The sequence below is a fragment of the Panthera onca genome, chromosome A3 (assembly GCF_046562875.1).
Source record: "Panthera onca isolate mPanOnc1 chromosome A3, mPanOnc1 haplotype 2, whole genome shotgun sequence".
NCBI classification, from domain to species: Eukaryota; Metazoa; Chordata; class Mammalia; order Carnivora; family Felidae; genus Panthera; species Panthera onca.
The window spans coordinates 7,173,672-7,307,664 of NC_138341.1; the positions used below are offsets into that span (position 1 = coordinate 7,173,672).

Sequence of the window (133,993 nt, forward strand, 5' to 3'; positions counted from 1 at the left end):
TCCCCCGTGGGATTCACTCACGACCCGCCTTCCACTCAGAGGAAGTCAGGAGGAATTCATCCAAATGGGCAAATGCAACACTCCAGGAATGTTCCACGGAGCCGGTTTGCCCTATTCAGGCCAAACGTTCCTGGACAAGGGTCCCGGGGGGTGACCCGTGGCCAGGTTCCTTCGCCCACGGGCCTGCATCTTGAGCTCACCGCCCGGCCCCCATGGATGCCCGGTGGCCTCAGAAATGTGCCTCCGTGGGGCTCTGTCAGGAAGCAAGTCCTTCTCCCACAGGACGAGCCACCCTCCATGCTTCAGAAGCACCTGTTTCCTCTGTGGCAGGCTCAGGCCTCGCACCTTCTTGTCCGTCACCATGAGCCACTGTCCAAAGTGCCTTTACCCGTGGCTGGAGATCCCCAAGCGGATATGGGGCTGGGGGGTGGGATCAGACCTGGAGGGCAGGGGGTGAGGGGGCCAAATACCTGATGGGGAGCGGCGGGGGCAGGGTGGGGGGGAGCCTCCTCTCCCTGCACCTCACCCGCTCCCCCCCATCCCCACCCGAGGCCCAGCCCTCCATGGGGCAGCAGTGCGTTAACGGTTTCACATCAGGCTTCTGCTTAAGATTTTATCCGAACAAGTGTCACTTCAGCCATGAAAACTGGTCACCACTGAACAGTTCACTCAAGCTTAGTTAAAACGGCAAATTCCATTTATATTGTCTCACAATAAAAGATCTGATCAGTTGCCGGGTCAGATCATCTCCAAGTCCCCGTCATCTGAGTCGTGACCTCTGCCCTGTCTGCTCTGCCGTGCTCCTTCCCCAGTCCTCCCAGAGGCCCCGCACTCTGCTGAGCCCTTTGGAGCGACGCAGTGTTCTGTGGGAAGGCCAAAGTCCTGGGCACCTGGCGAGGACCTCAACCCACAGTGGAAACATCGGTGGGGAGACAGGGGAAGGGGGAGGTTGTTGCCAAAAACTAGAGAGCAGCCCTTCTCCCATTTCTTGTCTCCACACGCACCAAACAGGACAGACGTCAAAGGAACACATACGTACGCAGGTTAAATTCGAATACTTACATGGATGTGGTGACAAGGAGTTTTTAACATCATTTCAGGGACTGGTATCATAATGTCTCTTGGCAGGGGGGAAGGACTGTCTTTGCCGAGGAGAGAGGACCTCCTCTCAAGGGACCCCTAGGCCCCAGGATGTTGTTCTGAGTAGGACAAAGTGGAGATCTGAGATTGTAGATTCTAAGACAGGAGAGGGGAGCCCCCTGAGGTGGGGGGAGGGAAGAGAGGGGAGCCCCCTGAGGTGGAGGAAGGGTGAACAGAGGAGACACAGAAGCCAGAAGGTAGAAGGGCCTGGGTGGTGAGGGGAAAGGCTCTCCACACGAGCTGTCTCAGCTGCTCAGGAAGCCTCACCAGGGAGAAGCACAGAGGAGGGCTGAGACTCACTATGAGGGGCAGGAGGGGCCCTGAGGCTCCTGGAAATTGGGCCGACTCGGGCAGGACCATCTGCTGGGGAGCCCGGAGGATGTGCCCCCATGCTTCCAGGGACCGGGAGGTCCACTTGGCATCCGGATCACACCTCAACCAAAGGTGGGGTCCCGGTGCCCTTGGCTTGGCAAGGAGGATGGGACATCTGCTGCCCCCGCCGGCCCCGCCTGATTTCTGATGCACAAGCTCTGGGGCGGAAGTGAGGGCCCTTCCCCAAGAGGGGAAATCCTGCCCCACCCTGAGACCCCCTGGATGGCTCTGTTGTTTCCAGAGGGAAAACGAGGGGACTAGTGGGAAACAGGGGGTTTTCCCAGGCCCTTCCGGGCTTCCTCTTCGAAAACAAGCCGCCAGACCTGCACAGCTGCGGCCGGACCCCGAATAACCTCGCCACAAAGGCTGGCAGGCCTCCCGGTTAAAAATAATCTGCAGCCACTTCATCAGGACAGAGCCAAGGGGCCCCCACCCAGAGAAGGCTTCCCTGCCCCCTGGTGTCTATAGGGGCCGTTGGAAGTCAGTGAGCCAAACAGCTACCACATGTAGGGTTCATAGTGCTAGGTGCCACTCTCAGTTAAACCCTGCAACAGCCCTGAGGTGGGCACCATTATTATCATCTAAGTGATAATGACAAAAGAGGAGGCATATGTGCAGAGAGGATAATCAACCAGCCCAAGGTTACACAGCAGGGGAACGGCAGAACAGGGACTCAGGCTTGGAAAGCCCGGCCAAGTCTGTTGTTCCAGATGTTGCCTTTTCCTCCTTCAGAGCCAGGAAAGCAGTGAGGGGTTGAACACTGTTCCCCCATCCACCCGGGCAAGTTGTCTCTCAGTCTTGTTCTCCTTACCGGAAAAGTCACGTAAGAGGCCGAGGAGGCGGAAGTCTAGGCCCCAAGCCGGCACAGTGCCCCTTCTGTTGTACCCTCCTGGTCAAAGCCATCACAGGCCCGTCCAGACTCAAGGGAAGAGAGACAGACTACCCGTCTCAAGGTAGGTGTAATTGTCCCCATCTTATGGATTAACAGATCGAGGTTCAGAGAGATGAAGGGTCCAGGGACATAGAACTTGTGAGACAGACCCAAGGTTCACACCTGGGATGGTGGCCTGGTCTGTGTGGGTCTGAAGTCTGGAGTCCTCTGCCCCACCACCTTGGCAGAGTGATGGGTCAGGACTGACAGCTCACTTCAACATCTAACCCAGTTGTTCCCAGCCCGGGCTGCAGACTCACCGGGGCAGTTTAAAATCACAGATTCTGGACCCTGCTCCCTGGAGTTAGGCTTTAAATGGTCTGATGTGGAGCCTGGACACTGGGAATTTTTAAAGCACTCCAGTGATTTTCATTGCAGCCAAGGGCGGAGGACAACGTTAAAACCAAACAGGTTCCCTCCCTGCTTGTGGCCTGCATGGAGAACCTTCCCCTGGACATTCCTTCCCTGACCCTGAGCATCAGGCTCCAGCCCTGCCCCTGTCCCACCCTCCAAGTCAGCGGGGAAGAGGAGACTGCCACCCGGCCAGCCAGCTTCCCCCGCACAGGGATGGAGGAGAGACGTCCTGTTCCTGTGCAGGGAGGTGCTGGGACAAGCAGCTACGACCAGAGCAAGTCCAGCCCCAGCGCTGCCGGAGGACAGGGGATACAGGTTCAAATCCCAGCTCTGCCACTAATTGGTTGAGGCTTCTTTCATCTACAAAATGGAGTTAATCATGACCACCAAGCCTACTTCACAGAGGGTTTGCAGGTCTTCAGAGAGGAAATGAATATAAAAACACCATGTGAAGAAGTGCAAGACTTTTACATGGAAAACTATAAAACATCATTTAATGACACTCAAGACCTAAATAAATGAAAAGACATCCCATGTCCATGGATTGGAAGACTAAATATTGTAATGATTGAAAATTGTTATAAGTGAAAAGGCATCCCATGTCCATGGAGTGGAAGACTAAATATTGTCATGATTGAAAATTGTTATAAATGAAAAGACATCCCATGTCCATGGAGTGGAAGACTAAATATTGTCATGATTGAAAATTGTTATAAATGAAAAGACATCCCATGTCCATGGAGTGGAAGACTAAATATTGTTACGATTGAAAATTGTTACAAATGAAAAGACATCCCATGTCCATGGATTGGAAGACTAAATATTGTTATGATTGAAAATTGTTAATATTGTTAATACTGTGCAAATTGATGTTCAGTTTAAACAAATTCTCATGGGCAGGGGGCAGAATCTAAGATGCATATTTTTTCCACATTTTAACATCCCTGAAATCAGTGAATCTTCTCATTGAGGGTATGTCATACTTTAATTGTCACAAGGCCTCTTCAGCTGGGGCCCTCCTCACAGGGTTATGATGAATGAGTCTTCTCAGACCATCCTCCCCTCTCCAGGGACTCCGTGGGTCTCTCATCCTGGGGCCCACCCATCCCCTGTGCACATGCCAAGGAGAGCTGTGTGTAGGGGGAGGGGTGTGGTATGGGAGGGTTGGGCCCACTGCGTGTGTGTGTGTGCCCGCATGTGTGAGTCCTCCTGGTGGGGTGCGGTATGGTCAGGACCTGGCTCAGCCCACACCATTGTGTTTTGTCTTTTTTTTTTTTTTTTAATTTTTAAAAAGCTTTTTATTTATTTTTGAGATAGAGAGCGTGAGAGAATAAGTGGGGGAGGGGCAGAGAGAAAGGGACAGAAGATCTGAAGCAGGCTCCACACTGAAAGCAGTGAGCCTGGCGCCGGGCTTGAACTCACAAATCGTGAGATCATGACCTGAGCTGAAGTCGGCCGCTCAACCGACTGAGCCACCCAGGCGCCCCCACACCATCGTGTTTTGGAACCGGACTCCAAGAAGGCCAAAAATTCTAAATTTGAACCTGCACTTCTAGGTGAAGCTTATTCATCAAGGTAAGAGGCTAGAACAGAGTGTATTTAATAGTTTGTGAGTTTTTGATTTATAACTTTTGAATGTGCAGATACAGAGCACGGGGGCTTCCAACTGCCCTGGGCCCTGACAGTGTTCGGGTAAAGTCTGCAAAACCCTGTCCTCCGAAAACACCAGCTCAGGAATTGGTACAGGCCGCCCCCTTTGCTGGAATCCCCATCCGCTGCCCCCAGGTCGGCCTGGCCAATTCCAGTTTTCTCCTCATGTATTGGCTCAGATTCCTGACTTCCCCCGGGGAGATTTAGGCTCACGGGGACTTGGGGCCTGCTTCCAGCTCAGCACTCACTCGCCAGCGCGGCTGTGACCATGAGCAGGCCTGGCTGACTGCAGGAGCCAACGCCCCGAGAGTTCCAGAGCCAGGCGCAGGTGCTGCCCTGGGGGGCTGGCATCACCCGCAGCTCCTCATCCACCTCCGTGCAGTTGCCCAGACACGCTCACTCCGCATCTGTAACGGGCACACAGATCAGCCAGGCTCTTGTTACAGTGCGGATTCTGAGTCTGTGGGTCTGGGGCAGAGCCTGAGAGTCTGCATTTCCAACCAGCTCCCACGTGATCTCAACGGACGGTGCCCGGCTCCGGGGTTCCAGGCTCAGTGCGGCCACGGCCCCCACAGTGTCCTCAGGTGAGACACCTCTTCCTGGGCCTCTGCCCCCATGGGCACCATCTGCCATGACAGTGACCGAGGAAACACCTTGCAAAAGAAAGAAGGGCCGGAGTACACGGCACTCACCACGTGTCCAACGCTGTGCCACGTGCCTCTCCTGTGCCCACGTCTTTAATCCCCACGACACCCCTCGGAGGTGGTCACAGTCTTCTACCAGCATCCGATGGGGACGCTGAGGTCCCGAGACACCTGTTCAAGGTCACATGACGCTGTAAGGCCCTGTGTGGTCTGGCTCTAAAACCCAGCACTTAACCGACTTGTTACTTGGCCTCTCCAGTGTGAGGCCGGGTGAGGACAGTGAGAAACCGTGGGACCCATCCCACGCACCCCCACGCACCCCACAACCCCTGAGGCTCCTCTGCAGACACGGCTGAAAACCTCCCTCAGGTGTCCCCTGTGGTTCTGGGACTCTGGCTTCAGACAGACCAGTATTGTAGCACATTTCCCACCCCAGAGGGGCAGCCTAGGGCCTCCAGAGTGGGGGCTGCGTCTGGGAAAGGCCCCTACTCACAGATCTAGGGCTGTCTCATTTTTTTGTTGTTGTTGTGTTTGTTTTCATGTTTATTTATTTTTGAGAGAGAGAGAGAGAGAGAGAGAGAGAGAGAGAGAGAGAGACAGTGTAGCAGGGAGGGCCAGAGAGAGAGGGACTGTCGGCACAGAGCCTGACGCGGGGCTCGAACTCATGAGCCACAAGATCATGCCCTGAGCCAAAGTCGGACGCTCAATCGACTGAGCCACCCAGGCACCCCAGGACTGCCTCGTTTTAAAACAGTCCTATCACGTGACACCCCAAGCTCCTCCCCGCCAAGTCCCTTCCTCATTGTAGGGTCAGGGTCTGTTTCTCCTCTGGCCTCTCCCCTAAACCATGCACTCGCAGAAACAAGGCCATTTCCCTTTTTCTCTGATCTCCAGCTCAGGGTCTGGGGCACAGAAGGCGCTGAACTGACCTGCGTCCAGTTTCCACGAGACAGGCCAGGGGTGCAGTGGTGACGTTTCCAGATCTTGCCACCAGAGGGCAGGAGTGCACAGCAGCTGGAGCGCTGGCTGTGCCGCAGGGACAAGGTGGGGCCTGAGGGGTGGATGCCTGGGAGCCCAGGGTCCAGGCCTCAGGCAAAGGGACCGAGGAAGGCCAGGTGGAGCCAGTCTGGGGCGGGGAACATCTCTGCACTTCCCCTGCCCATTCCAGCCTGAGCTCCAGAGACCTCCTTTTCTCTTCCTTCCCTCCCTGCTCCTCTGCTCCTGCCCTCCTCTCTTGACTCTCTCCAGGTTCCTGGGTCAATCTGGACTCTGTGTGACTTTGGGCCACCCACCTTTCTCTCTAAGTCTTAGTTTTCTCATCTGTGAAATGGGAAAATAATGATAATACCCAGCTTTTGTGCATTTCTCTCCCTGGGGATTTGGGACCCTCAGTGCAGGGCTGTCCTTCTGTCCCCATCAGGCCTCCTGCCCCCTCGTGGATGATGCCTCAAGCCCAGGTCTGTGGTGCTGCCTGGGACTGGATGAACTGGGACCATCACTCTTCCTCTAGCCTAGAAGCTGCTGCAGCCGCTCAAGGGCATCAGCTGAGTCTGATCTGTTCATGAACGGACAAGCAGGAGAAATGAATGGATGGGTAAATGTATAAATGAGAGAAAAATTCATGAATTGTTCAGAGCATCTGCAGCAAAGGAATTTTCACACCCACTGCCTGCAGAACCTAACCCTTTCTTTTTTTTTTTTTTAATTTTTTTTTTTAACATTTATTTATTTTTGAGACAGAGACAGAGCATGAACGGGGGAGGGTCAGAGAGAGAGGGAGACACAGAATCTGAAACAGGCTCCAGGCTCCAAGTGGTCAGCACAGAGCCCGACGCAGGGCTTGAACTCACGGACCGCGAGATCATGACCTGAGCCGAAGTCGGCCGCTCAACCGACTGAGCCACCCAGGCGCCCCTAGAACCTAACCCTTTCTTAAGCTTCTTGGAGCCTGGCTTCAAATGGAGTCGACTGAGGGCCTGTCCCCCTTTTGAAGCAGTGACCCTAGGGGACCTGTGGCCTTGGTCTAGGCTGTCCTGGGAAGGCTGGGGATAAGGATTTTGATAACTGTGAGGGTTTATTCTTTCATCTCTGTTCCGCTGCAGGACCTGCCAGCCAGCTCCAGAGGAAATCAGCCACCAAAGGGTCAGCCAGAGGGGACCCTAAGATGCCCCAATCCAAACCCCAGGGAGTGGGGGCATCGTAGGGTCCCCTCTGGCTGTGACGATCCACAGTCAGACTTGCAAGCCGGGTCCAGAACCTGGGTGACTACCGAGCTCCCGTCCTCTCCTTATGCCACGCTGCCTCCTCAGAAAGGGTTTCTGGGCGGGCACGGAAATGAGATGTGTCATAACAGTGGGTTCTCGGTCCCCAGCTGAGCTCATAGCTTTGTTAGAGCCAGGCCTGTCTCTCCTGGCACTGGGGCCCACCTGTAGGGACTTGCCCGTTGCTGACCCAGATTTCCAGGCCACTCTGTCAACACCTCCAGGGCAGGGCAGAGCGTGGCTTCTCAGAGGCCCAAACAGAACCCATGACCAACATCGCAGAGACCCAATGCACCATGGGAGGACATCCACCTGTCCCAGAGGAGTCCAGTTCCACACAGGGCACAAAGGACTGCCATGGGCGTCCTGGCACCTGCCTGGCTCAGCCCCTCCCCACGAGGCTGTCCTCAGGGAACGAATGAAGAATCCTGTGTTAGGTGCCTCTCCGCGAGTAGGGAGAGGGTAGCTCATGCACAACCAAGCCACTTGGAGGCACAGAAATCTTAAGGACCCGGATGGAGAGTGCTGTGTGTGTGTGTGTGGGGGGGGGGGGGGGGTAGTTTCTTCTTTGTGACCCTTCCACTCCCAGGCCCCCAGCTCTCCTGCCGCCCTGGAATGACTCAGAGCCTCCCCATTTCTGCTGCAACCCCCGCCCCCAACCTCAGCACCGGCCAATTTTCTCAGGATAGCTGATCTTGTTGCCACACAGCCTAGAAAATTCTGCCTCTGGCTTGGGGCTCCAGTAGCTGAGCCAGGGTGAGACGTGAGTCATAGGGTTGTGTCAGAGAAGCTACATGCTCAGAAGCTACCAGAGGCTGTCCGGAACCCACAGACCTCGGAGCCACCAGAGCCACAGCCCCCGCCCCCCTCCGGCAGGGCCCTGCCCCTCTCCTCCCCCCCCTGCTGGCCTCCCTTGGGCCATGATGTCATCTGGCTTCTCTCAGTTCTTCATCAGCCTGCAGTAGTTCGAACAGCCCCACATGGTTAGTGTCCTCGAAGCAGGGTGGGCCCCGACAGTCCACGGCAGTCCCCAGTTATAAGAGCTTTGTCGGGATGGTCGAGACCATGCCCGTGATAATTCTTTTCAGATTTTGCTTGGATTACAAATGCTCCAGTTAAGATTCTTTGTAAAGAATTCTTGGGGCGCCTGGGTGGCTCAGTCGGTTGAGCGTCTGACTTCGGCTCAGGTCGTGATCACGCGGTTCACGGGTTCGAGCCCCGCGTTGGGCTCTGTGCTGACAGCTTGGAGCCTGCAGCCTGCTTCGGATTCTGTGTCTCCTTCTCTCTCTGCCCCTCCCCTGCTCGTGCTCTGTCTCTCTCTCTCTCTCTTTGTCAAAAATAAATAAACATTAAAAAAAAAAAAGAAAAAGAATTCTTGAGCACCCAAACGGTCCCAGGGGGACCCCGTGTGAGAAACATTCAGGCAGCAGAAGTCAGTGACTGGGAACCAGCCTGGCATCTGGTTTACTGCCAGCTGAGAAGTACTGACCCTTCTCTGAGCCTCATCTCCTAACTGACGTTTCCTATAGCTCAGACACCTTTGCCTCTGTGATTCCTCTGACAGTCCCAGGCCCTGTGGCCCATCACACCCTGGGCTTCCGGCTTGGGGCTGTGCCCAGAGATGCTGCATGGCAAACTGGCCACAGGCAGAATCCTCTCTGAGCAAAGGCTGGGCTGTAGGGACGGGGGCAGGGGCATGCCCAGGGCTGGGGGAGGCCTCGCCCTTACCTCTGTGCCGCACAGTCCTCTCTTGTCCCCGGCGAAGTCTGCGTGGTGGTGGGCTGGGTGCAGAAAAGCTCTGCATTTCCCCGTCAAAGACAGGAAGGGAGTCTGGGCGGCACAGGGGGCTGGCCTCACAGGAGGCCTGGCCTGGGCCCGCAGGTGGATGGCCCACGTACCCGGAAGGGAGGCCGGCGGGTTCTTCCTGGGTCCTGGCAGACAAGCGCTGACAGCCAGGTGCATTCGCTGTGCCAGCCGCCCTGAAATACAGCCTCAGCTCCCTCCCCGACACCAGTTTTTTAGGAGGAGATTAGGAAAGGGGGACTCGCGAGCTATAGCAACCCAGGAGGCCAAGCCCAGAGCTTTCTCCTCACACACACTGCAAAGTATAGGCATTCAGACCGGGTGCGTAGAACTCACCTGGCCAAGTGTTTCCTGGAAGAGAGGGCTGGCCCGGGCCCAGGGCTTGACCGGAGGACATCCAGGACACCTGGGCCTCCTGGCTCCCAGCCAGGCCTCTGGCCAGCTCAAACCACAGGCATCTCGAATGCCTCTGAGGCTCAAAGTCCACCTCTGTGAAACCTCTCCGAGAATCAGGCCATGAAATCAGTACGCTCGGACCTCGGCAGAGGGGTGACCGCCTCTGAAAAGAGACAGGGCTAGACCTATTTGCTGTCTGCCTCCATTTCCTCTTCCTAACAGCTCCCCAGCATGCGAGATCGGAGTGACCCCTCCTCCCACGGCGCGTCCCGGTGGGACCACAGCTGGCCTGCCCCTCCCCCTCCGCCCCACTGCCTGGCTAAGGGATAGGCTCGTGACTCAAGCGGGCCGGTCAACTGCTCCTCCCTAGAATTTGAAGTTTGAATGAGGGACAGACACAGCAAGTGGACGTAGGGGGCCAGTCCTCCGGGGAAGCTAAGAGGCAGCTGCCGGGTCAGATCCTGCAATTCCTGCTGCAAAGCCTCTAGAACCGCCTTGGCTGTTGGCCACGCCCAAGCCTGGTTCTCTCCTCGCCTCTGAACTTAGTCTTGTTATGGGCTGAATTGCGTTCCCCCCAATTCATGTATTTAAGTCCGAACCCCCAGTACCTCAGGATACGAGCTTATTTGGAAATGGGGTCCTGGCAGAGGACACGGGCACACAGATAGGGAGAACCCCGTATGAACAGGAAGACAGCATCTATTAACCAAGGAGAGCCCTCCGAAGGAACCAGGCCTGCTGACACCCTGACCTTGAACTTCTGGCCTCCAGAACTGAAAATGTGAGAAGAACCAGTTATACTGAAGGCATCCTCCCCAAGACAGCCACATAGGAGTCCTGCCTGAGTCTCCAGGCTGCCAGCCCGCCCTGCAAATGTTGAACTTGCCAACCCCCACAGGCACCGAGGCAACTGCTTAAAATAAATCTCTCTCAGCCTCGGTCTCTGTGTCTCCGGAGAACCCAGACACCGTCTCTCACATTTCCTTCCGATAAATTAACGATGGCTGAAGTTAACTTAAGTTTCACCTGTTGTAATCAAAAAACCCAATACAACAGAATGAGCGATTTTTCTCCTTTGATGGAGTTTTTAAAAAAAATTTTTTTTAACGTTTATTTATTTTTGAGACAGAGAGAGACAGAGCATGAACGGGGGAGGGTCAGAGAGAAAGGGAGACACAGGATCCCAAACAGGCTTCAGGCTCCGAGCTGTCAGCACAGAGCCCGACACGGGGCTCGAACCCATGAACTGTGAGATCATGACCCGAGCCAAAGTTGGATGCCCAACCAACTGAGCTACCCAGGTGCTCCTTCCCTATTTTCTTTTTTTAAAATTTTTAAATATTTATTTATTTTTGAGACAGAGAGAGACAGAGCATGAATGGGGGAGGGTCAGAGAGAGAGGGAGACATAGAATCTGAAACAGGCTCCAGGCTCTGAACTGGTGTTCCCCCCCCACCCCCCCCCGCCGCCCGATGCGGGGCTCGAACCCATGAACCGTGAGATCATGACCTGAGCCAAAGTCGGACGCTCAACCGACTGAGCCACCCAGGCACCCCTGATGGAATTTTTTTTAATGCTGGTTTTTTTTAAAAAAGTGCTAATCTGTAGGGCTAAGAGCTTGTTCGAGCATGGAAACCAAGGCTGGTGACATCCCTCAAATACAGTCCAAGGAGCTTAGTTAATGCAAATCGAGGTTATCTGGCTGCTGGCAAAGGCATCCCATCAAGGAGGTGACGATATGGGCCGGAACAGTCTCATGCCATTAAATATCTAAGTGGTCCAACTCCCACATTCTGATTCCATTTTCCCCAAGTGAACTTCTGTTTCCTAGAAACAAAAATGCACTAATCACGCCTAGGCAGAAAGTTGGTCTTCACGACGTTCGTGTCTCACTAGGAAAGGCTATGTTGACATTTTATACATCAGTCATGTGAACTGGGTCAGGATGCCTCCTTCTCGGAGAGACGGGTCGATCCTGGCAAGTTTACAAGTCTGGCTCTGAGCCCGCAAGACTGGCACCCTGGCCGATGCAGTAGCCTGTCTGGGAGGGAAGCATGCCTGTCTGTTCCGGCTGGGCGCCGCCCCTCCCTGACCCGCCCACATTGGCTCTTCGCTGAATGTTCCTTCCCACCACAGGATGAGTTTAAAGATGGGTTTGCAGAGGGTCCAGGCGTGTGCCACACAGGCTGCCTCTTACTGCTACGGTGCAGTCAGAGATGAATCTTAATGGAACTTTGAATAAATCGGCTCTCCCCCAAGAGTCTGCCCCAAGGGACAGAGCCCCCTGGTCTCTAGGCTCCCCCAAGGAAAGTCCGCCATGTTTTTTAACCATTTGCCACTGGGTGGCTTCCTCCAGAGTGACGCTCCCTCGAGCCTTGGACTGTCTGTCTCCTTTCCTTCCTGTTACATGACCCTATGCCCACCGGCCTCTCCTCCCCAACCCCAGGACCTTTGCTTAGCCTCACCTTGGGTTGCAGGGTCAACAACCCACCTTGACCAGGAGCCATCATGGAGGGCCGTGGACAAACAGCTTCTGCTCCAAAGCAGAGCACACCCTCAGCCCCGACCCAGGGAGGCACGGCTTCTGCTGCTTTGGTGCCAGGACACTGCCTGCCGTGCCCACCGAGTCCCTCCCACACCTCCGTCTCTCCTGTCTTCTCTCCCTTCCTTCTGCTCCTGCAGGGCTGGGGGCTTCACAACTCACTACCTCCCTCCTGCTTCCTCAGGCTCCTCATCCAGGATGTGCCCTGACCGGACAGCCTGAGGCCTGGCCTCGGAGGGCAGCCCCACCAGCTCACCCTGCCCTCGTCAGAGCCCCAGTTTCTGTGTGCTCTGTCCCGGCCAGCCTGTCATACCTACTTCTCAGCCTGGCCTGGCAGTCACCTGGAACTCTGCCCTGCACCCTGACTTCTCACTCAAGCCCTGCCTCTGCTTGATTCAGAACCTTGGCTCCAAAGCCCAACTCCAGTCCTGCCTCCGATGACCGGGCTGGGCATCGGTCCCAGGCAGGCTGATGGGAGGACAGCTGGAGCACTGGTTCCCCATGCAATGACAGATTGGGTCGTTGTATCACCCACGGTTTCCCTGCCCCTGGAGGATGACGGGGCCGCAAAGACAAAGGGACAACAGCAAGTGAGAGTTCACCGACTGTTTGGAAGCAAATGGAGGCAAGATGACTGATGTAATAGCACCGAAGTTTCACATTAGGGCCTGCAGAGGAAGACGGCAGCGACAAGGTCAAGGGTACCCCACAGAACAGCTGACGACTCTCAAAGCACTTGGAGCGGGTGGAACCACAGAAGCCTGGTATGGGAAAGAGGGGAGTGGTGGAAAGTCTTTATTCGGGGAGTTGGACCCCCCGTGAGTATCCCCTGCCATGTAGTGAGGAGACATCCCCTCCTGTCCACGGGAGGCCATGGAAAGAGTCTCTGGAGAAAACTGAGCCCAAGAGGCCCAGGCTTGAAAACGGGCTGGGAGGGCAACAGGGGGGAGGGGGGACAGACTGGGAGCACATCCAGGTCCCAGGATCAACCTGGCCAGCCCTTGGCCCCTCCCTCTGCTTCGCCCCCTCTAGCAGATGTCATCCAGGTTCCACACAGATGCCCCGGGTCCCTTGGACTCCTTCTGGATGCCCCTCCCAGGCGTCTGCTCCTTGTGCTTCCCAGGGCTTGCCCGGCAGCTCACCTGGGAGCACCGGCCTTGGGCTCCCGAAGCCACTTGATGGGCATTCGCTCAGTCCCCAGGGTGGCCCTTGGCCAGTGACTAGCTGGTGATCCAGAAACTTCCCTCTGAGCCAACTCAGCTGGAGTGAGCACAACCCCGTCACTGTGGCTTGAATCTCAAAGAGCTGAAGTGCTCCCTAAGAGCTCAAGAGCTATGGCCACCAAGGCCATCATCCCTGACCCCACATGCTTACTTCTTTATACATGTCACTTCCTCTTCTCAGGGGGCCACCTTCTCTTTTAAATTGGGTTACTTCTGACAGCAGTGAGATGATCTGTTCTGGCCCCTGTTACAGTCCAGCAGCACCTTACTAGGAGCTCATCGTACGGCTTCTCTTCTCCACGAGACTGTCCCTTCGCTTCCCTCCGTATGTCCAGCCCGCCCCCACCCCCTTGCTGTCCCCATTCTGAAAAGCCTCCAGTGAACACCACACTCCATCTCCTAGGTCCCAGCCCAGCCCCCCAGCAAGACAGGCATATAGACAAATGCCACAGTGCTTGGCACAGGTAGCTGTTCGAGAATGATGTGTTGAGTGCATAGATACGTGGGTAGAAAGCTGTCTTTGGGGTTTCACAAGAACCATACCTTCGTTTCCCTGGTCTCTGGGGACCTTTAACCTCAGTGCCCCCTGGCTTCCAGGGCATTGCCCAAGCTGGTCTGATCACTAATGTTACCTCAATGGCACACCTTCCCTACCCCATCCTTCACTGTGTAAGTGCCCTGCACCCTCAGGGCCTCCTTCTCATCCCACATGCCCCGAGCCCACATCCATTCCCGGCCTGGCAATCACTTGCTGCTCCCTGTCTGCCTGACATGGGCGAAAACCTCTTCCCTTGGCTCAGCCTATTGTCTGGTAGAAGAGAATACACAAATAATCACATTTAAAAGCACATTTCTAATCACGTGGCTAGCTCCTAGAAAGTCAGGGGGTGCTACTGAAAAGCTTTGGGGGTCAGGCAGGAAGACTTGAATTTGGGACCAGTGGGGCGCCTGGGTGGCTCAGTCGGTTAGGCGTCTGACTTCGGCTCAGGTCATGATCTCATGGTTTGTGGGTTCAAGTCCCGTGTGGGGCTTTGTGCTGACAGCTCGGAGCCTGGAGCCTGCTTCCGATTCTGTGTCTCCCTCTCTCTGTTCCTCCCCTGCTCGCGCTCTGTCTCTCGCTCTCAAAAATAAATAAACATCAAAAATTTTTGAATTTAGGATCAGTCCTCCCCCCCCCCCCCCCCCACACACACACACTGTGGTTTCAGGTCAATAACCTCTCTGCCTCCATCAGGTCCTCAACTGGGAAATGAGAACACCTGCCTGCAGGGTTATCCTGCAGATCAAAGATAATCCATACAGGCTAACTGCTCAGCATAACTACCGCACTGAGGGGGCCTTGAAAGTGGCAGGGGTTTTTATTACTGCTCTATTATTCCTCCTGCCATAAGAGTTGCCACACTCCCGCAGGTGGCCTCGGATGGGATGTGACCCCAGACAACCAGCCATGGGGCTGATATGCAGGCGACATCTCAATTTCAGACACTCACCAATGTCCCTATCATCGTCCCATGTCCACCTCAGACATGCACTCTTTACTTGCGGGGTGACCTTGGGCAGCTCTGGGATCCCCTCTGGGCCTCAGGTCCCTCCCCGGGAACCACAGAGTCACAATAGTGATGAGGTCTCAGAGATCCTGGACCAGGGAAGCTGTTTCTACACGGGACAGGTCTCTGCCAGTTTTCATACCAGCGCTGGGGGCCCTGAGGGTGGGCCCTCCAAGGAGGTTCAAGCGCAGAAGTCTCAGGAACGCCGACAAGGCAGCTGGGAGAACTTTGGGGCACTGTGGCCCCTGCGGTTTCCTTGTGGTTTCTGTCACTGACACACGACACGGGCTGCTGCATGAGACCCTCGGCTCTGCCTCCTGAGGTCCTCTCCCAGGACAGGACCGGGGAGCTGACGTCACCAAGAGGCCACAGGATACAGCAGGCAGTCCTGCCCCACCACGTCCTGGCTGGGAGACACTGAGCAATTGAACTCAACCCCTCTGCAAAATAAAACAAGCAATTCCCGCCGTGCAATTCTTGTTCAGGGGATTAGCAACGCGGTCTGTAGTGAGGAACACAGCACCTTGCACAAAGATGCTCAGAAACAGTAGCCGATGGTCCCTCACCCAAGAAACAGCATAACTAAGAAGCAAAAGCGTCCCACGCAGGCCACAGACGCCCCCTGATCCACCCAGAATGGGGGTCGCCTTAACTATCTCCTTCCTCTAGCGAATCCTGCCTGGACAACCCTTAGGATCCGCGGGTGAAAACCAGGGGCTCACACAACCCCCAGGCAAAGGTCGCTGGCTTCTGGGAGCCAAGAAAAAATGGACACAGACTCCCCGGGGCCCAGCTTGGCGACGCTGAGGAAGACTAGGCTGCCCAACCCCGGGGGAGGGGACGGGGTGTGCAGGTGTCCCAGCCCGGATTCCCCCGGGGGGCTGGCTTGGAAAAGGCGCAGGGCAACCCGGCAGGTGCTCACGTCCGCAGCAGGTGTCCTGACTTCACCCACCCCAAGGAAGCGGATTATGGGAGCGGCCGGGCACGACGGTGAAACTGAGCAGACAGGCCGCGCTGCGGCTAATGGGCGTGGGGGGCGGGGGTGGGGCTCACGCCCACTCACACGCGCATGCGCGCACACGCACACGCAGCCTCGCCCACACGCTGACTTCGCAGTTTCCCGAGCCTCTCGGGGTTCACGGCCGCTCCTCTCTGGGGCACGAGGACGCTGGTTTCCCTGTGCATGGGCTTCCTAGCGGCAGGACTGTGTGTCGTTCGGTGGTGACTCGCCTGGTGCAGCTAGATGCCCAGAGGAGGCTTGCTGCGTGGACGGAGGGGTGGGTGACTGGGTGACCCGGGGGGCTGGGGGGACTGGGTTAAGGCAGTGGTGACGCCGCTCTAATGAGGAACTTTACTTAGAGACGCTCTTGGTAGTGACCGGAGACCCCCCTCCCAAGAGCCCCACTTCATGACCTTTTAAGCAACCGCCAAGTGACAAGCAGAATACAAAACAGTTCGCCCCCTCCTTTTCCCCTAGAAACCTTGAAGGGCACGTCTAACGTGAATATTTAGGAATATAACATTTGAATGTGGTGGGAGTGGATTTTCTCTTCTATTTTAATGAAAACGTTACGGGTTTTGCCACGCAGAAAACCGTGTGAATGTCTCAGAAGTCGTGTCATTGATTTTCACAACAGGTACCCAAATCCCCCTCCCCAAATGTTGGGAGGGCACACGTGCTCTCTCTCTCTCTTTCCCTCTTCTCCCCTTGGTCACATGTTTATAGTTGCAAAGCTGATCAGGCAGCCAGAAGCACCAAATTCTGGTCCTGGCTCCCGATCTATTAGGATGTGACTTTGGCAGCTCATTAACCACCAATGAGCCAGTTTCCTCTTCAGTTAAATATACCTGCCTCCCTGGGTTCTTATGGGAACTAAGTGAATTTAGGTTGGTTTATACTTTTCCAACTGGGCCACAGATTCACTTGAGAAAGTTCCAGAAATGTATTGAAGGCTCATGAAGCCATAGGATAAACGTGTCCCCCCTCCAAAGGGTCAAAAGATCTGAAGAAATACTATTTCATATTAAAACAAACATGATTTTGTAATAGAGAATAGTGTTAAACAGATAGTAATTTTTAAGATTAAAAACTGGGGCTTCAAAGATACTCCACATCTGGAACTCCTGGCCCCATCTCACCCCAGCAGAGTTTCTTCCCCATTATGGGTTGAGTTGTGCCCCCCTGCTCCTGAAAGACAGGTTCTTATCCTGTGAATGGGACCTTATTTGGAATAGTAGGGTTCTGTTGTTTTAAGCCGCCTGGTCTGTGGAACCTTATGACAGTAGCTCCAGGAAACTAACACCACCACCCCCTGCCCCACCGACTTCAAAAAATAGGAGAAGCCCTGAGGTTGGCCAGAGGGAGCGGGCAGACCTATTAGGAAACCAGGCATCGGCCCCCATCAGCTGTGTGACCGTGGGCAAGTCATTTGACCCCTCCGAGCTCAGTTTCTGTCTCGTGTGTGTCCGGCCGGTTCGGGGCAGATGCTCTGCCTGTGTCCTTATTAATGTTTGCTGCTCCTGTCCCGCTGTCAGTGTTTGTAACTGTAACGGCAGCATCCAGATCAGGCCTCACGTGGTGGCCGGGCCTCAGTGTGGCAAGTCATCCCCTTCCCGCTTGTCCTGGGGGAGGGATGGCAGGTCAGGCTTCTCTCTCAGGTGCCTGGCAGTGAGGCCACAAGGATCTCATGGCCCAAGAGCTCAGAGAAGGTACTGACCACACTCGCGGGGCCTTTTGCCTGCCTCAGCCACCAGGACGGAAACCGGCGGAGGGGGCTTCGGATCAGACCCCAGAGAAGTTTCTCGTGCGCCCTGCCCGTGGAGGCGGCAGTGAGATGTCTAGTCCACCTATAGGTGCCGCCGGGGGCTGGTGCCTCCCTGTTCTCAAACCAGCCAACTACACGAGTGGGCAGGGAAGGTGTTCTGGAGGAAGTGGGGTTCAGCCAAGCCAAGGAGGGGTGGCTTCACTGATGGCATCTGTTTACTTGTGGGCGTTCTCCATTGTCACTGTACCTCAACGCAGGGCCTGGCGTGGAGTCAGTGACTGGTGAATATTCGTGGCGGTGAATGAAGCTCGGGCGAAGGAAAGGGAAGGCAATTCCTCCTGCAGGGATGGTTCCAGTGAAGTCTAAGTGGGAACAATCCAGGCATCAGCAGGAGCAGTGCCTGGGGGTCGGGGGGGGGGCAGAAGGGCTGGGGGACCGAGGGCCTTCCCCACCCCCTCCTGATGGAGGCCCAGAGGCACTCTGAGACGGTGCCCCCAACACTGCCATGGCTACTGGCCAGACGAGGCCTCACTCTTGCCCTGTGGAAGGTTCTGGAAATGATCCCGCAGAAAAGGGTATCTGGGCGGCCTGGTGCTTGGCAAGGCAGCTGGCGCGCGCTGTGGTGGTCTCCCAGTGGCCTTAGTCTGAGGGCAGCGTCCCCAGGGAGGCCGGCCACGTGTGGTCCTCCTCCTGGTAGGAAAGACTCCAGCCGCGTGGACTGCGCTCTCTGCCCCGAGGATGCGTCTGAAGCCACAGCCCAGCGGCCCGTCGAGGCTTCCTGGGAATGTCTGGGCGCCATGGCAAAGGTACCACGACAAAGGTGGCGTGTGGCCTCACACGCCCGGGGACCCCCTTCCTCCGGAGACCTGGCTTGGCCCAGCCATCCCAGTGAACCCTGCGGTAAAACTTCTGGGGCCTTTGAGGCCGGAGAGCCCTGTGGCACCGTAGGTTTCTGCCCCCCCCCCCCCCCCACACTGCTTCCTCTTCCAGATGGAGGCAGAAGGTTCTTCGGAGAGATGCGGAGAGCAGACTGGAGTAGGTCTCCTTTTTTTCCAGACTGTTCTGGAACGAATCCCCGGTCACTTTTGCCTGGAGCCCACGCAGACCCGTGAGCCCTTCCGGCCAATCTTCACGGACTCTAGCTGGTGAACTCCATGGATGCAGGAGTTGTCTCCCAGTGGTGGTACAGTGCCCTGGTCCCTTGGGTGGCACCTCAACACGCAAGTCCTCCTGAGAGAAACTTGGGGAGTCCCGGCCGCCCCACTACCGCGCTCACTGACCATCTCTTAGGAGACCCGCAGGCGAACTTCTCATCCGTTTGGTGCTGGTCTAACAGCTCCCATGGCGGGACGTGCCTCTGACACAGACGGGTGCCTGGCGCTGTGGAAGGTGACCTTGTACCTGCCGCCGACTATCTCCCCGGCTGGGAAGGGCGGCGACCACATCAGTGATGAGGGCGCCCACGGAGGGCGGTGCCCCCAGACAGGGCCTGGAGAAGGTGCAAGTCTGCCATTCAAGTTCATAGTGTTAACAGCTGCCATTTTTTGCAACTATTAGGCGCCCAGAGTTTACATCCATATCCCCAATTCTTAGGGCATACATAATTATCTTCTTCTTTCAAATTATTTTTTAAAATGTTTTTATTTATTTTGGAGAGAGAGACAGAGCATGAGCAGGGGAGGGGCAGAGAGAGGGGGAGACACAGAATCGGAAGCAGGCTCCAGGCTCCGAGCCGTCAGCACAGAGCCCGATGCGGGGCTCGAACTCACGGACTGTGAGATCGTGACCTGAGCTGAAGCCGGACGCTCAACCGACGGAGCCACCCAGGCGCCCCAATTATCTCCTTTTTTAAAAAGATGAAAACCCGAGGCCCCAAGAAGTCAAGCGGTGTGCCCACGATGGCAGAGCTGGTCACCTCAGGCCTCCGTGGCCCCCAAGCTCACCCTCACCCGCCACACCACACTGCCTCCCAGCAGAGCAGCGTTCTGCCCAGCCCCACTCGGTGGCCTCAGAGTTAGTGAGACCCTGTGGGGAGAAAGAGGAGGGAGAGTCATACATAATGTGTAGGAATAGGACAACCGGGACCTTCCCCTTCCAAGGGCGAAAACCGTCTTTGCCTGGAAGGAGGCCCTGGGCACCCCCAGTGGGCTGTCCTGGCAGGGGTGGGGTGTCGGGACAGGCGGGATGGCAGCGTGGGTCTTCCCACCCAAGGTTCTGGGCCGCCAACCTTTAGGATCAGCCCATTGGTGGGTCAAGGGTCTACATTTGGTGCAATGAGGGCTCGCGGCCACGAGGTGGCGCCCGCACACCTCCCCCACGGCCAATCGAGCCCACTGGAATTCCACGAGGAGACTGGGGTCTCCTGGAGCCTTCCAGAAGGCGCAGGGCTCAGTGAAGCCCGGGATGCGGAAGGAGCCGTTAAAGCGGAGGGAGCCCTGTGAGCACTGGCAGGTGAGAAAGTGCATCTTGCAGACAGCCCCCAGCCCTGCTGGGCCCGAGCCTGGATTTGTGGGAAGGGTCTTAGTTTTAAATCACGGTTCTCCGGTTGTCACGATACCTCGTTCTTGTCATTTCACACGCCCCAATATTGTTCAGAGAATATGGGTAGGTCTGTGGGTGAAACTGGAGGGACAGGTTTCTGAAGAGTCAAGCCTTAAAAGCCAGGATAAGGAGTTTGTTCAGGACTCAGAAGACACAGGGAGCCACGGAAAGGGTACGTGTGAGGGAAGGATGGAAAGAAAAGGCAGGTAGGTGACTAGGGAAGAGGCCATGTTCTGAACTAAGGCCTTGGGCAGGGAGGAAGTTAGTAGAGACTCTACCACTGCCCCTTTTTTGGAAGCCTTTGGTCTGCCCGGTGCCTTCACTATCTAGCTCCACATCCTTTTCTGGATGGCCACCCAAGGACACATCCTCCCAGATCAATGCCCTGTACCAGCCCTGAGCCCAGGCTCCGTCTTCCTATCAAGGTGTATCCTCTTTATGTCCCATTCTTTCAAAACTCTGCTAAGAGAGAGCGGATAAGCCCGCCAGTCAGTCTGTGCCATTGTAAAAAGACAAAAAAAAAAATTTTGTTAACGTTTATTTATTTTTGAGAGAGGGAGAGAGACAGACAGAGTGTGAGCTGAGAAGGGGCAGAGAGAGAGGGAGACACAATCCGAAGAAGGCTCCAGGCTCAGAGCTGTCAGCACAGAGCCCGTTGCGGGGCTTGAACTCACAAACCGTGAGGTCATGACCTGAGCCAAAGTCCAGCGCTTAATTGACTGAGCCTCCCAGGCACCCCCAGTATTGTATGAGCAGGTGACATGTGTGCACACAGCACTATCTGGTGACGGTAGGGGTTTTAACAGGAACCTCCTGGATTCAGTGTCCTAGTCCAAAGCAGTGACCCATCGTGAATTTCAGGCAGAATGGCAGGCCCATATTTGAAGATGACCAAGTATGTTGGGGGGGGGGGGGGAAGCCTTCTGAAGTGCCTCAAATCATATCAGAGAAATAGGCCCATTATAATAACCAGTAAAATCAGTTTCCTTTGACTGTGGGACTTTTCTCTGGTGCTCAAGGCCGTCTCCTGCTTAATTCACAGGGACGGCATGTTGACCGGCTGGTCTGGTATTAACATTCAGCTCTGCCCTGTCCCAGATCCCTTTACTGAAACTGGAAGGTGGCTACAGTTTGAACTCAGAGCGAGGGACCATCTTGTGGCTCAGTGAGGTGAAATCAGGTATACAAGGTTCTGTGATAAACCATGACAGCCAGCTCAGAACTGTGTCTGTCTAGCTCTGAGACTGATGGTATATACACATATACACATGTATACATATCTATGCATATATATATACATGTATATATACCTGCCTTTATAAGAAGAAGTCTTACTGTTATTTGCCGTAACAGTTTCAGAAAGAGGAGCAGATTAGCTCAGTCCAGAATTACCGGCATTTGACAAAATCTAGTGAGGCCGGTGTTCTGTTGGTGAAGGATTTAACTGGGATGCTGTTAACGCTTAGCCATTGAACACTTCAAACATAATCCAGATGTAGTTTTAAAAACTGATAAATCTAGGGCGCCTGGGTGGCTCAGTTGGTTCAGAGTCTGACTCTTGGTTTTAGCTCAGGTCATGATCCCAGGGTTGTGGGTTCAAGCCCCACGTTGGCTCAGTGCTGAGCATGGAACCTGCTTAAGACTCTCTCTCTCTCTCTCTCTCTCTCTCTCCCTTTGCCCCTCTCCTCAGCTCATGCACACTCTCTTTAAAATAAAAAATAAATAAATAGACAACACTAAAAACAGAAATCCAACTACATAAAAGTTAAAAAAGAAAGAAAAGAAGCTTTTCAATGTCGACATGACATGCTGAGGGAAAATATTTGTAATATACATCAAAGATAAAAGACTAATATGATTGACATTTGAAGAACTCTTTAACACTTGGAAGACAGACCAAAATTCCAATAGGGACCTGGGCAAAAAGACCACAAACATATAATTCACAATGAAAGAAAATGGCCCTGAAACATATGAAAAACATGCTCGCTCATAGTGAGAGAAATACAAATGGTGACGACGACGCTAAGGTGGCACCGTCACCCATCAGATTGGCAAAAATTCCAAAGCTTGACAACACGCCATATTGGAGAGGCTGTGGAAGAATTGGCATTCTTGTACCTTGCGAGTGGAAATCCAAAGGTAAAACCCTACGGGGACTTGACAAAACCAGACTAAATTAGACACGCATTCCCCTAGCCCAACCCTTGCCCTAGCAATCCCACTTCCAGGAATTTATCCCGAACATGTGTTTCCAACACCATGAAAATATGTATGTACGTGGATATTCATTGTAATATTGTACGTAACAGCAAATTATTGGAAACTGCCCCAATGCCCATAATCTGAGACTGCATGAATTAGAAGTGGTACACCCATAAAATGGGGGGTGGTAGGCAGCTGCAAAAAATTGTGAAAGAGCCCTAAAAATTGTTATGGAATGATTTCCAAAATATATTAAGTAGAAAAAAAATAAAGGGCGTATACGACATGCTATCTTTTGTGTAAGAGAAACGAGACGATATACATAAATCTGCCTATTTTTGCAAAAAAGAAACACGGGAGAGGTAAACTAGAAACTAACAAAACAACCTAAAGGAGTCGGTGAGCATGGATTAAAAGGGAAAGGAGAGAGAATGTTATTTCTCTGATTGCATCTTTTCTTGCATAGTTTTGACAAACTTTGGAACCTTGTTCACGTGTAACATGTTCAGTAAATAAAGTCTAGTCAGTATGAATGGGGAGGTCATCTGCAAAATTGAATAAAGCCTAAACGACAAAACTAAACTATGTATCAAATGGATAACACAACCACACCCGAGAAAGAACTAATGCAAATAACTTTGAACACAGTACTTTATATCCTCAGTCTAAACACAAAAGGAAGTGGAAAAAAGAAAATCTTGAACTTTACTTAATAATTTTGTGGCTGGTAGAGACATGAGTGGAATGATTTTGAAACAATTTCTGTGTATCTTTAGACGGAGAAAATGGGTCCATACGTTGATATTGGGAGCCAGTTTTCACTGTGAGAGAAGAGACATAAGTAAGTACTGGAGAAAGGTCAGTGGATCGTTTCCCAGGCACGAACGAAGTACCACAGACTGAGGGGCTTAAACAGTACACATCTACTGTTTCACGGTTCTGGAGGCTGGAAGTCCAAGATCAAGCTTGGGTTGGTTCCTTCTGAGGGCTGAGAGCAAGAGACTATTCCGGGTCTCTAGCCCAGCTTCCAGTGGTGTACTGGCAATTGTGGCATTCCTTGGCTTGTAGAAGCATTCCTTTCTTCACACGGTATTCTCTCTGTGTCTGTGTTGACATTTCCCCTTTATATAAGGGCGCCAGCCATATTGGATTAGGGCCCACCCTAGTGACTTCATACTAACTTGATTATCTGCAAAGAGGCTCTTTCTAACTAACGTCACATTCACTACTGGGGTTCGGCACTTCAAGCATCTTTTGCGGGGAAATAAACCCATAACAGTGGTGAAAAACTTCATGGCATTGTGTAGAGGTGTTAGAATGAGCTTACGCTTCAAGAAAAAAAAATCCATTTCCACGCTCAACTTCTATGTCACCTCTGCAGCACCAAGCACCACAACGTCCAGATCTTGGTTCTTAAATACCATTCTCCATTAAAAGGGACCAGGATTTCTTGGGGGAAGTAGGTGATTTCAGGGCTGAGAAAGGAAAAGTACAAGATGAGACTGGAGCTTTTTGCTATGCCTGAGAGTAAAGGAAGTGATGTACAAATGATGGGGACATGTCAAAAGCTCAGTGAGCACGTCCGCTTGGAGAGGATGTCCCTGGCCAAACCTGGAACAACTTGAGCTTCAAGAAGGATGACGACAGCCATGGATGATGGCACATCGAATCAACAAGAACGCACGAGTTCTAAAAAATGAAACATACACGTAAGTTGGGGGAGATGGGAAAGCTTTTCTTTGCAGCAGAAAGACGACAGATGCAGACACACGGGAGCTCGAAAAGAAACATTTCACAGCCATCACTGAATAACTGATTTGAACAAGGATTCTAAAACCATGGAGTGAAAGAGTGTTGGATACCAGATATTTACAGTCTCAAAGTATCTCCGAAGAGATTACTCAGTAACTACAAAGAGACAAACACCATGATCTTGGCCATGGAAAAGTCTGGAGGGCACCACCTTCACCAAGTGCTCGAAGTAAACATGAATACAGCAGGACGGTCTGACGTGACGTGCCTCCTGGTGTAAGGCCTGGAGAACACAGTGTCAGTCAGGTAGCATTCTTGCCAAAATCATGTAATCTGAATCAAATCTTGAGGAAACGATCCCACAAATGCAAATTGAGAGACATTCTCAAAAATAGCAGGTCTGTATCCTTCAATATGTTGGTGTCATGAAAGATAAAAGCTGAGAAACATTTCCAGGTTAAGAGAACGAGATTTTTTTTTTTTTTTTTTTACAGCAGCTTATAAATTTACTTTAAAATTTACCTAGAAGTATAAAAGCTCCTGGAACAGCTAAGTTAACTTTTAAAACTGAAAGGAAAGATTGACCCTACCAGAAATTAAGACAGGCTCTAAAGCCATTTTAATAAAAATAGCACTAAACAGACCAACAGACCAAGGCAAAAGAATGGGGCAGACAGACCCCTGAATATTTAGCAACTTAAAAGAAGAATTTGGCATCATTATCAATAGGGAAAAGATTATCTATCTATCTATCTATCTATCTATCTATCTATCTATGTAGGTAAATGGATTGGGAAAATTGGCTCCTCGTATAGAGAAAAAAAACGGTTCTTACCGAACGCCATATAATCTTTTCTAAAGAGAGCCTGGCGGTTTACAAGAAAGAACCCAGAAAGGCAGACAAACGTACTCTGCTAAATTCATCAGTAATCAGAGAAAAGGAAACCAGAGCAACAAAATGTTGGTTTCCCACACCACAGGGCTGAATAAACCAGGTGCTGGGAAGGGGCAGGAAGTGGGGAAAGGCCCCTTATTCTGCGTGGTGAGAGTGAATTTGTGCAGCTATCCTCTGGAGTGATCTGGAAATTTTTAATTGAATTCCTTGACCTAATAATTCTAAGATTTCTTTTTTTTTTTTTATGTTTATTTTTGAGGCAGAGACAGTGCACAAGTGGGAGAGGGACGGAGAGAGAGGGAGACACAGAATCCAAAGCAGGCTCAGGCTCTGAGCTGTCAGCACAGAGCCTGACGCGGGGCTCGAACCCACAGACCGCGAGATCATGACCTGAGCCGAAGTCCACGACCTGAGCCCAAGTCCGCCGCTCCACTGACTAAGCCACCCAGGCGCTCCTCCTTAACCTAACTGTAAATGAGATTAATCCAGTATATGACCCAGCGATTCCACCCCTCCACATGGACAAGGATGTTCTTTGTGGCCTCGTCTGTGGTGCCTTCCATGGGGAAGCTCATGATTGATTTCAGGTCTAGGTAGGTCAGACCAGATTCACAAGGAAGCAATTCAAGAAATCAGTCATGTTAAAGGACAGCATCCAACCTGAAGAAGCCTCTACAGGCCAAAGATCGGGCAATCTGAGCATTAATAAGGTTGATAACTCAACTGATGAAAACAATCAGATGTGTTTATGCTCATGAGTTTGCACTGATACCAAAAGAACAAAGAAGCAAAAACAGCATTGGTTACTCCTTAGACGATACTAGGAGACCGCTGCATTATTCTGAAAGTGGATAAATAAGGAGAAGTAAGTATGTTTCCTGCTTTTCTGGTATGAATCGTACCTCAGAGTTAAAGCAAACAGGTGACGAAGGAAAGTTTCTGTTTACATACATATTCCAACTAATAAACAAGGAATGATAGAAATGAAAATAATCTGTGTTGTGGCCTGAATTTTGCCTGCCCCCAAATTCACATGTTGGAGCCCTATCCCCCTGTGTGGAGATAAGGCCTCAAGGGAGGTCGTTAAGGTTAGATGAGGGCATCAAGGTGAGGCCCTCATCTAACAAGGAGAGGAAGAGATGCCAGCCATTTTTCTTTTATCATGCCCAGAGAGGGAAGGCTGTGTGGGGACGCAGTGAGAAAACTGCCATCTATAAACCAAGGAGAGAGGTCTCACCGGAAACCAGCCTTGCCAAGACCTTGATCTTAGACTTCCAGTCTCCAGAACCTTAGAAAATACATTTTAGTTGTTTAAGCGACCCAGTTTGTGGTATTCTATTATGGCAGCCTGAGAAGACTAATTAATACTCCCAGTATTTTGCAACTCTTACGGAGTAACGGATCTGGGCAATGGCCATCATGGCTGACAACACCGCAAAGGAGAGAGAACCAGGTATGTGTGCCTCCAAATGGTCTTCCCCAAACTAACAAAAACAAGAAAACAAAGCAAAACAACCCCGAGTCTGTAAAACTTTTAGATCGAATCAGCAATTTGCAAGAAATCCAAGGGACAGAGGGACGTGAACCAATACCACAGGAGGCAATTAGCAGAATCCAGAGTGTGGGAAATTTGACAAGATCTGGTTTCTTCCACGAAAAATTACAAGGAAAGTAAAATAGAGGAGACCGCAATAGATGAGACGAGACGACAAAACATAGCAAGTAATCACAATGTAGGAATCTTTAATAACAATTTAACAAAGAAAAAAATTTCAGGTCAACCAGGGAACAATGTACATTGACTAAGTTTTTAATAACATTCAGGAATCGCTTTTTATTTTGTTTCTGTGTCACAATAGTATAGAGTTTGTTTTTTTCTAAAACGCAGTTATCTTTTAAAGGCACATACTGAAATATTATGCCTGGGATACGTCCGGGATGAAATAGTATGTCTGTGATTTGGTTCAAAATAATCTAGAGGGTTTAAGAAGTGGGAGGAGGTACAGATAGGATTGGTCAAGTACTGGCAGTCGCTGAAGCTGGGTGATGGACATGTACGGGGTGATATGATTCTACTTGTAAAAGTCTGGGGCGCCTGGGTGGCGCAGTCGGTTAAGCGTCCGACTTCAGCCAGGTCACGATCTCACGGTCCGTGAGTTCGAGCCCCGCGTCGGGCTCTGGGCTGATGGCTCGGAGCCTGGAGCCTGTTTCTGATTCTGTGTCTCCCTCTCTCTCTGTCCCTCCCCCGTTCATGCTCTGTCTCTCTCTGTCCCAAAAATAAATAAACGTTGAAAAAAAAAAAATTTAAAAAAAAAAAAAAAAAAAAAAAAAAAAAATAAAAGTCTAAACATTTCTATAATAAAAACAATTTTGTATGCAGAGTATTTTCCAGCATAATAAGCAAAATGAGATTTTTTTAATTTTTTTTTTTTTTTTTTTTTTTTTGCTGATCCCACTTAGGTAAGTTAAATATACACAAAACAGCACATTTAGACATTTTTTAATGTTTATTTATTATTATTTAATGTTTATTTATTTTTGAGAGAGAGAGAGAGAGAGAAAGCACGAGCAGGGGAGGGGCAGAGAGAGGGAGCCACAGAATCCGAAGCAGGCTCCAGGCTCTGAGCTGTCAGCACAGAGCCTGACGCGGGGCTTGAACCCATGAACTATGAGATCATGACCTGAGCCAAAGTAAGATGCTTAACTGATTGAGCCACCCAGGTGCCCCAATGTTTATTTATTTTTGAGAGAGGGAGAGAGAGAGAGAGAGAGCGAGTGGAGGAGGGGCAGAGAGAGGATCCAAAGCAGGCTCTGTGCTGATAGCAGAAAGCCCCATGCGGGATCCGAACGCACAACCTTCAAGACCATGACCCGAGCCGACGTCGGACGCTCAACCAGCTGAGCCACCAGGTGCTTCAAAACAGCACACGTCTGACAAGAGCACAAAATGATAGCATCTAACATGCAACAGTAGGAAATGAGGAAAAAGGGAATTAATTAGTTTTAGTGGGTTTTTTTTTAAGTTTTTATTTAAATCCCAGTTAGTTAACATACAGTGTAATATTAGCTTCAGGTGTATAATATAGGGATTCAACACCTACATCCAGTACAGCCGGTGATCACGATGACAAGTGCCCTCCTTAGTCCTCACCACCTATTTCACCCATGCCCCACCCCCTCCCCTCTGGTTGAGGGATTCTTCTCTATAGTTAAGATCTGTTTCTTGATTTGCCTTTCTCTCTGTTTCTTTTCCCTTTGATCATTTGTTTTGCTTCCTAAATCCCACATATGAGTGAAGTCATGTGTGTTTGCTTTCTCTGACTTATTTCGAATCCTAAATGATGCTAGAGAGGCTATTTAGAAATTTTTTTGAATGTTTATTTATTTTTGAGAGAAAGACAGAGCTCGAGAGGGGAAGGGCCAGAGAGAGAAGGAGACACAGAATCTGAAGCACGCTCCAGGCTCCGAGCTGTCAGCACAGAGCCTGACACGGGGCTCGAACCCCCAGACCGTGAGATCATGACCTGAGCCGAAGTCGGACGCTTAACCGACCGAGCCACCCGGGCACCCCTAGAGAGGCTATTTTAAAGACTACAGATGACTGCCTACCACAGACCGAGGAGTGGATTAATGCCAAAAAGGTAAAGAGGGAAAAAGCACAAGGATACACAAAAAAATTCCTGTGGCCCCACCCTCCAGGAAGAAGCATCGTTAACGTGTTGGTGTTTCCTTTCTAGTGTTTTCTCTACACTTACAGAAAATGACCCTTTCCTTTTCGCTCATTCCCAGGCTTCAGAGACACATAGAAATGCGTCAAAATTCTGGATTGCCCATTTTCTTAGTGGTATGATGTTGGGCAAGCTGCTTCCTCTTATCCAGTGTTAATTTTCTCATTCCGAAAAGCAGGAATGACCATAACCGGCCTCTTAAGGTGGCAGGACGATGACATCAAATTAAGGTGGCATGACGATGACATCATTGACACGAAAAGCATCTCACATCGCTGGGAACCCAGCAGCTACTCAGTAATTCCAGCCACTTTTAGCCCCCTCCAGGATCACGTGGTGGCTCCCCCAGGGACTTTGCACCCAGTCGCGAGGACAGAAGCAGGTGACAAGTGTTTGTCACACCGGAAGGCACTGAGCTGTGAGAGAGCCAGGCCTGGCGGCTGGCGTTTCATCTCAAAGCATCTCCCTCTTCTGCGGGACGCAGACACCAATAAAAGACAGGCTGTCGCGCCCGCTGCGTTGTTCCCCGTGTTCCGCGCTCTCGGTTCCGTGTGTGGCGACAAGAAGCTCACTTGTTGCCTTTCCGCCCCGTTCACATGGCGCTGGTGAGGCACCCCCAGAATGTCTTTTGTCATCTGCAGCGTTTTGAGGGAAGAGTTCAGAGATGTGGGAAGTAACGGAAATACTGTGAAAAATATTGAAAAAGCTTCCCGGCTGCAGGGAACGTGGACTTTCACTCTTCAGAACCCAGAGGCTCCCCTGCGATGTCCCACTTTCAGAGTCTCTGTTTCACGCAAGCTGTCCCGAAGCCACCCCACGCGGTACTGTGCCATTTTCCTGACGCACTATTGGGTGGTTGAGCACAGAGCTGGGGACAGGTGCCCAAACCCGCCGTGACCCCGGCGTGGCTGTGGGGCTCCCAGGCCTCTGTAGCTAAGCTGTGCCTGTGAATGTCTTCAATTCTAGTGTTTGGCACCTGTTGTTAGGAGAAGTTGTCCACTCTGTTGGCGTTTGTGAATCTGAGACTTTTAGAAGTTTCTAGAACATAGGCCTTGTGGGTCTTAAGGGCCTGCCTGACATCTGGCTATGATGTGACAGCACCAGGTCACAGAGGCAAGGGGGGCACAGGCAGGGCCCCCGCAGGCAGAGCCCCTGCAGCAGGGTACAGGTTCGGGCACCAGAAAGCTGAGCTGGTAGGAGTCAGGGACTCCTCTTTCCTTCCCTCCCAGAAATCCAGAAATATCAGGATGGGCCGTGAAAGGAGCTCATTGGCATCTATTGCCTCGATCCTGTTTAGTCTTTTGTTTTTAAGTAGGCTCCACACCCAGTGCAGATTCCTACCCGGGGCTTGAACTTGTGACCTTGAGATCAACACCGGAGCTGAGATCGAGCGGGACTCTTAACTGACTGAGCCACCCAGGCATCCCAATCCTTAAAAGCGCTGATGAGGATGTTAAAATCTAAGACCCCTGGAGCTGGAAGGAAAGTGGTCTAGTGTGTTCACATTGTTGGTGGAGAAACTGAGGCCCAGAGCGAAGAAAGAACTTACCCAGCGACACGGGGCTCTGGTGGCAACACTGGGGTGGAATTCTGGTTTGCAACTCTGTATTTTCTCCCACATCTTGCCGCTGGAATGAACGTTCCAAGAGGTGCTGACTGTGATCTAGATGTGTTCATTCCGGGCCCACAAATGCTTCACCCTCTGTAGTACTCTCGGTTAGGGTCTCGAATGCAGTTCAAGGAGTTAAGGCCTGCGGTTGGTTATGTGCCTTAAACTCAGGACCACCTAATCTTGGTGGCTTAAAGAGATTATATTACATATTACTATTATTTGTACATCCACTTTCGGTATGTCGCCTGTTTACAAAGTACTTTTTCCTGTACGATCTTATTTAATTCTCTCAACAAATCCACGAGGTATGTATTATGCTTTCCATCATCAGGACCTGAAGCCTTAGACAGATGAGTTAGTCACTCGGCCAGTAGTGCTTGACTTCCAAGGGTCTTTCCCCCCAGCCACAGAGGCCTCGAGAGCCCAGACTCCTCCGCCGTAGGCCAGGCGAACGTCCATCCTGGAAGCAGCGGACACACTGGGCCCCCTTGTGCAAAATTATTTTGTTTGGCCTCAGATTGTCTTAAAACATTTTAGGTCGGCATCTTAAAGTCCAGAGACTTCTGTAAAAGTGAGAATTTCTGATTTTTTTTTTTTTTTTAATCTGGGGGCACCTGGGTGACTCAGCCAGTTGAGTGTCCGACGGTTGAGTGTCGGCTCAGGTCATGATCTCACAGTCCGTGAGTTCGAGCCCCACGTCGGGCTCTGTGCTGACGGCTCCGAGCCTGGAGCCTGCTTCAGATTCTGTGTCTCCCTCTCTCTCTGCCCCTCCCCGGCTCAGGCTGTGTCTCTCTCTGTCAGAAATAAACAAACATTAAAAAAAAATTAAAAAATCTGGAGGCTCTGGCAAGACCGGAATCTTCTCTCTGTTTAGCAGGTCTTTCTTTGGTCTGTCTGTCGCTTGGTTCTCATCATTATGACTTCCACGGTTGTTTCTACCTGTGATAGAACCGTGATGGCCAATGTTTGTAAATCACTCCAGAGCTTAGAGAGCCCTGGTCCTAAACGGATGGCTCCGTCTTTCTGAGTCCGGAAAGAATCTCTTCTGAGGTCAGTAGCTGGATGTCAAGGAAAGAGACGTGCTGATTCATGCTGTGTTCCCGAACACTCGTGGAGGACCAGCGATGGCCAGGCTCTGCTTAGTGCTGAGGGGTGTGGAGTAGAGTGGGGATTCCCGCTTTCCTAGAGCAATCTCAGCCGAATCAAATAACAGCCATGTCAGCTCTAGTTCCAGTGCTAACTAGTTGTTGCTAACTAGGATGTGCCCTTGGCAAGGCACTTCTCTCTGGGGGCTTCGAGAACCCTCTGAGGAACGCGAAGCTGGACTAGACCGCTCAGGTGGCTTCCCTCCGTCTCTCCCACAACCCATCCAGTTGATAAAGGCCATGGCTGCAGAGCCATCTTCCGTGTAAATGTTGCTCTGGCCTGTAATTTCCTGTTTTTAATAACACAGAAGAGCACCCTGGGGCTGTGCTGGAGCCCAGTGATTGCTAGCCCAGTGCTAGATGGCTTATTAGGGCCCCGAGTCCTGGGGAACAGCAACGGAAAGTCAAATCTGGATGAAAATCATAGGCTCCCGGGAGGACAGACCTTTATCCAGTCCCAGTCTACTGGTGACATTTCAGGATACAAAGAGATTTTTGCTCCATTTTTGGAACAGCTGGGAGATTTAAGTCAATAGCCGTTTGGTGAGTGTCACCTCTGGTAGATAGTTTGGGGTGACTGAGCCGCAGCCTCGTAGGGGAATCAGATGCGACGTGCACCGGAAAAGCACTTTATAGTTTGCGGGGCATCGTCACGTGGTCTCCGTTAATCGTTGCTAGAGCCCTGGGAGGAATCAGAAGCTCAGAGAGGTGAAGTGATGTGCCAAGCACAGGCCGGAGAGTTTAAGAAATATATCAGTATTATTTTTTTAATTTTTAAGAAAATGCTTTATTTATTTTTGAGAGAGACAGAGACAGGGTGAGAGCGGGGAAGGGGCAGAGACAGGGAGACACAGAATCCGAAGCAGGCTCCAGGCTCTGAGCTGTCAGCGCGGAGCCCAACGTGGGGCTTGAACTCACGAGCCATGAGATCAGGACCTGAGCCCAAGTCAGATGCTTGACCACCTGAGCCACCCAGGCGCCCCTTATTGTTATTCTTTATAAAAGGCTCTTGGAGGTGCTAACATTTGATACAGGTTTTAAAATGAGTATCGGGGCGCCTGGCGGGCTCAGTCAGTTAAAGGTCTGATCTCATGGTTCGTGAGTTCGATCCCCCATGGGGCTCTCTGCTGTCAGTGCAGAGCCTGCTTCGGATCCTCTGTCTCCCTCTCTCCCTGCCTGTCCCCTGTTGATGCTCTCTCTCTCTCTCAAAAATAAATACACATTTAAAATGGGTATGGATTTTTTCCCCTTTTCTACCATGTGAATAAATCATTATAGATTTGGAAAGTGTAATAAAATGCAAGAAAACCCCACCAATCTAAATGAACAAAAGATCGATAATCCTACTACATAGGTGCTGCTGCTGTAAATCACATTCCAGTTCTCTCTTTCCATTTTTTTCTTTAACTAGTTGAAATCATGCTCTCGATACAGTTTTGAATTGTTTTTCTCTTTGCCTTATATTTTATCACATACATTTTGAACAGGTTGAACTCCAGTAGGAAGTGAGGGTGTGTGATTAGACAATTCTGTGCTAAGAACTTGCCTGAGGAAAAGGCGTGGGACAGGAAAAGGCAGGACGTATTCAGGAAATGGGAAGTTAATTCTTCGAGGCCAACCTGGTGATTCTATGTGGAGTCGCACAGGGAGTCTACCAGAGTCTAGAGAGACCTTCAGTGTTAGATGGTGGAAAGCCTTGAAGAATTTGTATTCTCCTTAAAAAATATTACACTATAGGGGCACCTACAGTGGTGGCTCAGTCGGTTAGGCATCAGACATCAGCTGAGGTCGTGATCTCACAGTTCGTGGGTTCTAGCCCCGCGTCGGGCTCTGTGCTGACAGCTCAGAGCCTGGAGCCTGTTTCAGATTCTGCGTCTCCCTCTCTCTCTGCCCCTCCCCTGCTCACGCTCTGTCTCTCTGGCTCTGAAGAAATGAATAAACCTTTAAAAAAAACTTAAAAAAAAAAAAAAGGCTACTGTGATCAGAACATGAGTGGAGGCCCTGACGCCTACTTGACCCTATAAGACACCCTGACCCCATTCTGAAAACCACTGTTGCATAATGTCATTTTTATGGTTGCGTGGTAAGAATACAGCGTCATCTAGTTAATCGGCCTGCTCAGTTGTTTCCAATTTCTCCCTTTGTAAATTGATACTACATTCTTTGAGCATATCCCATAATTATTTCCCAATGAAGGTTTTTGAACACAGGTGTGACACAATCAGAGGTGTTAGTGTGAATGCCAAATACAGTAAAATCTTACTTAACTGGAATTCAGTTAACCACAATCCTTAATTAGCCAATTTTCTTTTGCTCAACTTTGGGAAACATAGAGAAAACTCCCTCCCACTCTCCCTCCTTCTTTCTCAAACACACACACACACTTACATAGAGAAAAAGAGAAAATTTTGAAATAGGGATAAATTTAACAAATATTTGCAATTACCATACTCTGCAAACAACAAAACATTACTGAGAGAAATTAAAGATGAATGTAAATGCTGACATATACCATATTCATGGACTGGAAGAGCCAATATTGTCAAAATGCCAATTTTCCCCCTCCTCCCACCAATGCCGATTCTCTCACAAATTGATCTGTAGATTAAACACAGTCACATGAAAAATATTAGCAGGGTTGTTTTAAAATTCAGTAAGCAAAATTTAAAATGTATGTGGACAGGGGCGCCTGGGTGGCGCAGTCGGTTAAGTGTCCGACTTCAGCCAGGTCACGATCTCGCGGTCCGTGAGTTCGAGCCCCGCGTCGGGCTCTGGGCTGATGGCTCGGAGCCTGGAGCCTGTTTCCGATTCTGTGTCTCCCTCTCTCTCTGCCCCTCCCCCGTTCATGCTCTGTCTCTCTCTGTCCCAAAAATAAATAAAAAAACAAAACAAAACAAAAAAAAACGTTAAAATGTATGTGGACAGACACCTGGTGGCTCAGTCAGTTGAGCGTCTGACTTTGGCTCAGGTCATGATATCACGGTTTGTGAGTTTGAGCCCCACATGGGGCTCTGCACAGAAAGTGCAGAGCCTGCTTGGGATTCTCTCTCTCTCTCTCTCTCTCTCTCTCTCTCTCCTCTCTCTCTGACCTTCCCCCACTTGTGCTTTCTCTCTCTCTCAAAATAAATAAACTTTAAAAAAAAATTTCAATGTATGTGAAAATGGGAAGTGTATAGAATAGCCAAAACAATACTGAAAAAGAGAAAAGTTGGAGGACTTACACAATCTATTTTCAAGACCTACCATAAAGCTAACAGTAATCAAGATAGTATGGTCTTGAAGTAAAGGTTGATATATAATATAGACCAATGGAACAGAATAGAAAGTCCAGAAATAGGCCCCTGCAAAAATATGGTCAACTGATTTTCTAGCAAAAATGCCAAGACAATTAAATTAGGGAAAATGATAATGTCTACAAGAAAAGGTGCTGGCATAACTGGTTGGCTACATGCACAAAAATGAACTAAAACTAGAGACTTTATTTTGAAAAAATAACAGAAAGTCTTAATCATCATTAGGCCAAAAAATTTTTTAAATAGGGCACATTTAAAAATCAATAATTTGGACCATCAAAATAAAAAATGTGTGCTTTTTTAAAAAAATATTTGAGAGAGAGAGCATGCATAAGCAGGGGAGAGGAGCACAGGAGGAGGAGGAGGAGGAGGAGGAGGAGGAGGAGGAGGAGGAGAGAGAATCCCAAGCAGGCTCCACACTCAGCATGGATCCCCATGCAGGACTTGATCCGACAACCCTGGGATCATGACCTAAACTGAAATCAAGAGTCAGATGTTCAACTGACTGAGCCACCCAAGAGCCCCAAAGATGTGTGTTTTTTGAAAGCACAATTAGGAAAATGCGAAAGCAAACCACACACTGGGAGACTATGTTTGCAAACCATACATAAAATAAAGGACTTGTGTTCACAAGATATAAAGGAATTCTCACAACTCAATAATGAGACAAGATAATTAAAAGTAGGCAAAAGATTTGAGTAGACATTTAATCCAAAAATACAGATGCCAAACAAGCACATGAAAAGACGTTCAACATCATTAATCATTAGGGAAATGTCAATTTAAACCAAAACGAGATTCTACTACATACCCACTGAAATGGATAGCGCTTAAAATGTTGACAAGGCCGAGTTTTGGCCACAATGTGAAGCAATCCTTTAGCATTTACTTACCAAGTTAAACATTCACTTACCATATGACTCAGAAATTCTACTCTTGGGTATTTTTCAAGTGAAATGAAAACATATGTCTGCCACAAAGATTTGTACATGAAGGCTCCTGGCAGATTTGTTCAGAGTAGCCCCCAAACTGGAAACAATCCAAAAGTCCATCAGTTGATAAATAAAGAAAATTCTATATGTAAATGGAATACTACTCAGTAATTGATAGGTATGAACTACTGATACATGCAACACCATAGATGAATCACAAAAGCATTACTAAGTGAAAAAAGCCAGATACAAATGACTCCACACTGTATGTATTTATATGAAGTTCAAGAACAGTCCTAGAAAATGCAAGTCTATGCTGATGAGAGCAGATCAGTGATGGCTAGAGGTTTGGGGCTTAGAGATGGGAACTGACTGCCATGTTCTAAATCGCATTTTTGAGGGGCGCCTGGGTGGCTCAGTTGGTTAAGCGTCCGACTTCAGCTCAGGTCACGATCTCGCGGTCCGCGAGTTCGAGCTCCGCGTCGGGCTCTGGGCTGATGGCTCAGAGCCTGGAGCCTGCTTCCGATTCTGTGTCTCCTTCTCTCTCTGCCCCTCCCCCGTTCATGCTGTGTCTCTCTGTCTCAAAAATAAATAAACGTTAAAAAAAATTAAAAATAAATCAATCAATCGCTTTTTTGATAGTGGTTGCATATACTCATGTATACTTAAAATTGGAGAATTTCATTATAAATAAATTATACTTCTACTGGCATTTGGATTCATCTTTGTTTACCTTTTTTTTGTCATTTGTCATTCTTCCAGCCAACTTAGTAGCTTCATATTTAGGGGTTCAGAATTGCAATGTCTTCTAACGTCAAGGATAGAGTTTGTGTTTCTATTTGTTGTTTTCCTTGTTGTTTTGAGGTAATTTTGAGAGAAAAAAATGTAGGAAAATATTCCCCTCATCATCTCTCACCTTTTTTTTTTTTTTTTTTTTAGAGAAAGAGCACACACGTGTGGGGGTGGGGTGGGGGTGGGTGGGGAAAGGGCAGAGGGAGAGAGAGAATCTCAAGCAGGCTCCATGCTCAGTGCAGAGTCCAACTCGGGGGTCCATCCAACAACCCTGGGATCATGACCTGAGTTGAAATCAAGAGTCGGACTGAGCCACCCAGGCACCCCTTCCCCTCACCATCTTAAACTTGGAAGTCTTATAGATGACATTTCAAACCACGGGACTGGAGCTATCCATATTTCTTAATTTATTACTTAAATTTTGAGACACTATCCTGAGTTCCCAAATGATGACTAAGGTCTGAGATATCCTATACATCCCTACTTCTTCCCCTTCCCTATCCCTCCAACATAGTTATAAAACAATTTTAGTTATATCGATAGTCAATATATACTTGATCATGACTGCACAAATGGCGTTGACTAGAGAACCAAATTAACACTGTATTCATACCAAATTTCTTTTTTTTTTTTTTTTTTTTTTTTAAATTTTTTTTTTCAACGTTTTTTATTTATTTTTGGGACAGAGAGAGACAGAGCATGAACGGGGGAGGGGCAGAGAGAGAGGGAGACACAGAATCGGAAACAGGCTCCAGGCTCCGAGCCATCAGCCCAGAGCCTGACGCGGGGCTCGAACTCACGGACCGCGAGATCGTGACCTGGCTGAAGTCGGACGCTCAACCGACTGCGCCACCCAGGCGCCCCCATACCAAATTTCTTATTCAGTCCTTCACTTTTACTGGAGTTACTCATTTCCTCCTTTTCTTCCCACATGCCTGATTTTCTACACATCACTGATTTTTCCTAATGTCCCAGTAAAATCGACCTCCATTTTATCAATCATGTTTCCCATCATCTCCAATAAGTCATATGCATCCGACTCCTAGAGCAGAGCCTTCCTTCCACGTTCTTCAGTTTAGACTGGACATTGTACAGGTGTCATCTGGAAATTTCTATTTGCCATCGTTGTGGGGATTCACATTGCCTCTTATGCTTTAGATCCCTTGCTTCTTAGATTCTATGGGTTCCTTTCTTGGTTTATTCCCTTGTTTTATTGGATCATTACCTCTAGTATTCTACTAAAGTTACAATGAAAGGGTACGAGGGAAGTAAATGATATTAGTTCTTGCATGTCTGAAATATTTTACCCTTATTCGATAGACAATTTGGTTGAATATAGAAATGCAGGGTGTAGATTAGAATACCGGAGGCATTGGTCCATTGTCCACTAGATTCCAGCGTGTTGTCGAGAGGTCCGTAGATTCTGATTCTTTTCTTTTTCTCTCTAGAAATTTATAGCATCTTCTCTGTATCCCTGATATTCAAAAAGTTCACAGTGATGTCCCTGACTCTGAGTCTTTTTCGCTCCTTGTTCTAGCCATTTTGAGTTGGAAATTCATGCTTTAGTTCTGAGACATTTCTTTATATCATTTCCCTGCTAATTTTATCCCCTGGGCTCTCTTTCTGGCATTTCTAGCAGTTGGTTTTGAACCTTGTAGATGTTTCTTCTTGCTTTATCTTGTTTCTGCTATTTTCCTTTTCTTTCTTTCTTTCTTTCTTTCTTTCTTTCTTTGTCTTTTTGTTTTATCTTCTGGAATGTTCTCCGACTTTTTTAATATTAAGTTTTTATTTTGATTCAAATATTTAACTTTACAGAGGTTTTCCTTATTTTCAGGATTTTTTTTAAAGCCCTCTGGTTGTTTCATGGATACAATATCCTCACACTTTTCAGGGAGACTGTCAGGTTTGAAGCTGTCTGATTTCTCCCAATTCTTTTTACCACTTCTTTGTTTTCTGTCTTTCAAGTTAGAAGCTTTCCCCCACATGTGGAGGTGGCTGGCCATCCTTTCTCACTTGGCAGCTTAGAAAGCTCTTTGTACATAAGCCAGACTTGGGCCCTAGGGCTTCTGCCTGATAGGACAGAGTTCAAACCAGTTCACTATGAAGAATACCAAATGGTAGTCTCTGGAATTTACACTGAGAGAAGATTCTCATCTCCTGCCAGAGGAGATGTAAAACTTGCTACTGACATTCTGGAAAAGAGGTTAAGGGCAGTATTCAGATTTTCACTCAGTTTCCCTGTTTCCAGGCTGTACTTCCTCCTACCCCACCCACCCACTCTCAAATTCCTCTTTAATTACCCCTGCCTTCTCTTCCATTTCCTTGGTCCTTGTGGACTTAACCCTTTTATGTGACTGTTATTTTAGTGGGAGCTGGGGAGAAAAGAAAGGAGATAATGCATTGTTCAGCCTGCCCTGTGCTGTTTCAGTGATAAGGAGACTGGACTTCAGAGAGGGGTTTCCTTCTCTGTGGTATCCCATGACTCCCCAAGCCACTGCTTCTGTCTGGATCTCAATTTCCTCATCTATAAAATGGAAGAGTAGTTCTAGATGAATTTCAGAAACTTTATATTATGGAATTGTATGTTCCGAGAAACCAGAACCCGATCTTCACAGTTATGTTGTTTGTCTTATTTATGGTGCTCCTGTGATGTCCTACCAACCCCCTTTGAAGATTTCTTCTCCTCTTGTCCCGAGTCAATGGCTACAAGCAAGGCTGGCTTCATGGGGGGTGCGGCCTGTGCAGTCACACAGGACCCCGTACTCTGAAGGGCCTTGAGCTTGGTTTAATGCTCTGCTGTGGCCACCTTGAAATTCTTATTAATTTTTGAACGAGGGGCGGCACATTTTCGTTCTGTGTGGGGCCCATGGATCATGTAGGTCGTCTTGGCCATGGGATGGTCACCCACCAGGACTCTTTCAAGGATTTTACAGAGCACAGCCAGAGCTATGGCTCTGTTGAGTTGGTTTCCTGAAAAGGAGAGAGGGGCATGGAAGGGAGGGCCCCAGGACCAGAAATGGATAAGCCAGCCCCCAACAGGTTCTGCAACTTACCTGAGATCTTATCACTCACGAGTCTGGGAAACTCCTGAGTTATTTAAGGCAAACTCTGAGTACCTCACATAATCTTAGAACGCTGTTTTGCTTCTGTTTAATTGGGGCTGTGCCTTCTGGCTGTTGATGTCCTTTGACAAGGCAATTTTGCATCCAGGGGACTTTATTCATCCATCTACTCATTCCCTGAAGAACGCACCCAGTCTGTGAGCAGGAAGAGTGAGCTCTTTGGAACAGACAGAACTGCATTAAGATTCCCGCTCTTCCTGCCACATGACCCGACTTGACCTCCCGAGCCTCAGTTTTTCTTCCTGTTTGATGAGAAGCGAATGACGGTGTCCCAGCTCAGTGATGAGGTGACCTGTGTGGTAGGCCTGGTGCAGCACCTGACACACAATGTGACCAGCAGGTGCTCATTCCTTCAGCCTTCTTCCCAGCGCCAGGCAAACCGCAGAAGACTTCGGCTTCGGCTGTGGACACACCAGGCCACAGCCAGGCCTTGGAGCCCCCAGAAGGTCCGTTGGTGGGGGATGTCCTAGATTCTCTCTTCCCTGCAGCAGAAGTGTTGATGGGAGCCCGAGGAGGAAGGCTCAGGCATCTGAGAAGTGTTTGCTTTCAGGACTATCCCTGTGCTTTGTGATTAACATTTAATAGGCTCCAAGAAAGCTTTGAAGTTAATAATATGTCTCCGCCCTTCCCTTTCAACCAACGATCCTCAAGTGACACGCTTATGTCTGTGATGAAATTGGGAGGCTCCTACAAGGAGCCAAGACTTGCTCTTATCTTAAAAAACAACACAAAACAAACCTTAGAAGTCTAGTTATGAAAATTAAACCCACAGAGAGGAGTGACACGGGAATGTGTCCTTAGCAATGCCTCTGCCTACCAGCTGTGCCTGTTTAGTGAGGCAGACGGGGGGGAATGATCTAGTAAATGCAGCCTCATGGCAGTTTATGGCATTTGTTCTCACTTTCCAACGTCCAAAGCCTTGACAAAGCCTTTGCACCTCCACCATCTCATTTGTACTTTACGATCTCAGCAGTATTTCGTATTATTTAGTATTTTGCTGAAGTTATTATCCCCATACTGCGGATGAGAAAACTGAGAGCCCCAGAGAAGCGACCTGCCGAGGTCACGACGCAACACGACCCAGTAAGGCTCGGGGCCCGGATTCAAATGGACTCTCCTTATTGCAGTCTCTGCTCTGTTGCCTCCTTAAAATAGTATTTAGCGGGGCACCTCGGTGGCTCAGTCGGTTAAGCGTCTGACTCTTGCTCAGGTCACGATCTCGCAGTTTGTGGGTTCGAGCCCCACGTCGGGCCCTGTGCTGACAGCTCAGAGCCTGGAGCCTGCTTCGGATTCCGTGTCTCCCTCTCTGCCCCTCCCCTGCTCATGCTCTGTCTCTCAAAATTAAATAAACATGAAAAAAGATTAAAAAAAGAAGAAGCTATTTCCGCACTTAGTGGAACCTCCTTAACTGAACTTTCAGCTGATGTGTGCCGGCTCCCGGTCCCTGGGCTGTTAGAAGCATCAGGAAGTCAGGGTGGGGAGTGAGGCGGTGGGACCAGCTCTACTGTGGCCACCAGGGCCCCAGAGCAGGGCCCCTGTCTGGTGGAGTGGTGGTCACATTCCCGGAATTCCCACGGCCTGGTCAGAACAGAATTCTGAAGCCCCTCAGGCTCATCGGGGGCCAGATCTGTCCCTCTCACCCACTCAAGGGCTTTGCTTGGACTTTGCCTGTAAGCTCCCCTCTCTCTCCCACCAGCCGAGATTTCATTAGCAGACAGACATGCTGCAAACGTGCCCATGTCAGCACCACCGTGTCACCCTGCACGGTCCCCCGATGCTCTGCTCTGCTTTTCAGCAAACCTCCCATGGGCCTTGTCTTTCTTTACTCTCTACTCTTTCCTCTCTGTCCTGCCTCGAACCCATGCCAACCAAACTTCCACCCTTCCCGCTTGCCTGAAATCATCTTGTCCATGACGACTCTCTTGCTGGGTCCCGAGCTAGGCTCACCCAACTCTTAATAGCCTTTGACAGTCTTCTTTCTTGAAGCCCTTTCCATGTGGCTCTGGTCACCACCATCCACTGGGCCTCCCTCTACCACCTTTGCTGGATTGTTCTGTTCTGCCTGACTTCTACCTGCGGCGGGGCCCTTGTCTCAGCCCTTGGCCCCTTTCCCCTCGTCCACTGTCTACAGTCACTCCGTAGGTGTCTGCATTTAGTCCCGGGCTTTAAATCTCATGTTTACACCATGGCTCCCAGTTGACATCCCCAGCCAGTACACTTCCCCTGAGTTCCAGACTCCTCTGTCTGACTTCCTATTCAGTATCTCCCTTGTATTTCTTTTATTATTAGTAGTATTTTTATTTTTAATGTTTATTTATTTATTTTGAGAGAGAGAAAAAAAGACAGAGAGAGAGGCAGAGAGAGCAGGAGAGACAGAAGCCCAAGCAGGTTCTGTGCTGTCAGTGCAGAGCCTGGTGTGGGGCTTGATCCCATGAACTGTGAGATCATGACCTGAGCTGAAATCAAGAGAAGGGTTGGATGCTTGACCAACTGAGCCACCCAGGTGCCTCTGTGTTTCTTTTTTTTTTTAATTAAAAAAAAAAAAAAAAAAGGCTATTTATTTATTTATTTTTGAGAGGAGGGGAGGGGCAGAGAGAGAGAGAGAAAATCTGAAGCAGGTTCTGCACTGTGGGGCTGCATCCCATGAACCATGAGATCATGGCCTGAGAGAGCCAAAGGCAGATGCTTAACTGACTGAGCCACCCAGGCGCCCCACCTCTTGTATTTCTTACAGATAAATCACTGAACATGTCCTGACTCTAGGTACTCCCCGCCCCCGACCCACAAACTGATCTGCCCATAACCTTCCCAGTGAAAGGCTGTACCATGACCTCATCATCGATTTCTCTCCTTTTCTCACAACTACACCCAGTCCTTTGTTGGCTCTGCCTTCGAAGAGTATCTATTCTCCTTGCCCACTCTGGCACCCGAATCCAAGCGCTGACCCTCCCGATGAGTCCCCTCCATTCCCCCTTCTCCTCTGAGGTCCATTCCCCCACGGAGGCCTGCACAACACTTCAGAGTAAATCAGACCATGCCACTCCTCTGTTCAAGACCCTTCAGTGACTTCTCGCCACACTTAGAATTAAATTGAAATGCCTAACCATGGCCTCAGAAGGAATATTCAAAATCTCCGTAATAATATATATTACTATATACTGTTAATACCCATAATGATATATATTATACATATACCATAATAATATATATACTTATTCTCAATCATATATTCATATACAAAAGTCTATATAAATCAAAATTTGAAAATGTATTTTCTTTTGTGGTGCCCGGGTGGCACAGTTGGTTGAGCGCCCGAATCTTGATTTTGGCTCAGGTCATGATCTCACAGTTGGTGAGATCGAGCCCTGCAGTGGCCCAGTGCTGATGGTGCAGAGCCTGCTTGGGATTCTCTCTCCCTCTCTCTCTGCCCCTTCCCCCCTCGTGCATTCTCCCTCTCTCAAACTAAATGAATAAACTTTAAAAACGTGTATTCCCTTTTATTTTCTAAATAAGTCAAACTTCTGTTTATAGAATAAAACTGCCAATAAAATGATGTCAGTTATAACATAGAGCGTTCAGTGAATCAGTCTAATAATTTCTAGGTCATTTGTTGGTTTTCAGAAATTCCTGGCGTGATCTTTTGATGTGTTCTCACTAAATAACACCCCTATTGGAGCTATGATATGACAGAGGGAAGTACATCCAACTTTTCTAATAACATCCCCAATAAATCAGTAGCCACTAGGTTGGCTTGTAGTCTCAAATAGAGAATTTCTCTCTCCTTTTAAAAAATGGTTGTTTATTTATTTATTTTTGAGAAAGAGAGAGAGAGAGGCAGAGAGAATCCCAAGCAGGCTCCATGCTCAGCAGGGGGCCCTATGCAGGGCTCAGTCTCATGACCATAAGATCATGACCTGAGCCTAAATCAAGAGTCAGATACTTAACCAACTGAGCCACCCAGGCGCCCCAGAGAGTTTCTCTTCATAACGATATTGTCTGTGGCAATGAATTGTCTCTCAGCTGCTATACAACCAAGAACAATTATATTGAAATGTTTTCTGATCCTTACAGGGTTACCCGAGATTCTTACATATTCAAGATCTCATTATTGGCTAAGTCATGGAAATCTTTTGCCGAGCGCCATGTTTAATGACGTTGAGCCCAGTCCTTCCCAAGAGGCTTAGAGCATCGCAGCCAAAACTGCATGCTCCGCGAGGCTACTCAGTTTTGACCCCTGGCTCAGACCACGATAACCTCTCTGTTTTAGTTTTCTTGTCTGTAAAATGGGGCTGATGGCGAGTTAACACGTTTAGAATGGTGTCTGGCTCAGAAAATGGTAGCTATGCATTAGCTCTCGATTTACTAAGGAAACCATGTTGTTAATGCCCTTGACTAGAAGGCGTGTGGTGGGTTTTAACAAATGGATGCCCTCAAATGAGGGTGAAATTCAGGAAGAATGGCGAAAAGTGGGAGCTACACCCTGGAATCCTCTGCCCCTTCCTTCCTCCGCGGCCTCTTCCTATTGAAGGAGTACTGCTATTCCAACAAAGCCTCAAATGCCTGGCTAGTACCCCTACTTTACTGCCCCAGGCCATCCCCAGCTCTCTCTGAGCAAAAATTCCATGAAGGCCATCATCCCTACAGGCAGGCGCGGGTTAAGGGGGGGAAGTACAAGGCAGCCACGACCTGCTGACCGCCCCCAGTTGATCTCCAAGGTGTCCCTTCCCTCTTCCCCCTTCTCCCTTCCCTGGTGGGAGCCAACGAAGGTAGCCAGGAGGTGGGATTACTGGGGACATCTGGTACCATGTGTCGGACAGACTGTGGCTGTAGTGCCTATACCAAACTGTGTGTCCAGGAGACCTGTGGGCAGTCAGGGCCCTGCCCGGTGCGCTCAGCCTGAGGCTCAAGGCTCTTCCTCTTACCCATTATCCTGGCCACACTGGCTTCCTTTTGTTTCTCAAACACACCAAGCTTAGTCTGGCCGCAGGGCCTTTTTCACTCTCCCTGGGATGTATTTCCCCACATCTCCGTGGCTCTCTCTGCATTCCCATCTTTGATCAACTGGCCCTTCTTCTCGGAAGACTTCCCGGCGACCCTATAAAAATTCTGTTCACCTCACCCCACCCCAGTCACCCCGTATACTTACGTGGCTTTCGAGCACGTTTCGACTCCCCAAAGTTATAACTTTGTATTTCTCTGTTTTCTATCACCGGCCATGATAGCTATGGCAGAAATGACAGATGACAAATACTGTTGCAAGACGTAGAAACGGCTGAAAACTTAGAAGAGACAAGAATTAGAATGACACAGGTTTGCGATTTGAAGGCTGGCTAGGCAGATGCATGAAATAGAGATATTTCTTTTTTTATTAGTGTTTATTTTTTCAAATGTTTAGGTGGGGTTTTTGTTTTGTTTTGTTTTGTTTTGTGTTTTGACTTTCAGAGAGAGTGAGCGCAAGTGGGGTTGGGGCAGAGAGAGGGAGACCAAAGGATCTGAAGCAGGCTGTGCCCCGACGGGATGACAGCAGTGACCTGACGCGGGTCTCGAACTCACGCACCGCGAGATCATGACTGGAGTCGAAGTTGGGCGCTCAGCCAACTGAGCCACCCAGGCTCCCAAAATATAGTTCTAGTGAGTCCTTGCTCATGGCAGTCACTGGATTCCACTTCAGTCATGGGACGTGGAAAGGACCGCTGGGAGGGAACGTCTGTGGGAAGACGCATCAGAGAAGGAATGTTCTCCACAGTAGATCATGTCTTTTCTTCGAGAGCTACTTGGCCATCCAACGGTGTCCACGGAACCCCTGCAGGAGCAGCTGCTTTGACCACAATGACAGAAGAACTGGGGTGAGGCCGTGGGAGATCCACCCACCGCCCCCTTCCCCAGCAGCGAAGGCTGCAGGCAGACTGGTGAGCGTTGCTGTGGGAGGCCAAGGGCGTAGATGATTCTATACACGCGGGACCTCTCGGATGTCACGGGAGCCTCACCGTAACCTGTAATGAGCCGAATATCCACGCCAGACCTTTGTTCCACACGGAAGGCTGTTGTATATCTCGTGGCAAAATACTTAAGAGACCTGTCAGGCTCACAGATGAGTTATCTTTTCTCTCGTTAAACAAAAAGGCAAATACTCCTGCAGTGACCGGTGGCTGTCACCTGCCTGGCAGGTGTTTTTGAAATCGTGAATACACTTAATTTGTTCCTCCAGGGCAAAGGGGATGTCTCCACAAAGTAAGCAGCTGAATGGTGTGCTGACTGGCCTTATCCTCATATTTTAATCTCAGCCGTCCAGGGGGCCCCTGACGTTTTACCAGATTCCCGATTCAGCGCTCCCATGCCCCCGAGGTATTACACCTCCGGCCTCTCCTTGGACCTCCAGCAACCCTGGACTATCACACTCAGCTCACGACCTCCTTCCCGTTTCACCGGGGACAGTCAGAAGGGTCCTTCCCCCACGTCCCCACCAGTGCCTGCCACGGGCCTTTCCTTTATGGTCCTGACACAGAGGAACCAACCGTCTATGCCAAGGCCAATTCCTCTGCCTGAGCTCCGGATCCATCCCTCTCCCCAGCTCAGGGGGAGCCCCTGAAATCGGTCCCTCTCTCCCAATATCTTAGACAAGCAGGCAAAAGAACGAAACCAAGCAAACGTCTGCCCTGACTTGACACTGCTTATCAGCAATGGCACTTCTGCTGCCATTTCTTCCACCAAGAAATGCTTCGCGAGGGTGGTCTGCACGCTCCTGCCATTCGTCCTGAACCCATCCTGTTTCAGCCCCAACACGAGCCACTCTTGTCAGGGGCACTGATGACCCCATGTCACATCCGGTCTTCATCTTGCTGCGGTTCTCAGGGGCCTTTGACGAAGCTGATGGCTCCCACCTTTTGGACATACTTTCTTAGCTTGGCTTCCAGGATACCATATGCTCTTGCCTTTCTTCTACTTCGAGGGCATTCACCCTCAGCCTCCTTTTCCGGATCTTCCTTCTTGCTCCTTACTTCAGTGTGTTGGGGTGGTCCGGTCTCTGTCCTTGGACTTTTCTATCCACAAACCCTTGATGACTTTATCCAGGCTCCTGACTCCCGGATTCCTACTGCCAGTTATTGGCTTTCTCTGGAACTTCAAACTCACCTTTTCGACAGTGTAGTCAGCACCCCCACCTGGATACTGAGTAGGCAACACTAACTTAAACATCCCAGCAAACTCCTGATTCTTTCCTCCACGTTCTATCACAAGCCCATACGTGGACTTTCTATCATAAGCCCGGTCTCCAAAAATGGCAACTGCATTCTTTCGTGGGTTCACATCCAGAACTTTGCAGTCACTCTTTTCTCTCTCTCGCTCCCCACAACCGATCCATCAGGAAGACTGTGCCCTTGAAATCTACCCCAAAGTTGACTGTTTCTCCTTGGTGTCTGCACCCTCGCCCTGCCCTGAGCCCACACATGGGCTATTTCAGTGGCCTCCCAAGTGATCTCCCTGCTCCCCTCGCCCTCTTATGACCTATCGTCCATACCCCCCCCCCCCCCCCACCGAGGGACCCTTCTAAACTATGGATCAGCTGCTGTCACTCTTGTGCTTTCCATCTCACTGAGAATAAAATCCGATGTCCTTCCTATAATCCACAAGATCTCATCCATGATCTGGCCTCCAACTTCTTGGCCTCTGCCACACATTTCCTTGCTTACTCAAGGCCACCTCACTGTCGCAAGGTCTTTTCCCCTGAAGGGCTGATCCCCCACATGTCTGCATGGCTCAGTACCCCCCCCCCCCAACTTCTTTTCAACTTAAAAAAAAAGTTTATTTATTTATTTTGAGAGAGACAGAGACAGCAAGCCGGGGAGGGGCAGAGAGAGAGGGAGACAGAATCCCAAGCAGGCTCCGCACGGACAGGTTATCGATATGGGGCTCGAACTCATGAGCAGTGAGGTCAAGACCTGAGCTGAAACCAAAAGTTGGATGCTTAACTGACTGAGCCACCCAGGCGCTCCATCGCCCCACCCCCACCACTTGTTTGAAATCTTCTCTCAAATGTCACTTTTATTTGAGAAGCCTTCCCCACCACTGTCCAGAATAGCAACTCTGATCTCCAACCTTTCCGCCTGTCTATTTTCATATTCTGCTTTCTTTTTCCTCATGGAAGACTTTTTTGCCACCTGAAATATTTACTTATGTTATTATGTTTTCATAATGATTTACATATGTATTTGCTATGTGACTCTGCCAGCTAGAACATAAGCTTCATGGGTTAGAGGTTCTTTCCGTGCATTGCTTTATTCTCTGTGCCTAAAACAGTCTTTGGCACATGCTAGGCACTCCTTTGTTTAAGGCATGAAAAAGTAACCATTTTTTTTGAAGACATATGTGCTATGGAGATTGCATTTTGAGAATAAATGTTTGCAGATGTTTCCACTGGTATAAAAATACTTGGTTTCTGTATCTTTGTGAGGTATCTGTTTCTGTTATGATCACCATTAAAAAGAAGTACTAAAGTAAACTGCATTTAGGACAAGAACTACAAATCTCTGTATCACATAGTGTTAAGCCAAGATTACTCTAATTACAATATTACTAATATTTTCATTGAAAGGGAAGTTATTTACATTAATAATTTATATTTTTAGCTTATTTTGATATTTATGGGTGTCCTATAATGTACATCACTAGAACAGTCCTGCATATATATAATTTATACAAAAGTATGTATCTGTATAATGGGGTTGAATGTTCAAAATCCTTTTTTTTAAAAATGTTTATTTATTTTGAGAGAGAGAGAGAGTGTTCGAGCTGGGGGGAGGGGCAAAGGGAGAGGGAGGGAGAGAGAATCCCAACATAGGGCTCAATTCCATGAATCGTGAGATCATGACCTGAGCCGAAATCAAGTCAGGTGCTTAACCAACTGAGCCACCCAGGTGCTCCTCAAAATTATTTTCTGATAGGCTGCTGTCTCGAGGACGAGGTGTTTGGATAGGATAGGATCTGGACATGTGTTTTCGGTTCTTGTTACATAACATTCTACTTCGAGTACCCATTTCTGTAGCTTATCTATTACTGTGTAGCAAACTACCTTAGAATTTGCTGGCTTAAAAACAACCATTTTTGTTGACTCAGAATTCTGTCAGTCAGGAATTTGGCTGGGTGGTTTGCTGTTCCACCTGGCATGGGGCGGGGGTGCTGCATAGAGCTAACGACCCCCGCTAGCCTGGGGGATCCAAGAAGGCTTCACTCACATGTCTGACACTTTAGTCCTCTGTGTAGATTCTCCAGTACACATGGCTCGCTTGGGCTTCCTCACAGCATGGCCGTCCCAAGTGAGTTGGACTTTTTGCCACAGCCGCTGGCTTTCAGAAAAGCACATCTGAGGAAAAGCAAAAGCCGAACAGCCATCGTGTGGAACTTAGACGACATCATTGACTCAGTACTCGATTGCTCAAAGCTGGCCACGAGACCACTGCTGATTCGGGGAGCGGGGAGTTCGATCTCATCTTTTAATGGGAAGAGTGGCAAAGACTGAAGCCCATCTGAAATCCACCACAGTCTTCCTTTGCACATCATTATTTTGTGAGATTCATCCACGTTGTCGTAGGTAGCAGGTATTCATTCTTTCTTATTGCTGTATAGTATCCCACGGTCTGATGCCATCATAATTTGCTATCGATTCTCCTCTTGGTGGACATGTGGTTGCTTGTGATTCGGGGCTATGATAAAGAATGCTTAATAAAAAGACTTGTATACATCTTCTGGTGAATCGATGCACGAAGTTCTCTTGGTACATAAGAGTGGAATTGCTGGGTCTTAGCATATATTTAGCATTGCTTCCAACCAATTTTCCAAAGTATTGCTGCCAATTTATACTCCCATCAGCAATGCAGAAGAGGCCTATTTATCCAGGTTTTTGCAAAATCTCGATGCTGTCTAACTTTAGCCAGTTGCCGTAGCTCTCACTGTGGTTCTCATTTGCATTTTTCTGAGGGGTCATGATGTTGAGCACCTTTTTGTTTATTTACTGATCTCTTAACTATCCTGAAATTGTGAAAGTCTTTGACCTATTTTTTAATTGGGTTGTCTACTTATTCACTTTTTACTGATTGGTAGGAATCTATTTGTTGTAGGTGTCTTTTGCCGAATTCATTCATTGAGAACACCTTTTCTCAGTCTTTGGTTCGCTTCAACAATGTCTTTCGATGAACTGAAGTTCCTAATTTTAATCGAGTCCAATTTAACAATCTTTTCTTTCACGGATAGTGCTTTTAGGATTGTGCTCTTTGGGAAACCTATCTCAAGTCAGAAAGATGTCTTCTGGTTTTTTTCCTAGAAGCTCTATGGCTTTAATCATTACACGCGGGGCTATGATACACTTCAAATTATTTTTTTGTATATGGTGTGATGTAGGGGTATTTTTTTTTTATACGAAAGTTCCACTGATCATAGTTTTTATTGAAAAACTGCTTTCCCACTGAATTTTAGTAGCACCTTTGTTGTAAACCGGGTTATCTTACTTTTTTTTGGCGGGGGGGTGGTCAGTTTCTGGACTTTCTGTTCTCTTCCATTGATCTTTTGGTCCATTCTTTTTTTATTTTTTTAATTTTTTTTAATGTTTATTCATTTTTGAGAGAGAGAGAGAGAGGGAGAGAGACAGAGCTTGAGCGAGGGAGGGGAAGAGAGAGGGAGACACAGAATCCGAAGACAGGCTCCAGGTTCTGAGCTGTCAGCACAGAGCCCGACGCGGGGCCCAAACCCACGAACCGTGAGATCATGACCCGAGCCGGAGTCGGCCACTCAACTGACTGAGCCACCCAGGCGCCCCTCTTTTGGTCTATTCTTGCACTACTGTTTGACTTATGTATTTTCTAACTTAAACCAACTTTACATTCCTAGAATAAACTCCACTTGGTTTTGATTTATTAAACTATTTATATATATTGCTCAGTATAACAAAGGACTTGCATTCAATTTCCTGGTATTTTGTTTGGAATTTTTTCATCTATGTTACTGAGAGAGAATGGACTTCAATTTTTACTTTTCTTTGAATATTCTTGCCGTGTTTTGATGTCAGAGTTATGCTGGCCTCATAAGATGTGCTTTTCCCATTATTCGGAAGAGTCTGTGTGAGATGGGGGCTACTTCTTTTTTTTTAAACTTTATTTATTTATTTTGAGAGAGAGAGAGAAAGATAGCACAAGGGTACACAGGGGAGGGACAGACAGATGGGGAGAGAGAGAATCCCAAGCATGCTCTGCTCTGTCAGCACAGGGCCTCACACAGGACTCAAACTCACGGATCATGACCTGAGCTGAAATCAAGAGTCAGACACTTAACCGACTGAGCCTCCCAGGCGTCCCTGCTATTTCTTTCTTGAACATTTGGTAGAAATTTACTACCTTTAACTCATTTGAGATTGGGGTTTTCTGTGTGAGGTTTTTTATTTATACAGCGTACCTATTTCCTGAATAAATATAGACTTGCTCAGACTTCCTATTTCTTCTACATACATTTTGGTAACTTGTATTTTTCTAGGAATTTGTCCATCTCATCAAAATTGCAAATTTATTAGCCTAGAGTTATTGGCAGAATTGAGTAGCGGTTAGTGTCGGTCCCACCGGCTGTCACTTACGTGGAATGTCACATATAGCAGCTGCCGGTGCATAATAGCACAGCTGGGGTCCTTGCGGAAATTTAGGTCCACCTTTACCAGGTGGGCTAAATGTATCTCTTTCTGATGTACACATTCTTTCTTTAGATATGTTAATACCTTCCATCAAGATGTCGAATCAAATCTTGGCCCAGAGACTCCCTAGACGCTTTAAAGGTCTATTATCTCAATTCTAATTTTATTTCCCTGTTTCCTCTTCTTGGGGTTACCTCATTGTTGCCCCACAACATTACCTGTATGTAGCTCAACGTTTTTTCCAGAAATACACCCACATTCACGCTCACCTGCAGCATAAGGCAGAGTCCATTCAAATTATCTGTGCCAATCTGACAGGCAAATAGGGCACCTGAGCCAGAGTTTTAAGAACTGCGCTTCTCTGTTCGAACACTCCTTTAATTCTTACAGTCTATGACAACATCTTCCAGAGGGCTGGCTTTGCTCAAAACAATTTTCTGGTAAGGAATGGCTGGAAAAATCTGTGACTCATTTCTGTGCAACCACGCCCAAAGTCTCCAATCAAGATATGTCATCTGTTTAAACTACTTTGCGTATACATGAAAATCTTACAAAATCATTCATCCATTCAACAAATATTTATTGATCACATTCTATGAGCTGAATACTGTTCTAGGCCCTGGATACACGGCAATAACAAAAAGACAAAGATTCCTGATCTCATATTTAGTTCAATACATTAACTATTTAGTTGAGCATTCGGTGCTGCCCTCTTGTTCTAACAGTTCAACATTTGAAATCAGGGCTGATCTAGAAAATAAGAGGCTTATGGTCTAGCTGTTCATACGACGACCCTTAATGCTCTAACGATAGGTAAGATTTTTCAGAAAGAGTCTGAAGCTGCACAGAGCCAAGCTTGGCAAATGCCATGGGTGACACAACCCGACAGAACATTTGTGCGGTGCCATGAAAAAATAACGAGATGGGCTGCGCCACTGGCCTGGGAGTCTCTGGAAGGCAGGGAGTCTGTCTTGTTTAGCTCTTATTTCCCAATTGCTGGCGCAGTGCCCGGCAGCTAGTGGGTGTTTAACAACTTTGTGAAATAAGTGAACTGCCAGGGAAGTAAGGAGCGAGTGAATAAAGAGCCGCCTGCTTGGTGATCTCCCCTGGTCTCATGACTTTAAATACCATCTAGACAGAGAGCACTGCCGAGTGTATGTCTCCAGTCCAGGAGTAGCCTGTGAATGCTACAAACTGCCTTCTCATCCTCCCTGGATGTCTTACCGGCATCTCTAACTTGATAGGTCCAGAATCCAACTCCGGGCTCCTTTCTACCCCGCTCCCAAACTGTTCCGCCCAGGGTCTGCCCCTACTCAGTCAATGATGGCTTCACCCTTCTAGCTGCAGGTCAAAAGTCTTGAAGTCACCCTTGACTTTTTTCTTTCTGTTACCGCCCACTTCCTGACCTTCAAGATATCCTATGTCTACCTTCAAAATCTGTATTTCCAGAATTTTAGCACTTCTCACTGTCTCCACTGCTTTTACCTGGTTCAAGCTACCCTCCTCTCTTGTCTGGATTAAGACTCTCCTGACTTGCCTCTCAACTTCTACCTTTGCCCCCATCGGTGTCTTCTCCCCGGAAGGCTCAGACTGATCTGTCAAACATTAAGTCAGATCGCGTAACTCCTCCAACCGCTTCCAAGTAAAATGCTTGCTTAAGGCTAATCCTTAGTAGGGGTGCTCGGGTGGCTCCGTTGGTTAAGCCACCGACTTCAGCTCAGGTCAGGCTCTCAGGATTCGGGAGTTCGAGCCCCACGTGGGGCTCTGTGCTGAGCCCTCAGAGCCTGGAGCCTGCTTGGGATTCTGTGTCTCCGTCTCTGCCCCTCCCCTGCTTGCGCTCTGTCTCGGTCTCAAAAATTACCATTAAAAAAATATACAGACTAACACTTAGTATCGAACTCTTACAGAGGAGGAAACTGAGGCACAGAAAACGGTGATTGAATCCGGGTCTACCGCGAAAACGTGTTCTTCCCTCCAGAACCCCAGGCCTCTCCCGTGCAAAGCCAGGGCGGAGTGGAGACCCGGGAGCGCTCCGAGTCCACGCTGGGGACCGTCGGCCGCGCCACCGCCCCCCTCGCCGCGCGCAGCGGGAAGACGGTTCTGCAGCGAGCGGAGCGGGACCGCCCCGTTTCTTCCCGGTCGGCTCGGGTTACGACGACTAGGAGAGGAATGCAGTCTGGGAGGGGGCCGCGGGGCTGGCGGAGCTTCCCTCCCGGAGCCGGCGGGGACCTCCCCGCAGCCCCAGGCGCCCGGAACGCAAAGCCGCGGTCTCGGTTTCCGCCCGGCGGGCTCCGCCCGGCGCTCCCGGAAGCCGCGCTCGCTGCCCGGGTAACGGGCCCCGCGGCGCCGCGATGGACCTGGAGGAGGCGGTGAGGGAGCCGGGCGCCCTGGGGGCGCGACGGCGGGGCGGGAGGGGAGGGAGGCCGAGGGAAGCGGCTGGAGGACGCCGACCGGCCGTGGGGGCGGCCGCTGGCGGGAGGAGGGCGGGCGGAAGGCTGCGGGGCGGGGCAAGGGATGGGGCTGGCGGGCCCGGGGTGCGGCTGGCGTTTCTGGCCCCGTGAGGTCGCGGCTGAAGGGAGGGCGGGGCGTTAGTCCGTAGGGGTGTGTTTCCGGGGGAGGCCGAAGCTGTGGGGCTTGTGGCGGTGGCCACCCACGTGGCGCGTCCCCTGTCGGCGGGGCCACCCACGGGTTCTCCTTGCTGGCGGGGTGGGCGTGGGAAGGGTCGGGGTTGGCACCCGCCGGCTCCTCCGCAACCCCCGCCTGTGTCTCTGGGAATCCTCGCCGCCGGCTGGGTGAGGGATCCCAAATTCGGGTTCGGGCCGCGCCGAGGTGATGCCGCTTTTCAGTACGGGGTCATTGCAAACTTTACCGACTTGTTGAAATGATTTCGGCGTTCATTTCTAACTCGCTACATGAAATGCTGCACCCTTTGGCCCTATTGAAGGAGCATTCGGTAGCTAGATCAACGACAAGGTCAAAAGACCTAAACGCTGGGGCTCAGGAATTTAGTGCCAGTGTATGTATGGACGGAAGCACCATGTGGTAGAAGGGCTTAGTCGTTATAGATGCTCAATAAATGGTTATTGAATGATGGATGGTTAACGTCTGTAAATGCCAGGTGAATGAAATTGATCATTAACTCACCATTATAATTGATCATTATAACTCACCACTAACCTGTATTTGCCATGAGTAGGGATCCTGTTTTGCTCACCACTGAATCCCCAGCACCTAGTTAAATGCCTAGGACATGCATGGGTAATACTCCTTATATTGCTGAATGAATAAATCGAAACGTGAAACAACCCCAATACAAATCTGGTTCTCTTGTCATCTGTGTTTTTAGTGTCACGGAGGACGTTGCAAATGGCCTGCTATTTCTTCTTCTTCTTCTTCTTTTTTTTACATTTATTTATTTTTGAGAGACAGAGTGAGACAGTGCGCGAGTGGGGGAGGGGCAGAGGGCGAGAAGGAGACACAGAATCAGGAGCAAGCTCCAGGCTCTGAGCTGTCAGCACAGAGCCCCACGGGCTTGAACTCATGAGCCCTGAGATCATGACCTGAGCCGAAGTCAGACGCTCAGCCGACTGAGCCACCCAGGCGCCCCTATTTCTATTTTTAAAGTCTTTTCTTAAATCTTGTCGTCTTTTTTCCTCGCAGCACTTTCAAGGAGTTTTATTTACTCATCTTTTTTAACATTTTACCCCATCACCTTTTCTTCTTTTTCTCCCCTCCCCCACTGCATATTTTAGAAACTTTTAAAAATAATTTAATTCCATTTCAAACTGTCCAAAAGACTGAACGGCTCTTCTTATAGATAATCTCTCTGATATATTTTTTTATTGTCTATGATTTTTTTTTTTAATCTATAGGGTAAAATCCAGGGAACCTTCTTTGTAGAAATGCAATGTGGTGAATATGATTTGATAGTAACCCCTCTTCTATCTGCTCCTATAGAAAGAATTCAAAGAAAGGTGCACTCAGTGTGCTGCTGTCTCTTGGGGTCTTACTGATGAAGGCAAATATTACTGCACTTCTTGCCACAACGTTACAGAAGTAAGTAACAGACATCATTTATGCGTTTGCCAATGTTTTGAAAATTGCAGTTTTAGCCTGTTATGTGGCATAGTGCCCAAGTAATTGATCGCTTTTTGTCACTCCTGCCTTGGGCAGATTCCAAGAATGTTAATCTTCACTGCTTCTACATGAGTTAAGGAACATGTAAATCACATTCAGGATGGGTTTTTGAAATGATGTTGGGCCTCATTTACAAGTGATGTCATGATTCAGACTGTGTTGTGTAAGGGAAAATAATTAAAATTGTACTTAGAAGGTGATGCATTTCTTCTTAATACTTCTGTAAGAGTGTTTAATGTGTTCTAGCTTTGAGGTTTGGAAGATGCAATGTTAGATTGAGTACCGTTGGGAATATTGAATATGCTTCATTCTCATTTTACCTCTGTTTAATACCTTACAGATTTGCAAAGTGTTTTCTTATCCACTATTTCATTTTCTCCTAATATTCATTTTCACCTGTGAGATATACTATTATGGTCCCTGATGGGGCAAGTGGGGCTCACGAGCTGAGTGAGTGTGCCCAAGTCGCACAAGTCTAAAGTGTTGAGCCCGGACGTGAACCTGAGTCTTCTGACTACAGTGTTCCTTTTACCCCATCGCACCTGCCTCTGACGCTAGAGACTGTCATGCTGTCCTGTGTAACGTTGGTCAGTGAGGCCTCTTCACACTGTGAGTGCAACGTCCTGTTCTAGTTACCACACATTCGGGCCACTGTAACCAAAATGATCAAAGGTGTGGGCAGTCTGCCCCTGGACAGGCCAAACGTGCCAGGACTCCTCTCGGGAAGAGGATTTGCTTCAAGTCCACAGAGCTGAGGAGGAGCAAATATGACCTTCACCATATAGACTTAAGAAAGGCAGATTTGAGACCGAGAAAAGTAACCGTGTAGACTTCTGCTTTGGGCCAAGATGGAGTAACAGGGACCGGATTTATCTTCCTACCTTAAACAGCTAAAAACTTGGGCAAAATATGTAAAGCAACTAACAAAAACTTTTTCCCTTGAGGAAAGTGGCTAATTTACCTTGTAGCTCACCCAAGAGCTTTTCTTTTTTCTTTTTTTTTAAGTTTATGTTTTTATTTTGAGAGAGAGAGAGAGCAAGCACGGGAGGAGCAGAGAGAGAGGAAGAGAGAGAATCCCAAGCAGGCTCCTCACTGTCCGCGCAGAGCCCGATGCAGGGCTCGTACCCACAGACCGTGAGATCATGACCTGAGCTGAAACCAAGAGTCGGACGCTTAACCGACTGAACCACCCAGGCGCCCCCGCAAGAGCTTTTCTTGAAGCAATCATTGTTTTCCAGTATGCAGCTGAAGTTCTTATGCCTGCTTCCCACTTAAGTCACATGGAACAGCTAAAACAATGCTAGCTCAGTGAAATTTGGGGAGGGGGTGGATACGTGTTATTACCTTGGTGGTGGCGATGGTTTTGTGAAGATGTTTATACGTGTATCTCTGCGTGTAGTTACACATGCATATGCGGATGTAAACACGTCAACTCATTCACTTTAAACAGATGCAGTGTGATACTCTTTGCTCGGGTGCACGGAAGGCACTAGCAGTTTTACTCACCGTTGTTTCTGCAGTGGCCGTGCAAATGTCAACACAGCGAAAGAAGATTGCATCTAATTGGACAGTTCGTCACTGGCAGATGAAGTCAGCGTGCTATTTTCGTAGAAATTAAACTCCATTAACTAATTGCGTCTTTTATTTCTGTCTTTAATAATGTTCCTATTTGATTCTGTCTGATAAAACCTGTAGTTACTTTAACTTGAAAGATCCTAATACCACTACACCATCTAGTTCCACGCTTGAAAGACAACCTGTGTAGAGTAACTTGTCAAGAATGTAGCATTCTTTTTTTTTTTTTTTTTTTTAATGTTTATTTGAGAGAGAGAGCATGAGCAGGGGAGGGGCAGAGAGAGAGGGAGACACAGAATCCGAAGCGGGCCCCGGGCTCTGAGCCATCAGCACAGAGCCCGATGCAGGGCTCGGCTCATACGCAGGAACCCGTGAGATCATAACCTGAGCTTAAGTCAGACGCTTGCCCTTAACAGACCGAGCGACCCAGGCGCTCCTCCCTGCCTACTTCTTAAGTTGTACCTGTCTTTGTAGGGTAACTGCTTTGGTATGTATTCTGATGGATCTTTGTTTTCAGTGTGGCCAACCCAGTCCACTAATACTGCTTTGAATGTGGTTTCTCTAGCTACAGGAAATACATTCCCCAAATCCTATCGTTAAAGGTGTTTCTTTTACTCTTAGTGAAGGCTGCCGATAAACTTCATTCCAATCTCTAAGTTTAGAGACATATATAAATGTTGCCTTTTGGTTAAAAATCTTCACCTTTCTCCCATCATTAAGACTTAATGCTGTTATGTTTTGGTTGTGAGAAAGGCAGAATCTTAGGTACCAGCCCTTGAGAGCACTTGGAGTCGAAGACTATTATGGGATGAGTTATACTCACCATTTATGCTACTCACTATTTATCACGCTAAAATTCTGCAGGTTTGAGTAAAAATAAAAAGTAGTACTTTTATAATTTCAGAAATGAAAGCTGTATTATTCAAATACGTAGAACAGCAGGATGAAACAAATCTGTATGCAGTGTAGGCATTGCTGGTTACAACAAATACAACTCTCTTCATTCCAGAGCGTGTTTGGATGGAGGAGAAAAGGAAGTTTGACTTTAGGTTTCATTTGAAAAAATTAGAAAGTGATTTAAAATAAAAGTTTATTAATTGGGCAGACTTTTATTTAGCGTTTATTGTGTTCCAGGTACTGTTTTAAGTAGTGAAAAAATCTGGAATGAAAAGGCAACATAAAGGTTAACCAAAATCTTACAGTTGATATAATTTTCCCGAAATGTTACTGTCCTTCGTCCTGGCGCTCCCAGTTTGGTTCATTATGCTTCCCAGAGATGCTTGGAAATACATTTAGGGAGATGTAAAACCATCTTTTTCATGGTCTGTCTGTTTCCTGCAGAGATCAAAGGAAGTCATAAACACTGGGGCTATTCCTAATACTAAAATACAAGCCATCAACCGGGGACTTAAAAGAAAAAGAAAACTTGGTAAGCCCTTTCTTCATATGTGCTTAGAGATGTGGGATGGAATTTTAAATGGATTTTAGACAAGTTGCCAGAGTTGTAAATGGCTCATCCAAAGTGGAATTAAAGTGGGTAATTGTTGATGGTAAAATCGGAAGTAAATGTCTTAAAAGCGTATCCTGTTTTTATCCTTATTGTTGTGAGTTGGTTTTCCAGTGGAGCAGCTATTTTTTTTTAACTTTATTTTTTATTTTTTAAAATATACATCCAAGTTAGTTAGCATATAGTGAAGCAATGATTTCAGGAGTAGATTCCTTAATGCCCCTTACCCATTTAGCCCATCTCCCCTCCCACAACCCCTCCAGTAACCCTGTTTGTCCTCCATATTTATGAGTCTCTTCCGTTTTGTCCCCCTCCCTGTTTTTATATTATTTTTGTTTCCCTTCCCTTATGTTCCTGTTTTGTCTCTTAAAGTCCTCATAGCAGTGAGGTCATATGATGTTTGTCTTTCTCTGACTGACTAATTTCACTCAGCATAATACCCTCCAGTTCCATCCACGTAGTTGCAAATGGCAAGATTTCATCCTCTTTGATTGCCGAGTCATACTCCATTGTATATACAGACCACACCTTCTTTATCCATTCATGCATCGACGGACATCTGGGCTCTTTCCATACTTTGGCTATTGTTGATAGCGCTGCTATAAACATAGGGGTACATGTGTCCCTTCGAAACAGCACACCCGTATCCCTTGGATAAACGCCTAGTAGTGCGATTGCTGGGTCGTAGGGCAGTTCTATTTTTAGTTTTTTTGAGGAACCTCCATCCTGTTTTCCAGAGTGGCTGCACCAGCTTGCATTGCCACCAACAATGCAAAAGAGATCCTCTCTCTCCGCATCCTCGCCAACATCTGTTGTTGCCTGAGTTGTTAATGTCAGCCATTCTGACAGGGGTAACCAGTGGAGGAACTATTGTGCAAAAAAGGATAATGGAGTGTATTTCTTCTTATCTGTTGGCATATGTTTCTCTGTTCTATGTCATGTATTGTGAATGTGATTTTCTGTGCTTTTAAAGAAAAATGCTTATTTTCTGAAATGACTCAACTATGAAATTGTCAGGATAGGTGAGTTAAACATAATATTCATCTTTTAGAAATCCATTTCTCACACTGAATTTTGAACACACCCTTCTAAAATAGGAACATCATTTTCCTTAAAATAGTCTCAACATGGGTGTGCATTGAAAGGTGACCTATTTCATTAATCTAGTGAGTATATATAATTAACCATTACTGAGAAGAATCTGAGGTAAAGTCTGATGCTTTAATTTTTTTAAATTTATTTATTTATTTTGAGACAGAGAGTGAGAGAGAGCGAGTGTGTGCGCTTACGAGCAGGGGAGGGGCAGAGAGAGGGAGAGAGAGAGAATCCCAAGCAGGCTCCACGCTGTCAGCACAGAGCCCGACAGGCGGCTGAATCCCACCAACTGTGAGATCATGACCTGAGCTGAAATCAACAGTCAGACACTTGACCCCCTGAGCCACCTGAGTGCCCCAAGTCTGATGCTTTTTATTTCTGTGACTACCCAGGGCCAGATTCTCCAATATGAAACCAGGCTAATGGTAACAGTGGATTCTTGTACACTGTTGTAAGGTAGCTTTAAGGACACACACCCATGAAATGTAGATATATACATATTCGTGAAACGTCTATATGAAATACATTGATATTCTTAGATGAATAACAGACAGAATGCCTAAATGCTAACTCATGTTTCTGTTTTACCTTTAATAGTGACTGTTTTTATTAGGCTAAAAGCTGATTAATTTTAATTAAATTTTATTACAATACAACTTGATTAATCTGTATTTTACTTAAGTAGATAAAATGTACAGTTTAGGGGTGCCCGGATGGCTCCGTCAGTTAAGGGTCCGACTCTGGATCTCAGCTCAGGTCTTGATCTCAGGGTTGTGAGTTCAAGCCCCACACTGAGCTCTATGCTGGGCATGAAGCCTACTTAAAAAAAAAAAAAATATGTATAGTTTAAACTTAAATTGCTGAAGGAGATTTAAATGCTTCAAATTAGGTGTCAAGTGTCTTATATTCAGCTTCTTTGACCCAACATAGTTTCTTCATCAGTAAAATGAGAATGGTAATACCATTTGTTCTATAAAATAGGAACTCAGAATTTAAATACGACTTTACCATTTTGTAAGAATGGTGTTCTGCAAGAAGAATGCGCACGTGTTCAGCTTTAAGAGCTTAAACTCCCTCAGTTTCAGAATGCATCAAAATTAGAGGCTTTCTCTCTTACTCATATACAACCCAAGACCCTTTCCAGAAATTGGGTTAGTCAACAGGGTGGGGAGTAGGAGTCCTGTGACATCCTGCGGGGAGAGGGGAGCCTGGAGTCCTAGTAACAGACTTCATAAACTATGTGTAAAAGGTGCCGATAACATGTTTTCCATAGAGTTGGGATATTTGTCCAGCAGAGAGGAGTAAAACATTAGGGTCTTAACCGATTTTAATATTTTCTTTAACTGGTAGTTCTGTTTAAACATGTAGCTCTGTCTGCTGTGGAGGCAGATTTCTTCACAATCTCCTAGGGTTGTTTTGAGCATTAAAGAAAATAATATATTTCAAATATTCAGCACATACCTGGTGCCAAGGCAGGGTTCAGGAAGTATTTGTTTCCTTGCTTCCATTTTCTCCCTGCAACCTGTAACTGTCTCCAGAAAAGCAGAATGCCATCGAGCGCTGTATTTTCTTAGAATGTTCTTAGTGCACTCTCTGCACTCCTAGACCTTCGCATCTTGGCTTTTGTTCATTCATTCTCCAAATACCCACCGTTCCCTTTCTTTGTGACCGGGACAGAGGCCTGGAGCAGCCAAGGCTGAGTGTCGAACATTCTTTCCTTTCGGATTCTGCTGGGTATTGTCCAGTACAGTACCTTTTGGGGTTCAGTATATACTTTTAAAGCTTATTTCATTTTTTAATATGTTGACTATTCGTTTTTCTGCCTTTTCCATGAGTATTTCAGAAAAATTGTAGATAACTTAAAATATTTAAAATCTGATGAATTATAAAAACGGGGTTTAGCTTTAGCACTTAGTACGTATTTGCCAGATTGGAAACGAGAGAGTATTCCTACTCAGGTATACAAAAAAATTCCAGCTGTAATGTGTAAAACCTAGTTGTAATTATGTGGTAGCCTGTAGTAAATAGGAGTGCACATGTCTGAAGCATGTTATTTGTTGTTTAGAGAGAGGCTGGGATTGGTATGTGTGTGAAGGTTTTCAGCACATACTTTATCAACAAGCGGAAGCCTTAAAGACCCTTGGAGTGGGCCCAGAACTAAAGGTGAGTCCATTTGTGTCTAGAGGCTAGCTTTATGCTTCGTTTGAATAACAGTAGGATTTGGAGGGAAACTAAGGAGAAAAGTAGGGCTATCAGTAATGACACTCGGGCTACTGAAAGAATCATTTTTTCTGATGTTTTTTCTTTAATCTTTTTATTAGGCCAATAATTTCCAAAGTGTGCTCTACAGAACATAAATAAGCAATGCATCCAAAAGAAAATAAAAAAGGTTTTAGTCTTCAGAGGCACCTGGGTGGCTCAGTCAGTCGAGCGTCTGACTCTTGGTTTTGGCTCAGGTCATGATCTCGTGGTTTTGTGAGTTCAAGCTCCACATTGGGCTCTGCACTGACAGTGCGGAGCTTGCTTGGGATTCTCTCTGTCCCTCGCTCTCTGCCCCTCCCCCACTTGCACTGTCTCTGTCTCCCTCAAATAAATAAACTTAAAAGGAAAGGTTTTAGTCTTCAATATTAAATATTAATATATTTAAATATAAACATATTTAGTTTCAGCATTTAGGAAACATTGGGTTAAATAAAGTAAAACAAATAACCTTGCAGACTTTTTGGTGCCTTCTCTGTGTTACGTGATTGTTTGATTTCCAAGGGGAAGTAGTCTGTGGCATTCACAATTTGAGAAAATCCTCTAGTGTGTGTATCTATCAGGAGTTGAGTTTCAGAATGCATTTTGGGGAGTGATGCATTAAAACAGTGCTTCTCAAACTTGAATGCGTACCAGAATCACCTGGAAGGCTGATTAAAACACAGATTGCCGAACCTCATTCTAGCGTTTCCAATTCAGTAGGTCTGGAGTAAGGCCCAAAATTTGCATTTCTTTTCTTTTCTTTTCTTTTTTCTTTTTAATGTTTATTTATTTATTTTGAGAGAGAGAGAGAGAGAGAGAGAGAGAATGAGTGCACACAAGTGGGGGAAGGGCAGAGAGGGGGAGAGAGAGAATCCCAAGTGCAGAACCCCACGAGGTGCCCCCGGAATTTGCATTTCTTACAAGTTCCCAGGTGACACTGATGGTCCGGGGACCACACTTGGACCTGCTGTTCCTCCAGAGTACCACAATCCCTACGGGTACGTGAATTTCACGTTTCTTCATCTGGTTGAAGCCATTTCAGGAATTCTTTAAAAAGCCAGTTATTTAGCAACAAGCAGTTATTATACACTTGCTTCGTGCCCGTTACTGGAAACCAGGTACTAAGAGATGCAGCCTAGTTGGAGAGAGCGTGTCACCCATGTGGCATGAGTAAACATGAAATGGTGGAGGGACGCCTGGGTGGCTCAGTCGATTGAGCACCCGACTCGCTTGATTTCAGCTCGGGTCATGATCTCACGGTTTGGTTTGTGAGATCAAGCCCCACCTTGGGCTCTGAGCCTGCTTGGGATTCCCTCTCTCCCTCTGTCTCTGCCCTTCCCCTGCTTGCACTCTCTTTCTCTCTCAAAATAAATAAACTTAAAAAAAAAAAAAGAAACTTTAAAAAAAAAATGAAACGATAGAATGCTGTGCTCATAAATGACATTAAGGGCAAAAAGAGAAGGGAGAAAGATCAATGTGGACTGAAGTCACCAAGGAAGGATTTGTAGAGGAGCCTTCGCTGTTCAAACCAGTGTTTGAGGCAAGCCAAAAAGAATGCCCTCTAGATCAGTTTGTAGCCTAAAAGGACCCTGGGCCTACCCTGAAAAGTATTATAGGAATTAAAAATCCAAAAACACGAGGGACCAGATGGCATCCATGGCGGTCATTAAATTAGGGAAGATTGCTGGTAGTCTAGGGGTTTGGGAATCTGGTTTCTTTCAAGCCATCCTCTGTATAAATGCTTTCAATTTATAGTCGCATATAGTTATACCAAATAGATACAGTAGGGTTTACTCCTATATAGTTTTCTACCCACTTCATTGGGGTTAATCCTGAAAACAGTTTGTCTGAAATTAGCCAATGAGCATAACCCATTAGACCTGACCATTTAAATGGCATAGGAACGGCATCACTCTAAGAACACAGGCTCTGGAATCAAAACTGACTCCAAGTCCTATTCATGGTTTTTCCACTTAGTGGTTGGGTCATCTTGGCCAATTTACTCAGTTTCTGTAGCGGTAAAATGGAGATAATGGCTGTCTTGCAGTGTTGTATCAGAGCTAACGGATGCCTCATGCCTAGTAGGTGCTGAATAAAAGAGAAGTTGTTTTGTTTTGTTTGTCCTGTTTTATTTTACTTCTGCCTGGACCCAATAGCCGCTCTGCTTCTAACCAGAAGTGTAGTCACGTAGAAGTTGCTTGCTTTCTCTCATTCTTTTTTTCTTTTTTAATTTTTTTAATGTTTATTTATTTTTGAGAGAGAGTCAGAATGCGAGCGGGAAGGGGCAGAGAGAGAGGGAGACCCAGAATTGGAAGCAGGCTCCAGGCTCCGAGCTGTCAGCACAGAGCCCGACGCGGGGCTCGAACCCACGAACCGTGAGATCATGACCTGAGCCGAAGTCGGATGCTTCACCAACTTGGGCCTCCCAGGTGCCCCTCTCTGATTCTTAATTTACTTAACCTGCGAAAGGAGGGGGTCAACTAGGTGACCTTTACAGAATTAGTCTCTTCTTTCTCTAAGATCAAAGATAATGAAGAATTTATTCAGTGTTTGCCGTATACCTGCCATATACTGATACACAGATTTTGTGATGATCGTTCTTTTTCAAGAAAGTAGGTAAAGAAGGTAAGAACACGTTTGAATGGAGGGCAGTATGTGAAGTACATGTGGTAGAGATGTACCGGTGTGTTTGGCGTGACCTGAATTACCACTCACTTCCCTTCTACCTTAGAATGAAGTTCTACATAATTTTTGGAAGCGCTACCTTCAGAAGAGCAAGCAGGCCTATTGTAAAAACCCAGTTTGTAGAAGAAAAGTTACGGTAAGTCACAAGTCTGAAACGCAGGATTAAAAGACATTTCTAGTATGAGGTAGAGATGAAAACAGGTTCAGCCTCATCTGGATTTATGATGTTTGTCAGAGAATCGTCAGTGAAGATGTTTCTGTTATAGTCCAGAAGGACAAGGTCACTGATCTAGACATTGGAATTAATTTGGATTTCTTATCTGACTAGTTGAAACAAAGAAATTTGTAGTTTAGTTCTAAGTAGAAGTTTAAGCAATTTCTTTTAAGAAATTTGATTTGTATTTCCCTAATGATGAGCGATGTTGGGCATCTTTTCCTGTGTCTGTTTGCCATCTGGATGTCTTCTTTGGAAAAATGTCTATTCATGTCTTCTGCCCATTTCTTCACGGGATTGTTTGTTTTTTGGGTGTTGAGTTTGGAAAGTTCTTTATAGATTTTGGATACTAGCCCTTTATCTGATATGTCACCTGCAAATATCTTCTCCCATTCTGTAGGTTGCCTTATAGTTTTGTTGATTATTTCCTTTGCTGTGCAGAAGCTTTTTATCTTGATGAGGTCCTAATAGTTCATTTTTGCTTTTATTTCCCTTGCCTTAGGAGACATGAACAGACAATACTTTTTTTTTTTTTTAATGGTCATTTATTTTTGAGAGAGAGAGAGAGGGGAGTGGGCACGAGCAGGGGAGGGGCAGAGAGAGAGGAAGAGAGGGAATCCCAAACATGTTCCGCACTGTCAGAGCAGAGCCTGATGTGGGGCTCGAACTCATGAACCATCAGATCATGACCTGAGCTGAGATCAAGAGTCAGATGCTTAACTAACTGAGCCACTCATGTGCCCCCGGACAATACTTTTTAATGATAGAGTTATGAAACATTATCTTCTCTTGATTCAGGAGGCAGATACTTCTCAAGAAAAGCAAAAGATACTATGTGGTTCTATGGTGACACTTTGAAAGAGAAAAGAAAGAACCATCCAGACTATTAAGAACCTGATCTTTAGAATTACACAACTAAAGTATTTGTTGGTTATATTTGTACACTGGGGTTTTATCTACTACATAGAAAATTTGAATCAGAACCTGGAATTCTCTCTGACATTTTAATATGTTTAGGGGAACTTAAGATATTTATTTATTTTTGATTTTTTTAAAATATAATTTATTGTCAAATTGGTTTCCATACGACACCCAGTGCTCATCCCAACAAGTCCCCTCCTCCCTGCCCATCGCCCACTTTCCCCTCCCCCCCCACCCCCCATCTACCTTAGTTGGTTCTCAGTCCTTAAGACTCTCTTACGGTTTGCTTTAACTTAAGGTATTTAAAAAGGTTTAGGGTGCCTGGGTGGCACCCAACTCTTGATCTCGGCTCAGGTCATGATCTCACGGTTTGTGGGTTCAAACCCCATGTCAGGCTTTGCGCTGATAGCACAGAACCTGCTTTCGTTTCTCTGTCTCCCTCTGTCTCTGCCCCTCCCCCGCTCGTGCTCTCTCCCTCTCGAAAATAAACAAACATAAAAAAATAGATATTGTAAAAACTTTTGTTAACTTGACTAAACACCTGTCTAAAGTCTAAAGTAATATTCTCATCACAGTAAAATCTTCTTGGTGAGTAAATAAGTGTATGCAGAATTTTAACCTGATATGCAAGTTGGTGTATAATTTTTACTGAAGAGTATACCTATTTTGAATATACTCGATTTTGAAAGGAAAAAGGACCAAGTACTTTTAAGTGAGAAGCTTAGTCTCCTCAGATATTCAGTAATTGCTTTATGCTTCGAATGTGACTGTGCCAAGAATAGTAAGAGGAGTGCATCTGAATCCTGGCTTCGCTACTTGTGACTTGTGTGATCTTGGGCAAGATAAGCGACTTAAAACTTCCAGAAAAAGCAAACAAGCAATTGCATAAATCAGGGTAAGGGAAATACCAAAGGGGGTGGCAGGAAAGGGTGCTATTTGAGATGGAGTGATCGGGGAAGGCCACCCCTCCCTGATGAGGAATCGTAGGTGAGAGTAAGCCATGAGGATATCTAGGGGAAGAAATGCAGAATTTCAGGACTGACTCAGACCTACTGAGTCAGAGTCTACATTTCAACACGTTTCCTAGGTGCTTCTTACACACACGAAGGTTTGAAAAGCCCTCTTCCAGATTAAGACCTGATGGTGGCTGGGATCAAGTTGTAGCAATGGAAATGATAAGTGGTAAGATCCTAGATAAACTCTGGAATAGAGTCGACCGAATTTCCTGATGGATTGGATGTGGGGTGTGAGAGAAAGAGAAGAGTCATCAAGGATGACTTAAGTTTGGAGCTTAAGCAGTTGGAAGGAAGGAGTTACCGTCAACTGAAATTACAGGTGGAACAGGAAAATCAGTAGTTCAGTTGGGGACATGTGACGTTTGCGACAGCTATTAGACATCCAAGAGGAAACTGCAGGTACTGTTAGATTTATAAGCCTTCAATTCAGAAGAGAGGTCTAGGCTGGAGATATAAATTTGGACGTTCTCTCTCTTTTTTTTTTTTAATGTTTATTCATTTTTGAAAGACAGAGAGAGACACAGCACAAGCAGGAGTGGGGTGGAGAGAGAGGGGAACACAGAATCTGAAGATGGCTCCAGGCTCTGAGCTGTCAGCACAGAGCCTGACGCGGGGCTCAAACTCACAAACTGCAAGATCATGACCTGAGCCGAAGCCGGACGCTCAAACGACTGAGCCACCCAGGTTCCCCCGGATGTTCTCAATGTGTATTACAATCATCAAATCTAAAATGCCATTATTTGGAAGATGCGCCGTTATTTTACATATCCCCGAGAAAGAAAATAATTCTGTAAATCAAACTGTGACATGCCATTGGTGGTAAGAAACACCCTGATGCCAGGGATATTAAAACATGGGGAAGGGAAGAGCATTTTGGAATCAAAAACAATATAGTAGGTAGTATTTAAAACCACAAGACCAGATGATATCGTCGAGGAGTAAAGACAGAGAAAGGAACCAAGGACTGAGCTCTGGCCCGCTCTAGGGTTAAGATGTTTGGGATAAAAGCAACATCAACAAAGAAGTCTGAGGACGAACTGGTAAATTAGGAGGAAGGTAGGAGAGTGAGGGGGCATTCTGGAAACGAAAGAACAAAGAGTTTCAAGAAGAGGGGAGTGATCAACTGTGAGAAATACTGCTGCCTGGCCAGGAAGGAAGAGGGCGAAAAATTGATGAGTAGAGTAGCGGGACCACAAGTTTGATTAGAATGCAGTATAAAAGGGGTTCCTGGCTGGCTCAGTCTGTGGAGTATGCAGCTCTTGGTCTTGGGGTTGTGAGTTCAAGCACCACGTTGGGTGGAGAGATTACTCAAAAATAAAATCTTCAGGGGTGCCTGGGTGGCTCAGTAAGTTAAGTGGCGGACTCTTGGTTTTGGTCAGGTCATGATCTCATGGTCGTGGATCGAGCCCCACATCAGGCTCCACTCTCTCTCCCTCTTCCCTCTGCCCCTCCCTCCCTCAAAAAAAAGATGTTTAAAAATGACAAGAATGAGGTGTAAGATAGACTTGGAAGAGAGAAATTGGAGACAGTGAGTCTGGATAACTCTTCCAAGACATTTAGCTGCAAAGTGTAAAGAATTTATGTTGTAGATGGAATCCAGGAAAGGTTTGTGTGTGTGTGTGTGTGTGTGTGTGTGTGTGTGTGTGTGTGTGTGTGTTTTAAGTGGGATAAATGATAGCGTATTTGTGTACTGATAGGAATGATACAGGAGAGAAGAAATTTTCAATGGAGAGACAGTAGAAGTGAGGGACAATCTTTGAGTAGACGGGGTGGAATTGGGTGCCCAGAGGGAGAAGCTGCCTTTTTAGATGGGAGCTTGGATAGTTTGCCAGAAGAATCAGACAGAGAGTCAAGTTCCTGGCAGATGGTCGCCTGCATACGATTGTGGACATTGTCTTCTGATTGCTTTGGTTTTCTCAGTGAGTCCATGCTTATCTGCCAGTTTCATTGTGTACCTTGTCTCATGCTTACCTGTAGAGAGGGGAACTGCATAACAGAGGGCACAAGCATCTCATCCCTGATTGATTGATTGATTGATTGGTTGATTTTACTTTATTCTCTTGTGAGTGTCCTTAACATGAGTCTTACCTCTTCTTCCTAAGATTGAGTCTCTTGGTCTGCACAACTGATAATGTGGCCTTTTGAGTGTGATCAGTTTCCCCAAGGTAATGTCAGCTGATGAGGCCTTTTTGTAGCCAGCCACATTTCAACAATACGTGTGTGAAAAATTAAACAACCGTCTGAGATAGTATATCCTTGTCAGTTAAGTGTTATAAATAGTAAAGTGCCACAGGAATTCAGGGAATCAAGAACTCTTCGGAAGAAGAATTGGTTGGGAGACAGCATGATTGAGTAAATAACGGATTGGAGAGGTAGAGAAGAAAGGATAGTCCAGGGAGGAGAAATGGCATTATCGTAGATGCAAAGCGAAAATTCCCAGGTAGGCTCAGTGAAGATAAGCCAGCATTGTGCGTGGGGTCATTATCGACGTGCCCATTGGTGTAGCTGCTAGAGCTACAAGGGAGATGTTGGTCACAGGGAGAAGGAAGCCTGATGTGTCTGCTGGCAACCTGTTTCCTTGCTTAGCCTCGTCTGCAGCCCTTCTCCGGGAGCACCGCCAGGAGCTGCTAGGGGACACCTGGTGGAGGGTGAGGTCTTTTGGTCTTCGGAACCTGGCACATGGTTGCAGTTCTCTGGAGTAGTTTGCCTTACGGTGTTTCAGATGAGCAGGACTTGGTTAAGCTCGTGGAAATTAACTGCATTTTCAGTTCCTGTGTAATAATTTTATGTATATTATTTTGCAAATAGGTATTAGAAGATAACCAAAGTCATTCAGACTGGGAGAGCGAGCCTGAGCTGCTGAGTGACTTCAGCTGCCCTTCTTTTGTTGAAAGTGGAACAGAGTCTCAGCCTGATGGCCTTGCTCAGAAGCCTTTCCCCATCAGCAAAGCATCACAATCAGGTAAAAGTGAGAATCAGACTACCTAGAATTTTAAAGCTGGTAATGTACCCTAAAAACAATTTAGTTCAGGGGCACCTGGGTGGCTCAGTCAGTGAAGCTCCCGACTTCAGCTCAGGTCATGATCTCACAGTCCGTGAGTTCAAGCCCCATGTAGGGCTCTGTGTTGATAGCTCAGAGCCTGCAGCTTGCTTCAGATTCTGTGTCTCCCCCTCTTTCTGCCCCTCCCCAGCTCACTCGCTCTCTCTCTCTCTCTCTCTCTCTCTCTCTCTCTCAAAAATAAATAAATATAAAAAAAAAATTTTAGTCCAGGGGCACCTGGATGGCTCAGTCAGTTAAGCATCTGACTTCGGTTCAGGTCATGATCTCACAGTTCGTGAGTTCAAGCCCCCAATCGAGCTCCGTGCTGACAGTGCAGAGTCTGCTTGGGATTCTCTCTCCCTCTCTCTGTCTTTCACTCCCCCGCTCTCGCTCTCTCGCTCTCTCACTCTCTCTCTCAAAATAAAATAAAACTTAAAAAAATAATTTAGTCCAATCTTTTCGTATTTCAAGAAAAGGAATGTGGCCTAGCAAGAAGCAATGGCTTGGTAAATCATATGGCTAGGAGAAAGGTAAATTAAATGAAATCTTAGGGCAGTTTTTTAAAAAGGTACATTGTCTCCACATGAGTATTTTTATGTGATTTTTATTTATTAAAAATTTTTAAGTTTATTTATTTATTTTGAGAGAGACAGAGCATGAGTGGGGTAGGGGCAGAGAGAGAGGGAATATCTTAAGCAGGCGCCTCAGTGTCAGCGCAGAGCCTGATGCAGGGGTCTAACTCACAAAACTGTGAGATCATGACCTGAGCCGAAATTAAGAGTAGGACGCCTGAGCCACCCAGGCGCCCCTTTGTGTCATTTTTAAAGGGTGTTGAACAATAAGTGGATCCAGAAAGAATGAAGCTCAATAAAGATCATGTACGTGTGGGCTCAGAATTTCCAAAGAAAAGTTGCAGCAGAGAAATGATAGATCTTAGCGAAGTGATAAGATTGGTAAGAGTCAAAGATGATATATCCGACTTCTAATCATAGACTGAAGCAAAATTTATCGTATCGTGTGTGAGTTTCACTTTCTGATTTAATTCCATAATTTAAAATAGATAAAGAGTATATTTAAGGTAACAGGTATAGACCGACCTTCCCCAACACATTTATTCATGATTTTAATTGTTTCTACACTACACTAAAAAAAAAAAAATAATAATAAAATAAACATGGTGGAAAACAGACCTCAGAGAACGGACCAGGCTCTTATTATAGATTCCTAGAATCTTGATGTGTGCTGACAGAGTTCTTTGGGAGATTGCTTCCAAATCGTCTGGTGTTAGGGATTGTGGAAGTGGGGCCTGAACTCCACTGTCCCCAGGATTAGGTCTGAAGTCATCTAAGCCTTTTAGAGTACCATGATTTTTTCCCTATGTCTTTTTTATTTAAAAAACAATTTTTTTAATGTTCATTATTTACTTTTGAGAGAGAGACAGAGCATGAGCAGGGGAGGGGCAGAGAGAGAGGGAGATACAGAATGTGAAGCAGGCTCCAGGCTCTGAGCTGTCAGCACAGAGCCCGACGTGGGACTCGAACTCACAGACCGTGAGATCATGACCCGAGCCGAAGTCGGCCACTTAACCGACTGAGCCACCCAGGCGCCCCTAAAATTTTTTTTGACATTTATTTATTTCTGAGACAGGGAGAGACAGAGCATGAACAGGGGAGGGTCAGAGAGAGGGAGACACAGAATCTGAAACAGGCTCCAGGCTCTGAGCTGTCAGCACAGAGCCCGACGTGGGACTCGAACTCACAGACCGTGAGATCATGACCCGAGCCGAAGTCGGCCACTTAACCGACTGAGCCACCCAGGCGCCCCTAAAATTTTTTTTCACATTTATTTATTTCTGAGACAGGGAGAGACAGAGCATGAACAGGGGAGGGTCAGAGAGAGGGAGACACAGAATCTGAAACAGGCTCCAGGCTCTGAGCTGTCAGCACAGAGCCCGATGTGGGGCTCGAACTTACGAACTGTGAGATCATGACCCGAGCTGAAGTAGGACGTTTAACCGACTGAGCCACCTAGGTGCCCCAGATTGTTTCTCTATGTTAAGAGTTTTTGTTTTGGTGTTTGCTTTTAGTAAATGGTGATCCTTAGAGCTTTATTTTAGTTTCTACATGTAAAGTGACTACTAATACAACCTTTATTTCACAACTATGAAATACAGAGCGTCACAAAGAAAATCATCAGTTATTGTGCCATCCAAAACCAAACTACTTTGCTGTAGATCATTCCAGAAAGTTTTTTATACATGTATACATAGGGAGAAAGGGAGATGTAGTATTTTGTTTTTGTGAAAGTGTAAACTATTTCTACATTCTTTAAATTTTTAATCAAAATTCTATATGCATGTAATTCAAATAGATTTATAATGCTTGATATGAAAAAAATTGTAGTCTGTTATTCCCCTAAATGTGCTGTTCCCAAGAGACATTCATTTTCAGCTCTTCTGCAACCTCCATATTGCAAAAAAAAAAAAAAAAAAAAAGTTTATTTTTGAGAGAGAGAGAGAGAGAGTGCGTGAGCAGGGGAGGGGCAGAGAGAGAGGGAGTCACAGAATTTGACGTAGGCTCCAGGCTTTGAGCTGTCAGCACAGAGCCCGATGGGGGGCTTGAACTCACCAACCGTGAAATTATGATCTGAGCCGAAGTCAGATGCTTAACCGACTGAGCCACCCAGGCGCCCCTGTGACCTCCATTTCTCGATAGCATATGCTTATAGTATGACATCTTGATTTCTGCTTTTGGACGTTAGCTGTTAAATTCCAACTACAGAAGATAAATCTTGGCTCTTTCACACCTTTCTCACTGTACCTTCCCCATGTAGTCACCAGCGCACGATCGTGCATTTCTTTTTCTCTGTCTTCCAATACGATTATAATTTTTTCCTAGCCCAGCATTTAGTGTGAGCTATGTAACTTGCTGTGATTATACTTTTCATAGATCCTTTGGTTTTCTCAGAGTTGATAATTGTCTTGTCACTTGCTTAGTTTTCTATTTACTTATTACTAATCTATAATTTATTATTAGTATATCTCCACACTTCCTCCAAGTTCTGAAAATCTCTCAATTTCTTAGATATTCTACCAATTTCATCTTCAGAAGAAGTTTTGGTGGAGCTTCTGACCCACCCTAATCTACAATGAAATATCCCTAAATGTATGACATGGCTGTCTTTGGGATCTCTTTACCACCATCCTGAAGATGCTCTTACCTTTTGTTAAAGTTCCTTACTTCCTTGACCCTATTTCGTCTTTCCTGGTTTATTCCCTTGTTTTTGTGGAGCATCTTTTCTTATTTTCCTGAGGATATTGATATGATAAGTGATAATATTTGACCTTGACTTGTTTTGTCCTCTGCTTCTTGTATTCCAGGTTTTCCTCAAATATTTATGAGGCTAACATGGCTGGTCTTCTTAAGAATGGAGACTGAAAGGGGCGCCTGGGTGGCTCAGTCGGTTAAGTACCCGGCTTTGTCTCAGGTTATGATCTCACGGTTCATGAGTTCGAGCCCCACATTGGGCTCTGTGCTGACAGTCAAAGCTTGGAGCCTGCTTCAGATTCTGTATCTCTCTCTCTCTCTCTGCCCCTCCCCTGCTTGCTCTCTCTCTCTCTCTCTCTCTCTCTCTCTCAAATAATAAATAAGAACATTAAAAAAATTTTTTTTAAAGAGACTGAAAAATTGAGTGAAAGCCTCGTATCCATAGTGAGTTTTGCTAGTCGCACTGTGCATGATCTAGCTGGATTATTTTCTTAGCAGGCCTCCAGCATTATCATCTTTAAATCTTTTCCCCCTGAGCTGATAGGATTTTCAAGAGAAATCTCTTTGAGTCATCTGTTTGAGGGTGTAATCCTGGCTGTTCTAGGAACTGGGTGGGAAGAAGGCCTGAGAGGAATGTGGGGTGGGGGCGGGGGCTGTCTCAGTACTCAATATGTACACTGGCACTTCATCCTGCTGTTTTTCATAATATCCTGCTCTCAACTGTATGTATGACTGATATATGCCCTATTCCAGAGACCCTTCATTTTACTCTTTCCAGAGAAGAAACTTCACAATTTTCTGCCCAGATTGGGAAGGCGCAGGCATTTGCCAGATGGGGTTGGCGTATGACTCTGAGCGTCTGACTGCTTCTCAATCGGACTTTCAAGTAATCTTTCTGGTGTTAGACCTACCTTCACCCGGTTTCCAAGATTTAACCGATTCTGGAGCTTTCTTTAGAGGTCCCCAGGGAAAAGTTACATCGGTTTATGGTTTTCCCTATCGCTGGTTTTGAATCCAGCTTTCTCGACGCTGCCAGGGCAGTAATCACCTGTCCATATGCTTTCCAGCTTTTACAATTTTATTGCTGGGGCACCTAGGTGGCTCAGTCGGTTAAGCGTCGACTCTTAACTTTGGCTCGGGTCGTGATCTCATGGTTCGTGAGTTCGAGCCCCACATCGGGCTCCATGCTGACGGTGCAGAGTCCACTTGGGATTCTCTCTCTCTCTCGACCTCTCCCCCGCTCATGAGCTCTTTTTCTCTCTCAAAACTAAATAAACTTTATTTATTAAAAATATATATTTTTTTAAGTTTATTTTATTTTGAGAGCGAGAGCAACGGGGTAGGGGAGAGAGAGAGAGAGAGGAGAGAGAGCATCCCAAGCAGACACCGCCCTGTCAGCACAGAACCGGAGGCGGGGCTCGAACTCATGAACCGCAAGATACGACTTAGGCTGAAATCAAGAGTCGAACACTTAACTGACTGAGCTGCCCAACAGCTGGTCTAGGGACTCTACTTTGAGAACCATCGACAGAAGCATTAAGTAAATTGGCATGCAGTATTCCATTGCCTGGAATTAAATTTCTATTCGCATCACTTAGGTGGTTTTTTCAAATTTTTTTTTTTTTTTTTTTAACGTTCATTTATTTTTGAGACAGAGAGAGACAGAGCATGAATGGGGGAGGGTCAGAGAGAGAGGGAGACACAGAATCGGAAGCAGGCTCCAGGCTCTGAGCTGTCAGCACAGAGCCGAATGCGGGGCTCGAACTCACGGACCGTGAGATCATGACCCAAGCCGAAGTCGGACGCTTAACCGACCAAGCCACCCAGGTGCCCCGATGGTTTTTAATTTGCTTCATATTATAGACGGTCCTGCCACAACGTGCCCTGACCTTGAGTCTTTGCATGTTCTAAAAATCATTTCACTAGGACGACAGTCTTGAACTGCTGGCCTGTTTGCCACCAAATAGTTATTGGGTTCCTCCTTTGTGCTAGGGCCTGCTCGAGGCCCTGGGGACCCGGTGACAAGCAAGGTCAGCCACCTGCTTAGATTGTAGTGGGAGGAGCTGGAAAATAAATGCACACATTCATTAAAAAGTTCAGTTACTGATAAATGCTATGAGGAGAGGATTTATAGGAGCTGGAAAAAAGGATTTTGAGGAGTAATTTGGAGAGTTTTATCCAAGAAAGTGGGGTTTTGGGGGGTCGTTCTTAGTTCCGCTTTCTACTTACCCTCCTTCCAGCTTTAAACACCAGCTGCATCATGACGGCTCAGAAATTTCTCTCTCGAGGTTCTTCTCTGAACTACAGATTTTTATGCTCATCTGCCTACTCAACATCTCCATTTGTGCAGTTAGTAGGGCCTTCATTTAACACGTGTAATTCTGAAACCTTAATTTTCTTTCATCAGACTTGCACTTCTGCCGCCTTCCTTATCTCAGTAGATGGCATTTCCGTTCTCCTGTTGCTCAGGCCCAAACTCTGACAATCATCCTTGTCTTCTCTTTTTCTCTCATACTTCGTGTTCAGTCCATCAACAAATTCTTCTGACTCTGCCTTCAAAATATGTCCGGATTCCCACCACTTCTCACCACCTGCAGTGCTGTTGTCCCAGCCCAAGTGCCCGTCATCTCTGTCCTGGCTGGTGTGACCTGTGTCCACTCCTGCCCTCCGACAGCTCCGTTCCTCGTGCGGCAGCCGGAGAGAGCTTTTTAGACACATGAATGGGATCAGGTGGTTTCTCTGTTTGAAACTCTCCAGAAACTCCTCATAATACTCAGAATAATGTCCAAAATACAAAACGTGACCTATCAAGCCCTACGTGATATTTAAAAAAATATCTCTAAGTGTATATTTATTTATTTTGAGAGAGAGAGAGAGAGAGAGAGCGAGATCAAGCAGGGGAGGGGCAGAGAGAGAGGGAGACAGAGAATCCGCTCCTGACAGCGTGGAACCCCGATAGGGGGCTCGAACTCAAAAACCGTGAGATCATCATGACCTGAGCCAAAATCAAGAGTCAGGCACTTCACCAGCTGAGCCACCCAGGCGCCCATATCGCTTTCTTCCTTATCATTTCCTACCACTTTCCCTTCACGTGGGGTGCTCTCGCCACACTGGTTTCCTTGCTGCTCCTTTGAGTTCACTCCTGCTGATGAACGCAGTGTTCTTCCTGAGCTCCTCAAGACTTCCTGTCTGAACGTATTCACGTCGCCGCTCAGATGCCACCTTCCCCCAGAGGTTTCTTCCACCATCCATGTAAAGTAGCACCTGTCTCTTGTCTTCCCGTCACTTTGTACGCCCCTGCATTGCCATTTTCCTGTGTGGCCCTTACCACCATCTGTCAGTTGCATTTTTTTTTTTTTTCTCCTTAATAACCATCTCCCGTTGCTAGAATGTTAAGTTCCAAGTGATGTGCGACCCTGTTCACTGTTCATTCCCCGGACCTAGAACAGGGGCACAAAGAATGAGACGAGGGAGTGTTGAAGGAAGGAGCGAGGACAGATAACGTCCTGTGGGGAAGGGTGCCTGGAGGATGGGAGTGGGCGGAGGTGCTGTCCTGGCTGGTGTTGCGGAGAGCCCCTCACACAAAAGGGACACGTAGCTTGGGGCCTGGACCAAAGCACTTCCACACTGTTTGCTTTGCTTTGCTTTGCTTTGCTCTGCTCTGTAATTGTTTTTCCTTTTACTTATCTGAAAAATTGTTCCAGTTCACTATGAAAACATTCAGGCAGGTCAAGTCCCTCTTTAGAATCTCAGCCCATCCCACTCCCATAAAGAACCAACAATTGTTAACCTTTTTAGCCAATTTTCTCTAAACCATCATTGCTCTTTTTTGCCAGTTGCTCTTTGCAAAGATCGTATCAATGATAATTTGATTTTAAGATATTGAAAATGCCTCTTCGGATTTTTTTGTGGTTTTTCTTCTTTGGCTGTCCAAATAGTTATTTGCTCTTAAAAAAAAAAAAATCTCCATTTATCTCTTAAGAAACAGCTTCCATCTGTTCTGGATCTCTTGATGGAGTGGAATATTCACTACGAAAGGAGAAGGGGATCGTGAAGATGACGGTGCCGAGGACACTTGCCTTCTGCTACCTGTCACTGCTGTGGCAGAGAGAGACAGTTACTCTCTCAGATCTTTTGAGGTAAGCCGGGCCTCTCGTAGGATGATGTCTTTGCTGATTATCTGTGTGAACGGGGGGGACAGCCTTTGGATATCTTGAATTTGTCAAGGAGGCTTCAATTGAGGAAGAGAACGGAAAGATTGGGTACCCTGGGTTCCAATTCTGAACTGTAACCCTCCCTGGGCCGGTGGCTCATCTCCTGGGTTTCTTGCTTTATATAAGTGAAATAATGGTATTTACCTTACTCGGTGTGTTGGAAAATTAATTATCTACTGTGAGTAGAATGCTTTGAAGATGAAAAGTAACAAGTACCTGAGTAGTGGTATTAAGTATTTTGCATTTCTAAGAGAGAAGATGAACAGAAGACCTTGATGTTGGCGAATATGGTTACTAGTAGTTACCCCGACGCATACATTGGTGACGTCAAAAGCTAAAATACAGGTTGTCTGTGTTTATAAGATAAATTGAAAACAAAACTATTAGGAAAACCTGTTAGTAGATGGCCAGTATTTACATTTTTCAAGATAATTTACAGTGTTTTGTAGTTAATGAGTAAATTAGGGCATTGTGTGTAAGCCTTTCTCATTAAATAGAGGATGTGCCAAAATCATTAGCGTGTTAATATCTCTCTTGCTTTATATATATATTCTATTTTTTTTTAAATGTTTATTTATTTTTTTTGAGATGGAGAGAGAGACAGCAGGAGCAGGGGAGGGGCAGAGAGAGAGGGAGACACAGAATCCGAAGCAGGCTCCAGGCTCTGAGCTGTCAACACAGAGCCCGATGCGGGGTTGGAACTCACGGACCGCGAGATCGTGACCTGATCCGAAGCTGGACGCTTAACCGACCGAGCCACCCAGCCACCCCCTATATATATATTCTAAACAATAGCATTAGGTTTAATCCGTGTGTAGAGTGATTTTAAGAGCATAGATTTAGAACCAGACTCCTGGGTTTGAATCCTGGCTATGCCACTTATATGTGACCTTGAGTAAATTATTAAATTTTCTTTGCCTCTGTTTCATCACTGGTGAAACGGAGCTAATAATAATAATATCTACCTCACAGAGTTGTAACCACTTCCAGTAATGAGCAGTCCACGAAAAGCACTCACCACAGTGCCTGGCACATAGTAAGAACTCAATGCTAGTTATTATTGTTTCGTTGTCTTCATCACCATCATCGGTACTAGGCCCTTTGATTAAATAAAATGCCTCCAGTAAATGATGATAGTGCCTTTGAGTTTGGCCACATCAACCAAATAACAAGGCTTTTCTCAGGGGTGATTAACTCTGCATGCAGATAGTCCATTATTCAGTGAATTTTACTGTTAAGTTAAAAACCTCACCTTGCTCCATATGCCTTCACTGGGTGATCTCATCTTCTCTCAAGGCTTTAATTACCATCTATATGATGATGACGCCGCCCAAATTTATATCTGCAGCCCAGACTTGTCTAGTGAGGGTCAGACCCGTCTATTCATACATACGGTTGCCTGTTGGACACTACTGGGGTGTCTTTACGGTATCTCAAAATCAGCATGGCGGAAAGAGTTTCGTCTTTCATTCAGCTCTCTCCATGTTTTCTTCCTTCGTAAATACCATGCACTCCGTTTCTTCCTATCCAGAAACCTCAGAATCCTTGACTCTTTCCTTTCTCCACGTCTGCAGTCAGTCATTACATCCTGTCAGTCATACTTGAAACCACATTTCTCCCCATCCCCTCTGGAATCCACCTGGATTACTTAGCAACCTCCCAAGGGGATCCCGTGTCTACAGTCTCTCTATTTTCCTTTCGATAACCCAGAAACAACAATCAAATCACGTCGCTAGAGTTGGATGAAGGGGCTGTCCAACTACCCACTTGGGTAAAGGAGCTGTCCAACTACCCAGTTGGATAAAGGGGCTGTCCAGCTACCCAGTTGAGTAAAGGGGCTGTCCGGCTACCCAGGGCAATCTATAAGGGAGTAACAAGACTGCTAGAGATCTCACAAGATGTAGAAAATAGTACTCACCGGTAATTCTTCTTAGGGAGAATATTATATGTGTTTGGAAGGATGGGGGCAAGATCCTACACATTTGTCTCTCTCCCTCTCCCTCCTTCTTTCTCCCTCCTCCCTCCCCTCCCTTAAAGGAGATTTCTGAAGTACCTTCAAGGAGATTGGATCTAGTTGGCTGGAGGGCTTTTATTTTGCTCTGTGGGACATACAAATTTGGGAACCGAGCCTAATTACCTGGGGCAACAGGAAGGGAGATAGTTACCACTGATCCTCTTTCTCTATTTTTCTCAGAGAAGGAGCTCCAAGTCACAGGTTCTCAAAGTGTGGTCCCTTGACCAGCAGCAACAGCGTCACCTGAGAACTTGTTAGGGATGCAAATTCTAACCAAATTCTAACCCATTCTAACCTTCTGGATCAGAAACTCTGGGGGTAGGGCCTGGTAGCCTCTGTTTTAATAAGCCATCCTGGGGAGTCTCATGGATGCTAAAGCTGGAGAACTACTGCCAAACTTGGAAAAGTATTTAAAGAACATTGATTTGAAGGAAATACATTACTAGCCTGGCCCCAGTACCCATATTTCTTATACTCGTCCTACGTGTCACTGCTTGGTTTAATCCTTTAGCAGCATCCATAGTCCTTAGAATAAATTCATAAATCTTAAGGCAGCCTTTAAAGAAGCCTGCCTACTACCCCAGCGATAACAATAGTAATAAAAATAGCCAACGTGCATTCATTCCACAAATATTTATTGAATACCTACTCGACGTAGGGGTTATTCTAGAGTCTAGACCCTTGAATTACAGTTGTGAGCCATACAGAACAAGTTCCTGCTCTCGTGAAGTTCAAGACCAGAGGAGGAAACAGATGAGCACTGAAATAAATGAAAAATGATGAGTGAAGTGCTGTGTGGAAGATTGCAGTCAGATGATGGCTACTGTAGACTGGCCATGAGGGAAGGCCTCACTGAGAAACACTTTGAATGGGAGCAGAGCAGCAGTGAGTATCAGAAATGCTAGAACTCCAGGTCGAGGGAGGTCGTCAGTGCCAAGGCCCAAAGCAAGAGCACGGTCTGTGTGATTAAGGAGCAGAGGAGGCCCGTGGGACGGGAGTAAGAATTTGAAGAAGTCGTAGGAGGGTGAGGACAGGGAGATAATAAGCAGGGACCAGATCTTTGTAAGCCAGGGTAGGAGTTTGGGTTTTTTTTAATTGAGGTATAATTCACATACAATAACGTTCACCCTTTTAAATGTGCAATTCAGGGGTTTTGAGTATATTTACAAGGTTGTGCAACCATCACCTCTATTTCCAGAGGATAATCGTCACTCTAGAAGGAAACCCCACACTCATTAAGAATTTGGCTTTTAAGTGTGATAGCAGGCCCCTGGAAGATTTTAGCAGGGGAGACGTTTTCTGACCGTTCGGGCAGCTCTGAGGAAAATGGATTCTAGGTAGGCAGAGGTGGAAGCAGAGGGACTGGGAGATCTTTTGCTATATTTCAAGCAAGAGACAGTGGTTTGGATTAGGGTGGTGGCAGCAGAAATGGAACAAGGTGCATGGGCTCCGGATGTTTTGCAGGTGGACCCGGCTTAACGCCGATGCATTACTTCTTAAATGATCTGTGATGGAGAACCAATTTGTTAAATTTCCAACCTGTCACAGATTAAAACTTTTGCAAAATACCACCTCCCAATTATAAACAGAGACTCTGTTTTCAGGGAACGTGGTCAGGAGGGGCATATGAGAGGCTTTTGGTCTCTGGCAATTCCTCTGTCAGCTTCCTGGATTGATTCAGACTCTTTTTTTGGAAAAGTTCTATATTTTTCTAAAAGAAAAAAAATTAAAAACCCACAAAACTTGGAAAGAGGTCATGAGCAGCACTCTTATAAATGGTGAAGATTGTTAAAACCCCAGATGGCCAAAACCTGCTCTGTGTGGATGTCTCTGTTTCCCCTGGTCAGGTTTATATTCCTTCCTGTGCTCCTACAGCACTGAGCGTGTGCCTCTGTAGGGCACTGCGGCACTGTCTGTACTGGCTCATCCACAGCCATCTGTCTGTCCTGCTAGGACCACGGTGGGGGCTCTTCAGGTCTTATTCCCTCTGAACTAATCCTCACCTGGGGCTGTCGTAAATGTATTATCACATAGCGGGGATGACTACATAAATTAAGAATATATTCACATCATGGAATACTACATAGTTATAAAAATGATAAGCATGTAATATGCCCTGTATATAAAAAACCAAGAATGTAGTTCCAAAATAATTGAATACCGATCACTATGCACAAACACTTTTTGTAAATGAAAGAAATGAAGGAACACTAGGTGAGGGTGGTTTTCCCTATAGGGCTGCTCCAAAGAAGCCTGCTTTATCATTAAACTCCACAAAACACCATTTTTTAAAATGTTTATTTGTTTTTGAGAGAGAGAGAGAGAGAGAGAGAGAGAAAGAAAGAGAACACGAGTGGGGGAGGGGCAGAGAGAGGGGGAGACATTGAATCCGAAGCAGGCTCCGAGCTGTCAGCACAGAGCCCGACGTGGGGCTTGAACCCATGAACCGTGGGATCATGACCTGAGCCAAAGTCAGACGCTCAACCGACTGAGCCACCCAGGCACCCCCACAAAGCACCGTTTTTACATACTACTTAATTCTCAACTTTCAGTAGACTAAAAAGTTAAATCACATTTTTAATCTGAAACTAAAGTTGAATCAATATTCTTTAACACATAAAAGGCTAAAAACTAGATGTCAGGTTAGTTCTAGCAACAGCAGAGACTTTGACCCAGAACATTTGTATACTAGTTTATTCCTGTCTTTATCTTATTTTCCTTAACCATTTTCCTATTTTAAAAGTCTAACAGATGCATACGTATATATGGCCCAGGTTGCAAGACCCCAGGCCTCACTCTGTGCTCTTCCCTGCTTTAGTTTTCTCCTTACCATCTTTTCCTACTTGACAGACTGTAGATCCCATTTGTTTGTTTTGTTTGTCCTCTCTTTTCACGGGACATAAAACTCCTCGGGAACAAGCGTATTTTCCTGTTTTGTTCATTGCTGTGTGCCCACAGCCTCGAATAGTGCTGGGTTTTAGTTCTCGATAAATTTCTGTTGAATTAATGAATGAATTGTAAATAAATATGTGTGTGTATTTATATACATATATAGGTGCGATTTTCTTCAACTCAATAATTTACTCAAGATATTTGGTCAGCTACCGGGTACTGGACATTGGGGTGGAGTGATAAGCAAATGGGCAAGGTCCCTTCCCTTAATTATTTCCAGTGGCAGGTCCTGGTGACAGGAGGGTAGACAAGGGAGCTGTTCTAATGAGGAAAATGGGTCCAGGAAGGTCTCCCTGAGGAAGTGATTTAAAAGAGCAGATGCTGGGGCGCCCGGGTGGCTCAGTCGGTTGAATGTCCGACTTCAGCTCAGGTCATGATCTCACAGCTCGTGAGTTCGAGCCCCGTGTCGCGCGCTGTGCTGACAGTTCAGAGCCTGGAGCCTGCTTCCGATTCTGGGTCTCCCTCCCTCTCTCTCTGTCTTCTCCCGCTCATGCTGTCTCCCTCTGTCTCTCAAAAATAAACAAACATTAAAAAAAAAAACGTAAAAGAGCAGATGCTAATCCTGTGAGGGGAGCGAGGGGTAGAAGGATGCCGTGTCTGCAAGCCTGGTGGTGAGTTGACAAATAGGACGCATACTTCTTAGAAAGACTTAATCTATTTAGAAGCTTAAGATATCATTAGATAATTGGCTAAATGCTTTCTCCACACGTGGGCACAGAGAATCGTTGATATTTTCAGATTGATCATCTTGTGGCAGAAACGACGTTCTCAACTGAGTCTTACCTTGTCTTTGAAATACGATGTTTTCGGCCCTTTTGTCTACTTTGCGAAATCAGTACATACTCCTTACTGAAGCTTTCTTTTCCAAAATACAGATTTGTTGAAGAGGGACATATTCCTTACATAAATGCTTTTCAGCATTTTCCAGAAGAGATGAAATTATATGGGCGTGACAAAGGAATCTTTGCTATAGAGGCAAGTTATTTTCTTTTTTTACTTGGTGGTCACTAATAAGACACAAAAACAGTATGGTGATTTGTATTCCTCTCCTGACTTACTATTTGGTGTCGGGAGTTTTTTAAAAAGTGGCATCTAGTTTTTGTTCTGCCCGTTTGTCATAATTTATTTTCCTCACGTGGTTTCTTCTAATCCTTTAGGGTATCCTGAAAAGACAGCTATAGTGTGAGGTGTGCATACTGCCAATGGGTATATTGTTAAGACTGAAGTTTACAAGTGTTATGTAGAGACCTTTAGGTAATCTCAAGTTAAAAAAATGTTTTTTGTTATTTGCATACTATGTTGCTTTTGAGAAAAAGAGAAGAAAGTTATTATCTTGTTTCAAGAGGTGCAATTTTCAGTCCTATGCTTATTAGTCTTTTTCTAGATCCGTCTTCAGATGTCTCCGGTGGAAGGGCTTCTGTCCCTTTAATTAGCAGTCTTTATCACTGTTTATAGTGCTCAGATTATCTTCTCTTTGTTCTTCATCAGAAGGTTTGCAGGATCCTAACTATAACTATTATCCTCTGTTTACCCGCTTAAGGAATGATTGTTATAGCCTTCCCAACCTTCACCACCTTACATCGTCTGTGGTTTCGTTCAAGAGACATTTGTGATCCTTACTAAACCCCTGCATAAGTCTGGTTCACTGTCATCCCAATTTTACATCTCAGCAAACAGCTCGGGGAGACAGAACGAATGCCAAGGCCATACAGTCGGCAGTCTCCGGCTTGGAGCTACCGAACTTGCAGCCTCTTCCTCACTGTGTCATCTTGGGCTCTGTTCGCCTGCCGCTCTGCCCTCCTTTTTACGCTGGTTCTTCAAAACACTGAAGTAGGTGCTATGAAAACACAATTATATAAAGTACTGATTTTGAAGCGTTGAGCCAGAAGTGACTGGATGATTGGAAATGCAGATAAACAAGCTTGCACAAGACCGTAACATTTTACATCTGCATTGAATTTAGAATATTGGTCACTACGAGTGATCTGCAGGGAACATTAGAGTTTTAAACCAGAAATGGCTCCACTTTCAGAACCAGTTGTGCAGGAGCAGGTCCTGTAGATTTAAAGAGAGGAAGCAAGTTTGGAGGCGGGTTCCCGTGCTGCCTGTGTGTCGTCACCGTTTATTCCATCTCCGGGAGAGAGGAGACGAGTCCCTCGTGCACTTGGACTTGCGGTGGTGTGCGTCCACGGGCAGCACAAGGAAGGAGGGTTTGGTTGCAGCCAGCACTGAACCTGGAAGAGACAAAGAAGAAATAATAATAGTGGTAGCACTTATTATGTACCAGGCCCCGTTTTACATATTTTATGAACTCCTTGATTATTCAGGCCAATCCTGTGAAGTACATATTATTATTACCCTGATTTTACAGATGAGGAAACTGAGGCACAGAGCTATTAGGCAACTTGCCTGGCACTCTCACTCTGACCGTAGTCCAGCATGGCCAAGGCAGCCTTAGTTTGGAGCGAGACAAATGTGGGACGCCGCCACGCAGGGAGCACTGGATGAGAAGCGGGGACAGGAAGTGGAAGTAGGTCATCGAGGCAGCGAAGAAGCTCCGGACTGGTTACCAAAACCGAGAGGTGGCCCTGTGGTGGAGATGGCACCCGAAACCGGAAGGCAGGGGATAGGGGGTCTGACGGGAGGATGATCTGGGCTGGAAGTGCCCGTGTGGGTCACGTGTCCTGGCACGAAGCACAGGCTGGCCGGCCAGAGTGGCCTTCCTGACAGATGGATCTTTATGAAAAGGCACGTTAGTCTGTTTCTCCGATTGGGCAGGGTTGTGATCACGTATTTTTATTTTTAATTTAAACAAATTTTAAATTTGAGTACAGTTGACGTACGGTGTGACATTAGTGTCAGGTATGCAGCGTGGTGATTCGGCACGTCTGTCCATTTCGCGGTGCTCACCGCAAGCGTAGCCGCCGTCTGTCACCATACGGCGCTATCACATTTTTTCCTTAACGTTTATTTTTGAGAGAGACAGAGACAGAGCTTGAGCGGGGGAGGGGCAGAGAGAGAGGGAGACACAGAACCCGAAGCAGGCTCCAGGCTCGAGCTGTCAGCACAGAGCCCCATGCGGGGCTCGAACTCACGGACCGTGAGGCCATGACCTGAGCCGAAGTCAGAGGCCCAACCGACTGAGCCATCCGGGCGCCCCGTTACAGCACCATTACAATATCACCGGCTGTAGTCCCTATGCTGTACGTTTTCTTCCTGTGACTTATTCATTCCGTGACTGGAGGGTTGTGGTAATTTATTTAGAGGACTGGGGACAAGAGGACACATCCTGTTTTTCCAGTCCGCACTCCGGACCCCAGCTAATTTGCCAGAGGTGTGGTGGAGCGACTGAACTTGAGTAAAGTCAGGGAGATATTTACAAAGTAGAAGATGTTCCTACCACCTTAGGAGCCCTGTTTGTCTCAAGTTTTTGGTTTCAGAACTAGCCTGCACTCAAGGTTGATGGGTTTTTCATCTTTTGTTGTTGTTGTTGTTGTTGTTAACGTTTATTTATTTTTGAGAGAGAGAGAACACAAGCAGGGGAGGGGCAGAGAGGGAGGGAGACAGAATCCGAGCTGTCAGCACAGAGCCCAGCGTGGGACTCGAACCCACGAACCTCAGGTCATGATCTCACAGTTCGTGGGTTTGAGCCCCGTGTCAGGCTCTGAGCTGTCAGAGCCTGCTTTGGATTCTGTGTCTCTGTGCCCCTCTCCTGCTTGTTCTCTCTGTCTCTCACTCAAAAGTAAATAAATAAACATCAAAAAAATAATTGATTTGAAAATCTGTATAATTCGTTAATTAGTAATTTCAAATTTAACTGCTAAAAAATTGTTCATGGTTAGTTATCTGAGCCTCGTTCAAGTGTTCCCTGAAAGGAAAAGACATTTAGCTCGGTAATTCTCAGTCTGTGTCTTTATATTTGTGTGGTTTTTCTAGAGGGACCAATGGAACTCAGCATTTTTGCATTAATCGCCCCAGTGTAGTCTTGGGTAATAAAAAATTGTCTCTCTCTTTCCCTCCCTTCTTTCCACCTACCCCCCGCTTCTCCCCTCCTTCCCCTTCCTCTCCCTTTCTGTCTCGTCTTCCTTAATCTTCAGTATGTTCTGTGTCTTACATCCTAACTGACTGGGCTTTAACCTGATTTCTCAGAACCATTCACCACTCAAGTTATATCGATAATGTTGCTTGGTTGAGGTTATTTGTACTTTTTGCTAGTGCCTAAAATTATTTACTTGTATTTAACTCCCTAACCACATCGTAAGCTTCTTAGAAATAGACACTGGGATCTATTATATGGATCATGAAATATTAAAACTGGAGGGAAATTTATAGATCACTGAGTCCACTTTTCTTAGTTTTTCAATAAGGAAACAGGCCTAAGAAAAGATGTGATTTGGGAAGAAGTAAACACCTACTTCATTAGGGTTTTCGTGAGGATTATTTGACATAATATATTCAAGGTGCAGGTGAATCACAGACGTCGAAATGGACACACCTTCTAGGTCTCAGGATGGAAAAGCTTTTCCTCTGAGGAGAAGATGAAGAGTTATCCTCACGCTACTGGGCGGGAAAAAACGTATCATTTTTGGAAATTAAAATTTTCCTCTTAAAACTCTGTTAGAAATAAATAAAACAAAACCCACTTTGAATATGCACATTTCTACGTTTTCTGAAAGGAGGTGCCAGGAAGTTCATGGATATGATTCTTGCTTTTCAGTATAGTGTTTTCTAATTTTGGTTACCATAAATGCAGCTTCTTGCAGAGGATATTGCTTCCTGGGCTGAGTTTATATGCTTGGGAGTGGTGGCTAACCAGTAATTTCCTTTTGAGTTTAGAAATTTGGTTTCACTTTATACTCACAGAGACACTCAAACTTCACTCCATAAAAAATAATTATTTTGAAAAATATATACCTTGTCCTTTCGAATAGTAATAGATCCCCTTGTTGCCAAATGTGTAAATGACTGCAAGAGTGACATAGGGCACACAATGAAGAAACTGCTGTTGTCGTAGCCAGTGTGGCTTACGTTTCCCAGAAGACCGGCTTAAGCCTTTAGCTAAGAGTGGCTTTGCCCTCATAGGCAGTGGAGGAAGGATTGCCTGCGACTGTTAGAGCCACGTTTATATCTGCTGGTGATTCGGGTTTTCAGCCTGAAATATTATGTTCTCACTATTGTATCAAATCTAGACTGTTCTCTGCACCCCCTAAGTTTTTATAATTTGAGACTTAATAAATATTTTGTAAATTAAGAAGCAAAATGAGGGGCTCCTGGGTGGCTCACTTGGTTAAGGGTCTAACTTAAGGCTCAGGTCATGATCTCACGGTTCGTGGGTTCGAGCCCCATGTCCGACTCTGTGCTGACAGCTCAGAGCCCGGAGCCCGCTTCGGATTCTGTGTCTCCCTATCTCTCTTCCCCATCCCCCACTCGCTTCTGTCTCTCTCTCAAAAAATAAACATTAAAAAAATTTTTTTAAAAGAAGCAAAATGAGTTAATGTTTACTTGCATGTTTTACTTTTACTCTGAGACTAATTTTTGCTCATCCTATCAGTTACCGTGAGAGGCGTATTTAAATCTAAAACCACGATGACCACCTTTTCTTTCATGTTCTATCAGTTTTTGCTTCAAGTATTTTGGAGCTCAGGTACTAGGTGCATAACAACTAGGATATTTTGCCTTGACGAATTGACTCTTTTCACTATGTAACGTCCTTTCTCCCACCCCTCCCACTCCTGATAATAATTGCTTTCATATCTACCTTGTTCAGTGTTAATATAGCCAGTTCAATTTTTAAAAAAAATTATTTGCCTAATATATCTTAAACAAATTTTTTAACCTCTCTACATCTTTATTTTTAAAGTGGCTTCTGGGGCACCTGGGTGGCTCAGTCAGTTAAGCACCCGACTTCGGCTCAGGTCATGATCTTGCGTGGTTTGTGGGTTTGAGCCCTGTGTCAGTCTCTGCGCTGACATCTCGGAGCCTGGAGCCTGCTTTGGATTCTGTCTCTCCCTGTCTCTCTACCCCTGCCCTGCTCACGCTCTGTCTCTCTCTCTCTCTCAGAAATGAATATTAAAAACAAACAAACAAACAAACAAACAAAAATAAATAAAGTGGCTTCTTGGGGAGTGCCTGGATGGGTCACTTGGTTGGGCATCCAGCTCTTTATCCAGGCTCAGGTCATGATCACACAGTTGTGGGATTGAGCCCTACATCTGGCTCTGTGCTGAGCCTGGAGCCAGGTTAGGAGTCTCTCCCTCCCTCTTCTGCTGCCCCTCCCCTGCTTGTGCGCACTCTCTCTCTCTCTCTCTCTCTCCCTCCCGTGCACGCTCATGCCTGCTGGCGCTTTAAAAAAAAAAAGTTAAAGTGGCTTCCCGGTAGACAGTATGTGGTGGTCTTGATTCTTTTTATGTAGTCTGATATTCTCTGCCTTATAATTACATGTTTTTAAAATAACTCTATGTTTAGACCGTTGACATTTAATGTAATTGTAAATATGATTGGGTTTAAATCTACTATCTTGCTGTTATTTGTCCCAGCTAGTTTTTATTTTTTTCCTTGTTCTCCTGCCTTCTTTGAACTGACTTTTTTTTTTTTTTTTTTTTTTTTATGATTCTATTCTCCACCATCAGTGTATTAACTGTAGCTCTGTGGGCTCTGTATGTGTGAGATTGTTCTAGAACTCCTAATACTCATCTTCAGCTTCTCACAGTCCACCTCAAGGACGAGTGCACCGCTACATGTGTTGAACTTCCCTGCTCCCATTCTCTGGTGTCCAGCGTACTTTCTTATTTTAAGTTCATTTATTTATTTTGAGAGAGAGCGAGCGCTGGAGGGGCAGAGAGAGAGAGAGGGAGAGAGAGGATCCCAAGCAGGCTCTGCACTGTCAGCACAGAGCCTGACGCAGGGCTCGATCCCATGAACCGTGACCTGAGCCAAAACCAAGAGTGGGTTGCTTAACCAGCTGAGACCCCCCAGGCGCCCCCGTGTTTTCATTTCCTGTGCGTGTATACCCAGAAATGGAATTGACGGATCATATGGTAGTTATAGTTTTAGCTTTTCGAGGAACCTCCGTGCTGTTTTTCTTAGTGGCTGCACCAAATTACCTTCCCACCAACAGTGCACAAGTGTTCCCTTTTCTTCCACAATCTCGCCAACATTTGTTACCTCGTCTTTTTGATAGTAACCATTCTAACAGGTGTGAGGTGACGTCTCCTTGTGGTTGTAGTTTGTATTAGTTTTAGTTTGATGATTAGTGATGTTGAGCACCTGTTCATGTACCTGGTGTTCACTGGTATATCTTCTTTGGAAAAATGTCTATTCAGTTCCTCTGCTCCCTTTTTAATCAGATTTTTTTGTTTATGCTATGAAAGTATGTGAGTTCTTTATGGTTTTTTTGGATATTAACCCCTCATCAGATACAGGATTTGCAAATATTTTTTCCCCATTCCATAGCTTGCCTTTTCACTTTGTTGGTGGTTACCTTTGTTGTGTAGAAGCTTCTTAGTTTAATGTAGTCCTACTTGTTTATTTTTGCACCTTTTTTTTTTTTTTTTTTGGAGGGGTTTGTCAAACCCAAAAAATCATTGCCAAGATTGAAGTCAAAGAGCTTACCCCTTATGTTTTCTTCTAGGAGTTTCATGATTTCAGGTCTTAAATTTAAGTCTTTCATCCATTTTGAGTTGAGTTTTGTGTATGGCGTTAAATAGTGGTCCAGTTTCCTTCTTTTGCATGTGGCTTTCCAATTTTCCCAGCACCATTTATTGAAGACACTGTCCTTTCCCCATAGATATTCTTGGTCCTTTGTTGTAAATTAATTGACCGTATATGCACGGGTTTATTTCTGGGCCCTCTATTCTGTTCCTTTGATGTGTGTGTCTGTCTTTATGCCAATACCGTACTGTTTTGATTACTATAGTTTTGTTACATAGTTTGAAATCAGAACGCGTGATGCCTTCAGCTTTGTTCTTATTTCTAAAGATTGTTTTTGCCTATTTGGGATCTTGTGTGGTTCCATACAAATTTTAGGATTGTTTTTTTCTATTTCAGTGAAAAATGACATTGGAATTTTGATACGAATTGCATTAAATCTGTAGATTGCTTTGGGTATATGGACATTTTGACGGTAGTGATCCTTCTACCCCACTTGCACAGAATATCTTTCCATTTACTTGTGTCTTCAATTTCTTTCATCAGTGTCTTATAGTTTTCAGTGTACAGAACTCGTTTCTTTCTGATGGTTTTCTGTTAGTGTATAGAAGCACAACTGTTTTTCATATATTGATTTTGTATCCTGCAATTTACTGAATTTCTTTACTCGTTCTAATAGTTTTTTGGTGGAAGCTTTAGGGTTTTCTATATATAGTACCATGTCGTCTGCAAATAGAGGTGGCTTTACTTCTTCCTTTCTGATCTGATGCAATTTCTTTCTTTTTCCTGCCTAATTGTTTTAGCTAGGACTTCTAATATAATGTGAAATAGAAGTGGTGAGAGCGGGCATCCTTGTCTTGTTCCTGATCTTAGAGGAAAAGGTTTTAGCTTTTCATCGTTGAGTATGCCGTTAGCTGTGGGTTTGTCATATATAGGCCTGCCTGATTTCTGATTCTTGTCTTTTCTATTCTTTATGTAATGTGTCTTTTTTCCTCTAGCTGCTTTTTAAGATTTTCTTTTTATCACTTTTTTTCATCAGTTGGATTACGATGTGCCTTGGCGTGGTTTTCTTTATGTTTCTTATGCTTGAGGTTCATTGACCTTAGATCTGTGGGTGTATAGTTTGCATCAAATTTGGAATTTTTTCCTTCATTATTTCTTTACATATTTTTTTCTGCCCTCCCCTTGATTTTTTTCTTGGATGCCAGTTCCATGTTAGACCACTTAATATTGTCCACAGCTCACCAAGGCTTCTGGCTCTTGGTCTATTTGTTTGTTTGGTTTTTATATCTTCTTTCCCAGTGTGTTTGTTTTGGATATGGTCATGTCTCCAAGTTCCCTGATCTTTACTTCTTGAATGTCTAATCTGCTGTTAAACCCAATGAGTGTGGCTCTGATTTCAGAACCTTCTTATTTTCATTTCTAGAAATTTCACTTTAGTTTTGTTTTTTCCATTTCCCTTGTTATGCTTGTTTTCTTTTACGTCCTTGAGTATATCGCCAGTATTTATAGTAGATATTTTAAGGTTCTTGTCTACTTATTCTATTGTCTCTGTTATTGCTGGGTCTGTTTCTATTGATTGGTTTGTCTCTTGATTATCTGTCATATTTTCCTTCTTTTCATGCCTGGTAACTTTTGACTGGATGCAGACATTGTGAATTTTATGTTGTTGAATACTGGATCTTTGTTTTGGTGTATAATTAGGTAATTTAGAGATCAGTTTGATCCTTTAGAAGCTTGTTTTTAAGCTTTTCCATTGCTGGTCTAAGGCCTTTATTCTGGGACTAACCTAACCCTGCTACTATGGTATACTCCCTCAGAAAGTTCTATCCAATACTCCCAGTATTATGAAGTCTTCCTACTGCAGCTGGTGCCTTGTATGAGCTCTGGGAATTATTTGGATTCATTGGAAAAAATCCAGTGATTTCTCCCCCGACACCCTTCCATCCCCGCCCCACCGGCCTTGGGTTTTTCCTCACACATGCATGAATCAGCACTCAGCCAAAGACTTGAGAGGACCTCTTTGCAGATCTCCAGAGTTCTCTCTGTGTGTGGTTTTATCCTCGCTGGTACTCTGCCTGCAGATTATCGCCACCTCAGCTTTCGGGATCACCAGTCTCTGTCTCCTCAACTCAGCAAGACCGCAGGGCTCTGTCTCACTCCCCACTCCCTGCACCACAGCTTGGAGACCGCCTCCAGGCAGTGAACCGGGCCTTTCACTTCTCTTCTTTCAGGGATTATAGTCCTATGCTTCTTGTGTCCATTGCCTGAAACTGTTATTTCATGGATTTTTCTACTTCCGTGTTTATGGTGGAAAGTCAATTCCCATTGTATTTAATCCTTGGTGAGGGGAAATGGAAGTATGCCAGATACTAATCTGTAGACATTTACAAGTAGACTCAGTAGTCAAATGTGTTTTAGATGAGCGTTACCTAAAAAAATTCTTACTTGAATGTCTAAAGTATCTTACTGCTCATTCATTCTTGGATTTTTAAATAAAATTATAATTTCTATTCATGAATGTTATGACTAGTATGATCTTTGTTTAAAAATTTTCACCCAGCTGGACTGTGTTATTGGAAGGTCACGGTTATAGGCTTTTGTTGACACAAAATACTTGCCCTAGAAATAATCTCTTTTGTTGACTGTTTTTAAGTTACTCTTGAGTGAGGGGACGGGGTAAGATAGGGGAGTAATTTCTTAGAGATTTTGGTGGAAAGTGTAAACATAAAAATAATATGAGATTATGTCTTGGTAGCAATAACCATTGTACTTTGCCTTTTTTGCTCATATTGAGAACATTTTTTTGGAAAACTTTTTATTTTGGAAGAATTTTAGATTTACAGAAAAGTTGCAAAAACAAAAATAGTACAAAGAACACCCATGGATCCTCAACTTCTGTTAACATTTTATCCCACTTGTTTTATCATTTGTGCTGTTCTCACTGTCTGTCTAGCTACCTATCTATGCAATTTTATATCTGAATCATTGAGGGTAAGTTATATCTATCATGGCCCATTACCCCTAAATATTTTAGTGTATATTTTCTAAGAAGAGAGATATTCTTTTACATAACTACAATTTAGTTAACTCTTCATTTTTCTAAGAACTGAACCAGACAATATGTCACGGTTTATTTATTTGTTTTTATTTTTTATTTGTTTTTAATTTTTTTAATGTTTATTTATATTAAAGAGAGACAGAGTGTGAGCAGGGGAAGGGTAGAGAGACAGAGACAGAATGTGAAGCAAGCTGCAGGCTCCAAGCTGTCAGCACAGAGCCTGACGCGAGGCTCGAACTCTTAAGCAGTGAGATCATGACCTGAGCCGAAGTCTGATGTTTCACTGACTGAGCCACCCACCCAGTGGGTTTAAATAAAGAACCCACTAGTTCTTTATTTAAAAAAAAATTTTTTTAATGTTTATTTATTTGTTTATTTTTAAGCAAGAGAGAGCAAGCATGAAAGGGGGAGGGGCAGAGAGCGAGGTTGAGAGAGAGAATCCCAAGCGGGCTCCGTGCTGTCAGCACAGAACCTGATGTGGGGCTCAATCCCACAGCATAATCACGACCTGAGCCAAAATCAAGAAACGCTTAACCAACTAAGCCACCCAAGCACCCTGTACTTGGCTAGTTCTTTATTGATGGAGTTTTGTATTTGGTGATAAAAGGCTAAAGAAGGCAGCTAGGTAATGAAAAAAACAAAGCAAACAAAACTAGAAACAATCTAAATGTCAACAGGAAAATGGATAAAAAGTGACAGTCACACACTGGTATATTAAATAGCTACAGCCACAAGCAACAGGAATGAATGTAAAAAACATTCTATTGAGTATCAAAGGCAAGATTCAGAAAACTACACATAGTGTGATGCCATTTGCACTAAGTCAAAAAGAAGGTAAAATAAATATATTTATTTAAGTATGTTTATGTGTATGATATTACTTTTTTAAAAAGTAAGTTTGAGGGGCGCCTGGGTGGCTCAGTCAGTTAGGCGTCCGACTTCGGCTCAGGTCATGATCTCGCAGTTTGTGGGTTCGAGCCCCGCGTCGTGCTCTGTGCTGACAGCTCGGAGCCTGGAGCCTGCTTCGGATTCTGTGTCTCCCTCTCTCTCTGCCCCTCCCCCACTCGCTCTGTCTCTCTCTCTCTCTCTCTCTCTCTCTCTCTCAAAAATAAATAAAGCTTAAAAAAAATTTAAAAAAAAGTAAGTTTGTGATGAGCAACTTCAGGATACTAGTTATGCCTCTAGAGGGAGGGGAGGCAGTGGAAGGGGAGGGAAGGAATATACTGGTAGATACAACGGTGTTGGTGATTTTCTAGTTCTTAAGTCAGGTGGTGGATTCATGGGTGTTGTTTTTATTATCAGGCTTCAAGATTACAAATATGTTACATGTATTCTTTTGTATTTTTCAGATTTTAAAGGCAGCTGGAGGGTTGTCCAAATAGAATTTCTCAAATAGGAATAAAAGGCAATATGGGATACATGGGTTTGTTTGTATGTGTCCTGCATCCCCGACTATTCTTTGAGCCATATTTAATGCTTCTATTATTTTTTATCCGTAAGACCTAATATAATTCCATATACATGGTAAGGATTCAGTCTTTGTTTATTGATTAAATGATTTGAAATAGCTAAAACCGGGATACGTTTAAATACTTTATTTTCAGGGGATTTCAAATTGATCTGTTGGGGAGTTTTTTCCACCCAAGTAGGAAACTTTCAGATGTATTTATTACATAAAATATGAGGAGGCCATTAAATAGTGGCATTTGGTGAAAAAAAAATAAGAAAGCATTCTACTAATGTTTTAGCAATAAGTGTATGACGGACATAACTTTGATGTATAAACAAGGACATCGAAAATGCCAGTTATGGGTGTGTCAGTATCACTCATGAAAACCAGTGCGTGAGATAAATAATCTTACCAGTTAATTCGTGCTATTCACCAATATACTGAAACCAATAATGAATTACTTTGGTCAGAAAAGACATGTGTGAGGCTACACCGAGGACACTTCTTTTTGGAAAGTCATCCTTCATATTTGCTGTGTGAAACTAGTGACTTACGTGGATTATCTGTGATTTAGTTTGATCCTCGGCCGGTACCCCCGGTACCCAGCATGCTTGGCCCAGGTCTCCCCTCATCGCTAGTTCCCGGGAGAAGAGAAATGGTACCCAGGTTTTACACGTCGGGTGTAAGGTCGGTCTGCTGTAGAAATAATCACATAACCCTTCCAGAATCAAACTGAAATAATTTTGGGATCCTCTACTTTTCAGAATACTGGCTTTTTAACCTTCTTTAGTACACATATGTGAAATTTGAACATTAGCTGCTTTGCAGCAATCAGGAGAATATTTGGAGAACAGACACATCTTAAGAAGGAGGACTCCAACAGGTTTTCCCCTGCTCTCATCCTGGGCCCATAACAGATTGCTATTTTCCATTTACTTGGCGAGCCCTCATTGGTTATCGGTTCATAAATTTGTATTTGTTCGTAAGGCCTGTCTTTGTGCAAGTTGACGACATAATTCTAAAATAGTCCCATCCCCCAGACCAAGACCCTGTTTCACATAAAGTAATGTGTTCACCACAAACTTCCAGACTAGACTTTGAACAGAAAAAAGTCTTTTACGTTAGTACATGGTAGATTTACAACCACTTAGCAGACTAAAAATGCAAAGTGAACCGTTTTGTGAATCATATTACCCGTGGAAATCATTTCAGCCTTCCTCCTTCAATGATATGTTCCTGCGTTTGTCGTTACTTCTGACATTACTTTTATTTCTTATTAGTGTTTCTCTGTAATGGAAAGTCTTGTTTTAAGTTTGGATTAACAGGTGCATGTAGCATTAGCTTTTTCTCGGCTGAATCTTTGCTTCAAAACAACCATAATAAGTAAGGGTGAGGCACTGTACTCTTTTTTTTTTTTTTTTTTTTTTAATAGCGAAGCAGGAAGTTCACCTCTGACAGGGTATTGTAATCAGGTTTATCACCAGAGCCTGCTGTTGGGTAACAGAAACTCTAGCTTGTCCTTACCTGTCTGGAGGCATTGCTTCATGAAGGAAAATAAACTCACTGGAATATTTGTGAAATTTAATAAAATGCTTTCCCAGGCACTTTGTTTTTAGCGCATGCTAGAAGAATTTCTAATAGCTTTGTGGCCTTTTAAAAAACATATTAACCTTGCGATTTCTTATTCTTGTAATTAAGTGAATTTGTATCCCTCTGGAAGCCCTACGTAGCACGATTGCTATACCTTTGAGATGCATCTTCGGCCACATCTGGCAATACGTCGCATTCCCTCTCTCCTGTCCCCTCCTTTTTCAAGAAAAAGGGGGCAGGTTTGGGATGTCTTCAGATGACTGTTTATTTAATTGACGGACAGCTTTTCTTCATTGTACGCTTTGCCTTTGCTCACAAAAGTGCATTCACTGTTCCATGGTATGTTGAAACTTTTCAATGGAAATGGCTTTTGGTTAACAAAGGAAGCATTTTCCTTCGTCCTTCCACGTCTTAGCTTTCTCCAGTAAGTCTTGGCTCCTTCGGCAGCTGTACCTCCACCAGCAACGACAAAAGGTGCGATTGTTCTAGGAGATGGCGTTGGAGATAATGCCAGTGTTTTGTGTGTGGGCTGCCGGGACTGTTTCTTCTTCTGTGTTTGGTTTTGTTTTGTTTTTGTTATTCTAGACAGTTGAGCACACCTTAAAAACAAACCACCACTCCCCAAAAGAGCTTTAAAGACCCTTAAACCTTCAACCTAGGTGACCTCTTTTTCTCCATTAAGTTGTTCCGTTGACCTTTAAGTGGGCCCCTGTGTCCCCATAATGACAAATCTGGCGGAACTCAAACCAGGGGGAACAGAATCCAGAACCCAGAGACGGTCGATGTGGTTTGTTTTCTTTCTCCGAGCCGGAGACTTGGAGCACCTGACTCTTCCTGCCGTCACCCTCCCTGAAGAGCAAAGCTCAGAAGAGGTGAAGGTGCGCGAGTTAAGTTTTAGTGTTTCACACCGTCTCCTTTTGCTGAGTTGTGATTCCCAACTCCAGGTAGATAGGCTTTTCCTCTTTTTTATTTAATAAATTTAGAGATAACCTCCTCCTCCTTTTTCTGCTTCTGCCTCTTCTGCTGTATGTTTGACTTACGTTTCTGGAGCACGGTGCTGATTCAAAGCATTGTTTACTTCTAGAAAAAGTCTCTCAGTTCTCCCGGTGGAATAAGCTAAACTGTAGTCTCTTCCAGGGACACCCTCTCGAGGCAGAGCCCCAAATAATCAGATCGCCGCTTGAACTGGAGCTGGGCCTAGACATACCTGTCTCTGTTATACTGTTTATTCTGCAGAGGACTTGGAGACAGGAGGGTGGTCCATCTTTTCTGCACTGCTTTTCCTTATTTTTCTAGATGTTAAACCCACAGACCGGTTTCTACACAGAGAGTATGTCATACCCGTGTTCTTCTGCTGTGCTCCTTGACAGTGTTTCTAAATCCTCTCAAGAATTAGGCATTTCGTCATCCCTCGCTAGACTCAGCAAGAAGGGATAAGGAGGAAACTGGAAATTCGTTCTGAAGTACATCTCCAGTATTTTGAATGTTGATCAGCAACATTCTGATCTTCTCTCTGAATGAGTAGAAAGAAAAGATGTAATGCGAGTTCAGCCAGACCCACTGAGTGGCACTTTGCCAAGATGATTCATCCTGCCTCCTAGCTGTCTTAACACCCTTTGTGAGACTAGGTCCCCGTTGGTTGGAGGAGGGAAAGGACCGCCCAGAGCTGTCAGACGCTCCTGGAGCGGCTCCAGATGCAGGAGTTCGGGTCTTCCAGCTTCCCCCTAGCTCCGCGCACCCCCTCGCTCTGTAGGCCACAGGTAGCTCTCGGGATTGCTTGTGCAATCTTTGTTAGAAGAAGAATCTGGCGGGTTTCGGTGCAGCCGAAGGGCTCAGGGGAGTGTAAGGAGAACAGGTGTTCTCAGTTTCCCTCACTCCCACTCCTTCCAGAGTCACTGCTGCCACACAGCGTGGACCGAGGCCAGCGGAGGCTTTCTTTTGTTCCTGACCTCCCACGATATCCTGACCGGCCCTGGGATTCGTGGGCGCACTGCTCTTTTCAAGCTTGTGGGGGAACGCCATCCGAGGCACTCTTCCAGGCTGCAGGAAGGATCAGGGTGGAAAACCACTGCATTTTATTATTTGGGGGGGGGGGGGGCGGGGTGCCTAAGAATATCCTGGCGAACTTGTGCAAAGTACAGATTCTTCGGGGTGCCTGGCTGGCTCAGTTGGTGGAGCGTCGTGACTCTTGATCTCGGGGTTGTAGGTTCAAGTTTCATGTTGGGTGCAGATTACTAAAAAATAAAATCTTGACAAAAGGTAATAAAATAAAGCACAAGATTCCTTGGATGTCAGAGATCGATTCATTGAGTCTTCTGTGGGCTGAGGACAGTGGGACGGGAACAAACAGGTTTCACTGTGGTCTCATTCTCTAAAACAGTGCCGTGGAGCCGGGCTTCCAGCCTTCCGCCTAAGGTTCTTTGCTGAGCGAGCCGCGCAGGCCCCGCCAACTGGCCTTAGTTGCAGTGGAAGCAGACGGCTGTATGGGGAGGCTAGTCCACGGCCCAGCCCTGCAGGGACTTCGTGTGTCTTTGCAGGCAAAGGGGAGCGTTCTGATCCTTTTGATGGCGTCCTCTGGGACAGCAATGGCGTGCAGTGGCCACGTTCAGTTCTAATCTTCCCTCATTTGAGACGCTAAGAAGACCGTCCCTTTCCGTATTCTACTAGAACCGTTAAGTGATCATTTTTAGATAGAGATTCTGCTACCGTATTTTCTTTTTGCTCTGTAAATTTTGTCTTCAGGGAAAGGCAGACCCATACCTTAGTGTTACACATCTAATAATTACAGCTTCATAAACTCACCCATGTAGGGTTCTATTGTTAAGGTATTTTATTGTTAAGGTATTTTAAAATAAAGGTAGAAAATAGCAAGTGGTAATAGATTTTGAGTGTAGATTTTATATATATTGATTTTTTTAATCTTCAACTTTCTAATTCTAATTATGACCTCTCTAATATATTGTGTTTGGTTTTTTTTCCTTTAGACAGATGTTATTTAGGTTCCTTTTTTATACCTCTTAAAAATTATAGGGGCATCTGGGTGGCTGAGTTGGTTAAGCATCTGACTTTTAATTTCGGCTCAGGTCATGAATTCACAGTTCGGGAGATCGAGCCCTGTGTTGGGCTCCGCATTAATAATGTGGAGCCTGCTTGGGATTCTCTCTCTCTCTCTCTCTCTCTCTCTCTCTCTCTTTCTCTCTCTGCCCCTCCCTCACTTGTGCTCCGTCTCTTGCTCTCAAAATAAATAAATAAACGTTAAAAAATACTTCAAAATTATAAAAAAAAATACAATTGTGGCACCAATAACTTAAAACTTACCACTTAAACCATTTTTAAGTGTGCAGTTCAGCGGAATGAAGTACACTCACATTGCGACGCAACCACCACCATCCCCGTCTCCGGACCTTTCTCATCTTTACAAGCTGAAACTCTGCCCCCATTAAACTCCAGCTCCCCACTGCACCCTGCCCCCCAGCCCCAGTTAGGGTGGGTAGAGAGCCACTGTTCTATACTCTGCCTCTCTGGATTTGACTCTTCTAGTACTGTGCGGAAGTGAAGTAATACAGTATTTGTCTTTTTATGTTTGACTTATTTCACACGGGAGAATGTTTTTAAGGTATATCCAAGTGGTAGCGTGTGTCAGAGATGAAAATTTCTTTAATTTTTTAATGTTTCTATTTATTTTTGAGACTGAGAGACAGAGCATGAGGAGGGGAGGAGCAGAGAGAGAGGGAGACACAGAATCTGAAACCGGCTCTGGGCTCTGAGCTGTCAGCACAGAGCCCGACGCAGGGCTCGAACTCACAGACCGTGAGATCATGACCTGAGCCGAAGGCGGACACTTAACCGACTGAGCCACCCAGGTGCCCCTTAATTTTTTAGCGTGTATTCATTTTTGAGAGACAGACACAGCGTGAGTGGGGGAGGGGTAGAGAGAGAAGGAGACACAGACTCTGAAGCAGGCTCCAGGCTCCGAGCTGTCGTCACAGAGCCCCACGTGGGGCTCGAACTCACGGACGGCGAGATCACGACCAGAGCCGAAGTCGGACTCTTAACCGACTGAGCCACCCAGGCGTCCTGCTTTTTAAGGCTAAATAATATTACATTTTGTTTATCCATTCATCCTTGGACGTTTGAGTTGTTTTCACCTTTGGCTGTAGTGAATAATGCTGCTGTGAATGTTAGCGTGTGAATATCTGTTAGAGTCCCTGCTTTCAGTTCTTTTGAGACATCTACACAGAAACGCAATTGCCGTTATCATATGGTAATTCTATGTGTAATTTTTTAGACTACTGTAATATGTTTTTGAATATTTATTTTTTTCTTATGAAAGAAATATATTCAGAATGATTAAAAGAAATGTAGAAAACAATGAAATGTATAAAGAAGGCGATAAAAATCACCCACAATCCAATTTCTCACAGATGCCATTAACATTTATATTAGTTGTCTTATTTAATGTGTATTAACATATTTGCAAAATTAGGATTGAAGACTACATACAAATTTCTTTCTCGCTTTTTTAAACTCAGTATTGCACTGTGAATATTTTCCTAAGTCATGGAACAGCCTATGAAAAAAGCTTTTAAAAAGCCTTTTTAATAGCTGCTTTTTAATAGCTGCTTAATATGTATGCATGGAACGTATATCTAACATAGATGTCCATTAATAAGGAAATGTTGGATTCACAGGGGAATACTTTCCAATGACTTAAATTGATGTTTTCAAAGGCTATCTCATGATATTAGAAAATACACACAAAATATAACGTTAGGTGAAAATTTAGGAGACAAAACTTATACAGCTAATTCGGTTTGTGCAAAGGTTCTCAGACAGATGGGAGCTTAGCCTAAGAGCAAGGTAAACCATTAGATTTTAGTAGAGGAGTGACATGTCAGATTTCATTTTGAAATCTCAGTCTTGCTGCTAGTTTCAAAGAGATAAAAGCGGATATGGAGATACCGTTTGGTTGGGAGCCCAGACTGGGGTGATGGAGGCTTAGAGGAGGGTAGTGGTTATGGAAGGGATGGGGACGAGCAGCATTCCAGACCCAGCCTTGAGGCAAAGAGTCTGTGTGCACGTGGTGTGTAAGAAATGGAACTGTCAAGGACGAGTTCCAAATGTTGGGTTTTTGTGGCTTGGTAAGGGATACCAACGGAGGACTAAAAGTAGGGGTATGGAAGAGAAATAACTCAGTTTGGAGTGTGTACGTTTGACACAGTGGAAAGATACTCAAGTGGAGTCGTCAGAGACGCTGTCGAATTGAAATCCCGGTGTTATAAATGTGAATATGCCCCAAAGGGCTGAGAGAAAAGTCCTCCAACATCCTAACAGTGGCTTTCCCTAAGTTATGAGCATTTTTTATTGTCTTTATTATAGTATTTTATATTTCATAACTTTTCTGTAATGAGCATGTATTATTTTTATAATCAAATTTAAGTGTTACTCGAATACATTCATGGCATTATTTATAGTAGTGTAAAAATTGGAAACGACCTATGTGTGTAACAGTTGTAGAAGATTGGTAAACATTAAGTGGAAGGATGCTGAAGACCGTCTAGCCGCCTTTTGAAAAAACCTTTTCAGTATTAGCCAAAAAGGAAAAGTCTGTTTAAAAAATAAATGAAACACTTGAAAGTGAAGTCTACCCTACGGAATGGAGATTAGGAGAATCTAGAATCAATTGTAAACTATAATATAAATCTGTAGATTTGCATTATTAATAATTATTTTACCCTCTGTTCATAGGTGAAAGAGTGGTAGCCTATTTGTCACCAGATACTTAGTTTGACCTACCAGCTTTTAGTGTGGACATTTGAAAATATATTGGGTCTTCTTAGCTTCCCAGATTGCTTTTCATTAAGGACCTTACAGTCATGAACTTATCGTACATGATACTAGTCATGAATTTATCATACATCAAATTGGTTTTTTTTTTTTTTTTTTTTTAATGTTTTTTTTATTTATTTTTGAGACAGAGAGAGACAGAGCATGAACAGGGGAGGGGCAGAGAGAGGGGGAGATACAGAATCTGAAGCAGGCTCCAGGCTCTGAGCTGTCCTCACAGAGCCCGACGCGGGGCTTGAACTCACAGAGTGTGAGGTCATGACCTGAGCTGAAGTCAGACGCTTAACTGACTGAGCCACCCAGGCGCCCCTCAAATTGGTTTTTTGAGATGATTTGTTTTCTAAGGGGAACATTCAGTGCTCTGGTGTTTATTTTGTTTGCAGATAAAAATGCTTAATTCTACATCCTGCCTGCATTATTTAAAAGGATTAGAATTGCCGGGGTGCCTGGGTGGCTCAGTCGGTTGGGCGGCCGACTTCGGCTCAGGTCATGATCTCGAGGTCCGTGAGTTCGAGCCCCACGTCGGGCTCTGTGCTGACAGCTCAGAGCCTGGAGCCTGTTTCAGATTCTGTGTCTCCCTCTCGCTGACCCTCCCCTGTTCATGCTCTGTCTCTCTCTGTCTCAAAAATAAATAAAACGTTAAAAAAAAAAATTTAAAAGGATTAGAATTGCCATAAATCTTGTCGGTAATGTTAAAATTGTCTTAACTTGAAAAGACACTTCAAGTCTCGTGCAAAACGAAGCAACTGTTCTAAATGAAGTAATTTTATGAAGAAAAAAGACCAGTTCATCTCGAAGGTCAATGAGAATTTGATTTCCTTTTTTCTCTTTTAAATTCGCAGATTAGAATACAATGTACAATATTTCGGTGTACAAGTAGAATCACTCTGTCTCAACGTTTGAAAAAAACTGAAAAGGCAGCACTGCTACAGGGAGAAACAGCATTACTCACACCTCTGAGACTCCACCCTTGGGTTCACTCTAGTCGTTCCCCCCGCCCCCACTCCAGAGTGATCACTGTCCTGACTTCTCACTCCATAGGATAGGAGCTCGGTGCCGAGTTGCTGGGTTCTGTACTTTATATGCATGGCTCATTCTCTACCGCGCCTGGCTTCTTTCCTTTAACGTGATGTCTTGAAGATTCATCCAGGTAGTTGCAGGCAGAGCGTTCATTGCCTTGCTGCAAAGTGCTCCTTTATGAGACTATATCAAAATTTACTTGTCGTTAATGGTATTTGGGTAGTTTCCAGCTTAGGGCTTTTGAAAATAGCGTTATTAAGAATGTTCTGGCACGTGTCTTTATGTGGACATCATGTACATTTCTGTTGGGGGTATGTAGCTAGGAATGGAGTTGCTTCACCAAAGAATGTGCACATGTTCAACTTGAACACTGCCAACCAGGTTGCCAAAATGTTTGTCTTTAGCAGGGTCCTACCATATCAGAAATGTTAGTTTCTCTGAAATTCCATAAGCCTTAAAAAAAAAAAGAATCTTACTCGAGTTACTTGATAACTTTCTATTTTTATACTGTGGTTATTTTCACACACCTTTCACACACCTTTCTGGGTTATAAACTCCTTGAAGGCATTGTTTTATTCATCTCCACCTTTCCCAAAGTACCTCGCGTAGACTCTAGATTTAACATTTTTTATGTGAATGGATGAGTAAATGAGGCAAAATTATATGTAGTATTAATTTCAAAGATGTTTATAAATGGCAAAGATAAAAATAGCATACCAATTAAACCACGGGGGTGATCTGAAAGTGAACAGCATACATTTCTTAATAATAGCTCATAGATTTTCCTGAATTCTATAAGAGAATCTTACATGCAGTTATATGGGAGAAGTTGAGTTGTGCATTTTCACCTATTAGACTTAAGCCTTGGTATTACCGGCCACGCAGAAGCATGTGAACGTAGCAAAACAGTAAGCTAAACTTGGTAGCCATGACTTTGAAGGTGAATGAGAGGGTGTGGTGAGGAGGCGTGGGAGGGAGGTCGTGCAGCAGAGCAGACACGATGGCTCTGTAACTCCAGTTTGGGTCACAGCTTTGTCCCTTCCCCCAGGTTCTTCTGTGCCTGGCAAGAAGTAAGGATTTCTCTCTGTCATGGGGAAGGCCAGGAGGAGTTTTATGAGCCAAGTGGAATTTTAGTGGCCTTTTTATTTAGCGTTATTACTGTTTTAAACTGCTAAGAGGATAGTAAGGATTTATGGGTGTTTTCCTCTTAATGCTTTTCTCCACATTCCAAATTTTATTCGGTGAATACGTATTACTTTTAAAATCAGAAAATATTTTCTAAAAGGAATTTATGTTGCAAAAGTTGCTACCTTGATTACCTTTTATTTCAGTCTTGGCCTACCTATGAGGATATCTATAAAAAAATGATTGAAATGGCCAAATTCTTAGATTTGCCACGTTTTCCAGACATAACTGAAGACTGCTATCTTCATCCAAACATCTTGTGTATGAAATACTTGATGGAAGCCAATCTCCCTGGTAAGTGTGTGGGGTATGTGGCAAGGAAGCTGTTACCGAGTTGTAGAATTATAATGAACAAAATACGGAATCCTCTCGAATCACTGACTACTAGAGCCACCTGACAGGGTCCATAGTAACATGAAGCTTAATTTCACAATCCTTTCTTAAAATATTTCAGACCACGTAACAAGGTTAAAAGGACATTGTTCAGAAATTAAAGAGTTCTGTTTTGATACGAGGGATGTGCTTGGTTTTACAGTAAGTTTGCTGAGTGCGATTAAAGTAACAAACGTTTCAATATGTGTTATTAATGACCTAGGTGCCCCCTCCCGAAAAAAAAAGACAATGCTTTGTCATTTACGTGAAGCATGATTATTACACAATGAATTCTAATTTAAAAAGATCCCAGAAGCTCGCCTATGGTAATGTTTTTATTGTTTGGTAACATAATGCTATTTCCAGTCCCTAAAACAAACGGAGATCAGTCTGGTAGGATCCCAGTGAACTCTCTGAGGCAATGAAACACAAATGTGAAGACAGCCTCGGTAGACCTTGTTCACAATATACCGAGACACAGGTAGCTCGATGGAATCTGCCAGTGGAATCCATTCCTGAATTTCTTGCTAAACTAGAAATGTGAGAAATTCAGGACTTATGTTCTTAAGAGAAAATACAAACATGGTGTGCCTATCCTATTGCTTGAGCAATATAAAAAATGTGATTGAATATAGTTTTTAAATGGGGAAGGAAAATGCATATGTTCACGAACAAAGCAATATTCAAAATTGTGTAGTGTAATTTTCACGGTAAAAATAAATATAAATATGTCATAACATAATATATGCACAAATGTTACACCAGGTAATAGAAGGAATACAGGGGCTTACCAAAATGTAACTGACACAGGTCGGCTCATGGCAAGCGTCTGGTTCATGGGCTTGCTGTTGGATAGAGAGGGAAATAAAGTCAAGAGGAAATGGCGACTGAATGCATGCATCAAATTGCAATTTAATTCATTACAATTTATTATGCTCTTATAAATAACAGCTATTCTGCTTAAATTAGTTAAAGTAGAATGTTGCATATCTTATGTACTTAGTGAGTAAAGAAATTTGTTTAGTAACAGTGTTTTCAAAGTATGTTCACTTGTACTATCTTCCTTAATCTCAGCTTATCCTCCCATAACCCATTTTACAAATGAGGAAGTGACTAATCCAGAGTCACAAAGGTAATGATCGAAAGCCTAAATATATAGGCCCTAGCTAGGCCGTCTGGTTTCAAGTGCCACATTATTCAGCTTCGAATGATAGGTGAAGGCTAAACTGAACATATAATGTCTTTGGGAAAGCAGTACATCAAGTTCAATATGCATCGAACCTTCTAGCGTGCTAGCCGGCGTGTCAGCCAGCGAGTGAGTGTATACTCGTAGAGAAGCGCTTGGTCTTATAAGGGAGTTAGTTTCAAGTAAGTGACAAATTGCTGTAGAAACACAGACAAGAAACCTGTATGAAACGATAGAAAACTAGTGTGTGGCTGTGAGTTAGGTACCAGAATGTGTCCTATAAATAGTAGATGTCTTAGGAAGCCCAAATAGGAAGAGCTACGCCTTGCCAGGATTCTGCCATCAGTGTTTCTATACAGATATCATTTTTGTGTTTCTTTTCTTCACAAAATGTGTGCCTCTGAGTTCTAGCATCGTACCGCGTCTTAAGATGATAAAACTTGTCTTACAGAGGTACAGTTTAGCGTGGTCGAGTTAGGCAAAGAATTTATTTCACATTTTGCTGTTTTGCTCTTCAACAGATGAAATGAATGATTTGACCTGCCAAGTGGTAAAAATGACTGGAGTAGGAGAAGTGGATTTTCTGACATTTGACCCCATAGCTAAAATGGCAAAAACGGTTAAATATGATGTACAAGCTGTCGCCGTTATCGTAGTAGTATTGAAACTGCTCTTTTTATTGGATGACAATTTAGAATGGTAAGTGTATATCGATTTTATGAGGAAAAAATCGTACTGTTTTTACCTAATTATCAGAGGTAAAGGATTCCATATATTATCTGCACAGAAAATAGAGCCTCTCAGTTGTTGTAGAACACGGGCTAGTAGCGACAATCACTTCTTACAAGAATTTTGACTCAGCCCGTTGTCAGAGATTTCGTTCTACCTTAGAAGTTATTTGCCTTGCGTTTTCTTGCTATTTTGAGGTAGATACACATGTTCTCATTGCTTCACTGATTCTGGACTTTAAATCATCACACACAGATCCTAAAGAATCTTGTAGTGCTTTATCTGTATGCCTGTAGGCTCCTGGCGCTGTGTGTCTTCAAAGATCATTTCGGAGAGTAAAGGAATCTTGAAGCGTCCCCCCTCCCGAATGCCCGCAAACAATGGCAGGGCGTGTAGGGATTTGCTTCTCCATTCAAAGTTGGCATCGGTGTCAAGTACTGTTCTACACTTTTCTTTTCTTTAAGAAGAATTCAAAATGCAACCGTCTTCGAAGAAGTGATTTCTCAATGAATTGACTTGCTTATTGGTGTTTCCAGGTCTCTGTCTAATACCGCTGAGAAATATAATGAAAACAACAAAGAAGGTACTTAACTTTTTATCATTCACCTTCAAAGTGGTTGCAAGTGATGGGTTAAAAGAAGCAAGAGATGGAAGGAAGAAACTTTGAAAAATATGCAAGGACACACATATACACACGTGTATACAAGTTGTACCTTACGCCGGAATTATTTCTTCATATAATTACCTAATTAGACATCTAGGCTACTAAACTTCAGTGATTTCCTGCTCTGTGTAAACACCAGCCAGCTTTTTTAGTCCCAGCTTCTCCTCACTAGACCGCGAAGATGCTGGCGCTTCTGGGACTGTGCCATCTGTTCTAACGCCTCGGCCTTTGCTCACCCTGGTCCCTCCACCTGAAATGTTTTCCTTCCTACCCCCCTCCTCCCCCGACCCCTGGCGAAGCCGCCTTTATTCTCCGAACTTCTACCTTCCCTTCACACCCGCTCGTGACCCCGCCACTCCCCAGATCGGAACTTACCACTCCTGCCCAACCGCTCCCGAACAAACTTCTGTTGGAGGTTTCGCACGGTGAACTAGAGCTGGTGGGCAAGGTATGTGCAGCCCTGGTAGGTGGCCAGGACCTGGAAAGTGCTAAGAAAAGCTGGCAGAGAGTAAGGGCAACGTAAGCGATAGCGAGAGAGAGAGGTAGATTGTGAGCTCCAGAGGGAGGGACCACGTCTTTCTTTCTTTCTTCTTTTTTTTTTAAATGTATCTTACTGCCTAACACAGTGTCTGGCCTGGGAGCAATTCAGGGCAGTTTGGAAAATATATGAATTCTTAAATTCAATTCTAGTTTCTTAGTTCCCTCACTAGGATTTATGTTCATTGGTTTTTTTTAAAAAAATTTCAGCTTTATTATTGGGTTATAATTGACATATAAGATTGTAAGATATTTAAAGCGTGTATCATGGTGATTTGATATTTGTTGGCACTGTGAACGGATTCTCTCATCTGGTTAATTAACACATGTATCACCTCACATTTTAATCCTGTGTGTGTGTGTGTGTGTGTGTGTGTGTGTGTGACAGAGAGAGAGAGAGAACATTTAAGTCCTATTCCCTTAACAGATTTCCATGATGCAATACAGTGTAATCAACTACACTCACCATGTTTTACATTAGATTTTGAGACCTTATTTATCTTAGAGCCAAAACTTTGTACCCTTTTACCAACCTGTCCCCATCTCCCACCCCCAGCCCCTGGAAACTACTTTTCTACTCTGTTTCTAAGAGTTTGACCTTCCCCCCCCCCCCCCACCACCCCAATATTGCACATACATTGGTTTTAGGAGCTTGGATTTAATGGTAGAAATCAGTTCGTGAGTTCTTTCCAGAATATGTGCAGAATACTTCTTTCTGTACATTGCTTCATGTTAGTTCCGACACAGAGTGGAAGGTTGAACAAAATGTCTTCTAATGTCCCTTCTCAGGCTAAAGGGCCATCATAGACTGTGTAGACATTTAGAGTAAACAGAGGGCTCTGATATATCATCTGCCCTGTGATGCTCCAGATAAATCCCTGCTGTCAGCGGGGCGAGTGTCGCCGTCCCCACTCTCTCTGCTTCCCTGCTGTCCACCGTCCCCTGCCTCCCCACAGTATTGATGAGGAACTTGAGGTTTAACGAAGTTGTGGCTTATTTAAGTTCACAGAACTTTGTGTTGCATGAATCACTATAGTTTTTCCCTGTCCTCGTAGCTAGTTTGGTAATTCCTGCTCCTCTGTGGCAATATGGTCTATGATGCCATATTGAATTCAGTGATGATGATACTGGCCATTTGAAAAGATTCTTAGGTACACATTGAAGGAGACTGTCTTCATTAGAAAATATATAAACAAATTCAGCCTTGGGGCACCTGGATGGCTCAGTCGAAAGAGCATGCAACTCTTGATCTCAAAGTCGTGAGTGCGAGCCCCATGTTGGGTGTTAGAGACACTAAAATAATCTTCCTTTCCTTTCTTCTGATTCCCTCACTCTATAATCCTCTTTTCTGATTTACCTTTAATTTTATTTTTTTTCCCTCTGAAATCATCCCATCCCCCCATGTGGATTGAGTAAAAGAATGAGGAGTGAATTCTTATATTCGACTACATTCAATTCTGTTGTCTCTCTAACCTCGACATCTTGAGCACACACTCATCCCAGCTATTCAGTACAATCCCCTTTCTTACTTATCTCTAGATTCTCTGGATTTGGATTCAGATTGGGAAGAACAGGAATAGGAACTGATGAAACTGGAAGTCCAGAGTCAACAATTACAGTGCCATTTCGCACATTTATCAGTCATTTGTTCCTTAATTCAAAAGTATTCGCAGACATATCGGAGCCTCACCGTGTGTCGGACGCTATGCTGGGTGTTGGGTTGGGAAGAAGAGTCATGATTGTTGTGACAGCTAAAATATGTCCTCTCTTCTTAAGGAGATGATAGTCAAATGTAGGAGAAACAGGCATATACAGAGATGGGTTTAGTATAATCTAGTTAGGGCCACAATATAGGTAGGAACTTAGTGACGGATTGCTCAGGAATCATGTGGGAGTACAGAGACAGTGACTCCTTAATCCCCAAAATGTTGACTCCATAGTGTTTGTTTGTGTCAGTGAATGAAGACTCAAATGAACAAGGTATGTGGTTATAATGTGACTTATTTGGCTACTAATCATGGATTTCATTTCTTTCAGATAAGCCATGGTTTGATTTCAGAAAATGGTACCAAGTTATGAAGAAATCTATTGATGAGAAAAAACAAGAATGGGAGGAAGCCAGGGCAAAGTATGTTATCTCTTCTAGTTCTAGATTTACCTACTTGATTTCTAAGTCCGTTACCTTCTATTTGAAAGCTGAAGTTTCATTAGTTAGACTCATCAGCACTGTGACATTTTTTCTAGAAATACTAGCCCATATATCCTAATCAACTTTGTTTTTTGTGTTCTTATTAACTCGACTCCAGATTTTATTTGGATGTCACCAGTGTTTCCATTAATGTCCTATTTCTAACCTGGGATCCAATCCAGAGCACCACATTGTACTCAGTTATTAATTTTTTATAATTTGCACGAGTCTCACCTCCATTTCTAATATTCCTCCTTCTTCCCCTTTCTCGAAGTTGAACATTTTTCATCTGCTTTCCAGTATCACAAAGACTACAGATATCAGTCTGACACAGGCAGTTGGAATATTCCCCCAAATAAAGATCCCCACAAAAAGCAAAACAGAAGAAAACTGAAAGAGAAGATATTTAATTCAGTCGGTCTCGCCATTTGACTTTGAACCCTCGTTCTGATGTAGGTTCACTGCGATAGAGTGGAAAGAGCATAGCCGTAGAGACGGACAGTGCTGGGTTTGAATCCTGATTGCATACAGACTAGTTGTGTGACCGTGGGCAAGTTACTTAATTTTTTAGCCTTGGTGCACTGAAATTTGGATCGCTTGTAAATTTTCGTAGACATTATATTTTATATAACATAGAGTACATTTCTGTTGATCTCTGGTTTGAAGAGTTTTATATCGATTCTTAGAACTTTGAGTCTTTACAAGACTTTGAAGAAAAAATTAATGTCTGTGTATTGTATGTAAATTGAGAATAACCCTCGTTTGATCAACTAATTTTGTATACTTTGAGAAAAATAAAGGCTCCTCAAATGAGTTAAAATGAGAATTCATTCAACTCCAGGTTCCTCATCAATGAAATAGGGATAATAATGCCTGCTTTGTGCTCTAAGACCTAAATTTCACTTTTCACAGGTAGAATTTTTCATAGGTAGAATTTTTCATCTACATTTGAGAGAGCTTTTAGATAGAGAAACAGACTTGTGGAGCTGAATGAGGCCCTGTGGGGAGGAGGATCCTTGCCAGAAAGGGGAGAGGTGTAGCAATTTCTCGAGATTCAGGTTTGACACAGTGATGGAAGAGAAGAGGTGGGGCGGGAACTTCTTCTGACAGCCTGTGGGGACCCAGGAAACTGGGTCCTTCCTCTTCCTTGTCAGAGAAGGAAGGTCTCCTCAGTCGTTGGGTCTCAGCAGGTAAAATACTAGCAGCAAGAACAGGAGTTTGTTCCGTTGTCTCAGGTTATGTTGGAGAACCAGACGTCGGGCCTTTTATGGTGCCAGCAGGCCGGCCTGACCGATCCTGAGAGGCTAGGTATTCAGGGGCTGTGCCACTTGGCGTCTCGGTGGGAACTAGGCATGCATTAGCTCAAACCAGGCACCGGCTCACACTTCAGACATAGCTGTTAGAACCCCAGCTGATATTTCAGCGTTCAATTGCACTTCAAAGACTTGCTGACTTTTAGCTACTCTAGGGGAGAATTTACTGACCAAAGAGAGGATGTCTGTTTTCAAAATGGCATCTTCAAAATGGCTGGGAGAACAGCGCCCAGGGAAGAGACTGTCCAGGGGATCTGTTACCAAAATCCTTCTTCATAGAGTAGGTTCTCTGAGCTAAGTGAATCACTACTGACCAGTGCTTGGGCACACAGCCCCTGTGTGTGCAATCTGTTACCTGTCTGTTGCACCCTACCCCACCCCTATTGTTGACGTAAATTTGTAATTTTTTCTCCCGTTATTCTGAACATCATCTTCCATGTTGTCAGAGGAATGTTAAAGTGTCTCCTGTAGCTAAGTATAGGTCACTATGTATGAGATCATGAAAAACATTAATAAACAGTAGTTGAAAGCCTAATCACAGCTTAAGAGTTTGTCTTCATGACTTCCAGTTGTTACGGAAGATGCTGGGAAGAACATGGAGGAAAATTTAAAAGCATGTGCAGAAAGTCTTTGCAGCCTTTTGGGTGAGGCACAGTTCCGTAGATATGATAACAGAAGTGTGATCTATAAAAGAAAGAAATTATAAATTGGGCTTCATCAGAAGAAAGAATATCTGTCCTCAAAAGAGACTGTTAAGAGAATGAGAAGCGATACAGTGGGAGAAAATATGTGCACATCACATACCTGATAAAAGATTTGTATCTAGAATAATATTAAGCATTCTCATACAGTAAGAAAACAGACAAAAACCCCAATTTTTTAAATGGACAAAAGATTTGAATTTCACTACATACTTCACTAAAGAAGATGTATGGGGCCCCTGGGTGGCTCAATCAGTTAAGCATCTGACTCTTCATTTTGGCTCAGGTCATGATCTTATGGTTCATGAGTTCAAGGCCCGTGTTGGGCTCTGCACTGAGAACAAAGAGCCGGCTTGGGATTCTCTGTCTCCCTCTGTCTCTGCCCCTTCCCCCTATGCACGCACACGGGGTCTCTCTCTCTCTCTCTCTCTCTCTCTCTCTCACACACTTTCAAAAATAAATAAATAAACATTAAAAAAAAGAAGCAGCAGCTGACCTTATTTAAAAAAAAATCTTAAAGATGTATGAAATGATGCTCAATATCATTAGTTAATAGGGAAATGCAAATTAAAACCACAACAAGATACCATTACACACCAGTTAGAATGGCCAAAAACAAAGCGACATGAACAAAAAAAGACCATACCAAATGTGGGCATTCAAAATGGTTCAGCCATTTTGGAAGTTTGACCGTTTCTCATAATGTTAAACATACATTTAAACATTAATAACACTATGTAGTAATTTCACTCTTTTTACCCAAGTGAAATGACAACTTCACGTAAAAATCACCATTCGAATGTTTGTACGGGTTCCATTCACAATGGCCAAAAAGTGGCAACAACCCAAATGCCCTCCAGCAGGTGAATGGATAAACCGAGCGGAATATGTCTGTACAATGAGATACTGTTCGGCAGTGAAAGGAACAGACTTCGGATGCATCCACAATACGAATGACTGAAATGCATTATGCTGAATAAAAGTCCCCAAAGGTGACATGTGGTATGATTCCCTTTATATGGCATTCTGGGAAAGGCTAAATTCGAGAGATGGAAAAACATCAGTAGTGGCTCGAGATCAGGGACGTGAGAGCGTGAGGAGGGGTTGTCTGTGAAGAGGCACGGGAGACGTTGGGTCGACGGGCCTGCTCTGTATACTCACCATGGTGGTCGTTACGCTGCTGTGTGTGTGTGTGTCTCAGCCGGCCGACCTGTACACTAAGCTGTGGGGGAGGGGGGGTATGTAAATTATACCTTAGGTTTTAATAGTTGGGAAATAGAATGGGAAGACTGGTGGGAAGGATATAGGATTCCTACAGAAAACATTAGGACTTTGTGACGTGCCTCTGTTTTTTGTAGCTTTTATAGTTTGGGGAAGAGGTAAGCAAAGTACAAATTTAAAGAAGGAGTGTTTAGACAGTTAAAATGTCATTTTACATCGCTTTTCCCATTTTCTAGGCGTATGACCCCAAGGAAATAATGCCTTCTTGATTATAGCACAATTGCTACCTGTAGAGGCATTTATTATAAATGCATAAGAAAATCTATCTAGATTAGGTATCACAAGGAATTTTTTTCTTAATTTTTTAATGTTTATTTATTTTGGGTGGGGAGAGGGGCAGAGAGAGAGGGAGACACAGCATCCGAAGCAGGCTCCAGGCTCTGAGCTATCAGCACAGAGCCCGATGCAGGGCTCGAACTCACGAACCGTGAGATCGTGACCTGAGCCAAAGTCAGACGCTCAACCTACTGAGCCACCCAGGCACCTCCACAAGGAATTTTTAATAGCGGGTTTATCCACTGATTGGGATTAAAGCATTTAGGAAACTTCTTTATTATTTTCCCCCCTGAGTACATTGTTAACGCTTATTATTTAAGAAAATAAATAACAAAAAAGATATTTGAAAGAATCACAAACTTGTTTCCCATAAGTTTCAATGACAAGCTCTCGGATATATTTTAAATGTATGGTTCACTAAAATTTAGTTCGTACATAATTTTCAGGAAAACTGTCACTTATCAGCATCGATCGCATCACTACATCAGAAGCTTGGTGCTGACTGTTCACCTCGTATGAGTTACCAGAATCAGGACACCTCTGATTTAATCCTCAGCAAAAGGGCAGTTGGCCAAGGCACAAAGAACAGTTGTTTCTTAGGTGGTTTCACTTTATGAGAACAGACAGCAAGAGAATTTTATGGTGAAGGAAACCATTTCTACATTTTTATATAATTCATAGCTTCTTCAGGACCTTATGACACCTGGGAGAGTTTGGGGATGAGCACGTCATTCTGTTGGCTTGCTGTCACCTTCAGCGCTCCTCACTTACATCTATGACCTAAGTGCTACAGACCCGTGTCAGTAGGTCATTCCAAGGCAGAGGTACGGCACTGAACAGCAGGAATTTCAGAGGTCGCTTCAGAGAAACTTCTGAACTGTGTTTAGGTCCATTTCTTCTCCATCGTACTCCGCATGTTTTTCTGTGTTGTGCAGGTATCTGTGGAAAAGCGAAAAGCCACTCTACCACTCATCCATTGACAGAGCAGTGGCATTTAAAAGAAGAGGTGAGTTGCGGTTTCTGTTAATGCCCCGTAGCATCACCATGTAGAAAAGCTAAATATCTTGACTTGAAAAGGGCGTGCCTAGGGGTGCCTGGCTGGCTCAGTCAGAAGAGCATGCTACTCTTGATATGGGGGTCGTGAGTTTGAGCCCCACTTTGGGTGTAGAGATTGCGTTAAATAAATAAAAATAGTTAAAAAAAAAAGTGAGTGCCGAAGGAACTTTTTTTTACTTCTTCAACAAGCGTTTCAATGCACATCCAAAGAAACATCATCATCTGCAAGAAATCTCCATGGGAATCTATTTCAGGAACGTTGCATTTTTTAAAACAGAACTTAAGTTCCCACCAAAATCTGAAATCCTATCTTTCTATGACACTCGGAACTCTTTGGTTTGGAGAATTGCCTTTAGGTTGTCTTGTTAATTTCCCCCCCCCCCGCTAATTGTGGTAAAAATACATAATATAAAATTTACCATTTTAGTCTTTTTTAAGTAGTTCCCCAGTGTCCCTCATCCAGTCTGTTTCCCTTATTGTTTTCGCCTTTCATTAACTTGGTGCGTTTATCAAAACTCAGAAACCGACGTTAGTACGTTACTAACAAGTAAACTACAGGCAGTATCTGTGATTTAACATTAGTTTTCATTTTATTGCTTTCCTTTTTTCCTCCCATTTCCAGAAATGGTGGTGGATCTACAAAAACAATTTAGCACATTGGTTGATTCAACACCAACTGTTGGAAGAAAAAAGCCTTCAAGTTTTCAGTTCAACTGGGCTGAAGGAGACGCGGCTAGAACCTGTTTCCACGGACACAGCCTCCAGGGGATCCTGAAGAACAAAGGCCAGTCACTGACAACCAAGAACTCACTCTACTGGCTAAGTACCCAGAAATTCTGTAGAAGGTATGTGATACTTTTAAAAAATCAAAGGATAAAAAAAAATCATGAAATCCCTCGTTTGGCATGAAGCAGTATTCTTTTCTAATTCAAAAAGTCACCTAAAATTAGAGCTGTCGTGAGGACCAGATAGGTCATTTGTTGGAATTAGAAGATGTTGGGCGGGGCACCTGGGTGGCTCAGTTGGTTAACCTTCTGATGTCAGCTCAGGTCATGATCTCACGGTCCGTGGGTTCGAGCCCCGCATCGGCTCTGTGCTGACAGCTCAGAGCCTGGAACCTGCTTCGGATTCTGTGTCTCCCCCTCTCTCTGCCCCTCCCCTGCTCATGCTCTTTTTCTCTCCATCTCTGAAAAATGAATAAACGTTAAAAAAATTAAAAAAAAAAAAAAAGAAGAAGATGATGTTGGGCTTAGAATCAAGAAAATTGGAATTAATGCATTGAGTCCCGTTTAAGAGTTTTAGGGATGGAGGTGTTAACTCACTTTACTGCGATAATCCTTTCATGACATGTACGTCGCACGCTTTGAACTTAACAGACGTCGTGTCGATACTATCTCAACAAAGCTGAAAAGAGTTTTAGGATATAAAGACTTTTTTCGTTGTGACTTTGTATTTTTACACCAAGCTCATCTGATACTAATCTCAGTCTTGATGCATAGAAACTGTCTGTCCGGCAGTCTCCCCGTAAAGAGGATGTGCCGGTGCAGCCGGCTGTCCGTCCCCCGGCTCCGCTCTGCCCACAGCGAGCAGGTCACTTCCCGCTCTACGGCTCTGTTGCCCCAGTTGCAAAACCAGCGTTTGCGCGAGTGAAGGGGGGGCTCACGTCCTTCTGTTTTTCCCGTGGCGCAAACAGCGCGTGATGCCGATCTTTGCCCTCTTCTCGAAACCTCCACGGGCTCCCCTCTCACTCACAGGAAAGTCCGAAGACCCTCCAGAGCTCTCTGACCTTCCCTGCTTCCCTCCTTTTCTCCGTGTTCACTGCCTTTGCTCACGCCGGCCTCCTCGCCGTTGCTCGAGCTGGCCAAGCACCCTCCTCACGCCGGCCTTTGCACCTGTTGTGCCCCCAGCCCGGAGTGGCCTTCCTCCATGTGTCCTCAAGGGCTCACTTCTGTCAGGTGTTTGCTGTAGTTTCTCTTCACCAGCCCGTGTAAACTAGCACCAGCTACCCCCCACCCCACACACACACACCTCATCACCCCCTATTCCCCTTGCCTATTTTTTCTTTCTTATAGCTTCTGTCACTATTGACTAGACTGTTATTATATTTGCTTACTTGCCTGCCTTCTCACACTGGAATGGACTGTAAGGTCCTTGAGTGCAGGGACTCTGTCTTAATGAATTAATGAAAGCTCCCAGAGGCTAAAACGGGGCCTAGGTGCTCGCCAATTATTCGTTGAATGAATGAGTGGAAAATAGAGATGAGAATTAAATGAGATGTTTGGTGTCTGGCACCTAGTAAATCTCAGTAAATGATAAGTGTGATCATTGTTTTCAGGAAACCTAATTTTCTGTTAAAGAGTTTCTCTTCCTAAGTTGAGTGTCAATCAAAGGTAAGTAAACTGTAGAAAATCCAAAAGTAAATAACAAAATGAAGTCATCTGCATTCAAATTTACTGCTTAAGAAAGGCTGAGCAGAGTCTCGAATGACTGGGGTGCCGCCGTCTTAGCAGCAACAGGGAAATGCTGGAATCCCGACCCCCGGGTCAGCTCCGTGTCTGAGGTGATACATTCCTTTGCAGTGGTCAGCGCAATGACTCTTTCAGGTTTTCAGATTTCATCGAAAGGAAGAGAAAAGGTCGTAGTCCCGGCCAGTGAGGGGCCCCCGCGTGAGACCAGTACGTTAGGAAGTGGTGACCTGGTGCCCTTCTGTCTCGTCCACCTGCAGGGTCAGTCCCGAGGGAGGGAGGGAGGCGCTCATTGTACCTTTATGCTTTTCCCGTGGCGCAGTCAGTGTATTTCTAGACGTTCTTCACAGATGTCATACGGTGATAGAAGACAGTTACAAAGAGACCTTGGCATAGCCAGAGTTGAAACAGCGGAGATTTTTTTCTCTCTGCGTCAACTGTTAAGGCTAAAAATTATAACCTATAGACGAAGCATCAGTGATACCGTGACTTTATGCGCCAAAATTCTGTCAACCTTGCCTATTTCGACCATAGCCTAGAACCAGAGGGTGAGCAAAAAAGGCTTCAGCGAACCAATAAAAACGCCCCAGGGTCCAGGACTAGAGCTGATGCACTTTTCTCAGAAAGCCCCTCGGCCCCTCGCTCACAGCCTGCTTACTCTGCCTTCGGGTGTATTTCTGTCAGGCCGAGTTGTCTGATTTCCAAACTCCGCACCGTCAAAAGAAACAAAGTAGGAGGGACACCGACAAGGGCTGTGCCGATAATCATCTTGACAGCAAACGTAAGTGACACCCACCCGGTAAATGGTAGAGGAGCCGGCATCAGAAGCAGAAGCAGACAGAAGAATTCAAATGACAGCGGTCTGCAGTTCATTCATGACACACAGTCCAGTCCCTCCACGCCACAAGATAAGCCCGATGGGGTCTCCGCTTGAACACAGAGCAAGACCCACACGCCGTGTGCATTCTCTTCGGGTTTGTTTTTCTTAGCTGTATTTTCTAGTATTTTTACAGCAAAAATGGACAGCCGGTAACAATATAATTGTAAAGGCTAAAACACATTATATCGAACGTGCTCCGTTTAAGATACCCGAGTCACGTATCATTCGGTTTTAGAAGGTGTCCGTACAAAATGGTTAAAATGAGGTGTTCCGATGCTGAGGAGAGCAGATCTTCAGCTGCGTAGAGAATTTTGTCACACGGAAGACCCACGTCTGTAAAATCTCGTGCGAACTCTCAGGCCTGGGGGACTAGGCAAGGAGGACAAGAGCACCTCTCGACGAGAGGCCGTTTATCCTTCTTACCTGAGGCGGAGCCAGCCGTCTTCATGAATCAAAATGCCCCTCATACTCCTCAGTTGCCACAAGCGCCCGTCTGTAGGTAGGCCAGTTGCTGGCAGTTAGCTCGGTCTGAAGGCCTGTTGGAGGCACTGGCTAATCAGGTGTCTGCCCTTGACCTCCCTGAGACGAGCCGTGGTTCCTCTCCCCTTCCGCAGGAAGAGGAGCAGCCATGGTATTTCAAGTTGCCACCCATGGGAAATGGAGAGGCTTTGGATGTACACACACACACACACACACACACACACACACACACTTTTTTTTTTTTTTTGCTCCCACAAAAATCTTATTTGAATTTAAAATTTTTTATTTTAGAGGCATCCGGTTAGGGTTTCAGTTAAGCATCCAACTTTGACTCTGGTCATGACTTCACGGTTCATGAGTTCAAGCCCCATATCAGGTTCTGTGCTGACAGCTCGGAGCCTGGACCCTGCTTCGGATTCTGTGTCTCCCTCTCTCTCTGCCCCTCTCCCCTTCACGCTGTGTCTGTCTGCCTGTCTGTCTGTCTCTCTCTCAAAAATAAGTAAATATTTTAAAAACTTTTTAAAATAAATAAAAATTTTAATTTTAACTAGTATTTTAAACTATAGTAAAAAAAAAAAGTACTTTGGGGCGCCTGGGTGGCGCAGTCAGTTAAGCGTCCGACTTCAGCCAGGTCACGATCTCGCGGTCCGTGAGTTCGAGCCCCGCGTCAGGCTCTGGGCTGATGGCTCGGAGCCTGGAGCCTGTTTCCGATTCTGTGTCTCCCTCTCTCTCTGCCCCTCCCCCGTTCATGCTCTGTCTCTCTCTGTCCCAAAAATAAATAAAAAAGGTTGAAAAAAAAAAATTTAAAAAAAAAAAAAAAAAAAAAAAGTACTCAAATATGTCACATGCCAGATTTGAACCTATTTCAGACCACCAAAACATCAACTCGTGTTAGCAGGTTTATTTTTGTACGTATACAGACTTGCGAAACTATTCTTTATGCAGGCATTTGAACTTCTTTCAAGGAAGCTCTCATGAGGAAGTTCAAATGTACCTTTACACTGACTGCCCCCTCTTTTAAATGTAAACCTGTGCTTCATCCCTTCACATAAAATTGTTTGTGTAAGCATATTCTTATAGCATCCATTTGCCACACTCATTTATTTTCCGTGTCAGAGATCAAGGAACATCAGCTGGCCCTTGTTCTTCTCACAGCAGAATACTTGGCAATAACAAACTGTTGTATGTTATATTCAGTTTGATGGCTTATAACTCTAGGATAGTTTTCTGAGTTTGTGATAAAGAATATAATCCTTCGAAGGTATTCCTAGGGATTCAGCTTAAAAATAAAAGCCCTTATGGGAGCAAATAATTTGTATGCCTTTTGTTATCTTTCTGGTATAGAGGTAGAGCCTCCCAAGGTAACAACCCTTTTGGTTGTAACTGTTTGTCTGAAAGAATCTCTCTTACAATAGCTGAAATTTAGAAGAAAAGAGGGCACCATTTTGTGAGAATTCATGTAAATGGCTTATATTTGATTTCTGTTAAACCAATCAATGAATAGTTGAGGCTTTTAAATTTCCTCTTAGTGAATATGGTAGGAGGTTGGCTTTGTTGTATATCATCATTCGAGTAGTCTTCAGACTTTAAGTGAAAACAAAAATCAATTTCAAAGGAGTATAGTGGAAGTGAACATTTTTGAGCCCCTGCTATGTGCCAACCATAGGGTTAAGTGCTTAATATATGTTCTCATTCAATGCTTTTGTCTACTCTCGGCGGCAGGCACTGGTATCTTTTCCTATTTTACAGGTCAGAGAACCAAGTATAGTTGTCCGTAGTCACAACTGACGGGGGCAGAGTTTTGTGGGGCAAACATTAACTTTCAGGAACCGAGGATCATCTATGTTAGATAAATCCTAAAAGCGCATATCCTGTGTATGTTGTTTACTTGTTTTTTAAGCTTCTTATTATGGAAAATGTCAAGTATATTAAAAAATAGAGAGACTAGTTTAATGAACCCTCCTCCCTGTACCTGTCATTCGGCTTTAACTGCCGTTAGCATGACTGGACTTGCTTCACCCACGCCGACTCCCTCCTCACCCCCACCCCCAGATTATCTGGAAGCATATCTCAAATGTCATAATATTTTTAAAAACCAAACCATATAGCATTAATCAGACATTTAAAAACTAATAGTAATTCTGTAATACTATCAAACATGTAGCCAATGTTTAGATTTTTCCAATTGCTACGAAATTTTTAATAGAATTCAATCCAAATAAGGCCTATACACTGCAAGTAGCCAAGGTGTTCCTTAAGTGTTTTCGTTTGTAAATTCCCCTTGTATGCCTTTTTTTTTTTTTTTTTTTTTTTTTTTTTTTTTACCCCTGGCAGGGAAAAATTACTTGTTGAAGAACCCAGGCCTTTTGTTCTGTATAATTTCCCATAGCCTGCATTTTGCTGATCACAGCCCCTGAGACTAGTTCATCTGTGCCCTGGATTGCCTACACCTTAGTATAGTTAGAGACGGAGAGTTAGAATGAGTTAGAGATCCGTAATTAGAGATTTGGTGGTAGTTGGAGATTTGCTCAGATTCAGGTTCTACTACTTTTTAAGATAAGCGAAATTGCTTTGTACACTCTTGTTTCTGTAATAGGCACAAGATTGCGGGCTACGTTATCAAGGCTGGTGTCTTATTTTGGGTGGGGATTAGGGATTATTTATTTTCTTTTATTTTAAAAAATACGCCCAGAATCCCTTCCTGTGTGCCGTTGTTTGCCTCGAGCCGGATAAGGAGAGCAGTCCACCTGGGACGGAAGGACGTCTGGGCGAGGAATTGTGAGGCCTGGCTCTGGGGCGTCCGGTACCCTGGCCTGGTAGCTATGGGTGGTGCTGACCTCTTGTCCTCTACAATTAAGGAGATTTGCCAGTGTTCCAAGTTTCCTCCCAACTCAGAGTACTGTTTTAAGCCGAACCGCATATACTTGCTAGGTTGTTTAGTGGATGTGTCAGGGATAGGTGCATACATTTCCAAATGGCCATTTTGAGATAACTTCTTCCTTTTTCTTCCCTTTCTAGCTATTGTAAACATGTGACGACCTATGAAGAATCAAATTTTTCTCTGAGTTATCAGTTTATAGTAAACCTCTTTGCCTTCCTGCTAAGGATAAAGACCTCTTTTCTCCATGAAGAAGTGAGCTTAATTGAAAAGAGACTTTTCAAAACAAAATACGGGAAAACGAAAAAGAAATCTTCAAGATCCAGGAAAGGGAGAAAATACTGAGAAAAATGAAATCGAAACTCTCTTGGGAAAATATCTCAATAGTGACAATAATGTCAAATTATAATATTCCAGAGAATCGTGGAAAGTAGACTTTTATTACATATACATGCTTACATAGACACACATCTGTGGCCAATGTGCTTCTAAAAACGTGTATTGGAAAACAAGTGAACTCTGTATTATTTTTTAAATTATGAATGTTCCTTGACAAAATTAAAATAAGTTTTATAAATAATACCTGGAAATTTGTATTCATTGTATTTTAAAGCTAAATTTGCTTTCCGAACTAGATCGCTTCCTTATTCTTTATGCCCCAGAGGAAATCCCGGATGGATCAAAGATCCAAACGTCATAAACTTTACGTCCACATATACGTTACAGTGTTAGAAGTAAACGAGTATAGCTGTCTGGATGATCTTGGAGTGCAGAAGGACTTTCTGAGCATGCCCCAAAACCAGAAGCCAAAAGGGAAAGACTACAAAGCCACAGGCAAATGGCACGTTAGGCAAATATATTTGCAGCACACGACGGACACAGGACTAATTTCTTTCATGTATCAATAGCTCTTGCAAAGCAACAGAAAAAAGGCAAACTGAGCAAGAGGTATGAAAAGATAGCTTTCTGGAAAAAAGAAATACAAAGGCCAAGCCAAAAAATGATAGGATACTCCGCCCCGGTCATATTAAAGAAATACAAATTAAAATAGATACTATTTCCCACATGTTAGATTGCCAAAGATTTATAAAGGTTTCGACTATCTGGTGAGGATATTGGAAAGTCAGGCATTCTTGTTCACAGGTTATTCACGCAATGCTGAGCAACTCCTGTGTTCCGGGCATATTCCAGGCACTGGAGATAACAGCATTAAACAAGGTCCCTGCCTTGAAGGATCTTCTACTCTAACTGGGTGGGGGCAGGTAGTAACCGAATATATAATAGTTGGGCTAAGGAAATACGATGAAGAAAAAGCAAGGCAAGGGTGATAAGGGTGGGCCTTTTTATCAAAGGAGATTGAGGAAGGCCCCTGGGAGGTGACCTTGAGCAGAGATCAACTGCTATGCAGTACAACCAATGGCCTCAGCCATGGAGCTTAATAACCTTCCAGGGGAAGGTTATTCCAGGCAGAGGAAACGTGCAAAGGCTCTGAGGCAGGGGTATGCTTGATGGATTCAAGGAATACCATGTGGTCCGGGGCAGCTGGAATGTTATGGTTGAAAGGGAGATTAATAGCACATGAAATGGAAGCATTTGCATTCAAGGCCCTGGTAAGGGCTTTGGGTTTGATCCCGAAGGTGTCATAGGAAGCCATTAGAAAATGTTGAGCAAAAGAATGATGTGATCAAACCTGTGTCCTAGAAGGCCCGCTTTGCCCTGTGGTGAACACACGGTGCAGAGGCAGAGGCCTCATTAGAGCCTACTGTCCTTGTTGGGGCCACGACGGTGGTGGGGACTACAGACGATGCAGAAGTGGCGAGAAGGGATTAGATCCCAGATACAGTTTAAGTGTGAGCTAATAAGGATGTGGTGATAGATTGGTTGTGGGTGTGAGAAATCAAAATACCCCAATTTTTTTTTTCCCGAGTAGCTAATTAAGGTACCATTTATCAAGGTGGGGCTCCTTTAATTTCCTGCTGTTCCCCTGGTGAGGGAAGTTAACCGCTGGGTTAGAAGGTTGTGGGACTAGCCAAACACACTGTACCTGACATTGAATAGATGAGGTTGACAGCAGTTTATGGATCGTATGTACTTACCACCCCGGAGAGGACGCAGCACACAACATAGGGCCAAGGCGGAGGGGAGGCGGGCACGCTTGGGAACGGGGAACAACCGGGGAGCGTGGGAGGCAGGCTCTGCAGTATCAGGGGGAAGGAGTGACCCCTGGTTCCTGCCCGAGGGTGTCATTGGCTTATTTGAATAATCCGATGGGCAGCGGGGAGCTCAAACCTGGTACTCAGCAGCCCCTTGGTCTTCTTCATGAGGTGTGTTTCATTAGGGGACCCGATCCACGGAGCAGAGTAAGGAGGGGAAGTTGCAGTTAGGCCACTTGGGGCCCTCCCAGTTTCACCAGATGTCAGGACACCACATGGGATTGGGCCTTAATTTTAGGCCGCATACCACAGGGGAACTCAGAAGAGGGGGGATCGGGAAATCTGTTCTGTTTGGGGCACGTTGAGTTTGAGATGCTGATCAGACACTGGAGACATGTCAAAGGACGAAGCTGGGGGTCGGTCTGTGGTTCAGAGGTCTGGGGTCATGGCAATGTAGGAAAACACCAGAATATAAGTAATATTTAAAAATTGCGGGGCCAGATGGGATCTCCTAGAGGGTTTGTATAGATAGAGCTCTCCATGGATGCTGTTTGCAGTTCAGCAAGTTTCCTTCTACTCCTAGATTGCAGAATTTGTTTTTTTTTTAATCAGGAATTAATGTTGGTCTTTTTGTTTTCAGATGCTTTTCCTGCAACTTTGAGATAATGGTACTTTCTTTTTTTTTTTAATTCTTGTTTTATTTTTTGTCTACTTGATTTTTTTTTAATTTTTTTTTTAATTTTTTTTTTTAGGTTTATATATTTTGGGGGAGAGAGAGAATCCCAAGCAGGCTCTGTGCTATAAGCATGGAGCCTGACACGGGGCTTGAACCCACGAACCGTGAGATCATGACCTGAGCCAAAGTCAGATGCTTAACTGACTGAGCCGCCCAGGCGTCCCCATTTTCTCTTTCTTAGCCAGTTAATGTGGTTTCACATTTGAAATTCAATTGAGTTTCAAATGTGAAACCAACCTTGCGTTCCTAGTATAAACCCCACTTGGTCATGATCTCTCATCCATTTTACATATTGTTGAATTTATTTTGCTGAACTATTAAGAGGTTTTGCATCTGTGTTCTTAGGAAATGTTGTTCAGTAGCTTTCTTTTCTCCACTGCCAGGAAGAAGATTCATGGATATTTCTGTAAATCTATTTCAATAAAAATGTCTTGCGTATCTACACAGTGGTTCTCAAAGTGGGATCCTTGGACCAACAACATTGACATCACCTGGAAACTTATTAGAAATGCAGAAGTCCAGGGGCGCCTGGGTGGCTCAGTCGGTTAAGCGTCCGACTTCAACTCAGGTCACGATCTCGCGATCTGTGAGTTCGAGCCCCGCGTCGGGCTCTGGGCTGATGGCTCAGAGCCTGGAGCCTGCTTCCGATTCTGTGTCTCCCTCTCTCTCTGACCCTCCCCCGTTCATGCTCTGTCTCTCTCTCTGTCTCAAAAATAAACATTAAAAACAAAAATCTAAAAAAGAAAAAAAAAAAGAAAAAAAGAAATGCAGAAGTCCAGGCCCTATCCCTGACCTGCCGATTTGTAAACTCGGCGTGGAGCCCTCCAGGTGATTCTGTGCACACTAATGTGAGAACCACAGGTGTATCACGTATCGGTAAAGTTCAAAAATAAATGACAGGGAATGGGAGGTAAGCAAATGCTTTTAGGCTACAATGAAGAGAATCCCTAACTGTTAAATCAGAGGTAATTTTTTTTTTCTTTTAACACCTCATGAAAGCTCTGGAAGTAAGTGGTTCCAGATTTGGTTCAGGGGCCCAGCAATCCCATCAGGGACCCAGACCGTTGGCGCTCGGGTGGTTCGAAGCATGGTGGCCTTTTGTTCTCCGGCTTGCTACTTCAGGGCCACAAGATGGATGCTACAATTCCACACAGACAAATCCTGGTACAAAGAGGGAATATGACTAAACACTTTCTCAAGAATCTCTCTGGGGGAGAAAACCTTTTCTAGAAGCCCTCTGGTAGAGTGTTCTTTACGTCCATTGGCCAGAACTGCACCATAACTAGCAAAGGGGGATAGGATTACCATGACTGGTTTAGATGACCGTGATGCATTCGTACCTTCCCTGGGATTAAGGGTCTTTCTTTAATACTTGAGCAAAATTAGGGTACTATTAACAGAGAAAGGTCGGGGGAGTGGGCTGTCTGTTGCATTCCTACCTTCCCCAGGATTAAGGATCTTTCTTTTACATTTGAGCAAACTTTGGGTACTATTAACAGGGAAAGGTGGGGGGGACTGTCTGTTGACAGGCAATGAGCAATATCTCATTGCGGTCTTTTCTCTCAAGTTCAAAGTCTTCACATCTTATATGTGCAAACTATGATGCTAGGGTATTACGAGTAAACTAATTCCTAACAGCTGTTGATCATCTACCACCAGGACATTCTGTGAGATACTTTATAACTATTAGCATCCAGCTTTGTTCTAGTCTTAGAGAATGACCTAATAGTAAATGCTTGCATAAGGTCTGTTATATGCCAGATGTTTTCCTAAATGCTCCGTATTTTTTCATTAAAATTAATAAATGAGTTATTAATAAATGAGTTATTAGTTAAATTAATTATTAGTTATTAGTTAAATTAATAAATGAGTTATTAGTTTATCCCTCACAACAACTACATGATGTAGGTACTATTATTCCATTTTACAGATGGGGAACCTGAGACATGGGGGAGGTTGAATACCTTGCCCAAAGTCACACAGACAGTCTAGAATAAATTGCTGAACTACACTGCCTCTCCTGAGACTTAAACAGCTTTTGCTTCCCCAAAGCTTACAGTATTAGCAGAGCCTAATTTTTTTTATTACGATTTTTATTTTTAGGTAATCGCTATGCCCAACATGGGACTCGAGCTCACCATCCTGAGATGAAAAGTTACGCGCCCCACCGAGACAGCCAGGCGCCCCAACAGAGTCAAAATGTATTTGGCCACATTCAATACACAAAAATTATGCCACTTGATTTTATTATCTGTAACTTTTCCCTCGTCTCCATCCTGTTGGGTAGGGCTGGAGGGCAGCAAAGATACAGCTTTGGATCTTTAGTCTTACCGATTAAAGACATCTTCGTCTGTTCAGGGTTAAAACGACCACTTTGGGATAAATATTTAGTAAAGCGATCAGGGCTGTTTCACCAATCTGTCTCCTTCCCTAGATGGCCTCTGGGTTCAAGGGTGAGATGGAGAAAGAGCCCCCACCCTACGTGTGTCCTCAAGGTCCTTGCCAGCTCTCTGATGCAGATGGTCGTGGGTGCTGCTCGCTCCGCTCAGCTCCCACAGGCTCGGGGTGTCCACGAGGAATGACAGCCCTCAGCTCCCCCAGCTGCCTCCCATGTTCTGGCGGGGAGAGCGAAGGTGCCTCTGGACCCCTTCCACGCTCAGGCGTGCCTTAGTACAGTGGGTGCCCCTTGGAGTGGGCGGCCATTACTTCTCTGCTGCAGTCCCCCCACATGGGCACAGGACACCCTGGAGGTGGTCTCCTCAAGGCCTAGCTCTGTTTGAATACTTGCCTCAGCTATTTCTAAACTAGAAAGGTACGCGGTTATGAAATAAGGCAGAAGTAGGCAAAGTGCCATATGGATGTAATAGAGCCCAGTAGGGGCGCCTGGGTGGCTCAGTCCGTTGGGCGTCTGACTACCGCTCAGGTCACGATCTCACGGCTCGTGGGTTCGAGCCCTGCGTCGGGCTCTGTGCTGACAGCTTGGAGCCTGGAGCCTGTTTCAGATTCTGTGTCTCCCTCTCTCTCTGCCCCTCCCCCGTTCATGCTCTGTCTCTCTCTGTCTCAAAAATAAATAAACGTTAAAAAAAAAATTTTTTTAAGTTTGATCTAGAAGATTAACATAAAAAACCTCTAAAGTTTTTTAATTAAAAAATTAATTCAGGGAGGTGCGATGAGGATCTTTTCTCCTGAGAATATAGAACATTGACCTAAATATTTTGTTAATCTACGCGGATATCACAAATTTTGAACATACATTTTTGGTTTGGGTTATTTATTTATTTATTTATTATTTAATGTTTTTTATTATTTTTAATTTAATTTTATCTTTTATTTACATCCAAATTAGTTAGCATATAGTGCAATAATGATTTCAGGAGTAGATTCCTTAATGCCCCTTACCCATTTGGCCCATGCTCCCTCCCTTGGTTTGGGTATTTAAAAAAAAAAAAAATGTAATGTTTATTTAATTTTGAGAGAGGACAGAGTGCTAGCAGGGACAAGGCAAAGAGAGAGTGAGACACAGAATCCGAAGCAGGCTCCAGGCTCTGAGCTGTCGGCACAGAGCCCGATGCGGGGCTTGAACCCACAGACCGTGAGATCATGACCTGAGCTGAAGGCGGAGGCTTAAATGAGCCACCCAGGTACCCCAGGGTTTGTTTTTTTTTAACCCTTCAAAAAACGTGGATTTCTTCAGGCAGTTTGGAATTCTGGGTTAGACTTGAAAGGAGAGAGGGCTCTTCTGCCTGCCAGATTTGGCCCCTCTTACATTGGGTAAAGCGACATCATCACTTCACATCATAAACGTTGTTTATTTATCTCACCAAAGGGCAGTATTTCTCTGGGGGCACAACAGGCGTGTCATTGCCACACGAAAGTGGATGGAGCCTTCTATGGCCCAGAGGAAGGAGGAGAGCCCAGGGCCGGGGCCAGCAGGGGCAGCACGTTTACCCTGGGGAGAGTGTGTAGTTCTTTGTTAGCCCTTTGGGTTGTTTTTTGTTTTTTGTTTTTCCTCCATTGGCACAAAGCCGAGAAAAAACAGCACTATTAATTCAATCCCGTATTTACACAGAAAGCTATACTGCTTAGGGGAGAAGGCGCATTATTTCCAAGACTTAAGGAAAACTTTGAGTAGAATTTCCAAAGCTCTGTGAATTATTATACACTGCAGCGAGTTAAAAGTGTGTGTTTTCATGTTGGGCATATAGCCAGTGACATTTTTTTTTTTTTCCATTTACAGTGCCTCTGTATTCTTGAAAGCTGAGTAAGTTCACACCGTATGAAGTCTCTCACAAAATGTTTTCGAGAAGCTCTCAGGGTACGTTCCCTTGTTCCGTATCCTTGTGAAGTATTTAAGCATAAAGTGATGTTAGTGCCAGACTTACCTAATAATGCGCCATGACTTGAGGAGGACTTACAAAAGAGCGCTTTTATTGACTTTATAAATTAAGAACCTGGTATTTCTCAGCTCACTTGGCCTTTTGCCCTTCTGCTACAATTATTTCCTTCTGGAACGATTAGTGCATGTTTTATGGATATTTGCGTTGAACTGGGTGACTCACAGATATTTCCAAAAGAATTTTTAAGTTAGAATGCCACTTAAATGTAATTACCTTTTGTCACCATTGTTGTCCACATTAATTCAGATTCAGTGATGAAGTTAAACATTACCTAAAATGAAAAAGGTGGTCTCTGAATTTAACTCCAGGGCCAGAAGTAGGAAAAATGTGTCCTTTACCACATTGGAGGAGAAGAAAATATCATAAACATGTTCATTTATTTTTACCTTTCTCTCCTTAGAAATTCACACCGGGACAAAATCCACACCAGGGAAGGTCTCCTCCGCCTGGGGTCCTCGGTCACCTTGCTTGGGCCCTGTCTCCCCCCCACTCACTGCTTGGCCATGATGCCAAAACACCTTGCACATGTCAACCCCTCTCCACGCCTCCCTGTCTACCCACCGAGTTTCTCCAAGGGCAGCCCAGGGATCTGCGTCTGATCAAGTTCAGACCCTTCCCGACTCCCCTGCCTGCCCCCCTCCTCACCACAGCCCGAGGGGCAGAGCAGGTGGGGTGGCCCCAGAGCCTGCCTTTCATCACCTGGCACCCCCCGGCCCCCTCTCTGTTCTCCCACCTGGTCCCCGCCTCCCAGCCCCCAGCTCGCTCTGTCCCTCAGACTGATTTCATCCTCCCTCCGTCTGAAAGGGCCCTCGGGTCCTCCCACAGCGTCAGGGAGGGGTCTTCTCGCTCCTCGGGACCCACAGCACGTCCTCTGTCTGAAACCTACTTCCACACGTGTCCTATTGTCCGAGCCAGGCGGTGAGCCTCTGACACTGGGGGCCATTTCTCATGCTCCGTCTAGAACCCTACATTCCACGGATGTTCAGGAGACGCCTCCGATGGAAGGAGTGATGGGAAAAAGGGAAAAGGTCGCGAAAACCTTCCTACTTTCTCATCAGCTATGCACGGCAAGGATCCCCTCTTCACTATCGCACCTGGTTGTCTGCCTTGCAAATGTTGGTTTGGAACCAAATAGAAGTGTTTTTATTTTTTTTAGGAGTTTCGTTATTTATTTTGAGAGAGAGAGCACAGGAGGGGCAGAGAGAGAGGGAGAGAATCCCAAGCAGAGCCCGGCACGGGGTGGGGACGGGGGCCCAACAGGGGGCTCGAACCCACACACCATGAGATCATGACCGGAGCCGACATCAAGAGTCAGACCCTTAAGCGGGTGAGCCACCCAGGTGCCCCCGAGGCATTTTTAAAACAGAAGGGGAAAATGGGCACCTCTTTTGCTCAAGGTGTACCTGTGGCCATACCACAGACAGCACGTATCTCTGGAGTGCTCAGAATATTCTAGGCCGTGGTCTCAGCAATTTACACGAACCACCTCTACTAATCCCCTGACCGGTCCCATGATGCAGTACTGTGTTATTCGACAAATAAAGACATTGAGAAGTTCTTTTTTTTTTTTTTTTTTTAATGTGTATTCATTTTAGAGAGAGAGAGAGAGAGACAGAGAGGGAAGGGCAGAGAGAGAGGGAGACACAGAACTCAAAGCAGGCTCCGGGCCCCGCACTATCAGCACAGAGCCCAACTCGGGGCTCCAACTCATGAACCCCGAGATCACGACCTGAGCCAAAGTCGGACTCTTGACCGACTGGGCTCCCCGGGCGCCCCAAAGCCATCGAGAAGTTCTAATGCCAGGCACTCTAGCTCCGGAATGTGAGGGCTTCACCAGCTTCCAGCCCCGCCTCACAGAGCTCCAAGCCCTGGTGATGTCAGCGTGGAATCAGAGGAGCCCGAGAGCTACCACGAAGACGAAAACATTGGTTTATGACTGGTGTGTTTCCTCACCACCCCCTCCTCCAAAACCTCTGCCCCAAACCTGTTTGGCCTCCTTGCTCCCCGGCTGTCAGTGACAGCACCATTCACCTAATCACCTAAGCAATAAATCGCCAACTCCTCCCAATCTGTCATCCAACATCTCCGTCACTCAGCCCTGGCGGTTCCACCACCAAGGACCTCTCTGGCCGGTCTCCAATCCTCTGATGACATAGTCGCTGCCCAGCCCGGGTCCTCATCACCACCCTCCCGCTGGGTGCAAAACCACTCTCCTTTCCAAGCATCTGTCCCGCCCCTGCCAAGTATTTCCGCCAAAACAGATCTGATGCCACTCGGAGACTCGGCACCCTGCGATGGCTTCTGTTGACAACAGCCTGATAGCTTAGTCTGGGAGGCCCGTGAGAGTGTGGCTCCCTCCAGTGCAAGCGAGGGGTCCCTGAACAGCCATGACATCTCACACCTCGGGGCCTCTGCCCGTGCTGTGTTCCCTGCCGGAAATGCCCTCCCTTGTCTCAGAAGACCCCTTATTCGTTCTTTACGACCCTGCTCAAATGCCACCCCCCACCTTTCCCCACCTCAGCTCTCCCGGGCAGAATCCGTCCTCCCCAAAGCATGTGACACACACCTCCATCAGGGCATCTACAACATCTGTGCTGACGTTCCCGGGTCTCCAGGAGGAACGACTTGCGCACCAGACCGCGAGTTAGTCGTGAGTACGTGCACCCGCGGGCTGGGTAGGAGATTTTTGAGGGGAGGAAACTACAGCTCTTATGTGAAAAATAGAGCTCACAAGGATTAAAAATATGCAGGTGACAATGCCAAAGAGGAGCCGTGTGTAGGAGACGTCCCGCATCTAATCTGGAATCATGAGGCTCGTTCAACTGACTTCTACCTGCCACCCACCAGAAACTTGTTAGGACCCCTCTTCTTTGGCCTTTTCAATACAGTGCCGGTGCATCTGTTTTGCTTTATTAAGGATCACATGCCTTTTTAAAAAAAAATTTTTTTAACGTTCGTTTATTTTTGAGAGAGAAAGAGAGAGCATGAGCCAAGAGGGGCAGAGAGAGAGGGAAACACAGAATCTCAAGCAGGCTCCAGGCTCCGAGCTGTCAGCACAGAGCCTGACGCGGGGCTCGAACCCGTGAACCGTGAGATCATGACTTGAGCCGAAGTCCGGTGCTCAACCGACTGAGCCACCCAGGCGCCCCTGGGATCACATGCCTTTGAGGAAGCACTTCTTGTGTTTTGCTCGCTCCGTGTAGGTGTTAAAAGCCAGCCCTCTGATCTCCCGTCTCAGAGTAGTGTCCCCATCTGCTGATCCCCACAATGGCCCCAGAGTAGGGTCACCTGGGAGTTTTGTGATGCCCTGAGGAGCTTTTACTGAGAGGACGAGGAACTTCATTCCATCTTTCCTTCCTACCGAGGGAGGACAATCTCTCTCTCTCGTAGTGGTACAATGTGGTGAGAGGCTACAATTTTAAGTGGATAGTTTATAACGAAGGCGTTTTACCACTCATAACCTTTTCTTCAGCGAGTAAAGTATGCAAATGTGAGCCGGCCAGCCGAGGACAGGCCTTCCTTCCCCTCCCGAGCCTGGAGCGCTTTCTGGAGAAGGCCGCAAAGCATGATGGCTCCCCGCCCCACTCGGCGTTAGTCACAGGCAAGGGAGGTTTACCGAAGGGTAAGGCCAGTGTTTCCAAGCCGAGGGCTTTCTGGCAGCTGTGGTGCAATGTTGAGCCTTCACTGGAATGATCGATCTCCATGAAGCCAGAGGAAAAGAATGTGAGATATCTGGGTTCCAGTTGCCAGCAAGAGGGTGACACCCAGCCTGACATCGCTCTTCTGCCTCCATTCAGAAACGGGGAGAGAGTCTGGATCAAGGCCCAGGTATTTAACAAGACTCACCTGAGACTGCAGTCATGCTGGCAGAACAGGCAGACATGGAAGGGAAGGGGCGAAGCCTCCTTGAACAGGCGCACTCAGGGCAATGCCACGAAGGACCTCTGAAAACAGAGCGTCGGATACCGAAAAGCGGAGAGAGGGTTCTGCGAGTCCCCATGTTGTCTAAGTTTGAGGATCAATTTAGGGAATAATCCAACCCGATCCTGGAAGCCAGAGGCTGTCACCAGAAGCCCCAGCCATGGCTCTGCCGCATTTAAAGTGTCCAGGCTGCTTTATAATGGGGCCACAGGCTGCACCCAGAATATCAGGCAGAAATGCTCTCATATCGGGACCACGTAGAAGGGAAAGTGTGGGATTTGGAAACAAGGGTCTGGGTTCAAGTCCCAAAATTCCCGAGTAGGAGACTCTAAAAACATCACTTGATCTCTCTGGACCTTGCTTCTTCATCTACAAGGTGGGCATAACCCTGTCTACCTCAAAGGCTGGTTTTAAGTCAAAGGAGCTCAGGTATGTGGTCGATGAGTACTGCCCAAAGAAGGCTAATGTCCTCACCATCCTGAATAACAATTATCGATACTATATAATACGCTTATTGCTATGCTAGATGATGAGGTTTTTAAAATATATATATGAGATACAGTTTATGTCCATTAAGCGGCTTATATAATACGGTGAGGGACAATGGGAAGTCGGGACGTTTAATATTTATTGAATTCCAATAGGTCTGGCATTGTTTGAGATACTTTTCACAAGACAAAACAAATGGATCCCTTGGTGGTAGGAATCAGTGTCTCCCATTCCCCAGTTGTGGAAACTGAGGCTCAGGGTTACGTAACTTTCCAAAGTCACAGGGCTGGGAGGAAAGGGCGGGGATTCCATACTCTCCCTTCTATGCCCCGTATCTCTAGAGTAGAAGACTTTCCTCTCACAGCAGACACACGGTGACACAGCACAGACACAATGGCTCTGGTACACCGGGTGGGACTAACTCGGATGTCAGGCACAAAGGCTCTTCCGTTGCAATTACTGAGATGTCTCTTCCATATGGGCTGTTTCATCAGAGCGAGGTCCCTGCGTGTGATGAGCCCCGCAAATGGCTCGTCGGGTGATGGTGAGGTGGCATAGCCAGCAAACAGGCACCTGGAGACCCTGGACTAGGTTCCCGACCACCTAATCTCCCAGGAAGACGGAGGCCCGCTGTCACGTGTCTTTGCGCCGGGCATTGTGTGAGATTCTTTAACTACGTGATGTTATTTAACTCCACAGAACTCGATGCTGTTTTCCTCATTTCACAGATGGAAACACTGAGGACTGGCAGGGAGATAGACTGCTTAAGGTAAAACTGTGAAGCAGATCTGAGATTTGAATTCAGATCTGATTGACTTAAAGCCATTCTCTCAAACTCATGCAGAGCTGAGTTAACTGAAAGGCAGAGCAGCTTGTGATGTGCAGTTTAACAAAGGGATGGCCGAGGCTCCGCGGGAGCAGTTCAAGTAGGATGGGAAGGACGCTTGCAGGAGATGGCCTTGGAGGTGGCCGTGAAAGCAGAGGCGGGATGGGGGCGGTGAGGTAGAGAGAAGGAAAGGAAAGGCAGAGGCAACCGAGGGCCTGAAATTGCAGGGCACATTCGGGGAACACGGTGATGGGGTCCAGGGCCCTGGGGCTTTTAACTGGGACAAACTTTAGAATGTATGTCGGGGCCAGATGGCTAAGGAATTTAAATGCCAGGCTCCGGAGGTGGGACTTCAGTTCTGTAAGCTGTGGGTAGCTAACATCAGATCTCTTAACAACCATTCTTGCAGTCACGAGACCCTGGAGCTGGAAGGGACCAGATGACCAGCTCAACCTCTTCCTTTTTCTGAGGCCCG

General features: G+C 45.5%; 1 protein-coding gene, 1 long non-coding RNA gene and 1 other non-coding gene across 8 annotated transcripts in view; all 3 read left to right on the plus strand.

The window, feature by feature from the left end:
• Positions 1-8,497: 8,497 nt before the first annotated feature.
• On the plus strand, positions 8,498-8,582 carry TRNAR-UCG (transfer RNA arginine (anticodon UCG)). The gene has a single exon. It is a non-coding gene; the product is annotated as a tRNA-Arg (tRNA).
• A 44,969-nt stretch (positions 8,583-53,551) lies between these two features.
• TAF1B (TATA-box binding protein associated factor, RNA polymerase I subunit B) lies at positions 53,552-121,576 on the plus strand. 6 transcript variants are annotated; one of them, XM_078444996.2, is made up of 15 exons: positions 53,552-53,682; positions 55,271-55,369; positions 58,367-58,454; positions 61,693-61,790; positions 64,600-64,689; positions 69,513-69,666; positions 76,993-77,149; positions 83,066-83,165; positions 104,137-104,284; positions 106,070-106,247; positions 106,814-106,860; positions 109,516-109,606; positions 114,173-114,243; positions 114,916-115,138; positions 121,137-121,576. In XM_078444996.2, the coding sequence occupies exons 1-15, from the start codon at positions 53,665-53,667 to the stop codon at positions 121,339-121,341; spliced, it is 1,767 nt and encodes a 588-aa protein (XP_078301122.2). In that variant the 5' UTR covers positions 53,552-53,664; the 3' UTR covers positions 121,342-121,576. The 6 variants fall into 6 exon arrangements, with proteins under 6 accessions (XP_078301122.2, XP_078301123.1, XP_078301120.2 ...); XM_078444994.2 differs by lacking the exon at positions 53,552-53,682 and adding an exon at positions 54,153-54,329; XM_078444995.2 differs by lacking the exon at positions 53,552-53,682 and adding an exon at positions 54,322-54,431.
• Positions 121,577-129,906: 8,330 nt separating this feature from the next.
• LOC132689006 (uncharacterized) overlaps positions 129,907-133,993 on the plus strand; it is a 4,500-nt gene continuing 413 nt past the window's right edge. Inside the window, exons 1-4 of the long non-coding RNA XR_009614787.3 lie at positions 129,907-130,221; positions 130,804-130,936; positions 133,392-133,461; positions 133,928-133,993. The exon at positions 133,928-133,993 is cut by the window's right edge and continues 413 nt beyond it. This is a non-coding gene — a long non-coding RNA (uncharacterized LOC132689006). The remainder of the gene's footprint in view (positions 130,222-130,803; positions 130,937-133,391; positions 133,462-133,927) is intronic.

What these genes read in the sequence shown, in the direction of transcription:
- TAF1B (XM_078444994.2), top strand. Translation starts at nt 54,195, where the DNA reads ATGATTTCGGCGTTCATTTCTAACTCGCTACATGAAATGCTGCACCCT. An exon ending in TTTGTAGAAGAAAAGTTACG is followed by an intron (nt 64,690 to 69,512) that starts GTAAGTCACAAG and finishes TTTTGCAAATAG; the next exon opens with GTATTAGAAGATAACCAAAG. An exon ending in AAGGAATCTTTGCTATAGAG is followed by an intron (nt 83,166 to 104,136) that starts GCAAGTTATTTT and finishes CTTTTATTTCAG; the next exon opens with TCTTGGCCTACCTATGAGGA.